This window comes from Myotis nattereri, assembly GCF_964212035.1.
Source record: "Myotis nattereri genome assembly, chromosome: 7".
Taxonomy (NCBI): domain Eukaryota; kingdom Metazoa; phylum Chordata; class Mammalia; order Chiroptera; family Vespertilionidae; genus Myotis; species Myotis nattereri.
Window position 1 is genome coordinate 6,441,200 of NC_138082.1, and position 137,054 is coordinate 6,578,253.

General features: G+C 43.6%; 3 protein-coding genes across 3 annotated transcripts; all 3 read right to left on the minus strand.

Moving 5' to 3' along the window:
* Positions 1-9,075: 9,075 nt before the first annotated feature.
* Positions 9,076-35,656, minus strand: GTF3C3 (general transcription factor IIIC subunit 3). Its single transcript, XM_081095462.1, has 18 exons — positions 35,425-35,656; positions 34,139-34,250; positions 31,600-31,793; positions 30,805-30,928; positions 30,294-30,485; positions 29,645-29,810; positions 25,944-26,091; positions 25,359-25,431; positions 24,262-24,365; positions 23,233-23,404; positions 20,838-21,040; positions 20,433-20,534; positions 19,693-19,828; positions 17,306-17,543; positions 16,277-16,467; positions 14,364-14,488; positions 10,956-11,108; positions 9,076-10,332 (listed from the first exon to the last, which is right to left on the minus strand). Exons 1-18 carry the CDS (start codon positions 35,524-35,526, stop codon positions 10,210-10,212), a joined length of 2,658 nt encoding a protein of 885 aa, XP_080951588.1. The 5' UTR covers positions 35,527-35,656; the 3' UTR covers positions 9,076-10,209.
* A 5,944-nt stretch (positions 35,657-41,600) lies between these two features.
* On the minus strand, positions 41,601-42,672 carry LOC308522447 (uncharacterized protein C2orf66; the record flags this gene model as incomplete). The annotated part of the gene is made up of 2 exons (XM_081095931.1): positions 41,601-41,780; positions 42,553-42,672. The coding sequence occupies 2 exons, from the start codon at positions 42,670-42,672 to the stop codon at positions 41,601-41,603; spliced, it is 300 nt and encodes a 99-aa protein (XP_080952057.1).
* A 16,270-nt stretch (positions 42,673-58,942) lies between these two features.
* PGAP1 (post-GPI attachment to proteins inositol deacylase 1) lies at positions 58,943-108,330 on the minus strand. The gene is made up of 27 exons (XM_081095710.1): positions 108,093-108,330; positions 101,470-101,623; positions 100,376-100,551; positions 97,002-97,173; positions 95,201-95,358; positions 92,371-92,423; positions 90,873-90,939; positions 88,374-88,479; positions 87,613-87,668; positions 84,437-84,520; positions 81,479-81,525; positions 81,042-81,093; positions 79,301-79,378; positions 78,625-78,700; positions 76,882-76,955; positions 76,732-76,783; positions 74,812-74,878; positions 74,292-74,400; positions 73,003-73,041; positions 71,144-71,237; positions 69,175-69,265; positions 68,010-68,207; positions 66,953-67,088; positions 65,611-65,661; positions 64,725-64,912; positions 61,050-61,154; positions 58,943-59,428 (listed from the first exon to the last, which is right to left on the minus strand). The coding sequence occupies exons 1-27, from the start codon at positions 108,237-108,239 to the stop codon at positions 59,290-59,292; spliced, it is 2,769 nt and encodes a 922-aa protein (XP_080951836.1). The 5' UTR covers positions 108,240-108,330; the 3' UTR covers positions 58,943-59,289.
* Between the last annotated feature and the right edge of the window lie 28,724 nt (positions 108,331-137,054).

Genomic DNA, 137,054 nt, shown 5'->3' on the forward strand with positions numbered 1-137,054 from the left:
ATAGCAGCTACTGCTGCCACCATCGGGCCCAAGTCAAGCGGGCAGCGAGGCCACCGGAGAGAACGTCAGAGACAACTTGCGGAAGCTGTGGGCCCAGCAGGCAGATGTGTCTGGTTCGGGACAAGCCGAGCTGCTGGCTGTGGTGGCCCAGCGTGCTGGTCAGCCAGCCGGCCTTGGTCAGAGCCGACCGCTGAGCCTACGGAGCAGGGGGGGCCTTTCTCTGCCAAGGCCCACGTGGACCTTTGTAACGTCATTCCCGGGCCAGACACAACACCAGCTTAGAAATCAGCCTGCTCCAGGGGGTCAAACATTTCATGAACTCGCCCGAGGCCTTGGCAGGGCCGAATGATGCCGTGGGCCTTAGACGGCCTGCGGGCCAGACGCTCCACCCTTACGCAGGGTTTTGGGAAACGTGCATGTAAGGCTGGGAAGACTGTTCAGAGAAAGGCTGGAGTGTCCCACAGCCTCCGCCAGAGTGTAGCTACTTGGGTGAGACGCGTTCGTTAACTGGCTTTCAGAGCAAGTTCGCTGGAGCGCGTGGAACTCCCGAAGTGAGGGCCCTGGCGGGTGGGACGGTGCTCACGCACAGGGTCAGCGCCGGCTCTGATGGCTGCGTTCCCAGGCCGGCAGAACAGTCGTGTGCTGTCCATCCACTGGGAGGTGGGAACAGTTCACTCTGCTGCCCCCTGTGGTCAGGATGGTGGCTCTGAAGAAGCACGTAGGAATGAAAGGACATTCAACAACTACTGTGTTCATCCAGGAACAAGACCAAGTGTTAACGCTGGTGTGGGCACCTCTCTTGTTAATTCCTTTGGCTAAAGAATTCAAACTGCCTTGTTGAATCTCCAAAACTGGGCCAGTTATTTAGTGCAGCGGCCGCCAACCGGTGGTCCGCGGACACTGGGGGTCCATGAGGTCCGGAAGGTTGGCGACTGCCGATTTAGTGGCTCTTCCAAAGTGAGGGATCGCATCTGCTGATGATCTCAAGTGGTCTAGCTCCTTGGGATTCGTCCCTTTAGACTTTTGGTAAGGAGGGAGAGTTAACTGAAGGTTTGGGGGAGTCATAATCTGAAAACACGCAGAGATGGGGGTAAGATTGATGTTATTTAAGGCTACAAACTTGCAACTAGGAAATAAGCCATAGAAACGTAAGGCGCAGTACAGTGAAGACAGACGTGTTGTACGACGGTCATCAAACTTGCTTGGAGGCTAAAAATTATTCCAGCCACTAAAGAGGAAAATTGTGCAAGGTGACATGGTCCTGCGTGTGGCTACAATGGCGATCACGTTACAATGTACGAACGTATTAAAAGCTGGCGGTGGGGTAGGTGGACGCTACACTCACCTGCCCAGGACCAGAGCGGAATTCCACCTGAATGACAGAACCAGCAACCGGGTCCAGCTGGACGGGAGACTCACAGCCAAGGGCTTGCAGAGGCGCCGCATTGAGACACAGGCTGGCCCGAGCCCACGTGCCGCTGTGAGAGTCTGGAGGGATGTCTCAGCTGCACACATTCCCCCTGAGGAGCGAAGGTCCCAACCCCCTGCCCTGCCCCCCAGCTCAGAGCCGAGAGCGAGAGCGAGAGAGACAGACAGACAGACAGACAGACACGCAGGAGGAGCCTGCCTGACCCCTTGTGGCTGTTTCTCCACCAGGAAGGCGGGAGCCTGCTGGAGACCCAGGCGCCTTCTTACAGGGCCAATGCACAGGCTCTTTCGTGCAGAGGGAGGGCTCTGAGCAGCTTCGAGTCGGGGAGAGACTGGGTCCTGTGGTGCGGGGACCGGGCAGAGGGTGCCAAGGTCCCTGTGCTCAGTGCCTCTCCACCCCACCACACACCCCATCTTTCCTGGGGGGGCACTCCCTCCACAGGGCGTCATCTGGGCGTCCTGCCTATTCTGGGAGGCTCTCGAGGAGGCCCAGGCGGACTGGGGGTCGCAGAGACCATGCCACCGCTCCGATGTGGTGCCCACTCCACTGGCCACTGCTCCGATGCGGTGCCCCCTCTATGTGGCCACATCCGGCTGTCTGAGCCGGTAAACTTCGCCAGCCTCCCCCCGACGGCTCCCGGAGACCCTGCCCCACCACCGACGGCTGCAGGCCCCACGGCCTTGGTGCACTGAGGCTGTTGCTGAGGGGCCTGAGACCCAGCAGCGCCGGTGCTGAGTCTGACTCGGTATCGCCCTGGAGAACACGGCTCGCCCTGCCTGGCGCGGCTCCCGGACAGCGAGGCTCTCTCTGTGACAGCCTACGGGCGGCCTGCAGGCCGAGGCAGGGTTCCGGGGGCTGGGCCTTTTGCGACCAGCTCACAGGCTCGGTGCTGGGGGACGTGGCCGTGGCCATGGCCGCCTGTGTGGCCCCTCCCACATGCACCAGGCCCAGCAGAGGCAGCCACCAGCTGTGTTTCACTTTGTAGCTCAAATAGGCAGGTCAGGGCCAGTCACAGGCAGCGGCTCACGGTGGCCCACACCAGAGTCCTCCCAAGAGGCCCCAGGAGCAGGCTTCAGACCACACCATCCCATGACCCACTAGCTCCACCAACGGCACCCCCAAAGGGAGACCTTGCGGGCATCCGGCCCTCACTGGGCGCATTTCACTTCATGTGGTCAGCACCCCCCACAGCAGCCCGGACGCTGTGGTCAGGGTCAGTCCTCATAGCCAGCCAGTCTGAGGGTCCACACCACCCAGGGACGAGGTGAAGGAGAGACACAGGAGTCCAGGAAGCACAGAGCCTGAGACTCACGACAGCAGGAGGCTCACTGACCCACACCAGGGACATTCCCGGAGCACCCAGCTTAGGTGGTCAGGGAGCCTGCGCCCACCGCTGAGCCCTGCAAGATAGCTACTACATAAGGTCACCAAGACTGGGAGACATAGCAGGCCTACATAATACACAGAAGCACAGAGAGACAGCCAAAATGCAAAGACAGAGAAACAGGCCCCAAATGAAAGGACAGGAGAAATCCCCAGAAAGAGGACTAAATGAAATGGAGGCAAGCAACCTACCAGACACTGAGTTCAAAGGCCAGGATGACCTGATACCAAAACCAGACAGAAACGCTTAAAAAAGAAAATTATAGGCCAATATTCCTGATGAACATAGATGCAAATATCCTCAACAAAATACTAGCAAACCAAATCCAATAATACATTAAAAAGATCATACACCATAACCAAGTGGGATTTATTCTGGGGATGCAAGGTTGGTACAATATCCACAAATCAATTGATGCGATACATCACGATAACAAAATGAAGGATAAAAACCCCACGATCATATCAATAGATGCAGAAAAAGCATTTGACAAAATTCAACATGCTCTTATGGTAAAAACTGTCAGCAAAGTGGGGATGGAGGGAACATACCTCAACATCATAAAGCCATATGTGGTTCAATCAGGGGAAAAGGAGACATATGTAATACTTTAAACAATAAAAAAAAGCGCCATATATGGTTAACTCACAGCTACATTATACTCAATGGTAAAGAGCTGAAAGCTTTTTCTTTAAGATCAGGAACAAGACAAGGATTTTCACGTTCACACCACTTTTTTTTAAATCCTCACCTGAGGATATGTTTCCATTGATTTTTAAAGAGTTGAAGGGAGGGGAAAGACAGAGCTGAAGAAACATCTACTCGAACCTGGGACCCTTCAGTCCCTGGGTTGATGCTCTATCCACGGAGCCAAACCAGCTAGGGCCACTTTCACCACTTTCATTCAACAGAGTAGTGGAATTCCTAGCCACAGTAATTAGTCAAAAATAAATAAACAAAAGGTATCTGAATTGGAAAGAAAAACTATCATTATTTGCAGATGACATGATACTATATAAAAATAACCCTAAAGAATCCACCAAGAAGCTATTAGAACTGCTCAATGAATTCAGTAAAGTAACAGGATGCAAAATTAAAATAATATTATACACCAATAGCAAACTATAAGAAAGAATAATTAAGAAAACAATTCCATTTACAATTATATCAAAAAGAATAAGATACCTAGGAAAGCATTTAACCAAGGAGGTGAAAGACTGGTACACAGAAAACTATTAAGACATTGAAGAAAGAAATTAAAGAAGATACAAAATAAATGGAAGGATATACTATAACCATGCTCAAGTATAGAAGAATTAATATAGTTAAAATGTCTATACTACCCAAAGGAACCTACAGATTGAATGCAATCCCTGTCAAAATATCAATGTAATTTTTCACAAAAATTGACAAATAATCTTAAAATTCATATGGTACCACAAAAGACTCTGAATAGCCATATCAATCTTGAGAAAGAAGGTATCACACATCAAACTATACTACAAGACTATAGTCATCAAAACAGCATGGATACTGGCATTAAAGACAGGCACATAGCCCACCTGGTGTGGCTCAGGGGTTGAGCGTCGACGTATGAACCAGGAGGTCACAGTTCAATTCCTGGTCAGGGCACAGGCCCGGGTTGGGGGCTCGATCCCCAGTGTGGGGTGTGCAGGAGGCAGCCGATCAATGATTCTCATTACTGATGTTTCTATCTCTCTCCCTCTCCCTTCCTCTCTGAAATCAATAAAAATGTACTTAAGAACAAAACCAAACCAGACACATAGACCAATGGAGCCAAATAGCCCAGAAATAAATGCATACCTACATTGTCAATCTATGACACAGGAGGAAATAATACACAGTGAGGCACTGGCTGAACGAGCTCCCGCCCTGTGTGCTTTCTCTGACTCCGTAGCAGAGCCCATGTCCCTCCTCCCATTGGAACGAGTAAGAACACCAGGGCTTTTGCCTCGAGTTGCCTGAGGTTGGCCTGCAGAGCCAGCACAGGACTCCTCACCCACTGCCTTTACTTGTTTTTTAATATATTTTTATTGATTTCAGAGAGGAAGGGAGAGGGAGAGAGAAACATCAATGACAAGAGAAACTCATGAACAGCTGCCTCCTGCACGCCCCACACTGGGGATCGAGCCCGCAACCCGGGCACGTGCCCTGACCGGGAATCAAACTGGTTCACAGGTCGACGTGCAACCACTGAGACACACCGGCCGGGCTCCACTCTTTTTAAAAACATACACGAGAACGCTCTCGACTTGCCCCAGAGACAGCGTCTGCCTTCACCCTGAGCCTGAAACGCCCGTGCAAAGGAAGCCTCCAGCTCGAGGGAAGCCTTCAGCTGCGGGCACACAGCCGGGACCCTCTCTGCGTGGGACCCTCTCTGCACCCTCACAGCATCGCAAAGGAGGGCCTTGGAACTCCGCGGAGCCAGCCTGCCTCTGCATCTCCGAGAAGACTCGCGCTCGCTCTAGAGGTGCCCCCCCCAGCACCTCGTTCTGCCTCCAGACCAGCTCCTCGCCCCGCCCTGGGCTATTTCAGTGGCTCGTCTCTCCTCCACTTCCTGTCAGTCTCAATGGACTGGGGCCCGCCTGCCTTCTCCTGGGACCTTCCTAAGAGCTCACTTAATTTCCCAGGGCCTCCCTCACTTTCCTAAACACAACCCATCTTTCTTTCGAGGTTTCATGTTGGCCATAAAGGGGGAGGGAGGGGGATTAATTTTGATAATATCAAAATTCTTGAGTTTTACAAAAAGACAACATAAGTAAAGTGAAAAACATGTGTTTAAAGACTTATATGCAGATGAAATAAACAAGGCCTACAATTAAATTAAATAAAAAATAGGACGCACTGTAAAAAAAAAAAAAATGGGCAAAGGATATGACAAAAGCAATCCAGAGAAGGAAAAAAGCCAAAAGGTTATAAACACATGAGGAGAGATTTCAACCTTTCAGTACGCAAATGCAGCAGCCATTCTCCATCTGCTGACTAGGGAGACCCACAGTCTGACGGGGCCTAGGAAGCAGGTGTCCTCACACAATGTGCTCGGCCCCAGGAGGGCATGTGCCCAACTCCGACCATAGCAGGGGCAACTCTGCTCCCCGCTGTGAGGGCTACACCAGCCCCTGCACGTCCCTGCATCTTGGAGGGAAACGAGCTCTTCCCCAGGCGTGGAAAGGCCTTGGTGTGGTTAACATCCACCCACAGCAGAACTTCCACATGTCCGTCTCTCCCCAAGCTCATCAACGACTGTCAGGCCCAGAAGTGGGGACGGGGGAGGACACAGGCCCAGGAGCGGGAGCAGCTCAGCCCTCCTCTCACCTCCTGCAGTCACAGGGCATCTGGAGGCTTTGCTAGTCTCCCGGGAACACAGTCGACGCGGATCGTTTCCACTCACCCCAAAGCTGGTCCTGTGTCCGGACAGCGACCGGAAGGCAGCGCTTTCCAAGCCTTTTCAGGAGGCACCGGGTACACCGCTGTGGGTGGGACCGGCCACTCTGGATCCCGGCTCTCCCAGGCTCGGGCATCGCTGCACCTGCTGGGCCTGCGCAGGGCTTCGGGCACGTGGTGCTCCCGCTAGCGGCCAGCCTCCCGCGGTCAGGTCGGCGCGCCCGAGCTGGAGATGCAGGGGCAGGCCTGGCCCACAGCAGACGTCCCCAGCATCTGTATCTTGGAAAGGGACTTCACTGTCTATAGGCACGCGGGTTTGCTTAACTAAGAAATGCCTGTGCTGCATCCAAACCCCTTGGGAACTAGAACCTGAGATTAGAGCCCAGACGCCAAGTTAGGGAGGAGGAAACAACAGCTTGCACCGGCCTCGCGCAGCTGTACGTCAGTGAGCCCGAGTACCTGTTTACGGCTCTTTCCTCCCTCCCCTTGCTTGCCCGCCCTGTTCTGGATCTAAACACCTGGCTGTCTTTATTCAAATGCCAAGTAGTCCTGCTAATTCTCACCCTCAGCTCAGCTTGCTTTCCTTGGGTCCACAGACGGTGAATTTCAGGATGACCTTCAGGTGGGATTAGAAACTTGTGCATGACGTGCTTACCTTGACATCTGCCAACACTGTTTCATCCAAGCCAAAAAGTGGGCAAGGAGCACACAGTAGGGCTGCAGGTGTCCTTTCAGTGCCCCGGAGGCCCGTGCGGGGACAGAGCTTTCCACATGAGATTGTTCAGACCTGCAGGATGCCTCAGACAGATTTCTTTCCCAATGAAAACAGGTGGCACCTGCCCTGTGTTTGGAAGCTGCCCGTGTTCCACTCACAAAGCCTGGGAGACAGCACACGTGGTTCACATTTGTTATCCTTTTCTGAGCCGTTTCTTATTGTTTTGCTTACTTTCACTGATTTTAGAGGGAGGAAGAGAGGAAGGGGGAGGAGAATGAGTGAGAAACATCAATTTGTTGTTCCACTGACGTATGCATTCATTGGTGGATTCTAGAGAGGAAGGGAGAGGGGGAGAGAGGTAGAAACATCAATGATGAGAATCACTGATCGGTTGCCTTCTGCACGACCCATACTGGGGATAGAGCCTGCAACTCGGGGGAACAGAACCTGGGACCCTTCAGTCCTCAGACCAATGCTCTAACCACTGAACTAAACCAGCCAGGGCCATTGGGTGATTCTTGTATGTGCCCTGACTGGGGATCAAACCCACAACCTTGGCACATTAGGACGAAGCTCTAACCAACTGAGCTACCCAGTCAGGTCCTCTGTTTTGTTTATTTAAAAAAAAAAATACCACCACCACAAACAAAAGTGGTCGGTCAGTCACTACCTCCCTCTTCCTTCCTTAGTCAGGTAAGAGGAGCACCTGGAATGGAGGGCATGCAGTATCATGCCTCGCTCACATGAATCCCAATTAAAAGTTAATCTCGCCCAAAATTAAGCTTAATGTTTTGGAATAGGTTAAATCTGGCACACCTGTATTAGAGGAAGTACAATTCTAAATTTATAGGAATGTACTGCCACCTACGGTCCATAAAAATTATTGCAGGAGTTTGTCCCTCCTGGTTTTATAATCAAGCAAATACCTTGAAGTGTAAGTGAATGTGTAAGATATGGTGCCACAAATAACCTGTAACGTAGACTGCCTTGTAAGCTTTCATTTTCTCAGCTGAAATTTTTTCATCTCGTCAATGTTCCATTTTATCTTTTTGAAATTCCATTTTCTGCAACCCTCTCATTGAATTTTGGCAGTTGTTTTTAATTTCAGGAAACTTGTTCTTTGAGCATTCCTTCACGGCATCGTTGTGTGTCCAACATTCCCCATGTAGGGTAGCAACCACGCCTCATTTCCATACTTTCTGCATTAGTTCTGCTCCCTTTTGAGTGCCCCCGTCCCATTTGCTTACTAGTACACAAACCTGCCATTTCACAGGCTTTCCTCAGACGTCCACACCTGCCTTGCTCTTCTTCTCCTAGCGTCACTCGCCAATGCACCTTCTGTACCCACCACCTGCTTCCTGGGGAGCCCACCGGCCAGTTAGCTCATGCACAACAGAATCCACAGGAGCGCTGTCTTAGAGAATCAGTGGAGAATTCACGGTGCCCTTCCTTCCTGTGAAAATAGCTTAAAGGCATCATTGCTAAATGAAAAGAAAGATGGAATGCTAGGGGACTTTTTGGTGCAAATAAAAAAAACAAGCGAGGGTAAACTTTAAGTGGAATTTATTACAGGATACTAATAAACCCCAGGGGATAGGGCCCGCCACCAGGGCATTCTTTCTTACGGGGAGAATCTAGGGCACAAATGCAGCCGAGAGGATGGAGTAGACACCTGGCAAAGCTGCTCCTGCCATTCCTCACCTTGGCTGCTCCTAATGTACAGGCTTTGTTTTCCTTCTGCAGCAGAATGGGCTACCTGCCAGTCGGCCCCCAGGAAAAGCACAGAGTTCAGCCCCTCAGTTTCCCAGGGAAGGAGGGAGGAAGCTGGGTCGGCGAGGTGGGTGCAGGAGCACTGACCATAGAGAAGAGTCGCACGTAGAGTGGCACGAGGACCCGCCCATGGCTGAGAGGGTGACGGTAAGACAGTGGACATCAGCTTTTACAGTGGCAGCCCCAGAGGTGCTTCCTCCAGGGCTTTCACCAGGCGGAGGCCCGGAAGCCTCCTCCTTTCTAACACACACACCCTTCCTGCCGTGAGCCTGCCTGAAGGGGGAAGCTTGCTCATGGCCTGGACACGCCGCTCAGTCTCAGATGTGAGAAGGGGATTCTAATGACTACCAAGCACACGAAGTAACTCACTTTCATTATAAAAATACTTTATTTAAATTACATTTACATACACAGAGGGACAATAATGCACTGACTTATTACATACAAATTCTGCTTCTCGACTATGTCTACAGTGTGAAGAGCCCCACTGCATTTTTGATCCTGTCTCAGGCTTATTTCCTCCCACCCTTGGCCTAGGTTACAATCCATGTGCACATTCATAGCATTTATTTTCTCCTAAAAGAAACTCTGTACATCTAACAAGTATTGTTATCTTAGATCCAAGAGCATTCAATACTCTAGTCCATATATACAGCTCCCAGCCCTCCTACATCCCTAGTGACCTTGCAATGGAAACCAGGCTATGCTATTGAGCATCACCCTCTCTTTCTTGTCAGAAAGCCACTGTCAAACACTGACAGCGCGCTTCTTAAGCTGCCTTGGAGCACAGTGTTCTGAAGTGAGCCCAGCCTCCCAGGTCTCAGTCTACGTGGCTAAGACACATACAAATGAAAAGGGAAAAATTAACTCAATGCTATGTCTTCCTACCATTAATCATTTTAAATCATTTTGTACAGATAAGTGAATTGCATAACTGTGCTGACATCAGAAATATTCCCGCTTTGTCTTTCCTTTAATCAGCAACCTCTTTTGTAATAGTAACAGGCACTAAGTAATAAATGGCTGACAATGACGATGTATGTAGAAATGTAACAAACATTTCTCTCAAATAATCATTGCTCAAGTTCTGTATTTAAGGAATTGTATTGAGAGAGCACACCTGTCTTACTACTGTATTCTGGCATCTATCACAGTGCCTGGTACAGAGCAGGCGTTTAACATATGCACAGATGAAGAAACAGTATGAGTGAAAAATCAGTGTATTCCACTCCAAACCACTCAAACGTTACTATAGTCCATTTCAGCCTGGGGACAATTGTACTAAAAATACTAAAGGAAAATGACAGGACAATATATAAAATCTTGTAGAAATAATAATTTTTACATACCTACCAAAAGATCATTATGATATGTTAAATACGAAATACACGTTAGATAATTCCAAAATTACCAATACTATTTGGGGGGTTAATAATAAGCCTTGAGACAAAAAGTACTTATCCACACACAGCAGCTGCCCAATGTCCCTTTCTTGGCTGAGGGGCCTTAAATAACACAGTAGGTGTACAACAGCCTCTGCGCCATTCTAATATTCCCGCTGTTCTGATAAATGAGAGACAAGTTGTAGGCAATATCTCTTCGTAAGTCTACCTGGTCAACCTCTATACCCTAGGGGGAAAAACACAAATGAGTTACTTATAACACAAGTGAGCAGATGCAAAAACACCTGTACTATCTAACAGAAAGGCACATAAAGAATGGCAAAGGTCAAACACAAAGAATCTTAAAAGCAGCAAGAGGAAGACAGTTACCTACATATACTTCTCTTCAGAAATTAAAATAAAAATTAGACTTTAAACACAGATTATCATAGTATTGGCAACACTTTACCCTATACAACAGTATCTTAAAAAACAAAACAAAAACCTACATTAATACTGGTCTTTCATCTTTAGAAAGAAATGTGTTAGTTACCCTTGAACTTGAAAATGAGCAATGACTATATTACTCAATATTCAGGCTTCAGGTCTACCAGCTATTACCTGTAAGCCACAGGGCTATCTTAGGATAACTAACATAGTCATACTCACAAGTCATATATGTCCACGTGGTTGCTGATCAAGAAAAAAGCCAGGATGGCAAAGATGGACTTGTTGCTGAACATTATTCCGTGAATGGATTCAATAGGGAAAAACACATTTTAACATGTCCGCTAAAACTTATTTCACTGCCTAGACCACAGCTCTGAGCTAGCTGCACTTCTCTGCATATGAGAGTAAATGGCACGATACCTCTACCACCATCGGAGGGAGCTCCAGGGCCCTGTGGTAATAGTGGATGGCAAGGTGGCTCAGCCCCAGCTGGTGAAAGCCGCGGCCCATATTGTAGAATGACTCCTGGCAAGGCCCACGTAGACTGAGGTAGCGATTAAGAAAGGAAAAGCCCTACCAAAAAGAAAAAGACAAACAGTTCAACATTTCACTCCTTTGACAAGCATGAGCTACTCTATGTGCCAGGTGCTGGGGACACAAATATTGAGAAAATACACAGCCGCACCCGAAAAGAACACCTGTCAGCACTGTGGGGTCAGTCACCGTGCGGCCAGAAGCTCTTCTGAGGGTGTAAAGATGTTTTAAGCAAAGGATAGAAATATTCATAGAAAACAGCCAATGTTACAGCTGGCTGTCAAAGGTCCAGTCTATAAAAACACAGGCTATATGTGTGGTTCTATGGCTTCAAACTGGCTTCTGTGGCATTGGAGGCCAGTAAACTTTCGGTCTGAAATATGTGTCTAAAAGCCTGAGCAGAATACAAAATGAGTCCTTCAATGATCATTTAGAAAGGTTTGTGCTCAGGAGCAAAATCACTTGGATACACCTAACCTTTCTCAGTAAATGGAACCTCTTATAAGTTACTTCTTAGGACCTTAGTAACCTCTAAACCCAAAAGCTTGGGTGTTGTTGTTCCCCCTGAAAGCTTCCGACGGAGAGGCCTTACGGAGACACTGATCTCAGAGCACAGCTGGGAGCATGCAGCCTCCTCGTGGTCACGGCGGCCACACAGCAGCTGCGCCCCTGCCTCTCCCCACATTCCCTCTCCCCTGGAAGGCAGCTGCAGCTCCTATCACCCACCGGAAGCTACAGACTGCAGTGCAAGTGTCCTGTGCAGTAAGTAAATATATTACTGAGAATTGAAAGTAAATCAATTAATTTGAGAGGCTAGAACTTAAAACGTTTAACCTACATAAGGGAGATTAATACAACAAATTCCCATTACCCATTATCTCTTGTTTTACCTCTCCCCCTACCATTTAAAACCTACTATTTAACTGTAAAAGTGATTTCAAATTTAGCTTCCAAATTGCGCTGAAGTACAGTAGGTCCTCACTTCATGCTATTGACAGGTTCTGCAACTTTCAGCAGAATGACATGGAAGGAAACCAGCTTACCAAAGGCTACATGAGGTCAACCCAAGGGAGTTCCCACAGCACGTCATCAGCATTAAAATGAAACAACGCTGAACAAGACCTATTCAAGGGCCCGATACATGAATTTTCATCCTACTGGGCCTAAAAACTACATAATGTAACTATTTACTAATGAGTTAATCCATAAAAATTCCCCATCTGGTGTTACCTCTCAACTCTGTGAGCTTCATGAGGACAAGAAATGCGGCCTGTGTGCTCACTCCCTGCTCTATCCACAGTGGGTATTCACTACGCATCTGCTCACATCTGTTTAACTTATAAACAAGCCTACACTGCTTGGTACAGAACAGTATCCACTAATAAAGGAAAAGAAGCTTAGAGAAAATGTAGACAGAATATTACAAATAAATGCCCCAAAAGGAAAAATTCAGGTTTTTAGGTGGGATTTTGTTTTTTCACTTTTCATTATGGAAAATTTTAAATACATAAAAGTAAAAAAGAAACACATTACAATGAACCCCAGTACCCAGTTTTAAAATTACCATTCTTTTAATTTAGGCGTTCTTTTAACCATTTTATTTTTTAAAAAATCATTTACTAAATCGTGCTACCTGACGCAAGCCAACACTTTCTTTCCTTCCCTAACTACTTAAACACACGTCTATGCATGCATCAAACCAGTGGTCGGCAAACTCATTAGTCAACAGAGCCAAATATCAACAGTACAACGATTGAAATTTCTTTTGAGAGCCAAATTTTTTAAACTTAAACTATATAGGTAGGTACACTGTTATTAACTTAATTAGGGTACTCCTAAGGCTTAGGAAGAGCCACACTCAAGGGGCCAAAGAGCCAGCCGTGTGTGGCTCGCGAGCCGCAGTTTGCCGACCACGGCACCAAACAAATTCACATAAAAAGTACAATCATAAAAACAGAAGTGTTGGGGATACAGTGTTGAACAAGACAGACAAGGTCTCTGATCTTGGGCTGTATGTTCTTGTTAGAGAAGACAAACTGCAAAAATGTAAACAAGAAAGCAAAAAGGCAGCTCCCAATCGCTGTAAGAAACGAAACAATTCTAAACGGGGGTGGGGAGCCTCTTTCTGCCCAGGGCCATTTGGATATTTACAACATCATTCGAGGGTCATACAAAATTATCCATTCAAGGACCTTAAAAATTAGTCTGCTACATTTGGTCAAACATTTAATTAGCTTACCCCTAATGCCTTGGCAGGGCCAGCCCACATGATTTTGTGGGTCTTTTACAGCCTGCAGGCCAGATGTTCCCACCCTTGCTTTAAAAGAACAATTTGTTGATGATGACTTAAGCAAACAGTTACAGCCCGGCCAGTGTGGCTCAGCGGTTGAGCATAGACCCATGAACCAGAAGGTCATAGTTCGATTTCTAGTCAGAGCACATGCCCAGGTTGTGGGCTCAATCCACAGTAGGGGGTGTGAAGGAGGCAGCCGATCAGCGATTCTCTCTCACCATTGATGTTTCTATTTCTCTCTGAAATCAATTAAAACATTAAAAAAAGAGAGAGAGAAAAGAAAAAAAAAGGACACTTGAAAAAAAAAAAGAGCCCTAACCAGTTTGGCTCAGTGACAGAGCGTCGAGGTCGGCCTGCGGACTGAAGGGTCCCAGGTTCGATTCTGGTCAAGGGCATGTACCTTGGTTGCGGGCACATCCCCAGTAGGGGGTGTGCAGGAGGCAGCTGGTCGATGTTTCTCATTGATGTTTCTAACTCTCCCTCTCCCTTCTTCTCTCTGTAAAAAGATCAATAAAACATATTTTTTAAAAAAGAAAAGTTACATATTCATACATTACTGAATGCATAATATTCAATATATTATTGAATATTATAATGTACAGGAGTACGTGTAGGTGTTGAGTCCATGAGGACTGAACAGAGGAGTAGGTGTTGGGGATTCCCAACACATGTATTAAGCAGGTGTGTTTTTTTTAAATCCTCATCCAAGGATATGTTTTTATTGATTTTTAGAGAGAGAAAAACATTGATGTGAGAGCGAAACATCAATCGATCGGTTGCATCTTGTACACGCCCCAACTGGGGATCGAATCTGCAACCTAGGTATGTGCCCTGACCAGAAATCAAACCAGCAACCTTTTGGTGTACAGGATGACACTCCAACCAACTGAGCCACCCAGCCAGGGCATTAGCAGGTATTACTTTTGAAGCAGGTTAACACATTAAGTATATTCATTTTTAAAAAATATATAATCACGTAATGAGAAACCCAATTTAATTACCTGCACAATAAGAGCATGTCTCTTTAACACATACTTCTGAGAGGCCATGTGAATGAAGGTTAGCCCTATGCAGATGCTGTAGAGAGGGTCATGGGGGTGGGTGCGAAAGGCTTGCACATACTGGCCTGAAAAATGAGCAGTGATATCAGATGGTGTGATGAGAACATAGCCCCTTATTTCTTCAAATGTATTTATTCTAATACATTTTAAGGGTAAACAAACATTAGTGGTAGTTAACATATGCAGATTTTACTTTTTAAAAACATGTAACAAAATTAGAAGGATTTAGCCATGAATGTATCCAAACCATAAAGATTAAACATGAGTAACTAAAAATAACCTTCTCTTAGGCACAACTGGACATTTTCACAGAGTCATACTTCCAAAATGAGTAATTTATCAATTATGATCATAAACCTATCTTACGATCTTAAATCTATTTAAAGAGCAATGGAGGAATGTGTCTCTTGATTACTTCTTTTGGAAAATTAATTATCTGTTTTAAAAAATCAAGTGGAGCCGAAACTGGTTTGGCTCAGTGGATAGAGCGTCGGCCTGCGGACTGAAAGGTCCCGGGTTCGATTCCGGTCAAGGGCATGTACCTGGGTTGCGGGCACATCCCCAGTAGGAGATGTGCAGGAGGCACCTGATCGATGTTTCTCTCTCATTGATGTTTCTAACTCTCTATCTCTCTCCTTTCCTCTCTGTAAAGAATCAATAAAATATATTAAAAAAAAAATCAAATGGAATGGATCATGGAGGTGAAAAAAATAATTTTGTTTTTTGGATAATAGGTGTTTTTTTTATAAATGTAGCAACTACTTTGTTTTTCCTTAGAAAAGCTAAATGTATTGAATAATAAAATAAGATGTTGGGTTTTTGTGAATTCCATATAATTTACATGTACAATTATCTCATGTCAAAAGCTTACCAATATGTGATGTGGAAATTTACGTGGATTTTTCTTACAAAATGATACATAATTTATCACATACAGATAAAACCTCTATTCCTCCCGCTCCCATTCCGGAAGGAATGGCACCATAAAGTCTCTTTGGCAACACAGAGGGCAGACTGCCATTTGGACTTTCTGTTCTTACCTTCTCTAAGTTTCTAAATGTAGAAAAATAAAATTAATTGTATTTTATATTTTCTTAATATTAAATTAACAATTCCAAAAAGCACCCAGTGGAGGAGAGTTTCACTGTCTGATGCTCCAACACCAGCCACGCAGTTTATTCAGAAGTGCGCTTGGCAATGCCAGCTTCTAGGCAGCAGAGGCACGGCCTCACTTTAACTGTAAACATTTGGGTGGGCATTTTCCCCTTGGTTTCTTCTGACTCCACTCCTTACTATAGAACTTTGTTACACATGATTAATGAATTTTCCCCAAGTTTAATTACCATTAGTAAGCACTATGCAAATAAATCTTGATATAAAGACTTTTCTCCCAAAGGAATAAACTATCAGCAAATCTTAAATCCTTTTTTGTGCTACAGCAAATTAAAATCAGGTGGCAAAACATCTCTAATTAATGAAAATTATTTTTAAAACAAATAAGCCTAAGTAAGGAGAATGGCTGGCCTTTAAAATAAATTCTAAGACTTCAGCCTTTTTAAACCAAAGCTTCATAAGAGAAAATAATATTAATTATTATTATTGCTAACACAGCCACTTACTATATGTGCCAGGCACTGTTTTCAGTTCTTTATATTAACTCATTTAATTTTCACAATAATCTACATGGTAAGCTCAAGTGTTCTCTCCGTTTCAAGGAAAAGGAACTGCGGCGGAGGGAGCGGAGGGAGGATAACTCGCAGCTGGAACTGTGGCTCAGACCCAGGCACCTGCACATGAGGCCAGGCTCTCGACCACGCCTCAGACTTGACCAAGTCCTGTGCCAGGACACTCACCAAGGGCATGCTTGAAACTGCCAGACACGAAGGCATTGTGTCCGTTTAGGACGCACAGGGCGTGGTTCTCGGGGTGCTTCAGCATTAAGCGGAGGCAGAAGCGATGGTGCCGCACTTCCTGGGAGTGCATGGTGACCTGATTGAACATGTTCCAGAGGTGGGGCCGACTGACATTCTCCATCACCATTACCCTGAAATTGAAGGACGACGGTGAGGGTGAAAAACAAGGTAAAGAGAAGACCTTCTTCATTTCTAAGAATGAAATCCTTCAGTGCTGTCCCACCACATTGCCATGTACCATCCCCCCAAAAGGGCCACTGCAATTTAAGCAAACCCTTTCACACACTGAAAGATTCTCCCAGAAAATGCTACTTAAGTCAGTATTTCTACATCTTGCTTCTGCTTCTTAACATAACTTTTAAATAAAAAAACGGAACCAAGTGCCTTACGTTTCACTTTTTGTCTCCCTTTCCACAACAGCTGCAGGACAATGATCACTGTAATAATAATGTGTGCCAGGCATTGTTAAAGGACTTTATATACATAACTCATTTAATCCTCACAATAATCCTATGAAGTGGTAGCATTATGATGTCCACTTTATAAAAGGACCTTTTATGAAGAGGTTAGGTATGTGAGAGTGCATGTTCTTGTATATTGCCTCTGTGGCTCACCAGTGAACTGAATCAACCAGTAGGCACAGGAGAGCTAAAATCAAACAGCATATTAACCCTCGAACACCAGAATCTAACTTAGCGGTTCTCAACCTGTGGGTCTCGACACCTTTGGAGGTCGAATGACCCTTTCACAGAGGTCACCTAAGACCATCCTGCATATCAGATATTTATCTTACGATTCCTAACAGTAGCAACATTACAGTTATGAAGTAGCAACGAAAATAATTTTATGGTTGGGTCACAACATGAGGAACTGTATTTAAAGGGCCAGACGGTTGAGAACCACTGATCTAACTGAAAATAAATATGCCGTAGCGAAGAATCTAGCTGAAATCAGCTATTGGAAAGTCACCTGATATAGTTGTATGCCTTTCTGAAATTTTTGTCCAGAATTGCTGCAGAGAGACCAAAGTATTCTAGTTCTTTGCGTTTTTGTCTGTCATCATAAAATGGACAATATTCCAACGCAGAATCCACAAGTAACTCAGCCTCTTGGAATCGGGACAGCTCACACAAGGAGAATATGGCCTTCAACAGGAGGTTCCACCACTCCTCCTTGGTCATGACACTCGTGAGGACAGCAAATATTGCTGAAATAACACCAATGGAGATTAGTCAGAATATTGTATGTATTTCCAGAAATAGCAGTTTCAGGAAAAAAATCCCTATGACTGATGTTAAGGTTAAATTGAATCCCCAGGGTCCAATGGCCTAAATCCTTGCCAGCACTCTTGTGACAATGATGAGAAGGGGTGGCCTTTTTCCACTCCGACTCCACCCTCTTCTGCTCTGCCTCCTGAAAATCTGCACTCACTTCTGACTTGTCGACAAAGCCCAGCTACCTCGGTGCTGCTAATGCCTGTGAGGATGCCTCCAGGCAGGACAAGAGTGCTGTTCAGGACCGAGGTCAGATGAGAGTCTGCACATACAAGGCATCAAATGTTTGCTCAGCAAAGGACTTCAAATTCATACTTTGAGATTCAGATTGTCTTTGACCTTTATGTTGTCTCAATTTTCTTTTTTGTTTGGTCTTAAAATTTCTCTTTTCCTTCATTCCCTTATTTGTCAGTAAGACACCTCCCTTTTATAACCTTTGTGAAGTATCAAAAGCCATAAAATTTTTTTAGTCCTTAACCTACTAATTCTCCTTTTGGGAATCTATCCTAAACAGCTAGTCAAAAATATAGATAAATCTATAGATATGAAGATGCTCACTACAGTATTATTTATAAAAGAAAATTATCAGCCCTGGCCAGTGTGTCTCAGTTGGTTGGGCATCATCCCATGCACTGAGAGGCTGCTGGTTCAATGCCCAGTCAGGGCACATGCCTGGGTTTTGGGCTCCATCCCCAGTAGGGAGTGTGCAGGAGGCAGCCAATCGATGTTACTCTCTCATCAATGTTTTTGTTTCTCTCTCTCACCCTGTCTCTAAAAAATCAGTAAAATCATATTGGAAAAAAGAAAAAGAAAATTATCAGAAACAACCATGCATCAAAAAAAATAATGAGGGAATGGGCAGATAAATCATGGCACTGCTATTCAATGGACTATTATACATTCTTTAAAGAAAAAATCAACAATGAGCCTGAAATGAGAAAATACTGAAAGAGAAAATACGCAAGATCAGATATGGAGAAAAATGTAATTTAAGGAAACACAGTGCAAATACCTGAGCTCAGAGTCAGTGCGCTGGAGATGGCAGACTCTGAGCTGGACGAGGAGCAGCTGCCCTCACCCCTCCCAGGCAGCACCTTGCTTACTTTATATCCTTATGTCATCCCAACAGATTCATCTCTTCCAGATTCTGAAACCCTGTCTGTGGCTCACGGCCATGACAGTCACATGATTTAATAGACCTGGCCGGTTTGGCTCAGTGTTTAGAGCTTTGGCCTGCAGACCGCAGGGTCACGGGTGCGATTCCCCATCAAGGGCACGCACCTGGGCTGCAGGTTCCATCCCTGGTCCTATGTCAGGGTGCATGCGGGAGCAACCAATCGATGTAGATGTCCCTCTCTCTCTCTTTCCCTCTCTTCCTCCCTTTCTCCCTCCCTCCTTCTCCCTCAATTCAACTCTCTCTAAAAATCATTGGGAAAAATAAAATATCCTCAAGTGAGGATTGACAACAACACAAAGACTTAGTAAATGTCTATTGAATTAACAGTGAAATAATTTTCTGCCGGGTATCTCCAGTTTATAGCCTACGTCTTTTCCAAAGTCTCTAAGTAATAATCTCATCTAAGCATATTTGATGCTTTTCCAGGTAAAAATAGATGCCTTTTAAAGTTGTGTTATTTGAGACCCAGTTAAAGCAACTTAATTTCAATTTCTATGACGAATGTTGCATTTGTCAAAAATGAATTTAACAAAGAATGGGACATATGTCATTGCAGTGACTGGACAAACACAGTAACTTGCACTGTCATCTAGTCTTTTCAAATTTCTTAAAATGAGGTACATTATCTTCCTAAAGTCAAAATTAAAAGTTCTGTTTACTTTTTTAAACAGAAAAACTAAGCAGAGTTTTTCCTTTTAATATTTAAAAATTATTTACATATGGCCGTCCTTTTTCTTTAAACACCAAGTAAGTTTTATTATATTTGAAGGATTTCAATTAGAAAATTTCACTTTACTTGAAAAGGTTGTATTTTCAATCAGATTACTACTGTCAGGTGTTACTTCATGAGTCATCTTATCAACTCAGCCACGTTTTACGTAATAAAGCAAATGAAAAGTAATTACCTTTGGTATCACAATTTGCTGTCTCTTGGTCGTTGTTGTCTGATATTTTGTCTCGTGACACTTTAATAAGGTAGAGGTGCCTCTCTCCAGACTTGGAACTGGATATCAAACAGACTTGGGCTTTATTCATTGCTACCTGAATTAAAGATAATTTGACATTTTTTGGTCATAAAATTTTTAATAAAATCTATGGGCCACAGTCACATAGGTGTGCCTGAAAGATTCTTAAGTAAGGAAAAACGAGACCAAGTTACTGTGTATATAAACATCTAAAAAAAGACTGAATAGACATTTTTTCTTACTAAAGAAATTTGCGTCATGTTACTCACAAAGAGGGCAATTAACATCAATGTTATAACACATATAAACACCCACATAACCACCTCCCTGCAAAAATGCTATACTCTTGCCGAAACCGGTTTGGCTCAGTGGATAGAGCGTCGGCCTGCGGACTGAAAGGTCCCAGGTTCGATTCCGGTCAAGGGCATGTACCTGGGTTGCGGGCATATCCCCAGTAGGAGATGTGCAGGAGGCAGCTGATGGATGTTTCTCTCTCATCGATGTTTCTAACTATCTATCCCTCTCCCTTCCTCTCTGTAAAAAATCAATAAAATATATATTTTTTAAAAAGTTCGAATTTAATAGAGTGAAAGAGAGTTATAAAACAGCTATAATCTTTATTTAAGTCATATTCTAACCATTGAAAAAGTCAGCAAGGCTACATAAAGATCATCACCCACCTTTAAAAGCATGGCTAGCATGGTAAGCAGGGTATCCATGTAACCATACATTTTGCCTTGTGAAAACAGTAGAGTAGAACGATGAAGCAGTAACTTCAGCTCCTAAATAAATATGCACATGACAGTCAGGGACAAGATTCCTTTGCTATCAGGTGTTTTGTCTTAAAAACCAAAGCTTAAGAATATTTGCTTCATGATCTTTCACTATATTCGATGCATTCTTCTAGAAACTGCCATTTATAGCGTCTAATGAGTGGCTGAAACTTAAGACTCACAATCATTTTTCAAATCCACTGAACTTAACACACTGAAATGGAAGCTGGAGTTCGCCGCAGGACCTCCTGAATGAGGAGGAAGCTGGGACCCACTCGCACCAGGAAAAGCTTCCTTCCGCGCCCGGCCTACCTGCTGCGCAGCGTTGGCATCCTGTGCCAGCGTGTCTGGGTCATGCATGGGCTCCAGGGCTTCCAGCGCCCTCTCGGGCCGGCCCAGCTGCTGCTGCAGGGTGGAAAGGGAAATCCTTGCGTCCAGGTGCAGGGGGGCCAGCTCCACCACTTTGCCGTAGCTCTCGGCAGCGCGCTCCATGTAGCCCAAGGCCTTGAGGCATTCTAGGAGGCAAGGAACGCACACACATGACTACACAGTGCTAAGCTGGCCAGAATTGTTTCTCCATTTTTAAAGAAATAGTTTAGCAATATCAAAAGAATTACAACAAAAAATGTGTGAGTATTTCTAGCACCTTAAAACAACTGTCGGCACTAATTTCTATCCACTGATTGACCAATCCATTGAATTCCTAACTAAATTCAAATTGCTACAAAGATATAATCAGCCTACACATGTACTTCAGGGTTCTGCTATATTCACTTAGCATTATGCTTTCAACATTTTCCCGTTTTCATCAGCATTTTGAATGATTATAATATTCAATTAAATAGATTATTTACTTACACGTATTATTTGACATTTAGGTTATTTCCAAATTTTTACTCTAAACTGCAGTAAACATCTTCATGTATGTAAGCCAGAGCTCACAAATTGGTGGACCAATTTAACCTACTGATGTGTTTTGTTTGGCCACTGAGTTAAAAACAATAAATTGTCTACATTTTTTAAAATTAGGATTTTTATGAAACCCAGTTACTAGCTTCTTCTGAAGAATGTGGACTTGACAACGGCGGGTCCCCTCCCTCATGGCACACAAGCACACGCTGGGGAACAGCAGCATCTCGGGCAGGACTCTCCCTGCTCCCCTCCCAGCCTAACTGTCGTTACTGCCAGGCTCCTGAGTTCTGTGATCCCCAATCCCACACCTCACTCAATTATTTCCTTGGGATAAGTTCTCAGAAGTGAAGTTATTAGGCCCCATTCTTCAAATGTTATGCCAATCAATCATTACGTTTTACATCTAAACTTGAAAACAAATCCCTGTAGCATTTCTCCTCTCCACCCTAATAGCCACAGCACTAATTTAGGCCCTTCTCATCATTTTTCTTTTTCACTGCAATTATATGCTAAAATGATGCTTTTGCCCAATTGCTTTCTCGAATCTCAAATTCCTCAAATCCCTCCTATCATCTTTAGGCTAAACTCTGCTAATAAGGAAGACTACTTACTATGAATGGTTCATCACAATGGTATTTCTCATTTTTTATTTTTCACTTTTAAAGATATTTTGTTATTATGCTATAAGCATTAAATTACTGTAATGATCGCTTATATAACGAGCCCAAATTTCTTTATGATTTTTAAATGATTCTGAGGTTTTATCTTCCACTCATGTCAAGCGACACAGGCTCAAAATGGAAACAGCATGTCTCAGCATCATGCTCATAGTTAAATACGATTTGAAATACCTACTCTTAGTAACAGGAGCAGGTTCAATATTCCAGCCTTAGGAAAGCAATAACAATCCCAGCTCTCTGCTCATGTCTTTAAAATCCAAACACCACACATACCATAGCTTTATGATGTTGGTTACATTTGTATTCATATTTACCCAGGAAACTGTTATCTTCCTTATTATGTGCTCTCTTTACTATTTCATATCTATATGTCTCAAAATATCTAAAAATGTCAATCAAGGCTTCTCCAGTAATAGAGAACTTTCTTCCATATGTAATATTTAAGAACTACTTAAACTTTCTGCCATCATGTAGTATTTTAAACAAGACTATTCAAATTTTAATGCATCTTTTATGTTGATTCAATAGAAAATGCTATTAGAGTATTTTTGGCTTTTGTGTTTCTTGAAGAGATTTAGTTGTATTTCTTAAGCTATTTTTCTACTCTAAATAATTTATTTCTTAGTATGGATGTAGATACAAAATTTATTCAGATTACTGTGGACTTGGAAATAAAATGACAGATAAAACCCAATCTTGAGCACATTTTTTGGCTCAAAGAGCTTTGAAAATACGTTAATCTCTCCCAAATAACATATTAAATATAAATCTGTAAAAGTTTTAAAAAAATTAGAACACCCCAAATCTGACAACCTAGAAAGCAGAGGCGATGATTAAGACAGGTAAGCAGCGGTATTTAAGGTATTTTTAACAGGAATGTGTTAATCCCGCTTCACTCTGGCAGCAGGAAAGGAATCCTTCCTCCAAGCCTCAGGGAGGGGCAGTCACTGAGTGACTTACCAAGACCATTTAAAATACGGGCTTTCGGAGAACTGCCCTGAGACCACCTTCACTAAGACCTACTATCCTGGGGAAGCAGTAATGACTACTATTCTGGGGAAGTAAACTCTTGTCTCCTGATGATTAACCCTCTCCCTCCCACAGGGGAGCATTACCTGCATGCCGCAGCCAAACCACTGCGAGGTTGTACCTTTCGGAACAGACCAGCGCGCTAAGGAGAGGAAGCGCAGAGCTATATTCCCCAACATCCAGGAAAGCCTCGGCGACATCCAGATAGAGGTCTCCCATGTCTTCAGGGTTCTGCTCCACCAGGGTTGTCAAGAGAGGCTAGACCACAAGATGTAAGCCTGAAGTCAATCTTCAGTACAAATGTGCACATCCACGTCTATTGCTCTTTTCCACACACACCCGTCATCAGGGGCAAGCCTAGGAGAAGGCTTCATAAAACAGCTCTCAACCCCCATTTCCTATTCGCTTCTGAGCCTCTATTCAAGAGCTCCTGCTGCCAGATCCGCTGTCCCACATCACCCGAGGCCTGCATAAGGCAGGTGGGAGCAGCTCGGCAGCGCTGCTCTGTGGTCCTCCTCGGGCAATTCAAGCACAGACCTGCCTCAGACACCTGCATGGCTGACTTCCTTCAGGCCACCATTCAAATGTGTCCTTCCCAGGGAGGCCTCTCCTGACCACCCTATTTCACACTGCAACTCCTCCCACCCCAACATTCCTTCTTCTCCCGTTTGATTTTCCCCCAGAGCATTTATCACCAACTGACATCCTATTATCTCACATACTAATTTTGTTTATTATCTATCTAACCCCATCAGGACAAAAGACTCATGTGGGCAGGGATTTGCATATTTTATTCAATACCTATCCTGAAGTCTGCAAAGTAAATGCCCATTTTTTAAAATTTAATGAAATTGGTCAGAAATTACCAATTGTCTAGGACCCGATCTCAATTCTGATCTCTGCACTGCGATCATTTTAAAAGAAGAACCAAGTATGCTAAGCCCTGTTCCAAACACTCCTGGCTTTTCTAAGACGCCGCACGAAGACGCTGAGAGCGACTGCCCGGTTATTCAGAAACATGAAATCTAAGGTTGACAGACAATTTCCCGTCACCTGGAGAAATCACTGCGAATTAGAGCTGAAGAACCGCAAGTGCAGACCTTCACGTGACTTACATTAAGTGGTTCGAGGATGTTGAGGTGGACAAGGCAGACCATCAACTTCACCGTGATGTCTATTGGCACCCCCTCAGGGATGGTGCAGGTCACATTCTCAGCAGCTGTGGATCAGACAGACGGGCAAAGCACTTCCTATCGCAAGTGTAGAATGTGGTCAAATGAAGCAAACTGTGTCTTCTATGTAAGATCTCATTTACGTAATTCAAAGCAAATGATTCTGTGTCAATTCTAAACGTGGCCAACTCTAGTCCTGGGTACTTACACCTCCTTCAGTGTGTCTTTTGGTAGCAATTATGCTTCATATTTTTTTCCTAATATGTAAACCCTACATGGACTCCCACACTTTCTTTCAAATCTACAAAGAACTAAAAAGACTAAAAGACAAACAAGAATATACGAACTCTCTTTTCTTCTTAAATTCAAAAGCCTCCTTTAGTCTTCACTACAAAGCCAAGTGAGAAAGGGATAGAATAATACAGTGCTGAACTTTGAAGTAGAACTTTTTCAATGCTTATGTTCAGGTAAATTAGTAGAGAGCATTTTAAGTCCTTTTTGAAAAGTAAATTGCTTTGATAAGCTGTTCAGGAACCCAGTCTTCCTTCACGTAGCACTAAAAAGACCCTGGGTCAGCCCTAGCTGGTTTGGCTCAGTGGATAGAGCATCAGCCTGTGGACTGAAGGGTCCCAGGTTCGATTCCGGTCAAGGGCATGTGCCTTGGTTGTGGGCACATCCCGGTGGGGGTGTGCAGGAGGCAGCTGATCGATGTTTCTCTCTCATCAATGTTTCTGGCTCTCTATCCCTCTCCCTTCCTCTCTGTAAAATAAATAATCAATGGAATATATTAAAGAAAAAGAAAAAAAAAGACCCTGGGTCAATAGAAAAGCCATGTTCAAAAGGACGTACTGAAGAATAAAAGGGACTGAAAACAACATTTTGGAAAAGATTACGTGTACGTGAATAATCACAAGAAAAGATGTGATCTCTCTCTTAGGAAAAAATGCTTCTTGGGAAAACTTGCTATGAAAAGAGTAACTGTCAGGTCCAACACGAACAAGGGAGGATTCTACACACTTTCCAGGAAGAGAAACTACAACCTGCATTCTCTTCTGAAGTGCCTTCTTCCGAAGCTCTTTTTTCTAGCATGATTCCAGAAAAATCCATAATTACCTACAAGAATTGAAGGAGGGAGAGAAAATAATACAGTAGGTATGTATAAAAAACCTTTTCACAATGCAAAGGTTTCAACAGTTAAGTCAAATATTCCTTACAACATATAAATGAGCTATAAAAAGCATCATTAAGTCTCTTTAATATAAGGAACCACTGTGACACATTAATATTTTTATATAATTTTAACGAATGCTTAACTGCAGACATGTAATTCCTGTATCAAAGCAATCAACTTTTCCCAACAGGTTAAGAACTGAATGACAGCACTTGGTCTGGCTGAGTCTTGCCACCCTGAAGTACAGCTCTGCCTGGCACCTTTTACCAGGTGACAACTACATTTTATATTTCATATGGAATCAGTATAGAATCAGAAATGTTTCCATACGTATTTATTTACATAATTTAGCACATAAGTAACATATATAACTAAAATGAGAAACTGTCTATTTGTAAAAATTTCTAGAACACAGAAATGAGTTTCAAACCTAAAGAGAAACACATGTTCCTACCTCCAGAGCTTTGTCGTACTGTTTGTTAGAAATGTACAGTTCAGCTCCTATGTTAACATCTTCCATGGAGACTAGGCCCTGGTGTTTTGAGAAAGCTTCTTGAATTACATTAATAGCTGAGGTAACATCATTGGCTTCATAGTAACTCCTAAACAGGTAAATGACAAAAGGATAGATTATAAAATTCATTTATTTGCTTAGGCCCTGCAGCTGATTTTCATTTTCTTAAAATTTGAGAAGAGAAGCAATCTTTAACATCAGAATCAGAGCTGATTCAGAGAAAGATGTCCAATGTCAGCATAACAACGTCAATGTCAATACCTCTCTCCCACCGCTCCCACACCATCCACTCACCCTCTGTAGCCCAACACCAACACTCCTCCCTCCAGGGGCTCTACACAGCATTGGTCCTAGCCCGCCTCAGTCTCTGCACCTTCCGGCCCTCACCCCCTCCTTCTCCGTGGTCCAGCACTGTAATTACTTCCTGCGCATCTCCTTAATACTCCGCCCTTCTCTCCCTTTATCAAAATCATATGATAAAACTCCAAATATTAGTATACCTGCTTGTTACTCCAAACGTACCTGCTCCCCACCACCAGCTGCCCACGCTGACTGGACTCATTCTAAATGAGTGACCACTAGCCTCCAGCCGCCCGGTCAGCAATCCTGACATGTTACACTGACACTGGGCATCTTTCTCTGCATCAGCTCTGATTCTGATTTTAAAGACAACTGCTTCACTTCTCATCATTTCCCTGCCCGGTGACACTCTTCCCTACTGTCTGCTCCCATACCACCTTCAGCTCACTCTCAGGTCAGTGAGACTGTAACATAGGAAATGAATCCTCCTCCAATCACCCTATTAAAATGACACACTCCTATTCCTCAACTTCCTATCCCCTTCCCTGCTTTGGTTTTCTTCATATTACTTATCAACACCTCACAAACCATACAGTTAGTTGTTCATTTGATCACTGCCTATGTCCCCCAACTAGAATGTAAACTCTACAAGGGCAGGGAATGTTAACCCTTTGCGGTCGTATTAAATATGGACATGGGTGTCGTACTGGTCGGAATTAATTTCCATTGAAAGAGCAGTGATACATAACATGCAAGATTATGTAGGATCAACGAGATTTATTAATTCTTTTTTGGAACTACGTCACTACTAGTAGAATCACTACAAACGTTATCACTTTCTACGTCAGAGTCAGTATTCAAGGTGCCAAAATAAAACTCTTCATTGTTACTTTCAGATTTGTAGTACACTTCTTTCGGTAACTTTCTTTTTGCCATTGTGGAGTACTATTTTGAAATATCTTAACAAGCGAGAATGCCTAATTACAGTTAAACGTAATTTGTAAAGCTTTATTTGAAATTCTGCAAAGTATCTCCGAAGCTTGTCGATTTCTTCACTCTCAAAAGGCGACTGACTCGCCACGGTGTTTTGCATGGCGAGTGTGGAACGACCGCGTTTGTTTATATTGAGTTTCGATATCTCCGATTTGTCGGGGCAATGTTTTGGTTCGTGACAAGGTCGCTTAGACACTTAAGAGCTTTCAGAGAAATTATGAACTGATACATGAATGAATAGAGTTAAGATTCGTACGGTTCCTTGCTGTGGTGGCTGAGAGTAGACATATGACCGGAACAGAAAAAAGCTTTGGTGGCTGAGAGTAGACAAACGACCGCAAAGGGTTAAAACTCATCTAAGACTGGATCTCCTGGTGCTTGTACAGTGCCTAACACATCTACACTAAAAAAAGAGAAAGATGCAAACTAACCATCACTCCATCACTGCTACACCCACAAGCCAGGCCCACCAGCCAATCAGGAGTGAGTATGCAAATTAACCCAACTAAGATGGCAGCGGCCATGGAGCTGGAGTGAGCAGGAGGCTCTGGTTGCCCCCGGCGATGGAGGAAGCCAAGCTTCATGCCTGCCCTGGCCAGACCTGGGCTCCGCTCAAGGCTACAAAGTTTCAATTATAGAAGATAAATAAATCCCAGATACCTGCTTCCAGCCCCCCCCCCCCCCAAAAAAAAGAAAAAGAAAAAAAGGAGAGGCTGGGAGCTTGGGTAGCTGGGGGGCGTGGCCAGCCTGAAAATGGCCATCAGCCCCTCACCCAGGCTGGCCAGGCACCCCAGTGGGACCCCAACCCTGATCCGGGACACCCTTCAGGGCAAACCAGCTGGCCCCCACCTGTGCACCAGGCCTCTTTCCTATATAATGAAAGGATAATATGCAAATTGACCCTAATAGCAGAACGACTGGGAAGGACTGGTCACTATGACACACATCGACCACCAAGGGTCAGACGCTCAATGCAGGAGCTGCCCCCTGGTGGTCAGTGCGCTCCCACAGGGGGAGCTCTGCTCAGCCACAAGCCAGGCTGATGGTTGCCAACACAGCGGTGGTGGTGGGAACCTCTCCCACCTCCTCAGTAGTGCTAAGGATGTCCGACTGCAGCTTAGGTCTGCTCCCCTTCAGCTTAGGCCTGCTCCCCGCTGGCAAGTGGACATCCCCTAAGGGCTCTCGGGCTGCCAGAGGGATGTCTGACTGCCAGCTTAGGCCCGATCCCCTGAGGAGCGGACCTAAGCTAGCAGATGGACATCCCTTGAGGGGTCTTAGACTGGGAGAGGGCACAGGCCAGGCTGAGGGACCCCCCAGAGTAATTTATATTCAACAAATATTTCTGGTAGGGAATTAGAGACTGAGAGAAAGCTTCATCAATCAAAAGTTATAGTAACAAGATTTCCCTTTAGCAAAGACCTCTGAGGCAATGGCAGAACTGTTCATCATCACCCTGTCCCAAGAAAAGTATAAAATACACAGAGGAAAACAAATGTACTAGTAATTCATAAAGCAGAAGCTTACTGGGCGAGCACTTGTGACAGCTAGAGATCTAATTCATAACAAAATGCCTAGGAAGATCCTCAATGCTCTCATATACGTCAAGGATCAATTTAGGGCTGTGCCTTGCCTTAACCAATTTCCTAAAATGCTTCCAGGATGCCTACATAATCCATCCTTGGGAGCACACGGTGAGTTCACAGGTAAGCATCTGCATGACAATGGCTGTGGAATTAACAGGTTAACCCTAAGATACCCATATGAAGATGGTTAATGCTAGACTGAAATACTATCATAGGTGTCTCTAGAATAGAAAGCACACCACAAGGAATCACTTAGCCAAATGTTTCCTGCTTTGTTTTGCTGTACAGCATGTCAGAGAAGTAAATGCAGTTGGACATAATATTTTAGAATAAAATATATGCCAAGTCAGTAGTAGACGCTAACTATAAAGAAAATTTTGCATCTTAAAATGTTCTATTAGCTCAAGATAAAGCGATTCAGAAGATCCCAGATCACAAACATTTCATTAGCACATCTGCAATAGTTTAAAAGAATATTACTGCAAATGTATGTAACTTCAAAAAAGTTATGGAAAGCTGGGAGCCTAGTCACCCTTTCAAAACGTGCTCCTTTTTAACCTTCCGAGCACTTGAAAGGTAACTGTATATACACATTTTTCTAAACAATCACACAGTTGGATTGGGGGAAAAAACACACCAAAAACCCCAACCTACCTCTCCATGTAAGCAGATTAGAAAATACAAGAAGCAAAACCTCAATAAAAAGTAGATTTCTAATCAATGATGATTAATAACAGCATTTATGTACATTTCACTCCAACTTACTTTGCCATATCTCTAGCCAACTGCATAAACCGGTCTCCATCAGATGGAGACAAAAGGTTTAAGATGCGCCTATAGCCATCCATTGCCATTTTATGATCTCCCATCTGCTCATAAAGGCTTGATCGCTCCCACAGATAACGAACATTCGTAGGTTCATATTTAAGAGCTAAAGAGAAAAAAAGATAGATTAATCTTCAAATGGAGTTATGGCACCTGGTGTGACCTATCTTCTCTTTGGAAAATTTAATAAACTAATTCGCCTATGTAACTGTGCTGGTTGTTGGGGAAGAAATCTACCTTTACATGAACTCTCAGCAAGGTTTGACCTAAGACCAGACTGAACTTGAATTGTATTAACCTTCATCTGGTCACTCCAGTCTGACATGAGCCCTCAAGGAACAGCATAGAACCAAGCTTCATCTTGGTGGGAAGATAAACATTCTATTCTTGTACTAACTTGTGCAGTATTAGCTCATAATATAAAGTTGCTGATAAACATGAAAACAGATGAACCCCAAATACCTCTGATATAACAGAATACAAGGAATACTAGCAAATTTCAACTAACATCACCCCAAAATAGCAAGCATAATTATCAGGAAATCGATTATGTAACATTTTATAAAAAATGAGAAAACGTTTTAATTACCTTTTGTGTAGCAAAAAATTGCCTGCTTAATATTGTCTTGTTCCAGAGACATTTCTGCCAATCTAACCCATTCTTCAGTGTCACTAGGATTTAAATGTGCAGCAATCAACTCAAACTGCAGTGATTTCTCCATGTCACCTTGGTCCTCATATATCATGGCCAGAGTAGAGAATGGCTCATAAGCCAGGGGAGCTATAATGAATTAAAAAGAAAAAATTCCATTGGCTGAGGGAAGAGGCTTGAGCTGACATCAAATTATGTATGGATACTTCTTCTAATAGAAACTATTTAAATAACTCTATTGGAATTATATAAACTACTTAATGGAATTTAGAATAAACACTAGATTATATCTGCTTTATTATATTTTCACACTTTGGCATTTTTCAAGCATTCTCTTCTCTAAGCAAAGTGTAGTTTCATGAACACCCCTAACTCTCACCAGGCTCCCCTCCTGAAAACCCCCCTTTGCTAAGGAAAACTGCACCGTCAGCAATCCCCAAGGAAGCACCTTGTCTGATGATTTCCATGCACATCAAAATCGCTTCTTCATGTTCTCCCCGAGCGAAACGGATGTTGGCTTCACCCATTAGCCCTCTCAGAGCTCTGGGAAGTTTGCTCCGAGGCCTCTTCTCCTGCACAGAATGAAAAGGACATTCTGGTTAAAATACAGTCATGTCTTAGGTTTCCATTCCAACCACATTAATAAGTACAGACCATAACAAAACCGAAATTCTTCTTTAAAATGTTTCAATCTACACTCAGACCTAAGGACCAAATGGCTAAATTCAATCACAGAAAATAAGAAATTATTCTATGTTATTATCCAAAATAAGCACCTCAAATAATTAAAACAAAACAAAAAACAACAAAATTCCCTACAGTAGAAAGTTCAAAACACAGTAAAATATTTAAAGAAAGCAAAACCAAAGTGATCAGGAATTACTTATATTACTACATAGAATAAGTAACAAATGGAGAGCTGAATGCTGCAAAATAAATGTATATGCCAGGGGTCTTATATGATGCAATTCTAAAGATTGCATCTTTAAAGATTCCTCCTTTCAACTCTGTATACTCAGATTGAAGTTGTAAAAAATATCAACATGGACCTTTTAATAGCAAAACTATGGTACACTTTAACACATGAAATAATTAAGGTTTTACATTTTAAAAATCTCTAAGTGAAACACAAGAAACCAGTAACAGTAGTTGCCTCACAGATTTTCCCTTTCTTACAGTTTTCATTCTTTTCCAATGTCACATTTTTACATTGTTTCTATTACCAAATTAAGTGAGAATTTACTTTCATCATTTTCTTGGTTTCACGATTGAGCACCATCTCCAACACAAAGACATCGCCAGCAGTGGGCTGCTCGGGTGTTTCTTCTTCCTCCTCCTCCTCCTCCTCTTCTTCCTCCTCCTCCTCATCTTCATTCTCTCCAAGCATGAAAGCAAAGACCTTGTGAACTGACTTACTAACTCCATCTGATGTTTCTCCTGAAGAAAGACACATTGAGATTGGGGGGAAGGAGGTGGGGAAGCTTTAGAACATTCAGTAGTGAAAGCAAAACCAAAAAAAACAGTATTTTTGAAAGACAAATTTCTATCCCAGCGAACTTGAGAACAACAACAAAAAATAATAATAAATAACATAAAAAAAAAAAATAACACAGACAAATGAGCACTCCCCAAAAACAACCCAAGAAAGAAAGCTGTCATAAAGCCAGGTGCTTTACTCTGTAGGAATTGCCTACTCATCCTGTGGGCCTCACCTAAGTAAAATTAAATGGGAAATCAGAAGTGTACACAGTAACAGTTAAAAGCAGAGAGGGGAAAAAAGAATTTTAAGACATAGACCTAAGAATAAGCCTGCTGGTCTAGAAGCAGGTGGGACAGGACCAGGTGGGACAGAACCAGTGAGACAGGACCAGGTGGGACAGGACCAGGTGGGACAGAACCAGTGAGACAGGACCAGGTGGGACAGGACCAGGTGGGACAGGACCAGGTGGGACAGAACCAGTGAGACAGGACCAGGTGGGACAGGACCAGGTGGGACAGAACCAGTGAGACAGGACCAGGTGGGACAGGACCAGGTGGGACAGGACCAGGTGGGACAGAGCCAGGTGGGACAGGACCAGGTGGGACAGGGCCAGGTGGGACAGGACCAGGTGGGACAGGACCAGGTGGGACAGAACCAGTGAGACAGGACCAGGTGGGACAGGACCAGGTGGGACAGGACCAGGTGGGACAGGGCCAGGTGAGACAGGACCAGGTGGGACAGGACCAGTGAGACAGGACCAGGTGGGACAGGACCAGGTGGGACAGGACCAGGTGGGACAGAGCCAGGTGGGACAGGACCATGTGGGACAGGACCAGGTGGGACAGGGCCAGGTGAGACAGGACCAGGTGGGACAGGACCAGGTGGGACAGAGCCAGGTGGGACAGGACCAGGTGGGACAGGACCAGGTGGGACAGGGCCAGGTGAGACAGGACCAGGTGGGACAGGACCAGTGAGACAGGACCAGGTGGGACAGGACCAGGTGGGACAGGACCAGGTGGGACAGAGCCAGGTGGGACAGAGCCAGGTGGGACAGAGCCAGGTGGGACAGGGCCAGGTGGGACAGGACCAGGTGGGACAGGACCAGGTGGGACAGGACCAGGTGGGACAGGGCCAGGTGGGACAGGACCAGGTGGGAAGGGCCAGGTGGGACAGGGCCAGGTGGGACAGGACCAGGTGGGACAGGACCAGGTGGGACAGGACCAGGTGGGACAGGGCCAGGTGGGACAGGACCAGGTGGGAAGGGCCAGGTGGGACAGGGCCAGGTGGGACAGGACCAGGTGGGACAGAACCAGTGAGACAGGACCAGGTGGGACAGGACCAGGTGGGACAGGACCAGGTGGGACAGGACCAGGTGGGACAGGGCCAGGTGGGACAGGGCCAGGTGGGACAGGACCAGGTGGGACAGGACCAGGTGGGACAGGACCAGGTGGGACAGAGCCAGGTGGGACAGGACCATGTGGAATAGGACCAGGAGGAACAGGACCAGGTGGGACAGGACCAGGTGGGACAGGACCAGTGAGATAGCACAGTGATTCTAGGTGAGGCTTCTAGAGCCAGGCTGTCTGGTGTCAAACCTCCCCTCCATCTGCCTCGAGATGAGTAACCTCGGGCACTGAAGTCCGATGCACCGCAAGTCCTCACCGTAAAAGGGGTTAGTAACGCTTGCCTTCGTGCTGCTCGGAGGGTGAAAGGCGTTGTTACTTACATGCATTTAGAATAATTATCTGACCCCAACATGAGCGCAATACTATTTCACATTAAAATAGTATTATTATTTCAGAAACGAAAAATAACATGACATACTTTATATGAGAATTAAAAAAAGAAATCTAAAAAGGCTCCCAAACACTGATGTCAATTTGAAACATTTCTCCACAAAAATAACCCATATTCAGTAACTCAGTATTTACTGAGCACCTAGTATAGGCACTATGCTCCCAACTAGCCAGGAAACCGACAACAGAATGCCACTCGATGAAAAATGTTTTTGCTAAATTAGGTACTACTCTTTAAAATACACACACACACACACACACACACACACATTGTTACATTGCCTTCAGAGAGGAAGGAGCGGGAGGAAGCGCACCATCAGTGATGACAGAGGATCACTGACTGGCGGCTCCGCAGGCCCCCCACTAGGGGCTGAGCCTGGCCCCGGGGTCCACGCCCTTGGCCGGAGCCGGGACCCTCCGTCCCAGGCCGACCCTGCCCACGGAGCGGACCAGCGAGGGCCGCTGGGTGCCCTGAACCTTCCGCCAGGTGCCGCGACCGGACGCACCTTCGTTGGCGGCGGCGTCCTGGGCTTTGGCAGAGTCGGTCCCCGAGGACGACGGGGCTTCGGCGTCGCTGGGGCTTTCTTCGGCCGGTGGCTTGCCTTTCCCCTGAAGAGCCTGCGACGGGGAATTAATCAGCGACTCCACAAGCTGCCGGGCTGAGCTCCCTCCAGCCGAGAAGGGCTCTGCCTCACCCTGGGCACGGAAAGCCCGGGCGGGACCACAGGGCACGGGGACGCCAGCCCTCGGTGCCCTCAGAGCCTCCGGTGCCCTCAGAGCCCCCGGCGCGCTCCCGGCTCGGTCCCACCCGGCGGTCGGTCTGTGAAGCATAACAACAACAGGGCCGGGGGTTCCTATCCATCTGCCCGCGGCGGCCCAGCTTTTGGAATGAAAACAGGCGGCGCTACTCGCTGCACGAGTTAGGAAAGAATCGACCAATTATGTCAAAAGGTGCCATTGTATTTCCCCCAGACGTCGCCAACGAGAACATACGGAAAATTCAGGTATTTCTTCCTAAGTATGAAACATACGTAGGGGCGAAGATTCTGTTAGACACGAAAATTCACGTGGTTTTGTGTGTGTGTGGTTTTTGGTGGAAGATTACATCACACCATGGGGAGACCCCTCAGAAACGGGACCGCAAATCCCTCCGTTTAAACAGAGAGAAACTGCCCGGCCGACGGCTCCGGGGCTGAGCGCTGACCTGTGACCCCGGAGGTCACGGCGGGGGCACCTGCCCGGGGTCCGGGCTCCATCCCCGCGGGGCGCGTGCAGGAGGCAGCCCATAGGGGTCCTCTCCCATGGGTGTTTCTCTCTCCCCCTCTCCCCATCTCTGAAGTCAGTAAAAATGTGTTTTAAAAAACAGGCCAGTCTGTGCCATTTAAAATAATAATAATAATAAAAATAGAGAAACTGAGCCCTAAAGAAGCGAGGTGAGCCGCCGACCGGAAGGCACACAAACACTGGGCGGCAGAGCACGGCCAGCACCAGGCCCTCTGGCCCCGCTGCCCCCACGGACGGCCCCCCCCACGGCCCCCCTGGACGCCGGACGGCCCCCCCACGGCCCCCCGGACGGAACCCCCTGGACGGCCCGCCGCGCCGCCCCCAGGAACCAGAAGTCCGGCCAGAAGGACGGAGAAGAGCTTCCAACCGGGACAAAGCCCGCGGTGGGTGTGGGGTGAGGAGCTGGGCAGGGAGGGGAGTCCCCGGCCCGCCCGCCTAGCGAAGGGGTCCGGGCCCCCAAGTCTCTCCGCCTCAGGACGGGGCGGCCCCCAGCCCCGCGTCTCCTCACTTTCTTCTCGCGGGCCTTCCTCTCTTCCCTCCGCCTCTCGAACTCCTCGAAGGAGATCTTCCCCTCCAGGTAGTCGATGAGCTCGGGGCTGAACCCCGACATGTCGGCCAGGCCCGGCAGGCGGCCCCGGAGCCGGAGAGAACCCAACGGGCAGCGCCTCCCCACCCGACCCCGCGCCGGGAGCCGGGAGCCGGGAGCCGGGAGCCGGGAGCCGGGAGCCGGGAGCCGGGAGCCGGGAGCCGGGAGCCGGGACGCGGCGTCCGACCGGGAAACGGGCCCGGCCCGCGCCGCAGCCGCCGAGCTCGGGTTCCGGCGAGCGCTTGGCCCCCCCTCCTTCCGGACGGCGCCGGCGGACCTTCCCTTCCGGCGGGCTTTTCCGGAGGACCTTCCGGCGGGACCCTCCTTGCGCCCCGCCCTCACCTGCGCCTGGTTCAAGTCTCCCGCTTATTATTAGGTGATGGTGGGGTGCGGGGGGGGGAGGGGGGGACAACAAACAGGGCCTTAAAGAGATTTCTCTCACTGGATCATTTCCCGCAATCCTGCATCGAGATGCTCCCAGCCGCCCTGGCCGGTGTGGCTCGGTGGATAGAGCGTCGGCCTGCGGACGGAAGGGTCCCGGGTTCGAATCCGATCAAGGGCGTGTACCTGGGTAGCGGGCGCATCCCCAGTAGGGGGCGTGCAGGAGGCGGCTGATGGGTGTTTCTGACTATCCCTCTCCCTTCCTCTCTGTAAAAAAATCAATAAAATATTTTTAAAAATTAAAAAAAGGTAAACCCCTTAAAAAAAGAAAAGAAAAAGATGCTCCCAATCTATTTCCTCTTCTGAATGTTTGTTTAATTTGATCTTCGCTGTAGCGGAAAGCTAAACCCTCGGGTTTAGTGTCAGTCCGGTCTTCTCCCCTCCGATGGGCGCACAGGGCCGCGCCCTCTTGCACAGACCCTCCCGCCTGCACGTGGGCTCCGTCCGCTCCAGCCCTACCCCGCCCCGGGCCCCTGGCAGTCCCACGCGTGGTGCATGCCCAGGCACTGAGGCCCCGCCCTGCAGGCCGCCTGCAGGGCACGCACATCCTCGGAAAAGGATTCCCAAACACGGACGCCGTTAGCCCAGCGCCAGAGGCCCGCGGCGGGTCAGGAGCGGGGCCAGGGCTTGGAGCCGGGTCTGTCTGGCTCCAACCCCACGCTTGGGATTAGAGGATGGGCTGCCTCCTCCTTAGACGGAACTGGCCTTCACCTCCTGCCGCTCCTTGGGCGTGGACTGCACCCCCTCTGGCGCGCCATCCTCGGGGACGGAGCTGGGCGTGAAGGATGGGAGCGCGCAGGGAAGGCTGCGTTAAGGCAGCCCAGCCGCTGACCGGGATTCCCGCCTGGCTTTCTCCAGGCGCCAGGGAGCCGCACCCAGCGCAAGTCAGAGGCCTCCAGCCCCAGCTGTCCGGGAAGAGGAGAGGGCATCGGAGGAGGACCGATGGCACCTGGTGAGCAGAGTGCTCTCCTGAGGTCAAGCGGGCCCAGCCGGGCTTGTGCGTTATCGGCTGCCTGGGGTTTGGGGGCAACAGTTGCGAAGCTATAGACTCACGTTGTGGGGACTCGGGAGCGGGGAGCAAGGGGTGCAAGGATAGTCTTTCTGCTACAAAACGCCTGTATGACGTGAATCTGTTTTCCTTCCTCCACTTCCCTGTGGCGTGTCCCCTGGCGAGTCAGAGGGCACCCACAGTGCCTTGGATAAAGGGGAATGCCTATGGCAGCAATGAAAATAGCCAGAAAAAACTTTTTAGACTTGCAGACTCGATTTTCGAGAGTCAAATGGAAATTCGGAAGAAAGCAGACAACTGAATTTGTGCCATGACAACAGGGAGTACAGGGAGGGGATGACTCCATCCTTTCTCCTTGTCAAGGTGGGGGGCGGGGGGGGGGGGTGCAGAATGGGGTGTGACCCTTCTGGGGAGGCGATTTTTCCATGGCTCTTGCACTTTTCTGTGAAAGCTGTGACAGTTCTCATGCTGGGCTAGCTTTTCAAGGGTATTTGTTGCAAACACCCTTGAAAGAGAGAGTTATTGACTCCCTCTGGGGCAGAGGGCAAGTTTGTTTTCCAACCTGTATAACAAAAACAAGGTCTCTCCCGGGCAAAGGTTGAGCTGTTTTGCTGGTGGCCTCCTTATAAGAGTGGGGGTTTCCTGAGTGTGGAGTTCCTCCGCTGTGCACAAACCCACTTGTGCATCCACCTGGAGCCAGCGCCAGGGCCCAGATACCCGAGAGAGAAGGAGAACCAAGGGGAACAGGAACCTCACGCTGCTGCCTGCTACCCCAGAAGTCTCAGGTGTCTGCCAACATCTGTGAAACTGCAGCGGTGTAGCATGTAGCTTGCAAGTAAGGTAAAACCTCACACCCTTAGCAGTTCTTAACCTCCCTAGACCTGGGATAGGGGACAACAGGCCATGTGCTAGGGATGGGGAGCAGGGTGCTCATCGAAGAGGATCAGAGACGGTGTTGAGAGACGGTCAAGGACCCCTGGAGGGCCGCGATCACCTGCAGAACATTCATTTCCATTGGCGGGAACACTACACGTCAGCTGTTTTCCTAGCAATGGCTCTCAGCCAAGAGCAATATCACTCCCCCAGTGGGCTTTTATTTTATCTTATTTTTAATACATTTGTATTGATTTCAGAGAGGAAGGGAGAGGGAGAGAGAGATAGAAACATCAACGATGAGAGAGAATCACTGATCGGCCGCCTCCTGCACGCCCCCTATTGGGGATCAAGCCGGTAACCATGTGCCTTGACGGGGAGTTGAACCGTGACCTCCTGGTTCATAGGTCGATGCTCAACCACTGAGCCACGCCGGCTGGGCCCCCAGTGGGCTTTAAGAATGTGTAGGGAGGTGTTGGTTGTCAACATAATAGGGCAGCCATGGGGAGACCACTAACCTAGTATCTGGGACCAGGTGTGCTAACTGGCCACACTCGGTGAAGACCCGACCTCCCCCACTACCAGCAGCATCACCATTAAGACACCCCAGTCCGTGAGGAGAGCAGGCCTTTCACCATCTGCCACCTGCCGATTGTGAGGAATTTTCCAAAGGAGGCCGCCCCTGCCCTGAGACTTGGCAAGCTCGTAGTGGAAAGACCCATGTGGATGCTCCTCCTTTTCAAAGGCCTTAAGCTGAGGAGCTTCCCTGTGTGGGGGCCACGACACCCCAAGCAGGGGTGGCGAGAGGAGAGGGGAAAGCAGCCACGCGTACTCGGGTGGAGCTGGACGGGGTGGGACGCTCCCTGCCACTCCACTGTGGATCTGAACAGGCTAACAATTTATGCTCATCCATGATTACTTATGTATTCTAAGTGGAAAAAATATTCTCGGCGTTAACTAGAACCAGCTTCCGTTACTGTGTGGACAGTAGCAGAAGAGCACACATTTATTTCAACTCAACCAGTATTTCTTGAACGCTGGCTGCATGCTTGGCACTGTGCTAGGTACTGGAGATGTAAAACGGGGAAAACAGACACACACACACACACACACACACAGCTCATTGCAGCAGAGCATGCTCACCCAGACACGGGGTCTGCTCTTGCATAAATGCTCCCCGTGGAATTCCGTATCAGTCATCATGCACAGAAACGACCTTGGAATGTACAGACTTATGTTAGCAGGACACCGATGTTTGCTTCTAGTACCAGGTTCCTCTTGCAGGAACCACAGAGGAAACGAAGCAGCTCTCCATACAGATACAGGAAAGGGAGTGACTCCCAATGAGAATCTGAGAATCAGCATAACCTGCCCAAGTGGGAGGAGAGGAGAGGCTTGCTTGTCACCCACACCAGTTTCTACACCCCCCTCCCCCCTTTTTTAAATTGGTTCACAAGACAGAACAGGTTTCAAGTGTACAACTCAATAAAACATCATCTGCCCACGACATGGTGCACCCATCACTCCAAGCAGACTCTTCTTTCTCTCTACCGCCCCCCCTTTGCCCACATCCACCTACCCCACCCCCGTCCCTCCGGCCTTCTGCCCTCCCTCTTGAGGGGGTGTGTGTGGGAGAGGCAGAGGCAGGCTAGGATACTTGGTGCAGCACAACATCCACCTGCTGAGCACAGTGGCAGAGAGCCTCTCCCAGGGACCCCAGCAATTCTAGAATCCCATGATCCTTTGCTTTCTATTTCAACTGTGGATATTTATCACTGATCCTCCTGGGTATGAAACTAGGACTGGGAGTTCTTTCAACAGCATGTGCTGAACGTGCGAGTGTGTCTTCCCCCCAGAAAAAGACCAATTTTAAACCCAAATCCCTAGTACATATAATGAACTAAAGTAAAAACGAGCAACATCCCTTTCTAATGAAAGTCTTGATTGTTAAAAGCGATATATACACATATAAGACAAGCTGAAAGGAAACTTAATTTAGTCATTTCTCCTGACTTGATGGTGCTTTGATAACTTGCAATTATATGCGGGGCTCTACATTGACATGTATGGTTCTAAAGTGGAAAAACCAGCAAAGTATGCACGTAAGTCACAGAGGTCCCAAAGGTCAGGCTGTTTATATGTAAATCTGGAAATACCGAATAAAACCTTTACAAACTGACAAAAGTGGGGGCAGGGAAGGGGGTTAACAATGGCCATGATTGACTTTTTCTGATGAGCAGCGTCATCTGTGGTGTAAAAATAGCCAGATACCTGCAAGAACAAGAAAATGCTCTAATGAAACAGAAAATGAAGTCGGTACCATTAGCACAAAGACTCAAAGATCAACATCTTCCAGCAAAAACTCTTTTCGTCCTCACTTTCTAATCAGCTGCCAGGAAAGGCGAGCTGATGATGGAGTCTTCTCTGACCCAGACGCTTTGCTTCTTCCCCCACCAGTCATGCGAGTCCCATCATGTCACCATCGCACCCAGTAGGTGCTTTCTCCGGGTCCGCCCCCAAACAGCACCTCACTCCACGCTCACAAGAAGCATGTCTTTGACATTTTCTTTGACACGGTCTGTGAGCTAGAGGGTAGCACCTGCAATTTATAGGTGGAGACTGTGAGGCTTAAAGCAAACTGCATGCACTACTGTCTTCTACCGGAGGAGGCGCTGCGTATTAATAACTGTCCTGTTTTAGCAGTGGTTGGTCGCCAACCTTTGGGACCTCAGGGACCATCAGTGGTCCGCGGACCACCGGTTGGCGAGGTTGGCGACCGCTGGCCTAGGGCCCACGTGTGAGAAACAGTTAAGGGGACGCCTCTTAACCTCTTTCTGTTTATTCTATTTTATTTTCTCACGCAGGAGAGGTTTCAAGTGCATATACCACATGGTAAGTTGCATCTTCTTTTCAAAATAACATTATTTTTTTTTAAATCATCACATTTACAAGAATCGATAAGCAAAATCCTTTCACATGCACAATAAAATGCAACGGCGGCACGCTTCCTCACAGTTTCATTCCTACCTGGTGGAAGAAGAGGAGGAGATTTTAATCACGATTTAGTTCCCTTTATTATAGGGAACGGAATCGGAATTATTCAGCCGAACAAAAGGCTAATAGACTAGAATCATAATGTAGCTCCCTGGAATGCACCATACTTATTTTTTTAAATGATGGGTACTCATTTGGTAGGAATGCTACAGTAACAAGAATAATAAAATTCAAATATTAAACATAATATACTTCTAACCTTTTTCCTATGAGAAAAAAAAATCATCTTTAATATTTTACTTTACTTCCTCTAGGTGAGGATGTTCAAGATCAAATATATGCTTATTACTTTCTTCTAAAAGGAACTATTTTTAAACTTTACTTTCTATTTAATCCAACTGCACAATTTCACATATTTCTTTATGATTTTCCACACAACTCAGCTATCTGCCCGGGTCTGGGGGAAAAAGGATACAGGCAAAGTGAGTGATATTCCACTAGATGTAACCATCCTATTAAGAGTGATAGTCCTATCATTTTACTATATCTCTTCCCACAAAACTATGCTTAAAATGTCATAACTGTCATTCCTCCTTAAAACAGACATGAAATACTGAACCACATCCAAATAGTACCAGAGATGAGTAGCTTCTAAACTACTAGCACGTATTTCTGTGGGGAAATAAAATCATTTTTCAAATCACTGCTTTCCAAACCTCTTCATGAGCGAGCCGTCTGTCTGGGAGGAAGGGGGCCTCTCACCTGCTCTCAGGAGAAGCCGTCAGCCTTGGAGGCCGCGGGGAAAGGGGTTTCTCCGCTCTTGGAACTCAGCAAAGGCAGAGGCGATGAGCTCTGACTGCACAGAGAGGGGTCCGGGGGTCTCATTTGTGGAGAGAGTATTTGGAAACCTTTCAAGGTCAAGACCTCTTCCCTTAAAATACGCCTGGAGGGTTCTGAAAAACTGGACAGAGAAAGAAAATGTTCCATTGCCACATATAAATTAAACACCCAAAAGACTCACAGGTGAATATTTCCCCCTGAATTGATAGGGGAGCTCACCTAGGAGGCAGGAGGTGGGAACTCAGGAGCAGAAGTACAAGCTTTGGCCACTTCTTCCCGCTCCCGCCCTGGGCCCCGCCCTGGCCCCCACCCGCCCCCTCTCTGACATTTCAGCCCCACACAAGCTCACTCGCCACCGTTCTTGGTGGAAATCCCGCGAGGAACAGCCATTACTTAACAGCACCAGCCAGAGGGGCCTTGTGAGCCATCTCTGCATACCAAGGTCAGAGGTCATATTGAATCCATGGCCTGGTGCCTCCTCTCTGACTGAAAACAAGACCCCGGTCATCGTCTTCGGAAATCATTTTTGTCCGACATGGACTTTCCAGCTTTCCTTCAGGACGTGGATCAATGCAGAGAAGCTGTACACAGCGCCATTTGCTTGTTTTAATCCTGTGTTGTTATATTTCACATCGGTGTGCACCGAAGACCACTTACACAGGCATGTGCTCTGTGTGCTCACAGAGGCAGGTGTAGATCGGCCGCAGGAGCCACGGGAGGCCAGCTGCCAGGCCAGCAGAGCGCTGGTCTGGGCCCGGGGGGGCCTCCTCCCAGCCCAGGGCCTCCTCCCAGCCCGGGCAGCCTTCTGTGCACTGCTCTGGCAGAGTTCAGCGCACACAGATCCCGAGACACAGCCAGCACACCGCAGCCCAGCACGGCCGGCGCATGCTTACCAGCTCTCGGTTCCTGGGGTTGCTGAGTGGCTTCCATGTGTCTGGGTTTGTCAGTGCGGCTCCATGCACAGGCCCGAGGAGCACCAGGGCCGCAGACAGCAGCAGGAACGCTTTGGGCATGGTGGACTGCGGCTGAGTGAGAGGAAGGATGAGGGGAAATGCAATGGCCACACTGAGGGAGGGAGGGAGGGAGGTAGAGAGGGAAGGAAGGAGGGAGAGAGAGAGAACAAATGCAGAATAAAAAAAGAGCCATTTTAAAGGGAGATAAAGAAGAAGAAGTAGCATCCTGATCCACCTGAATGTCACGGCCCTCTTCTTCTCCAGATTCATTTGCAAATAAGAATTCCAAATCCAGCTGATGAGCTTAGGGGAGGTCCACAAAAGTTAGAACATTGTACAATGATAAGCAAAGTGATGATGAGCACAACCTCCCAAGTCTGAGCAGACCATTTTATCTTTTTAGAAAATGCACCTTGTTATCTCCCAAAAAAAGTGAAATCTTACACAACAAACAAAAAAGCACCCCAAACCCATCGTAAAAACCCCAAAACTGAGCAATGCACTTGCCACACAGCAGGTTCACACCACACCAGGTAAGTAAAGCTGGTCTCCCACCCCGAGGTGGGCAGTGGAAGGGAACCCCAGAGAAAGGGCTCAGACAGCTTACCGGGAGTCCGGCTCGGCTGGCCTGGTTGCTTACGCCGCCTACAGCCCACGGGGGAGCGTGGCTGCTTATAACCGGGGTTGGCTGAAGGTGGGGGTCACTGACGTGAGCAAGGGGAGTTCAAACACAACGAGTCCATTTTCATCCACAGCACAAACACCCTTGAGAACCACATCTTCAAACTTCTCCAGGGATAAACAACTTGTCTTATAAATAGAACCACCACTGGCCATTTTGCGTGGCTTTTATAACACAGGGCACTTCCAAACAGCCAAGTGGCCTCTGCCTTTTATACTTGCAAGAGAAGGTGTATCATCCTGGGAATATGACGATGACTAGCCCACGTAATAGGATGCTCTTCTGCAGATAGCAGCTTTGGAAATTGAGAGCATTTTTTTTCTTTACACAGAAAATTCTAGTGCAAGGGACAAAATTGCTCTTCATGAATGGCACCTCATATCTCTTCTGAGAACCTCAGGAATCTTTACATGTTTTAAACAGTGGCCTGGTTTCTAATAATACCCCCCTCAAAATAGACTACAAGATAGCACGTGTAGCATGGGGAAAAGAAAAATGACCATACTTACAGCACTGTCCTGCTGAATAAACGTAATCATACGAAAGGCGAGGGCTGAGAAATTGGATGTGATGGGCTGGGAAGTTGCTTGGTCCCCGTGATGCAGGGCATCCCGGACAAGCTCCTTGCTGAGAAGGCTGGTGATCTGAGCTGAAAACCAGAGTTCCTGGCTATTTCTCATCTTGACCTTGGGCAAGTCTCTATGACCTTCATTTGTTTACGTCTTTGTTCGTTCGTTCAACAAATTTTTATCGCACTGCCCAAGGCTTTGAGGATAAAATGATAAGAATAATAAACATAGGTACGGCCCTCATGGAACTGGCATGTTAGTGGGCAAGACAGACATGAGCCACATCATTATTTAACAAAATACAAAGGGCGCTGATTTCTACGAGGAGGAACTGGGTGCTGCGAGAGTGGAACAGGGAGATCTGGTTCCGTCTCGAGGGTCAGGGAAGGCCGCCGAGATGAAGTGACCTGACAGCTGGCAGCAGCAGTTACCCAGGCAACCGGGGGTGCACAGAGGGAGAAGAGCGTCACACAAGGTGAACAGCTGCGCTGGAGCCTGAGGCTGAACGTGAGTGATGCCCTGGCCGGGTGGCTCCATTGGTTGGAGTGTCCTCACCAGGAGGGTGGCTTCCATTCCCAGAAAGTTAGTGAGGAAGCGGGGAGCAGAGGGCGCCAGGTGAGGTCGGTTCAAGCCGGAGCTAAGAGGTAGGCAGAGTGTGATTTGTCTGCTGCAGGCCGTGGCAAGTCATCGAAAGGTTTCAGCAGCCAAGTTGCTTGATGAGACTTGCATTTTCCAAAGGTCATTGTGGTTGCAGTGGGGGAGAGAGACGAGGTAGAGAAGGGGGGGGGGGGGACCAGGCAGGATGAGGTGTTAAACTGGATGAGGAGGGAAGCATGGATGCAGAGATATGGGTGGACCTGAGAGAGAGAAGAAGGTGTTGCTAATGTACTGGGCACTAGAGGAGGCAGAACTAAGAGGAAGAGAGTGTCAAAACTGCCTCTAGGTCTCAGGATCAGTGAACTCAGCCCCACTCCCTGAGACAGCAAACACGGGCCTGGGTGGGTGAAGGTCATGAATTCCCTCCGGACGGATGTGTTGTATTTGAGGAGCCACGTGGAGATGGAGATACAGAGTTGGATACACAGCCTGGAGCTCAGAGGGGAGGTCTGGGAAGGAAATGTCAATATGGGAGTTATTGGCATATAAATGGATAAGATTTTTTTCAATAAAAGTTAGAAAATGAGAAGAAAAGGTGGTCTAGGGCTTGAGCTTTGAGAAGTGTTAGCAGGTCACAGCCATCTGTAGGAATCTCTGTGAGGGAGACCCTGGAGGCAGAGGAAAACCAGGAAACTGACAGCAAGGGAAGCAAGTGTGTCGAGAAGGGGCAGATGGAGTAAAAGGAGGACTAGGAGGGTCCCGGAGCATCAGACTGCTGTGGTGGATGGAGGGGAAGGTCAGATTAGAAGTGAGTGGATGGACAAGAGAGAGAGAGACAGTGAGTACATCAAGCTCCTGAGTTCAGCCGTGGAGAGACGGTGGGAGAAGGTCAGCCGTGGGGAGACGGTGGGAGAAGGTCAGCCGTGGGGAGACGGGTGGAGAGAGACGGCAGTAACCAGAGGGGAAATGGAGTCCAGGGAAGGTGCTGTTGTCATTGTTTTTAACGGGAGAGACTTGAGTTTAAATGTCAGTGATTACGTGAGTAAATGAATATCCTGGAATTTCACTATATCATCTGTCCTGAAAACTCCAGGGCTTTGAAGTTAAAATAATGAATGATACTGAAGTATTAGGTTATTAATGAGATTATAGCCAAGTCACAACACTGTGAGTCCTTAGACCAGGGGTGGCAACCTTTTTGTGAGTATGTGCCAAAACCAGCAAAATCTCTGACTCAAAATTCTTCTGCGTGCCAACCCTAATTTTTGGAGAACATGTTACGCCTACTTGATATCTCTTAAGGTGTACATATGTGAAGAACCTTGAAGAAATAATAAAATTCATTTGAGCGACAAAAACACAGTATATGATGATGAAAAATACATTTATTTTTTAATGTATACATGTACACTGATAGTCCGACAGAAAACTTCATGACTCCGTTTGATATTATCAGTGGGACTTTTGCTGCTGCATCACTGATGACAGAAATTTTACATCAGGTTTATATTTTGTGACCTTCAGAGATATGCACAAGCTACTACTTTCATCCATCAGGCTACTCCTATTATGAGACTTAACAAAGTTCATCACTGAGAACAAAGATTCACAAGCGTATGTGGATGAAAACATGGAGAGTAACACTGTTGCAAAGTTTTTTAAACAGAAAAAATTTTCTGGAATGGCATTGCAAGTCCTCAATAGTTCGTTTTCGACACTTCTCTCTGGTACTCCTGTCTCTAATTGCTTTTTTTCAATGTTTTCCAAGTCAACTCTAAGGTCAATAAATTTCTGCTTCCAAATTGAGCTACTCTGAAATTCAATCAACTGCATTTCAAAGTCAGCCATGTCTATCCATGAAAACATTTGTAAGTTTAGTTCCTCCAGTTTCATGCTGTCTGGAAACCTCATAAATTTTGCTGTCTCTTCCAGTTTCTGAATTTCACAAATCTTGAGAAGAACTTCTCAATAGTTGACTCGATGATGTTTAAAAACAGCTTTTGAAGGCTTTGACAGTCTGTTCTGTCATCTTTTGGGCGGTCTTTCATGTGCCTCTTGAGGTTTGGGAAATATCTAAACCTCTCACCATCCACATCCCTCTTAAAGACTTCCAGTTTCCTTTAAAAGCCTTTAAGTAACCAAACATAACATCAAGTGTCTTGCCAGTTCCTTGTAATTTAACATTTAAGTCATTCAAATGTTCACAAAAATTGTAAATGGAAGATTAGAAGAGAGGGTTTCGTGTGCCAGCAAAAGTTACTGGCGTGCCATGTTTGACATGCGTGCCAGGGGTTGGCCACCCTTGCCTTAGACCACACTCCCTCCTCACATTCCCAGTGAAAGGAGAGGAGAGGAAGAATCCTTTCCAAGTAAAAAGCAGACCTCCTCGTCCTGGCTGGTGTTGCTCAGTGGTTACAGTACTGGCCTGTGCCCTGAAGGGTTGCAGGTTCAATTCCTGGTCAAGGACACCTACCTGGGCTGCAAGTTCATTCCCCTGGCCAAGGTCAGGGCACATGTGGGAGGCAACCAATTGATGTGTCTTTCTCACATCGATGTTTCTCTCTCTTCCCCTCCCTTCCTCCCTCCCTGCCACTCTCTAAAAATCAGTGGAAAAATATCCTTGGATTAAAAAAAAAAAGCAGACCTCCTCTTGTTCCTTCCTCCTGGAATGGAAATACCAGGCAGTCACCACTATGCTATGAGAGATGCATTGTGGGCAGAGAACTAATGAGAGGAGAACTTGGGTTCTTGATGATTTCATGGAGTCCTGTTCTGGACTATTTCACTGGTTAAGGAACTGTTGTCAGGTTTCCTATTTCATGCAAATAAGTCCTAACTAAACAGGCTGTGTAGGGAGATCAGTGCCTTTGAAAAACAGAAGAGAAGGTGGGAAAAGTAGGTCAAACAGTCAAGAAGTTTTAACTCTCTATATCCTATATAGAACACTAGAGACCCGGTGCACAAGATTCGTGCACTGGGGTGGCCCTCAGCCCAGCCTGTGCCCTTTCACAGTCTGGGAGCCATCAGTCGGACATCCTTAGCACGCTGCAGAGGCGGGAGAGGCTCCTGCCACTGCCGCTGCACTCGCCAGCCGTGAGCCTGGCTTCTGGGCTTCTGGTTGAGTAGCACTACCCTTGTGGGAACTTACTAACCACCAGGGGCCAGCTCCTGCATTGAGCGTTTGCCCCTGGTGGTCAATGTGCATCATAGCAACCAGTCATTCTGTCGTTTTGTCAATTTGCATATTACCCTTTTATTATATGGAACTAGAGGCCCAGTGCACAAAAATTTGTGCACTCGGGTGGGGGGGTGGTCCCTCAGCCCGGCCTATGCCCTCTTGCAGTCTGGAACCCCTCGGAGGATGTCCACCTGCTGGCTTAGGCCCGCTCCCTGGGGGATCGGGCCCAAGCTGGCAGTCAGACATCACTCTGGCAGCCCGGCAGCCCTCGGGGGATGTCCACTTGCCAGTGGGGAGCAGGCCTAAGCTGCAGTCGGACATCCTTAGTGCTGCTGAGGAGGCGGGAGAGGCTCCCACCACCACCACTGTACTAGCAGCCGTCAGCCTGGCTTGTGGCTGAGCAGAGCTCCCCCCGTGGGAGCACACTGACCACCAGGGGGCAGATCCTACACTGAGTGTCTGCCTCCTGGTGGTCAGTCTGTGTCATAGTGACCAGTCATTCCCAGTCGTTCTGCTGTTAGGGTCAATTTGCATATTACCCTTTTATTATATAGGATAGAGGCCTGGTGCATGGGTGGGGGCCGGCTGGTTTGCCCTGAAGGGTGCCCCAGATCAGGGTTGGGGTCCCGCTGGGGTGCCTGGACAGCCTGGGTGAGGGGCTGATGGCTGTTTGCAGGCTGGCCACAGCCCCTTCAGGGTAGGGGTCCCTGCGGGGGTGCCTGGGTGAGGGGCTGATGGCTGTTTGCAATCTGGCCACAGCCCCTAGCCACCCAAGGCTGGCTGGAAGCAGGTATCTGGGATTTATTTATCTTCTATAATTGTAACTTTGTTGCCTTGAGCAGAGCCCACAGCCAGCCAGGGCAGGCGGGAAGCTTGGCTTCCTCCATCACCGGGGCAACCAAGCCTCCTGCTTGCTCCAGCTCCATGGCTGCCGGACGCCATCTTGGTTGGGTTAATTTGCATATAGTAATTCTGATTGGCTGGTGGGCATGGCTTGTGGACATGGCTTGTGAGTGTAGCAGAGGTACGGACAATTTGCATATTTCTCTTTTATTAGATAAGATTCCCAATTTTACAGCAACTCCAAAAAGGATGTCCTTCTTGTCTCATCCACTTCCCCACTATCCTGCATATTGTATTCCCATTAATCTCTTTTAAACAGCATTTTAGTATTATTACTCTTGTTTCCAAAATTTTTCATCTTCCCCCATCTACACTAATAAAAAACATGCAAATTGACCATACTTTTGCTACGCCTTAAGCCATGCCCACCAGCCAATCAGAATTACTATATGCAAATTAACCCAACCAAGATGGTGTCCGGCAGCCATGGAGCTGGAGCAAGCAGGAGGCTTGGTTGCCCCGGTGATGGAGGAAGCCAAGCTTCCCGCCTGCCCTGGCTGGCTGTGGGCTCTGCTCAAGGCAACAAAGTTTCAATTATAGAAGATAAATAAATCCCAGATACCTGCTTCCAGCCAGCCTTGGGTGGCTAGGGGCTGTGGCCAGATTGCAAACAGCCATCAGCCCCTCACCCAGGCTGTCCAGGCACCCCAGCGGGACCCCAACCCTGATCTGGGGCACCCTTCAGGGCAAACCAGCCGGCCCCCACCCATGCACCAGGCCTCTATCCTATATAATAAAAGGGTAATATGCAAATTGACCCTAACAGCAGAACGACTGGGAATGACTGGTCACTATGACACAGACTGACCACCAGGAGGCAGACACTCAGTGCAGGATCTGCCCCCTGGTTGTCAGTGCGCTCCCAAGGGGGGAGCTCTGCTCAGCCACAAGCCAGGCTGACGGCTGCTAGTACAGTGGTGGTGGTGGGAGCCTCTCCCGCCTCCTCAGCAGCGCTAAGGATGTCCGACTGCAGCTTAGGCCTGCTCCCCGCTGGCAAGTGGACATCCTCCGAGGGCTCCCAAGCTGCCAGAGGGATGTCTGACTGCCAGCTTGGGCCCGATCCCCCAGGGAGTGGGCCTAAGCCATCAGGTGGACATCCCCTGAGGGTCCCAGACTGCAAGAGGGCATAGGCCGGGCTGAGGGACCTCCCCCCCACCCGAGTGCACAAATTTTTGTGCACCGGGCCTCTAGTATGAGTAATAATGGGGTAAACTAGCGGGGAGCCAGAAATGCAGCAACAGAAGGGTGACCTTAAAGTGCTACACTCTTTAGGTCTCAGGAACTAACTGAATGTAATGGGCAAGGGAGAAATGAACAAAATGAGAGGATTTTCAACTTGTGTAATTGAGAAGATTTAATATATATTTGGAAACTCAAAAGAGCTGCTACCTAGGCAGGGAGAGATTTTATAAAACTAAATCTCAACAGGAAGTTGAAACTAAGTTGGTTAGTTTGGAGAAAACCAGAGATGGGAGAGTTAAGAAGAAAGCGCCCGTCATTTCTGGGGCACCTACTCTGTGTTGGGTGCATTTGGTCCATCCTCTCACTCCAACCCTCACCCCAGATCTGGTACTAGCCAGAACTGGTGGGTGAGGACCCAATCTCAGTGAGGCTAAATGTTTTGCCATTGACTCAAAGATGCTCAGATATGGAACCCGGGGAGCAGTTCTGTCCGACTTGGTGAATCACCATGAAGAATATAACTCTGAAGTCATTGAGTTAGAGACAATCTCCCAGGGAAAGTACAGAAAGAAGAAAAGGGAGGCTGTGGGCAGATTTTTAGAAACATTTTTTTTTCCCCAAGGCAAGAGGAATATGGTCAGAAAAAATTTTGGCACAGAGAAGAAAGTGAACTAATATTATTATATACGTATTACCAGCCGTTAGTGGGAGAATTCTATCTCCTGGACAATCTGGTTTTGAGTTCTACCAGAGGCAAATTGCTTCATTTCTCCGAGACTCTTTCCTGCCGTGTATTGTGGAGAAAATGACCTCCCTCTAAGGGTTTGTACGGAGAGGAAATGAGGAGCTACATGTGATGGTGTCTGGCACAGGCTCTGGAACAGCAGGTACTGACTGTGTGTGTGTGTGTGAAAGACAGAGCCCAGGTGATGGGCAGGCTGCACAGACCCACACTGTGGTCTGCAGTGTGACTCAAACACATTGCTTACACTTTTTAGTTTTCCTATGACTTGCTTCTCTTCCTTCAAAATGGAATGGAAGCCTGTATTTCTGACAAAGGATTTTGGAACCCCCAAATCTTACTGCGTTATAGTCTCACTGGAACAGCAAGTTCTCTTAAAACAAGTTTATTTAAAACTGTAAGACACTGCATCAAGATGAAGATATGTAAGTGTACCGTTCCTTAAAATAAAACATGAGCCCTGGCGTGCCCATATAGATGCATGTGGGAAGATACAAAACAAGAAACCTGGGAAATACTGGAATTTACCTGGTTGCCACTAGTTCCCTGAGATGGGGCATGTGAATCACATCCCAGGCTCAGGCATTCACTTCCTGGAACGCCGGGCTTGCTGTAAAGAAATCGTGCTGGAGGGGCTCCTCCCAGATGTATTCTGGAGGGTGAACTAGCAAACAATCTCTGCACCACACGTCCTTGTTCACCGAATTTATTGTCGCACATTCAGAATACCAGATGATGACAGATTGAAAAGAAGCACCAAAAATCACTACAAAGTAATACCTGAGTGGAGACTGACCTAAGACAAATACTCATCTATCCAACCCTATACCGTAATGTGGAAACAGATTAAAAACATTCACAACACTCCATAGAATACAAGAAGTTGCATTTGATGAATGACAACCAGGCGATGTAATCATGTTAATTATGTACCATCCCAAAAATACACAGAAAAGTACACACGTGTATATTTATCACACCAGACATCATACAAAGCACTGGGAAAGATCATGCATGTTTCGATGAGAAGATCCGCAAATGACAGGGCAAATTCCTTTGAACTGAAGTATTGTTACTATGCACTGCATGTTCTGGATGAGATCAAAATGATCAATTTGCAAACAAGTGATTACTGAGTCTCTCTTGGTATGACACAGTTTGTCCTCTACAAACTCTTAGCTACAAAAACTGACGCAGGCTGACAGCCATGAGCTTTGTTACATACCCTTTGCCCAAACGGCGTCCAACTCAACTGAACCGTGCTGTAAGCAAAGACATGTTTCCTTTCTACATACTTTTAGAGAAACCGATGTTTATGTCTTTGGGGGGAGGGAGTGGGCATAAAATGGGAAGAACAAAATGCTTTATATTCAAAATTAAAATGGAAAAATATACACCACAATCGGAGAGATGTGGGCATCTTTGAGCAAAGACCCTGAATGTCCTATGAATGAAAGAATTTGTCTTAATAACTTATATCCATTATCTTAAATAAGCAATGTAGAAATGCCAGTTTTTACATTAAAAAAACAAAACAAAACTGGAACCAGTTCTCTCAAATAATCAGGAAGGAAAAAAAAACAGAAGAGGGTAAAATAACATTTAAAAATACACTACATGAATCTGAGATTATTTTAATTACTGAAATAGCATTATTGGGTAAAATTATTTTATTTTACACATAAATACAAACCTCAGTAATCTGAGGAAAAATACGTACAGGTCTTAGAGAAGAATCTGTCCTTGATAGAGTATTTATTTAAAAAGACAAAAAAACTACATTTAAGTTTAAGCTTTCCACGTGTGGTAAGTTCATAAGTACCACCATCTTCTCCTAAGAAATTATTTTCATAAACTTTCACCAAACATTGATTTCTATGTCTCTAAAGTGTAAGCTAATTTTAATCTGAAATGAGAACTCTAGAAATTAAGAGTGGCCTCTAGGGCAATAGTTCTGAAATACAGAGGGAAATATTCTGAAATACAAAGGGCAGCTTTTACTTTTTAAACTTTTACTTCACCAACCTCAAAGGAGAGGAGCTGGGCCCATCTGAGGAGACCACCGATAATAAAAACACAGTTACAAAACTGCAGGGCATCCCTTCATCGTTTTAAGGCACAGTCTGTTTTATCCCCAACGACTATAAGTTCAAGGTCACAGTGATAATATGCATTCCATTTTGGTTTGGTTTCTCATGGGTACGTTGCTACATTTAGTTATTCCTAAGTTTAAGAAACCATCATACAAGCACTTTAAAATAATACAGTTAAGTCATTTTTATATTTTTTAAAAAATGTAAATACACAGTACAATTTCCTAATGTATATACAGTAAAAAGTGGAGTTTCCCCCTCCACCGTGGAGGAAGAGAGGGCTATTTCTACCAATATCCCAACAAATACCTTTGAGTATGTGGAGAGCATGGTTATGTCAAATACAGGCATCTCTACTCAGAATAGGATTATTCAACACAAGGGACAAACTCATTCCAAAAATCAATGTTCACTTGATGTTTAGGGCCTGTACGCCATCTTTTTACTAATATCCACACGAGGTCTAAGTCCCCACTAGGTTACTAGGTTAATTCCCGCTGCCTCTTCACTGCCGAGGCTTCTTGCGTGAACAGCATCAACATTATCAGTGACATTAAACTACAGAAAACACTGCCCTCTGAGGGGCTAAAATTCCCTTTGAGAATTCATATAGGGGGAGAAGTTAAAGAACATTAACCAGGTAAACATAACAGCTTTTGAGTCTGTCATATTTCTACTTTTCTCGCAAGAGTACAACACTGGCTCAATGTTACCACGTCAACATTAACGGCTTGGTTTTTAATAATATTTTCCTTTAAGATAGGCATTTTAAAATATGTATTTCGTTGCACTATGTTGGAGTCAAGTGGATAATTTTCTCCTGCGAAATACGTGACTGTAACAAAGGGACTGAATGGAAATACAAAGAAAACAAATTCTATAAACTTTCATTACATAAGTGAGAGACACCTGTACTAAAAATGATCGGCAACAGAATGTGAAGTTCTAAATCACAGAATGAGTCTAAAGTAAGACTACTTCCAGCGAGTACGTCAACTCATTACTGAAAAATCATTACTGGGTAAACTAACTGTCACCCCCAATATCAGAGAGCAGTATTCCAGAAGTTATATGAAACAGAACACAACTATGCTATATGCTTTAGGTATTTTCAAAAACAAATTCGCATATGGAATATAAGTTTTGAGGATATGCATATTTAACATAAGTCCTAAATGAAAAATACAGAAAAGATCACTTTTGCTTTAATCCCAATATGCTAAGATAGTTCATTGGCACAAATATCTGGAGGTATCTTACATTTTCCTTTAGCTTTGGTGGCAAAGTGTGTTTTGCTAGCCATATGAATACAGTTATATTTTCCAATGAAGAGGTTGATGCTAAAAAAAAATTCAAATGTGTCTTTTTCTTAAAAAAGGGATGTAAAAAGCCCAATATGAAACAAAACCAGTGAAACATGAAATATAAAATATGCCTGTCATTTAGGCTTCTGAACAGTTAATAGTTATATTCTCTGTCTATAAATCTTTTACTAGTAACATTTACTATACAAATACTAAAAACCAAGATAACATTTAAAAAAACAAACAGCATACGAACTTTGCAAAAAAGGCTACTTTTAGACTTCCTAAACTAAGATTAGGATTCAAATATGCAAACAAATTTACACTCAACTAATCAAAATACAACAACAGTTTTTCTGTAAGTGTTCAAAGTTACAATGTACAGAATCAGTGCAGGAAAATCCTGACTCATATATATCAACTTCTATACAAAGTCATCAGAAATTAACTGGTTACCTGGTATTTCAAAATAGTCATTTTCTGGAAGCATAACACGCCAAATGCTTTTAGTCAGTACTGTACTTGATTTAAAAATTTTCAGCCATTGGCAATGTAGTCAAGATGTAGCTTAGACTATCACCTAACATTGGAAACACGTTACCAATTCAGGTGTAGTATTATACAGGGGTAGGCAAGAGTGGGTTTTTACAGTTGTAAGTATGTGAAGCACAGTTTACTCTTACATTATTATTTATTATTGTTCTCCATACGAACAACTGTAAGCCTACTTTTGCCCTTGCCTGTATTTATACTATGAAATAGTCTATTCTATGTCCAAATTTTATTCCGTTCTTCGAACTAAGTTACTAATATACGACATTCAGTCTTGTGTGTTCATAATCTACTCTCAATAACAGTGAATTCGGGGCATTTGAAGTAACTTACTCGGAGTGCTGGCCTGGCTTTTCTCTCCTATCGTCCTTTCCTTATTAACAATGAAGAACGTGAGCAGCTCATCGACTTTCTATTGCCTCGGGTTGCTGGAGAACGATGAGCGATATGTATAAATAAGAGCTCATTAAAGAATCTGAGAGTCCTTTATTTAAAGAGACTGGCCAGATAAAGAGCTTCACAGATAAGAAAAAGCTAAAGGAGTTCATCACCACCAAACCAGTATTATATGAAATGCTGAAAGGTATCCTTTAAGAAGAGGGGGAAGAAGAAAAAGGTAAAGATACAAATTATGAACAACAAATACACATCTATCATCAAGTGAATCTAAAAATCAAGTGAATAAATAATCTGATGAACAGTATGAACTGGTGATTGTAATAGAATCAGGGACATAGAAAGGGAATGGACTGATTATTTTGGGGGGTGAGGGAAGAGATTGGACAATAATCGTGCACCTATGGATGAGGACAGTGGATGGGGAGTGAGGGCGGAGGGTGGGGTGGGAACTGGGTGGAGGGGAGTTATGGTGGGAAAAAAGAGTAACTAATGTAATAATCTGAACAATAAAGATTTTAATTGGAAAAAAAAAAGAGACTGGGATAACATTTAGCTCGAATCATCTTAATATTCTGTAAAATCATCTTCTACATTTATTCACCAAAGTTTGGGGTCAGGGTCTATTTTCATAATTCGAAGAGGCTCTTTGTAGCTTCCTGTACCCTGGGGAGTGAGCGCCATGCTCTCCAAATTGACCCCCCCGACCCCCGGCCAAAGCTTCACAAGGCACCTTGTTTCCTACGATACACAAGGTCACAAATCTACAGCATGGATGAGGAAGAGTAGCCAACCAATGCCCAGTCACAGGAGGTCCCGACGCATCTAAAAAACGTTCCCAACTGATTTTAATTTACTGAAATTGCAAATGCACTGATATGAAGTTTCTGCGCTCAACCTCACCATAAAGCAAGACATTACACTAATTTAGATGTAATAATGCCTAAGGTGAAAATATAGGCCAAGTATATTATCTGGGATTCAAGAATCAATAGCCTTAGTTTGTCTCATCATTTTTGTGTTCCCTCCATTTTCCCCAGAGCTTTCGGGAACTGAACTGCAAGTTGAGTTTTATCTCCTTTTATGTCTCTTGACCATCTTCTGTAAGAAGTGCTAATGAGCAGTGAGGAGAAATAAACTACCCTATCAGTGGAAACTCTGAAGAGTTAAGTACAGAACTAGATAATGAACAAACCAGATAACATATCTCCTCTAAGCACTGTCTGTGTGAGGGATATGATAATCAATAATACTTTCTGGGCCTACTATCGCCCTTGCTTTTTCCTCACTGTACAGTCATGTAGATATCATAGTGTAGTCCAATCAAGAAAAGGTTTCCATTACATATCTAAGTTTATCTGACCAAAATAGGAAAAGATGGGTTGATACATGATTGATGAATAATGAAGAGACTAAAAAAAAAAAAAAATTGATGTTAACTCGGCACAAATGATTTTTTTCTAGGACCACTATTTTAAATATTTTCTATTCTGATGAAAAAGAGTTAGCAGAACTTGTTTAATTTCTGGCATGAAAAAGACCCAGAGAAAAAGAGCTTTCATGATCTCTCTGGTGTTATCAGCTCTAGACCGTAAGAGCAGTCACGTCTGAGGAGGCTTAGAGATACAGAGTGCGGAGTGGCTTTCCTGCCCCCGTGACCAACAACAGGTCCAGTGGTGATTTTCATAAGCAAAACCTTCCTCAACACTCAGCAAGCTCCCAATAAAAAGGCTGTAACATCAGGGCCCAGAAGTCTGATGCAGTAGATGGTCCCTGACTACCAACAGACAATCTCATCTTTAGCAGCATCACTGATGAAGCTGTGCTGCTGGGCCAGCTAAGAGCACGGGCTGCAAGCAAGACAGAAACGATGTGCAACCAACACAGGAGCCCTTTCCTTCACTCAGTGACAGAACCGTCAGCGCTGCGCAGCTCAGAGCTGCCTTCTCGCCCCTAGTGGGCATCGGGGTTTAAAGTGCATTAAGACTTGGTGAAGACCCTGTCAAAATGTTAAAAAACAAAATAAAAAAGTGCATATATTGATGCATATCATGGCTAAAGACCAACTGCTGCTTCTAAAATGTTTAATTAGAATCCTTTTTGTTGTTCTAAAATGAAATATCTTGTTGGAATAAATAAGACTTTAGGACTTGATAACTGCATTCACATGAAAATGCTTTAGTGAGCATCAGTGGTACCTTGTCTGCCTCTTTAAAAAGCTAAGGTAGCCCGGCTGTGGTGGCTCAGTGGATTGAGCATCCATTGGACCATGGACCATGAGGTTCTGGGTTTGATTCCTGGTCGGGGCACATGCCTGGGTGGTGGGCTCAATCCCCAGTAGGGTGTGTGTAGGAGGCAGCCAATCAATGATTCTCTCTCAATATTGATGTTTCCATCTCTCTCCCTTCCTCTCTGAAATCAATAAAAATAATTTTTTTAAAAAAGCTAATGTACTATTCACAAACAAGAAATATAAGCTTGCTACATTTTATTCATGAGCAGTACTGATTAAACAAGGAGACTCCAGATCGCAAAGACCCAGTGGCTATGGCTGTCAACGGAGGATTCACATTCATGAATTCTCTAAAGTTCTTTCTGTATATAAGCCCAACTTCAAGTCCAGAAAGAGTTAAATAACACAGTTAGCCTGTAACCTGAAGTACAATTACATCCGTGAAAAAGTAAAAGATACCACGGGTATAAAAGTTGTTTATGAGAACATGTATAGCTAAACATAGGCAGATGTGTCCTTATTTAAATATGTACATGGCAGGCCCTGGGACAGGTGTACAATCTACAAAACTCTTTCCTTCCTGGTGCTGAACACACATGCACTCTGTATCTATCCCTTTGGCTACTTCTCTCAGATAGGAGCCGGGCACGTCCGCCCTGTCGACTCTGAGGCTAATAACACTTCCCTTTCATGGAATTCGTAAGTGCAAATATGACTGTGGAACACTAGGCATGAAGTTGAGAAAGACAACAATGGAATCGACCAAACTTATAAGTCTCAGAAAAGACAGCAAGACCCTCGCTAACTGATGCCAAAAGAGCAAGGACCTGAGGAACCACCGAGAAGAGAAGTGGGGGACCCTGTATAGGCAGGAACATGGGGACAGCCCTCCACAGGCAGTAGCAGCTGAGAGGTGTAAGGGATCCAGGTGCAGTGGCAGGTAAGCTGGACTCCAGGGCATTCCTGGGCCCTGAGGAGGACGCCAGCTTACGGGGGCAGCAGTGGAATCACGGAGACGTAAGGACTTGAGAGGTTGTAGGTACTTACAGCAGATACATCTAAAGGAAGGACTCTATTGGCCAGGCATACCTCCGCCCGAGTTTATGTTTTCTTAAGGCAAAGACACCCAGCTCCATATCCTCCTTCCTACTCTTCTGGCTAAAAGTGAGCTGAAATCTGAAGTAGAAATATTATTCTCTCATCTGTCAAATAGTAATCACCTTGGCAAATCAACATTCCACCTGTTAAATCTAGTGGCTAAAGCCTCCAACTTATTTATACATATGCTGTTAATGGGGTTAACAGTTTGTCTGTTACTCCATTATTATAATTTTATGCATCAAATGTGGTACTGCACTTGATCATGCTAACCTTCCCCCACCCCCCCCACCCCCGCCAACAGTAGTCAAAAACTGTGCAAACCTGGAGTTTTTTTCTGACCACTGAAAATTAGTTATTTTAACACTCCTTCTTGACCCGAGGCACTTTGGGGAACCATGGTCAATGGTTAAACTGGTAAATAAAGTGGTATAAATTGAACAACGGACCTGCTATCCTGTCCTCATGTTCACTAAGGATAAAACTAAGATCTGCATTTTGAAAAGTCACAAGATAATCTCATTACGTTTTGCGTTTGAATTATGTGTCCATCCATCAGCGTTGCATTGGTTTCTAAGAAAACATGCCTCCTTAGAATAAAAAAGTGTATTTTCACTGATGTAAGAAAAAAAGGAAAGATCTATTTTGTTCGCCGTGGCTGCTGAAAGCTGACCAAAGACTCTTCGTGGCCACTTTGTTCTTGAGGAACCCCACAGCTGTGAATTTCATCCACTTTTTAAGACTTATTTCACAATAGAGTACTGTAGCAAATACGAAGTATCCCACTTCTCAGAAGAAAGTCTGATGAAATGAGCCGAATGCACCACCTTTACTGAGTGTTTAGGAGACGATCCCTACCTGCGTGGCCAGTCGGACTAGCTGATGGGCAGACAGGCCCCACAGACCGTGTCCACCTTGTCCTTTTACTAATTAAAAACCAACGACTAGGACACAGACGCCACACCACAAAACAAGCCATGCTTCCACGACGCCCTGCAAGCATTACAAAACTATTTTCCTATTTTCAACGTTGCAAAAATAGACGCGTCTTCTCCAAAGGGTCTTGTCCACGCTGACGGATCTGTGCGGTCCCTCTGGCCACCGAGCCCAAAGGCGAAGGTCATACTTAGCGCTCCCCAAGTCCTGCCTCACATAAAGTTGCACAAGGCGTGGAGGGCGAGCGGGATGACGACAAAGCAGGGGACCCTGTACAAGTGTGTGGACCCGAAAGCAATCGCACCGATCGCCAGAGGAAGCGGGAACTGGGAAGTGGTCTTCAACAATTTACTGTGGAGAGAGAGAAACACACATCACATAAAGCACACTCTGAGCAAACACAAAGTATGCTGACCATCGATGCAGGTTAGAGAAAGTGTTCTAAGTGACTTGAGATGAAGTAGTTTTTCATGTAGTCAATTCAACTGTCCATAATTTAAAACATGATCAATCCAAGCCATATTCTGGTTAGAAAAAGAAATATTTCCATAAAGTAAGTAACGAGTTTTGTTTCATCTTTTAAGTTTTAACAATAGAAAAATACTAGCTGAACTTCTATTCAGTGATTCTACCTCTAGGAATCTATCCTAATAACAATAATCAATAATATTTACTAAGACTCAGCTAGTGAAATATTTAACCCTACTTAAAATAGCAAAAAACCCATCAAATAAAAAAGGAACCATCCTCAATTCTTAAGAGGCGCATATAAGACAAGACACTAAATATTTTTAAAAGAAAAATACTGATAGTTCCTGATTTATGATGGTTAGGGTTACAAATTTTTGATTTGTCGATGGTGCGAAAGCAATATACATTCAACAGGAATAATAATTCGAATTTTGATCTCTTTGTGACTAGCAGTAGGTGGTAAAAAACCCTCTTGTGATGCTGGGCAGCAGCAGGGAGGCAAAGTTCCCAGTCTACCACCAATATTTTCTGGTGTCGTATTAAGTGCATTTTCCGCTTACGATTTTTTCAATTTGTGCTAAGCTGACTTATCACGACGTAACCCCATCATGAGTCAGGGAAGCATCTGTACAAGTAGTGTCTGCTCTCTCAGGAAAGACCTTTAACTTTGAAAATAGAGAAACTGAGGATAAGAGGGGTTAAAAAACTTGCCTAAGGATACGGAGCTATTTGATAGCAGAGCCAAGACTAAATCCCAGGCCCGCCTGATTCTAGAATATCTGCCAGAATCAACAGAAAAGGCTCTGAGAGCAAACAACCAGCCAATGAAAAGTCAACTTTTACTACAGAGAGTTTTAAACATACACAAGTAGACTGATGGTACAATGAACCTCATGTATCCAGTTTCAACAATTATCAAGTCATGGCCAAAGTTACTGTACCTACATTACTATCCACTTCCATTTCTATATTTTTTGGAAACAAATCTTAGACATCATATCTTTTAAGGGTTAACTTTTTATTTATTTATTTTTATTTTTTATTTTTTAAAATATATTTTATTGATTTTTTACAGAGAGGAAGGGAGAGAGATAGAGAGTTAGAAACATCGATGAGAGAGAAACATCGATCAGCTGCCTCTTGCACATCTCCTACTGGGGATGTGCCCGCAACCCAGGTACATGCCCTTGACCGGAATCGAACCTGGGACCCTTCAGTCCGCAAGCCGACGCTCTATCCACTGAGCCAAACCGGTTTCGGCAAGGGTTAACTTTTTAAAGAAAAAACATTATTATATCCTAATAAGTAAAACCCATAATTAAGAAAACAAATATAATATACTTTCATATAAACTATATTTATATTTATACCATAATTACTATTATAGTTTTCCCTGTAGAAATAGTCAAAGTATTAGGAAGAGCATGCTTCAGACTTTATAAAAGAAAGGGTGATGAAGTCAGGAATAGATATGAGAAAAAGAAAGATTAAACAACCATACCTTGATTTTATTGAAACATTGTAAGTATTTCCAAGAATGGCCATAGTTGGAATAAGGATAAATGCCAAAGGTTTACATGGATCAGGATTAAGTTTAAAGTAATACCTATATCAAAGAGAAAAAAAATAAAACATAAATCAACAAGGCACACCTTATCATCTCACATGATCAGAATCAATCAACTTCAAAATTTCAAAATATTACAGTAACAATAGAGGCACAAGAGTGCTCTAAGCAGCTCATGAAATCTTTGATAAATTATTTTTGCTCTAGATCATCTTTATACCCAAGTTTTATATGGAGAATTATGTTCAGAAACTAATACAGGGAAAAAAATATTCACCATGAATGCACTTCCTTTTTATAAGTATATGCCTGAAAGTTCACATAAAAGTTTTATAGGAGGAAAAACCAAGATGGCGGCATAGGTAAACACCGGAAATTGCTGCCTCACACAACCACTTCAAAAATACAACTAAAAGACAAAACGGACATCATCCAGAACCACAGGAAGGCTGGCTGAGTGGAAATTCTACAACTAGAAGGAAAGAGAAAAGCACACTGAGACTCAGAGGAGGTGCGAAAGTAAAGTGCAGAGATACGGAGGCACACGTGGAAAGGGCTGGCAGCTGAGGACGCGGCTGTCCTTTTCAATCGGGAGGGAGACACAAGCTCCCGACTGCTCTGAACTCCAGTTCTGGGTGAGTCTCTGGGGACCCAGACTCATATGGGGAGAAACTGGACTGTCTGGCATGGGTTGGAACTCAAGGGCGGCTTTCTCTCAGAGGTACTTGCAGCAATTACCGCGGGACACAGAGACGCGGGGCCCCTTAGGGCAGGGCTGAGGATCAGCCATAGCTGCTTGCTCCGCCTTGTTGATCCCCTGAGACCCTGCCCCACCCCAAGCTGTGCTCAGAGGCTTTTGCATATGAATGGCCTGGCCCTTTGCAATCTGAAAATTACCTAACAAACTGCAGCTGGGTCAGAGAGACCCAGAACTTCCAAAAGAAGGCACAAGGCCCCACAGCAGCTTGCATTGCTTCACAGCTGGGCTCCTGCTGGGCAACCTCAGATAGAGGTTAAATTAGCACCTCCTTAGAGATCCAAGAACCAGTGTACCCAGTGGTCAGAGTGGGACCATCCAGATTACAACTCCTCAGATCCATAAGGGACACACTCAGGGGGTAGACTCAGTGAGCACCAAAGCCCCACTGAAGCAAGTCTTGCCCCAGAAGGGTGTCTCCAGCACAGAAGTTCTCCCACTGCAGACACAGCTGATTCTCACAGCCAACTGGCCTGGAGGTCAATTCCTCCCAGTGATACCTACAACAATCAAGGCTTAACTACAACAAGACAGTGCACAAAGCCCACAAAGGGGTGCACCAAGAGTGTCTACCTCAGGTAATTGGGGAAGCTGAGCAACTTGGGCCCTATAGGACACCTAGCACAGAAAGCCACTCTATCAACACAGGGAAGCAGCCAAAATGCGGAGACAAAGAAACAGGTCACAAATGACAGAAATGGAAGAAAGCAAACTACTGGATATAGAGTTCAAAATCACACTTATAAGGTTTTTCAAGAATTTTCTAGAAACCGTTGATAAATTTAGTGAGACCCTCAAGAAATCTAGTGAGACCCTTGAGGTTATGAAAAAGGACCAACTAGAAATTAAGCGCACACTGACTGAAATAAAGAATATTATACAGAATTCCAACAGCAGACTAGAGGATCACAAGAATCAAGTCAAAGATTTGAAATACAAACAAGCAAAAAACACCCAACCGGAAAAACAAAAAGAAAAAAGAATCCAAAAATATGAAGATAGTGTAAGGAGCCTTTGGGACAACTTCAAACGTACCAACATCCAAATTATGGGGGTGCCAAAAGAAGAGAGAGAGCAAGATATTGAAAACCTATTTGAAGAAATAATGACAGAAAACTTCCCCTACCTGGTGAAAGAAATAGACTTCCAAGTCCAGGAAGCACAGAGAACCCCAAACAAAAGGAACCCAAAGAGGACCACACCAAGACACATCATAATTAAAATGCCAAGAGCAATAGACAAAGAGAGAATCTTAAAAGCAGCAAGAGAAAAAAAGTCAGTTACCTACAAGGGAGTACCCATATGACGGTCAGCTGATTTCTCAACAGAAACTATGCAGGCCAGAAGGGAGTGGCAAGAAATATTCAAAGTGATGAATAGCAAGAACCTACAACCAAGATTACTTTACCCAGCAAAGCTATCATTCAGAATTGAAGGTCAGATAAAGAGCTTCACAGATAAGGAAAAGCTAAAGGAGTTCACCACCACCAAACCAGTATTATATGAAATGCTGAAAGGTATCCTTTAAGAAGAGGAAGAGGAAGAAAAAGGTAAAGATACAAATTATGAACAACAAATACACATCTATCAACAAGTGAATCTAAAAATCAAGTGAATAAATAATCTGATGAACAGAATAAACTGGTGATTATTATAGAATCAGGGGCATAGAAAGGGAGTGGACTGACTATTCTTGGGGGGGAAAGGGGTGTGGGGGTGCGGGAAGAGACTGGACAAAAATCGTGCACCTATGGATGAGGACAGTTGGGGGGCGGGTAAGGGCAGAGGGTGGGAACAGGGTGGAGGGGAGCTATGGGGGGAAAAGAGAGGAACAACTGTAATAATCTGAACAATAAAGATTTAATTTAAAAAAATTAAAAAAATAGAAATTAAAAAAATTCAAAGAAAAAAATAAATAAAAATTTTATAAAACAAATTACTGAAAATTTATTAAGGCTGCTCTATTAAAAAGATGAAATAAAGGTTTACATAAAGTAATTGTTCCTTATCTTTTTAAAATTCAAATTCTCATCTCTTGCATTTATTCACAGTGAAATATCTGTAGCCTTCCCAAATCATAAATTTGTGCTCCTTTAGTAACTCTCCCCAAACATGTGAAAAAAAATCTGATCTTTGACTAAAAGGATGGACAAAGGAAGGAAGTTAACATCTGGTAACCTGTAATTTAGTTTATCACACTTATTTTGGTTCTATCAATTAAAAAACAGTATTTCCAGTATTTAGATAAATCTAAAAGTTTTATATAATTTCTGAAAACTATATTGAATAGAGGTTCAATTATTACTTAGATCGGTAGCCTATTTTTTTTGAAACAATTTATCAATAACGAAATATTCTAGAAATATCTTAGAGGACATTTCAGATTCTTACCGACTTAGGACACTTATCAAGGTAGCAAAGCAAATGATGGTTTTCATTAGTAAGATAGCTGATCATTAATTCAGTTCAATGTTTGGGCCACGTTAGAAAAATACACACTTCTTTCATTATTTCTAAATGTTTTTAAATGGAAGGATTTTTCTTCCCCCCCAAATTTAAGAAAACATAAAACTGACCATGAATTGAAAAATACAGAGAGTACTAGCATGACGAATACCTTAAAGCAACAAAGTAAAGTGTATTTTCACATGCCTAGATCGGAGAAGGTTAAAGGTGACCATGTCCTCTTTTGGGGACAGGCTTTGGGGAGGTTTATGTCCCCAAAGTTTCTGTCCTCACGGAAAGGAGGACATGTGACTGTGCTGAACCTGCGTTCCAGGGGCCCGACAGCCTCCACTCCTGCGGGTCAGGTATGCCTGAGCCCATCCGTGTGGTTCGTAAGTAGCACATACCGCAGGTTCTTGAACCAGTAGATGAGCGAGGGCGCGCAGAGCAGCACCACCCAGGCCAGCAGGGTGGCCACGGTGCTGTGCATGCGCAGGCTGTCCTCGGCCTCGCTGGCCGACAGGCGGGGCGGGTGGGCTGCCGCGTCCTTGAGCTGACTGCACCTCTTGTCACTCCTCCGCGAGTGTTTCGGATTCTGGAAAGCAATCAGGGAAAAACATCAAGATGTTCGGTACAATGTAAGCTTACTTTATGTAGAATCCTACTCAACTCCTTCACAGCTAAATAAATAGATGCATCTGTCTGTCACCCAATGGATATAAAATACTGAAATTACCTCGTTGTAAAGAGGTCATCAGTTATGAAACTTTTATTCCTTTGCTCTGCCATTTCCACTGTTGAGAATGTATTTTCTAAGTCATTACTTCAAATAAAATTTAAAATATAGTTTGTAATAACAAAAATGATAAATACTGATACATTAAACTTAGACAATCCAAGTCTATTTTAATATTCACTAGGTTCACTTTTTAAAAAAATATATTTTTATTGATTCTGAGAGGAAGGGAGAGGGAGAGAGAGAGAGAAACATCAATGATACGAGAGAATCATTGATTGGCTGCCTTCTGCATGTCCCCCAGTGGGGACTGAGCCCGCAACCTGGGCATGTGCCCTGACCGGGAATCGAACCGTGACATCCTGATTCATAGGTCAATGCTCAACCACTGAGCCATGCCAGTTGGACCATTAGGTTCACTTTTTATACAATTACTTAAATTTATAAAACCATTTAAACAGTGTGAAATCCCAATATTAAAAAAACAACCTAAACTTTAAAAATTTCCCAGGTTCTTTCATATTAAAGTGATGTAGAGTTTTGAAAATAAAACTTACCACAGTTTGGCTATTTTTAAAATTTGTTATACTGGCTTGTAGATGAACAATCTAGGAAAAAGAAATGATCATTTAATTTTACTTTTTGTTTATATCAAAACTGAAAAGCAGTGTAATCTAAAATTTTAAAAAATCTAAAAGATTAAAAATTCATTTAAACATTTAAAAGTATTCTTTTAGAAAAGATCATAATAACTACACTTGCTTGCTACCATGGATTAAAAAACAAACAAAATAATACAAACTTCCAGAGTATGCCGGGGCCAGGATATATTGTTACACCTCTTAAATTCAGGGGCCTCTGTTTAAATGCCTTACTGAAGCAACTTAAAGTGTCTTGTGAATAAAACATCTGATTATATTCAGTATAGTATAAAGTGTAACATGTTTTATATATTCCAAATCTTTGAAAATCTGAACTCAATTATATTTGGTGGTGAAATGTTTATAAGAATCCGATGTCTGTAAGTTTAATTTACTAGATCTGCTTAAGTATTTTTTAAAATTCTTTATTGTTGAAAGTATTACATATGTCCCCTTTTCCCCTCATTGTCCTCTCCCATGCTTAAGTATTTGAGAAAGTTTTGCTTACTGGGTTAGTTGTTTAAAATATTCAATTAAAAACTCAAAATATTATATTTATAAATCAGAGTAGTTCTAGTTTTTTTCTGATGAAAATAATCTATAATGTGCACGTATTTGCATGTATTAGTGTTAAAAGCACATACAAATGAACCTTTGTTTACAAAAAGAAAAAAAATATTATCTATTCTGGTGTCAACCATCTCTACATAAGACTAATGTGGAGAGTATGCAGTGTATAATTTCCTGCAAAGCTATCAGCTTTCCTGAAAGTGTCTTTTACTTCCCCGGTAGAATTATCAGCAAATTATTTTTATCATTGTCCTCTGATTCTTCAGCAACATATGTAACATCATGCATGATTTCAGCATGACTGAAAGCTCGCTCCTACTGACATAACGTTTTGTTTTGTGTATAACCCCTGTTCAGAGGGAGGTGTGAATAAAAATTGCTCTAGTGAAATGTTTTGTAGAAGTTAGCGTTACTTGCCAAGAGCAGGAAGCAATTTGAAACAGATCGTATCTTTTCCCCTCCCACCCCCCATTTTTTTAACTAACTCAACTCAGATGAATGATTTCAGTTTTATAGTTAACTATATATTTTAAGTAACGAAGATGTTAAAAACCTTTACACTTAAACCTGTTGTACAACATAAAATTACTGCAGTGGCAATTAAAGTTTTTGCTAACAACACATACAGGAAAGTCTACGCCTGCCTGAGACCAAGCCCAGCCACCTGGACGTGAAGGATCTGACATACCTTAAACACATAGTAAAGATAAGTAAGAAGTATGGCAAATGCTCCACAAGTCGCCCAACTAATTATGATCAAAACAACCGTCAACAGGGGCAAGTCTGGTGAGAGCACCTTGATGTCTTTAGGAAGCTCAGAGGGCCTGGGAAAACAAGAAAAAACACTCCTCAGGTATTTACACAATCACACATGAGAAGGAGCCAGGACCGTACTCCGCCAGGCTTTCCTGCTTAACATGCAAGTGCCATAAGGTTAACAGTGTAAGCTATTTCTTAATACAGGCAAGGGGTGACACATATTTGATCATAAATTTTGTAATATACTGTGACAGCTCCTCTTCCATTTAGATTTCAGCATGGCTGACATTTGCACTAAGAAAGAGGAAAATGCTGCTGAAGGTAATCAATAATTACAGGCCCTGTGCCAGACGTGTCGGATCCGGAGAGGTGGAGAAACAGCTTTCTATTTGTTAAAGTCTCAAGGGCACTCACACACGTGATGGGGGAGGAAGCAGCATCACCCCACACTGCCCTCAGCGGCAGGGAGTCACATGACGTGTGTGGTGAGAGGAGTGGCGGAGGACACCAGGTCAGTGGTTTATTAGGAAAGCCTACCTGTAACTTCAAATGATGTCTGTGGGCCTAGAATAAAGCCACAGGCAATGCTACTGGAGCTCGTACACACTGCATCTCACCTGAGCCCAAGTCTAGTGATGGAGTCTCCTGCCCTCAGGTCTGGCCGGAAGTGAGCATAGCAAATGCATTGCCAGAAACACTTCCTCCTCAGAGCAAGTTATAACAGTGAAATTTAAAAATACTTGTGCAATCTGCCTAACGTTTTTTATTAACTCAAGCAATAAGGTAAACATCAAATAACTTGCAAAGATAAAATCATCTTTGACAAGGACACCACTTTCCACACAAATCCGCACTTTGCTAGTTATAACATCTTCCTGAGAAAGTACAGTCTAATGAAAGCACGTTCATCTTAAGGCTCCTCATCAGAATACAGCTTTCTTCTTAATCAGGAGCAATGAGGAAGCATTCACTCATTCATTCTTTACCTCTTCAGTGCAAGCCACAGTGAGGACAGGAGCCTCACGGCTGTGGACGAGAGCAGGCCACCCCAGTAGGCAGTGCATGTTCCAAACAGAAAGAGAATCAAGGAGACCAGGGGGAAACACATGCTCTGACTGGTCAAGACGATGACATCTAACTCTGGTAAGAGTAAGACATCCCATATTTCCTTAAACCACTTATACCTGTGGATAAAAGAGGACAGACAAGTAAAAGCAAAAAAATAAAAACCATCACCTGACATTCAAGGACCCAATATGGGAGGTGTGTGACCACTCACTAGAGTCCCCACATTGCCATGATACTGAATTTGTAATTATACTAAAAAACACACGTGAAGTCATTTATCTTCCCAGTGAGTCTCCTGATCTTCGAGGATCTGAGCCATGATTCTCAGTGCAGCGTTACTGCTCTCTACTGTTCCTTGTAATCCTATATAATAAAAGGCTAATATGCAAATTGTCCTCCAGACCAGGAGCTGGACTGGGAGTTTGGCCAGGGGGTGGGGCCAGCTGGCCAACCTACCGCATCCCCTCCCCGCAGCTGGCCTGGCCCGATTGCCCTGATCAGGGCAGGCAGGCCGGACCCAACCTGTGCACGAATTCGTGCACCAGGCCTCTAGTGAAATCATAAGTGGTGTGTGTGTGTGTGTGTTTTTTAATGTTAGAAAGCCAATAGCTAGTTTGAATGACAGAAGAAAAAAGATCTAAGCAATGGTTCTTAAGCAAAAACCAAATTTGTATAAATTAAGAGCAGAATGTTAGGTAGGGTAGAGAGATCTACAATATACTTTGTATGGGAAGTAAGAAAAAGCAATCTGACACCATCTCATCCGTAACCTACAATGATTTACTCATGATCTGGGCTATTCAAAGATCATATTCATCCCTCCACAACTGTTAAAGGCCTGGTGTATTTACAGTCTATGTTTATATATATAAGCTTAGTTCAATGATTACTTTTGAAATGATTATACTATTAAAGTAAACGTTGATATACTTACCAGGCCTTTGTCTAAGAGAAAAATCCCGCTTACCTGAACAAGTCAATTGCCATATTTGTATGAAAAGGTATATTCCATCAATGGAGACAAACATAATGCTTTATATACAATACGAAATTAAAATCATTACCACAGGTAACAAGACTTACCCCAACAGAAACTTAATCATAATTACAAAAGGATCCACTTTGTACGGTTTGGCTTCTTTATCCAACATCGTAGCATACTCCAAGCAATGACCTGAGGATTGGAAGACATTACAGGTGGTGAAGAATTCACAGCAGTTACAGGGGAGACACGCTACCTCCCGCACTGTTGGTGAGAGCACACGCCCTGTGGCGGAGAAGCCAGGTCTGCACACACCCTTCCACGTTCCCACCCGCAGTGCAGGAACGCCCGCTTCTCCACACCCTCGTTACCGCTGCAATCATCTCTCTTTCTCTATGGATAGTCATTCTAGTGAGCACGGCCCAGGGTCTTTTTTGATAAACATCCTTGGTTCAGAATTACTTCTGTAACTAGCTTGAGACATAATCCCGTATGTAAATCCTCTAGATCAGTGGTTCTCAACCTTGGCTGCACATTAGAATCACCTGGGAATCTTTTTAAAATCCTGATTGCTGGGCCTCATCCTCCGGAAATTCTGTTTCTTTGTTACTCATGTTGTGGCCCCACCCCATCACAAAGAAACAGAATTTCCGGAGGATGAGGCCCAGACATCAGGATTTTAAAAAGATTCCCAGGTGATTCTAATGTGCAGCCAAGGTTGAGAACCACTGCTCTAGATTAACCAATACGTATCTCTGAGGTCTCTATGAACTCTCTAGGTATAAATTCTGTATGTTTGAGAATCAACTATCAAGTCACTTAAAACTCAGAAGGATGAGATATCTCTTTCAAACTTTCTAAAAATATTTACATTCAAGTATGTGATGTCATATTCCCAAAATAACCTCTTAATTAAAAGACTGGACCTGGGTGGTGCTGCAGCGAATGTTGCTGCTCTCTTCCTGGAATGTAACTACACCAGGTTAAAACAAAACACTTAGAGGCAGACTGGAAAGTGTAACAAGCTACTGAAAGGGAAAGAGTCGCTGTGGAAGGGCTTGGCGAAATGGAAATAATGGAGATTTTTGACTGCTTTTATGTATTTTGGCCCTATCCTCTTTTCCTCTCTCTTGCCTCCCTTGATGACTGTCCAAACACAACAAGTTTTGTAAGGACCTTACAGAGGCGAGTCCCCTGGGAATTATTCTAATGGCTGTTCTCTGTGGAGGCCTGTCCAATGTGCTGTATGTTCTATATGTGCCTCTCCAGATCTAGCCTCCACTCTACTTTGCTCTGAATTTTGGGAAGCTGACTTGCATGGACTGGCTTCCATGTAGGTTCAGGGAATGAGAGGCACTGGCAGATAGGAGAAGGGGTGGAAGCAAGGCTAGTGCGTTAGCTTCCCCGCCTGTCCCCTGCTGAGACTCAGTGCTCCTGTCCGCAGCCTGCCGCTGCGCTGCCGTAATGCTGTCCTTTCTAAGCTCGCTCGTCTGCTCTCGCCCTGGCCCCGGCACCCGCAGTATCAGGTGGCTCTGTTGCTAATCTGGCACTTTATCATCTTCTGTTACCCTGCACATATGGTACCTTTGAAACATTACACTCTCAATTATTCCATTCACTGTGCCAGGACCTAATTAATACAGTTGATACAGCTCAAACGTTACACTGTGTGCTACTATGTGCCTGACACTATGTTGGGTACCAGGAATAGAATGGAGAACAAGATCCCTGCCAATAAGCCTCTACCAACTGAGAGGTCCTCAGAAGAGAGGGAAGACATTTCAGGCACAAGGGTATAAAATGGAGAAAACAGTTAAGACGTGTCTTGGGTATCTTTTAAAATTTAGAGGATCTCAAATCCCTGTAAACACGCGAGAGGTGAGTTATAAATTATCAAGAAGTTGATCTGTCTTCCTTAGCCACACAAAAGATAAAAAAAAAGTAGTAATGAAGCACAGAAGGAGGGAGGGGGAGGGTGAAGGAGGAGAGAGGGGGGACGGAGGGGGAGGAGGGGGAGGGTGAAGGAGGAAGGAAGGAGAAGGGAGGGGGAAAGGAAGGTAAGATTCTCACCTGCTGAGAAGAGAGAGTATAACTGTCCCCCATAAGCAAGAAGGATGCTCGAGACAACGTAAGCAGGAAGAGCTCCACCGTGAAACCTAACGACCTAGAAAACAGGCAAATCAAGGACAACTTCTAAATCGTCAGGCTAACACAGGTGCCCTTTCACACGAAATAAAACTGTTGTTCTTCACTTTCTCTCTCTCATGACATGGCCACAAAGGTGTTCCCAGGAATGGGTATCAGACTCTAAGTAAAATAAACGTTAACAATATAGAGTACGCTAGAAACATGGTATCTGAATTTCTCATCAATGGCATGATAAGGAAAATATACAACTGAGCCATAAGCACTGCCCGCTTTTTCATAAGGCACGTTCACTGAGCATTTACTGTATTTCAGGCGTGGCATTCGGCATCTTGTCTGCATTATTTCATGCTCTCCTCCCGCGAGCACTCTGAGGTTGTGCTTATCCCAACGTTACAGGTGAAACGGAGGCACAGGGTTCGTGAGTAACTTGCACAATTAAAAACATCACACACACGCAAGTGACTGACTTGTTGCAGGTGCCCTGGCCAAGAACGGAACCGACCACCTTTCAGTATACAGACAACACCCAGCCAACTGCGCCACACTGGCCAGGGCTAGTCTGTCCTTCTCTGATGCACATGTGATTATGCTCGACTATAGAGTATTGAACTGACTAGACTCTTCTTTGTCACTAACCTAAATTATGAGGCACCAGAATGACATGAGAATACAGTATGTTATGTCCTCGGCCCACACCTCCATGCACAGCAACATGCGTTTTGAACATACTAAAAGTACGACAGCATGGATTCCAAGACATAAATCTTCGTAATAATCGATCCCTTAACATTTTATTTATTACAACTCTCCAGGAGGCTATGTTCCAACTTATACTAACATTTAACCTTCTCTTGCTAATGTAGCACAAAATTTTTACACTTAACTTATAATTTTCTAATGTTCACAAATGTAACAATACTTACAATCTAGTTCTCATCAGGTTGTTGTGAGGATCAAGTGAGATATTGCATATATTAGTAAAAAAGTTTCTAATTTAATTTTGACTTGTAAGTTTTATTATCATTATCGGATTAAATGATTTAAATTAAAAATATTCTGCTATGCCAGGATTGCAAAACATGAAAAATAAATCAAGTGAACGTAATAAAAGGCACAATAAAAATGTTAATGAATTTTAAAGTTACATAACTTCTCTGACAAATCAGTATTATCTATTGTACAATTCTGTAAATTATAAGGATGCTGAATCATAATATAGCAGTTCTGCTACTTGATAAATTATTTTTATAACCCTATTTACCTATGAATTATAGAAGGACACTCTCCAAATAAGTTTAAACTATTTTTCAACATGTCTATTGAATATAATTTACTTCCCACCTTTTATACACTGAGCATGCACAAAATTAGAAGTTCTCTGAAAATGTTCATTTATATGACGGAGTCTACAGATTTTATTAGGCTATGACTTATAACGTACGAGCAACATGAAATCTTAATATGACATCCATTTAGCCAAGGACATGAACTTGTTTGAGAATCAGGAATCAGCCCTAGGAAGTCTCACACATGAGAGCACCCCTTAAAGCCAGGGCGGCCAGTGTGGCCCGTGTGCCGAGACGGAGTTTAGGTTTCATGAACATGGAAGGAAGAAGAGGAAGGGAGGAGGCAGCAGCAGCAGCTGCAGGGGTGCCGGCTGCGGCCAGAGGCCATAGGGGGTCTGCTGGTATTTACTCTCTGGCCCTGTACAGAAGTCTGCCACCCCTGCCTACAGTACCCATTCACAAGACAATCAATAACCAAACAGGGGTCTCTCTTACCTGCCCAAGTATTTGTGGAAAGGAAGTCTTAATCGTCACCTGGTTTAAAATAATCATTAAGAAAAATGTCATTTTCCCTAAAGCTGCCCCAGGCCACATTTTATTAAATTAAGCATTTTATTAAATAGAAATTAACTTTTTTATAGTAATAAACCTAAAGGCACTCAAGATCTCAAAAGAATCCTCTGAACCACCAACATTTAATGTGTATCCAGGGTAATTTTACTGTTCAGTAAAATATGTCCCCATATTCGAATTCTTTGACAACTGAATGAATGCGATGGTATACATAGTAACCCTTTACTAACTAAAATATTAACTAATGAGAATATCAAATTACTAGATCATGCAAGCTAAAGGAATTTATTAAGTGACTGAGTGCAGTTAAGTGGAATCAAGATATTTCACATCAGCTAGAAACCTGTGATGTCACCACAAATGTCTACTTCAGCCATGTCCATCTGGAGTCCTTAGAACCTGGCCTGTACGAATACAGGGAGGGACTCTTTTGGTTCATGAACCCATAAGTTAATAACATGTTACCCTGGAGCTCTATTTCCCTTCTCTCAGCACAAGGAAATCTAGATGACTGTAACACAAACTCAATAGACACAGAACTGCACGGATTAATGACTAACAGAAACTAATATAGTTAGTGAAAAGCAAAGAAGGCCCTTAAGTTTATCTAAGAGCTAGGAACAAATGAGCATCACGCTGATTAGTGAATGAAACCCACAGCTGATTTCATGATGTTCTTCAATTTACAAAGGACCTTTGCTCCCAAATTTAAAAGGTTAGACTTCAGTCGCAATATTAATTTTATTTTCTCTTACTAAGATGCATACGTTCAGTGGTCCAGCTAAGAAAATATGAAGGTGGTGCTAAGAGGTAAAATGGAGGATATTTAAAGTAATATACATGTCTATTTCTTTTTTGTGAATGTCTACTTCTAGTATTTATTGCCTTCTGCATCACCATGTATCTGAAGCTAACATAAAATACATCTGCTGTACCCTAACCGGTTTGGCTCAGTGGATAGAGCGTCAGCCTGCCGACTCAAGGGTCCCAGGTTCGATTCCAGTCAAGGGCATGTACCTTGGTTGCGGGCACATCCCCAGTAGGGAGTGTGCAGGAGGCAGCTGATCGATGTTTCTCTCTCATCAATGTTTCTAACTCTCTATCCCTTTCCCTTCCTCTCTGTGAAAAATCAATAAAATATATTTTAAAAAAATACATCTGCCGTTTATTCTATAACTAAATCTTAAAAGTGAAGCCAACATACAGCTTACCTCATACTGACAGTCGGAAGACGTGTACATTTTTAATAACGCGACATGGCTGTCATTGTCTGGCTGGGCAACATGGAGTTTCAGAGAAATTTCTGTTGAAGATGGGACCCTGAAAAGTAACTTAATTATCAATTCTCAAATACAGAATGCTATTAAATAACACAGCTAAGCCAGTCCTCGGCCCAACACAGCGTAGTAATGGAGAGGAGACTGGGTGTGAGACTCATGGTTACGGAGGGACGTTCCCGGCATGTCACGGTGTCTGAATGCTCCCTCAGGGAACATAGGAGTCGGGGAGAGGTGGGAAAGGGTTCATGTTTCAAGCAATGAAGGTTTACATTCTGTACCAGTTAAATAAGAATACCATATATTATATTACCTACGGGCACAATGCTACATTAGGAATACCTATATTTTACTAAGAGGCACTTTAATGATTCCACTCTGATGTAAATAAACTTAGTAGAATGTGTATTATTCAAAAAACAAAAGTTTAAGGTAAATCCTTTCATATACTTACTGTGCAATGGTTAGCGAATCTTCATAAGACCAGGGAATGTGAAGTTTATAGATACTAGTTATTTCTTCTGTGAAAACAAAACAAAAACATGTATTACTACCCTTATGTCACACCAAATGTTATATAAACTACTATAATACCTAACTAACTATAGCAATTATAATTATAGTTCATAAGAAATCAGTAAGAGTTACATCACATAATAGAAAATTATGAAGAATGATTAAATAATAATCTATATATATAAAAGGCTAAGCGACCGTCTGACTGGTAGCTATGACGCACAATAACCACCAGGGGGCAGATGCTCAACACAGGAGCTGCTGAGCCGCGGTGACTTGGCAGTGGTGGTTCTCGGGTGACACACCCTGGAACCAGAGAGGAGGGAGCCTGATTCTGGGAAGCATCACCTGAGAACTGCCCTCTCACAATCTGGGACCCCCTCGGGAGATATCGGAGAGCTGGTTTTGGCCTGATCCCTGCAGGCCAGGCAGAGGGACCCCACCTGTTGGAGGGACCTGGCTCACTCCGTACACTCCCTTCAAGTCACAGTGCCACCCCAGGTGCAGCCAGCCAGGGAGGGACCGAGGGAGGTTGGCTCCAGGGCATGTTCAGCCTGTCTCGCCCAGTTGCACCCCACCGGCCACCTCCTAATTCATTTCCTTTCAATGTGCATGAATCCGTGCACCGGGGCACTAGTGTTTTATAATATTAGACTCATAAAAGATATTAGAGCATTTGAGAAGGACTAAGAAACTGGGAAAACACTAAGCAGCTAAATCTGAATTACTATTATAACAAAACAGCAAGCTATGTATTTTTAAAACGTGGATATTTAAGCCTGGGCTGGTGTAGCTCAGTTGGTTGAGCATCGTCCTGTGTACCAAAAGGTCACCAGTCTGATTCCCGGTCAGGCAATGCCCAGGTTTCGGGCTTGATCCCCACCCCCCAGTTGTGGTGTGTGCGGGAGGCAGTTGATCAATGTTTCTCTTTCTCTCTCCCTCTTCTTTTCCCTCTCTCTGAAATTAATAAAAACATATTTTTTAAAAAGTGGGTGTTAAAACTAAAACAGAAGATGCTTACTGCCCTAACTGGTTTGGCTCAGTGGATAGAGCGTCGGCCTGTGGCCTCAAGGGTCCCGGGTTTGATTCCAGTCAAGGGCATGTACCTTGTTGCGGGCACATCCCCAGTAGGGAGTGTGCAGGAGGCAGCTGATCAATGTTTCTCTTTCATCGATGTTTCTAATTCTCTATCCCTATCCCTTCCTCTCTGTAAAAAATCAATAAAATACATTAAAAAAAAAAAAAAAAAGATTGCCCTAACCGGTTTGGCTCAGTGGATAGAGCATCGGCTTGCGGACTCAAGGGTCCGAGGTTCGATTCCGGTCAAGGGCATGTACCTGGGTAGGGAGTGTGCAGGAGGCAGCTGATCGATGCTTCTCTTTCATCGATGTTTCTAACTCTCTATCCCTCTCTCTTCCTCTCTGTAAAAAACAATAAAATATATTTTAAAAAAAGATGCTTACTATTAACACATTGTGGACGGATCACGAGAATTCTCGCTTCATATTACAGTGTTTTACAAAGTATCATACTTTAAAAAGATGTTAGCTTGTAAGAACATGCAATAAATAACTTCAAAATGCAATGGGTACTTAATTTTAAAGTGTGCCTTTAACATTTATGTAAAATGTTTTTTGCACTCATTCAATAGAAACTTATCTGACCACTAGGTAAAGCTAGCAATAAAACTACTGGTCCGCAATGTGTAAAGAAAGGGTCTATGTTAAATTTGTTGGAAATATAAACAGCTTTTCTATTATATTACATTTTACTTCACATAAATATAGGAAATTCAAGTGAAAACCTACTGATTCTTCAAATGACAACACCTTTATATTTTATTGTAAAATACACTTACCTTTGACTCCTGAGCACTTGCTGTCTACGTTGACTTGAAAAGCTTGGTATATCTAATAGTTTGACCACAAAAACAAAAACAGAAGTTTACGTGTCTGTTTAACTAAACAGTAAAGTGAAATCAAATCCTTCTTATACGCGGGACTATTACCTGTCCGAAGTTCAGAAGCTCTATATTATAGAACAGGCCGCTTGTGTCTAATTTCACTTTCCTTGAAGATAATCCTGTTAAATTAAAAGTACCATATTGCTTAGAACACCAAAGAATAACGAAAGTACAAATTGCTTAAACAACATTAAAATTATGCCAACAGATTTTTAATATTAAAAAAGAGCTGGTAGGTTCTGACTTCTGACACGAAGGCAGAAACTCCTGAAAACACAATCCTCCTTCAAAAAACTCTGGATAAAAAAAACAAACATTTACAATGCCTTTCAATCACATGTATGTGCTTTAAAAAACCAATACATATCTCTAGTGTCTATATGGTATGCTTTCTTGGTAGATCTCATTTCATAAGCGTGCTATCTTTAAGGAGCTAAGTGATAGAGTTGCCATTTCTGTACTGTTTTCAGTATTTTTCTACCAGAAAAGGGTAGAGGAGGGATAAAAATCTTACAGGAAGTTTCCTCTATCAAGTAGAATAGATTCCTTTCATGAATGGCATAAGAGGCAACCAAAATACAGATTCCACTATCCAAAGCCGGAAAAACTTAAACAAACAAGAAAGTAACAATAGTATTGGATTATAACCCAATGAATAAATAAATACGTATGGGTCCACTACTGACATACATAAAAACTGAATAAATAAATAAATCCGGAAGAAGGGACAACTTTCCTTTGGAAAGAATTCTAGAAAATATAGAGTATCAGTGATAACTGCTTCAGACTAGATGAACCCATGGATGTTAAGATTAATGGGTTATTTTGAAAAAAAAAAAATAGGTTACTCACAAAGTATCTTCCCCAAAACATTTATTAATTCCAGTAACTTCACAGTAGAAAAACCTGGCAGACACCACCTTAACCAAGTGGGCAAGGTTAACATCACTGGTGATCAGACACAGTGAGTGATAAAACGTGTCCTCTGATAGGATACATGGAGAAGTACTTATCACTTCTGTGATATTCTTGCCAAAAAATGCATCACACCAACTAATAGGGAAGCTTTAGACAAATCCAAATCAAGGACTATTCTACAAAATAACTGACCAGTGCTCTTCAAAGGTATCAAAATTATGAAAGGCAAGGAAAGGCGGAGGAACACTAAAAAGATTAGAGGAGACGAAAGAGCCATAAAAACTCAAAGCAATGCGGGCACCTGGAGAAGAACAAGGCGGAAAAGCCAACGAAAACCAAATGAAGCCTGAGGCTGAGTTAACACTATGATGCTAACGCTAACTGCTCAGTTTTGACAGCTGCACTGTTTAAGAGGCCAACATGATAGAGAGGTGAGTGACGGCTACACAGGAGCTCTGCACTCTTTCTGTAAGTCTAAAATTATTTCATAATAAAATGTAAGAGAATATGTAGTTGTATGTATTTAGAGAAATCTTGAAACTGTCACAGAGCAGGTAGAGATTTATATCTTATAATAAGCCTTTTATTAAAAGGGCCAATATTGAGTATAAATTCACATGAGAACACACCCACATACACACACAAACGTATGTGATCATGGATACATTTAATTTAAAGTTCCCTTCTCAGAAGATGACAGCTGGCCCAGTATTAAATAAGAGTCAAACGAATGAACACATCACATGCTAACTCTAGGACTACACTTGAAATACACAATACTCTTTTACACGGTTGTGCTTTACTGCGAAAGAAATCAGCACTGCTAAGAAGAAAAGCAAGTCTTAGGATTTCCAAAATCAAAATACTTACCAAAGGAAAAAAGATGAGTTACAGGAAGCTGTATGGATCTTGTCTCTCTTTTAAAGAATTCACAATCTACAACAAACTGAAACACAAACATTGACTTATTAGGGGGAAAAAAAATTCAACAAATTTTAGTAAAACATCTTGATGTTTGAGTGGAAAATAAAAGTCGTCAGCTTTGGGGAAGGTTGTGCCATACCCTAACTCTGGCTACACTAAAATGGCAAGCATTCCTCAAGGAGAGATGCCAAACTAAGAAAATTTGATGAGCAAGCTTAATTTAATAAAAATTATTAGTGTATTGTGTATTTCTGAGTAGCTCTTTTATTCTCTCTCTTCCCCGTTTCCAAATATATTTCTCTTCCCCAACCCAAGTGTATTTTTAAGAACGGGGTTAGTTTCTTCCTCATTTGTGTGCTTCCTATATAATTCCTGGCATAGACTCTTGCATATAAAACGATCTCAATAATTAATAGATTTTGAAAGTCTGATGTTCCACTTGGAATAAAGAGACTTGGGTTTATTCTGCTTAGTTCAAGTTAGACTGGTCCTACCAGTCTTAGGTGGATCGCTAAACTGGCATTGTTTTAGACAAGCCCTATGCTGAAGATTTCATGAAGAACAAATATTTAGCAGGAGTAGCCCCAAAATATTCTGATAATGACTTTAATCCATTTGTTACCTTACTTCCATGAATAGATGGTACATAAACAACAAGATGTGACAAAGATGGATAGTCTTGAAGTCTTAACGTCAGAGACTAAAAAAAAGGTGAAAGTAAAAAGCTGATTTATACAGACCGTAAAGCACCTTAAAAGAAAAATAAATTACACACACTATTTCTTATTTAATACGTTATAAAAAAAAAACAGATTGCAAACTTAAATGCAATACTTCATAAGGTAGCATGTTTATATTTTCAGGTCAATAATCCTGCTAAAAGTCAAACTCCTAATAATTATGTGAATATGGACTACCAAAATAGTCCTGCATCTCTTGAATTGTATCTGTCCCTTCATGTAAAACAAATGACATTTAACACTAAATTTAAATATTTTACATAATTATTTCCAGATTTGTTCTTTCCTTTTATAATTTGTCTCTTTGTCTCAAACAATGTTACAGCATTATCTCCACATTTATTTTGGTAGCACATGACAGAGGCTCAACAGTAGATGAATGAATGGATGCTAAATATGATGGAAGAGTTGGAACCTAATCTCAAATGATTCTGATCAAGCCCAAGTAGTAAAGAGATGCTGGCTAATGATATACATGAACATCATCCCCCGATTATTCAGTAACATGACATGAAGACACAGCAAAGCAAGACTAATAATGTACCTCACCCAATAAACATCTCTTCTCAAAATTAAGACCAGATCCCATAGCCACATTTTGAGGAATAAATAGATAAGAGACGCGTCTATTTTTTGAAAAGCCAAGTCACCAAATAGCTCTGAAAGCCACGCTTTCCCCTGGAAGTACGTGCAGGGGTGGGGGAGTGATAGGCTGCTACAATTTGCGTGGACGGAGACATTTCTGCAGATAACTTTCTCCACGGCACTCCAGGGCAGCTCTGTGGGCCAGCCCCGAGAGGTTCTGAGGCTGGAGAGCTGTCTGTCGGTGAGTGGCCGTCTAAGAAGCCAGTCAGATTCCCTTGGGACAGCACGTTAAACAAACTCCTGGGCCTCTCCTCAATGGACAGCAATGTTTCTGCAACAGACATCTATCTTATCTATATACAAAGTATATAAGCCCAGCTACTGTTATGGCAGAACGACCGGAACAACCAGAACGACCATCACTATGATGTGCACTGACCACCAGGGGGCAGACGCTCAATGCAGGAGCTGCCCCCTGGTGGTCAGTGCATGGGAGTGCTGCTCAGCCAGAAGCTGGGCTCACAGCTGGTGAGTGCAGCAGCGGTGGTAGGAGCCTCTCCCACCTCTGCAGCAGCGCTAAGGAGCAGCAAGCCAAACAGTAAGGAGCAAGCAGGCGGGCGGTTAGGAGCGAGGGGTCCCGGATTGCGAGAGGGTGCAGGCCAGGCTGAGGGGCCCCTCTCCCCCTGCACGAATTTCGTGCATCGGGCCTCTAATATAATATAAATGAAAGGGCCTTGAACATACCTTCAAATTGAATTTTAAAACTTTACTTAGCTCTTGGTATGATGCAATAACACATACATTTCATTTTATTTAGAGCATTATTAACTTAATTGTTTTTACCTCTGAGAACTAAAAAAATACATTCTTCTCCATTAAATTTCTCCATTTCTAGGGAAAATATTTCTAAAATGCAGATGAACAAATCTTAAGTTTATGAACTACCTAGATGAATTAATAACATATCATATTCTAAAATGCCTATAGGCTCAAGCATTTTTTTCACCTTAATATTGAAATTCTAAAGCCACAACTTACCTTAATTGTTGGCAACAGTTCAGCTTTCCATGATAAGTCAACCCCTTGCTGGCTATGAAATAAATAGGCAAATATAATTAAAGGACACACATATTAAAGTATTATAAATGATAAATAAGCGTCAGAGGAAAAAGAAATCACCCACAGAGCTGCCAGAGAGAGTTCTAATGACATGAAGTCTAACATGTTCTCACCCAAGGTATTCTACCTACATAGTTCTTTTGGAACCAAAAAACTGTCTTTCCAGCAGCTATTTCAATGTTTACAAAACTTACTGCTATGCCAATTTCCTTTTTCACTTTAAAACCTATACTTTAATTTAGTATAGCACCAAAACGAGCTTAAAAACGTACAAAGTTATTCTGAAAGTATAATTTGTGAGTGTGTTTACGTGGAGGAAAAGGAACAATGGAAGGCCATAGATTCAAAAAACTTACCACATAGAAGTACTGTTTATGCAGCCAAAAATCCAACTATTTGTATCCTGTTGATTAATGACACAAGCAAAGCACACTAAGTGATACGGAAAATAATTATTCAAAATAGACATCTTTGATGTTTTACTGTTGCCTGACAGGGCCAGTAGGCACAATAAAAATATAAAATAGCAACTTATTATTTAGCAATGTATCCGAGATGGTCTAAAAGTCAAATAGGTCAAAGGTAGGCAAAGAATTCTACAGTCAACAAGATAGGGAAGCAAGTAACCTAGAGTAGCAATGTGAGACAGAGGAACCCAATGGGCGCCTCTCCACAGCACATTACCTAAGCATTTCTAATTTTTTTTTAAAAAAATGTTTTTATTTATTTTAGAGAGAGAGGAAGGGAAAGGGAGAGAAACAGATATGAGAGGCACGGGTTAGCTGCCTCCTGCATGCCTCCTACTGGAGATCGAGCCCAAACCCAGACATGTGCCCTGACTGGGAAATGAACCAGTGACCTTTGGGTGCATGGGATGATGCTCAATCAACTGAGTCGAATGGGCCTGGGCAAGCGTTTCTAATGTGTGAACCAATACCTTGAGTTTGGCAATGTTCATAGTTTAATTATGTAGTTACATAGTAAGTTTCCTACATTTTAACAAAAACAGAAAAATGAACAAGTAGACGTGGACTTTTATACAAAAATAAATTTAAAAAATCCAAAAAAGAGCCAAGTAATTAAAAAATAACAATTAATTGAAGTATAGCCTTTAGTTTATCATTTGAGTTCTTATTTGACTACCAAACAGATAACTTCTACGCAGCTGAGTATGTGTTTGGATTGAAACACAATCCAAGACTGAGGCTAGTTGCTACTTTGTCAGTGCAGCACGGAAATACGGCAGCGATGATGGTGATTTTTTAAAGCTATATTATGGATTTAGCTTCAGTCATTTAAGAGAATTCTGACCTAAGATCACTCTAACTTTTAAGGAAGTAGTAAGAGCAATGCTTCAAGACTACTGAAATGATCCAACTACTGAAATCCTACCAGGGCATAAGGTAATGAGCAACACTGCTCAGACGGCCACATAAATTCTTCCTTAGTATACACATAGGACAATAAAAAAAATCAATCCTTTCATTAAACTAATATTTATAATTTATAAAGTCCATTCTAGGGCCAAGGAATTGTGCCCTTGAGGAAAAGGATGAATCATGCAGACATGGTCTTTGTTCTCATGAAACTTAAATAAAATTTTAAGATGTTTTTCCAAGAATACAGAAAAGAAAGCTGAAAGGAAACAAACAAAAAGCAATATGGTATTTTTCTGCTCTCCACTCCTGGCAAAATGCCAGTGTGACTTCAATATCAGCTCCCTACACTTCTCAGAACCCTAATATGCCCTTTTATTTTTTAAAAATATATTTTATTGATTTTTTTTTTTACAGAGAGGAAGGGAGAGGGATAGAGAGTTAGAAACATCGGTGAGAGAGAAACATCAATCAGCTGACTCCTGTACAACTCCTACTGGGGATGTGCCCACAACGAAGGTACATGCCCTTGACTGAAATTGAACCTGGGACCTTTCAGTCCGTAGGCCGACGCTCTATCCACTGAGCCAAACCGGTTAGGGCTAATGTGCCCTTTTAAAGCAAGGCAACAAAACTGATCTGCACAGCCTGGACAAAGAACATCTAGAAGCCTCTCAATAGCCAGCCCACTTTCATCCTGGGTTTTTGCAGCTAATAAGGGAGCGTGTCCTCAAAGATAGCCCTCATTATGAAGATTGCCAATAGCCCACACCACTCATCTCATTCCATGTATAGGGAATTCTGACTCCTTCATCAATGAATTGAATAAATATTATTCAAGCCCACCCTAAAATATCATTTTTATACAGCCTAGAAAGTGTCCAGAGAACAATTTCAGGTCATCTGGTAAACATCCCTAACTAATTACAAAAACTGTATAAATCATCTTAGAAAAAGTCACTCAGGAATTGCTGACTAACTCCAGGAAGTAGAAAGCAAAGAAAATGCCACTAGATCATAAAATGTATAGTTCTTTTAAAAAAAAATCTGTCCACAGCCCTCAGTGGCTGCTAAAATCATTAGGTGAAAGATTGATTGGGAACTTCACGGTGGATAGATCATACTGATACCACCTAAGTCCCCAACCAGCTAGGATATGCCTCCCAGTTCTTGTAAAACACTCTTACCATACACAATTAATCAGAGACTAATCAAGATTCTAGATCAGTGGTTCTCAACCTTCTGGCCCTTTAAATACAGTTCCTCATGTTGTGACCCAACCATAAAATTATTTTCGTTGCTACTTCATAACTGTCATGTTGCTACTGTTATGATTCGTCATGTAAATATCTGATATGCAGGATGGTCTTAGGCAACTCCTGTGAAAGGGTCGTTCAACCGCCAAAGGGGTCGCGACCCACAGGTTGAGAACGGCTGTTCTAGATCTAACTACCAGTTTACAGAAAACAGGAGGGATGGGAATACATGGTAAAAGGTACCACAAGAATACAATCGGTTAAACCCACAATGCAGGGAATTTATAGAGCCCACAGCCTTTCTTGAATAAATAAATGGAAATAAAATGGGGCTGTTACAAAAGAGACTTAAAGTCCATGAATCAAATGCAATGTATGGACTTCAGATTCTGATTCAAATAGATCAACTTAAAGAGTAAAACCATCCTTTCTAAAGGCTTTCTTCTATATCAAAGTGCAGCATCTACCAACTCAGTGATATATTAAATCCTGGTATATTATCAGCTATAGAAACATTTGGATGAATACTTTTCAATAAAAAAAACTCTTCTCCAAATATTTTTCAATGAATTAGATTTAGTAATAGTGCATAGCTAAGGTAGAGAGCTACTAGATATTTGGTGAATTTGAAAAATGAGCAGTTAGCCTTTTAAATTTACACAGAATATACCAATCATCTTACCAGCATGGTGCTCTGACAATAGGCATGAGTGTAGATTTTCCTATGATTTGCAAGAGGAAATGTAAAATATATTTTATCAGATTCCTGAAAAAAAAGGAAAAACACAATAAAACGATCATAAAAATAGATAATTTCATCATTCAAAACTCCAGCTAAAGGTGATCAGTAATTATTCAATTATTCCTGGTAGTGTTGAAGACCAATATTCTAGGAGTGGGAAGAAGAGACAGCTGTAAGATAGAGAGATCAGGTATAAACCCTGTAGTCCTGAAATCTATCTTAAAAGCATCAGTATGAATGCACGTGTTCTGTTTTGGTTCTGTTTTTGGCCTTATGATGAAGCTGAAATACCTTTCTTAGCTCTGTCCACTGAAAAGCCTAGAAATGCTAACCCACCAGCCGTAAGTATTGCTACTGCCCTGATTACGGATTTTAGGTGCCATTTCCCAAATATTGGGAGACTTCCTTCGAGAAAAAAGCTGATTCAAGGTCTGGGGCAGGGGATATACAAAACGAGCTGCAATGTCTTCTCAAACCAGACAGATAGTGAGAAAACTACCAATGGCAAATAAAGAGCAGCTATATGGAAAGATTCTAGAACCGAACTTGAAATGGCTACACTCGTCAAGGATAGAACAATTTTAATATTTTAGTTTATGCTTAAATACATGAGTTTGTAACAATATTAGGGAAGAAAAAAACCCCAAAACCTCTTTCAGTCACTGTCTGTGAATCAACTCACTATTCTGAAAACGAGTAAATATAAGATCCAAAGGTCTACGTGATTGACATTTTTTCCTTTATGATGTGTTCCATTTTTGATAAATGTACTAGATGAGTTTTTCTACATAGTATTCCAATTAATAAATGAAGAAGAAATAATCAAATTGGAGTATCATCATTTTTGTATCCCTCTACATCAGCCATGGGCAAACTACGGCCCGCAGGCCAGATCCGGCCCGTTTGAAATGAATAAAACTAAAAAAAAAAAAAGACTGTACCCTTTTATGTAATGACTAGAGGCCTGGTGCACAAAAATTTGTGCACTCGGTGGGGAGGGGGGAGTCCCTCAGCCCGGCCTGTGCCCTCTTGCAGTCTGGGACCCCTCGGGAGATAACGACCTGCTGGCTTAGGCCTGCTCCCGGGTGACAGAGGGCAGGCCCAATCCCTAGGTGCAGCCCTTGGTCGGGCTCAGAGCAGGGCCGATTGGGGAGTTGGGGCGCTGCCTCCTGTCATACACAGAGCAGGGCGATCGGGAGGTTGTGATTCCACCCTCAGTCACGCTCAGGGTAGGGCCGATTGGGGGACTGGGGCACCGCCCCCTGTCACACTCAAGGCAGGGTCGATGGGGAGGTTGCAGTGCCACCCCCTGTCATGCACAGAGCAGGGCCAATCAGGGGGTTGGGGCATTTCCCCCTGTCACTCACAGAGCAGGGCCCATCAGGGGGGTTGGGGCTCTGTACCCTGTCACGCACAGAGCAGGGCCAATCAGGGGGTTGGGGCGCAGCCCCGTCACGCACAGAGCAGGACCCATCAGGGGGTTGGGGCGCCACCCTCTATCACCCACAGAGCAGGGCCGATCAGGGGGTTGGGGTGCCGCCACTTTCACACTCAGGGCAGGGCCGATGGGGAGGTTATGGCTCTACCCCATCACACACAGAGCAGGGCCCGTGGGGGGGGGGGTGGTTGGGGCGCTGCACCCTGTCACACATAGAGCAGGGTCAATCAGGGGGTTGGGGCGCCGCACCCTGTCACACACAGAGCCGCAGGGCGATCAGGGGGTTTGGGCGCTGCCCCCTGTTACACTGATCCCGGTGCCTGGAGGCCTCGCGGCTCCGCTGATCCCAGTGCTGGGAGGCATATTACCCTTTTACTATATAGGGTAGAGGCCTGGTGCATGGGTGGGTGCCGGCTGGTTTGCCCTGAAGGGTGTCCTGGATCAGGGTGGGCGTCCCCACTGGGGTGCCTGGCCAGCCTGGGTGAGGGGATGATGGCTGTTTGCAGCTGGTCACACACCCTTCAGGGTGGGGGTCCCCACTGGGGTGCCTGGCCAGTCTGGGTGAGGAGCTGAGGGCTGTTTTCAGGCTGGGGGTGACTGAAGCTCCCAACTGCTCCTTTTTTTCTTTCTTTTTTTTTTTTATTCTGGGCCAGTTTTAGCTTTGAGGCTTGGCTCCAGCTCTTAGGCCTCCGCTGCTGAAAGTAGGTTTCTGGCCTTTGCTTACAATGTTGCGATCCTGCTGGGTTTCTGGGGTTTTGTTTAGCTTCTATGTTTGTTACACAGTTGCTTGCAGCTCAGAGGCCTGTAGGGGCAGGCGGGGAACGTTGGAGTCCTCCGTCACTGAAGCAAGCAAGCCTCATGTTAGTTTCAAGCTGCCTGGCTGCCGGCCGCCATCTTGGCTGACAGTTAATTTGCATATTGCCCTGATTAGCCAATGGGAAGGGTAGCGGTTGTACGCCAATTACCATGTTTTTCTTTTATTAGATAGGATGTTTACTTTGAATTTATATTAGTTCACACAAACACTCCATCCATGCTTTTGTTCCGGCCCTCCGGTCCAGTTTAAGAACCCATTGTGGCCCTCGAGTCAAAAAGTTTGCCCACCCCTGTTCTACATGAACTGACAGTAGGCATTATTCCTCAATACTAGTAGCTGCTAATAAAAAAAAAAAGTCAGACAGTCTCGCAAAACAAACACTTGAATCTGATCGAGCATCTAGACCCAACTACTAAGTCCCAGGAAAAGAGAAGGCAAAGAAAGGAACATGTTGAATGACACTACAGCAATGCAATCAGAAAACCAAGACTGTGAAACTTCATCAAACTAGGACAAATGACTTGCTTTTTTCAACAAATAAACTGCAAGAGGAAAAAAAGGTGGTGAAGTAAGTATGAGAGATTAAAAGAATAAGAGATATATCAATAAGTATTACCATATGTGGACCTTGTTTGTATCCTGATTTAAACAAATTGAAAATAAAAATAATTTAAAAATGTGACAGTTATAAAACTGAAAAACTGCACACCAATTAGATACTTATTAATTAAAAATTATTACTTAAATTGTTTTACGGTGGCAAAATGATACGTGGTTATCTTTTTTAAAGAGACGTTAGCAGTTAAAGATAACTACTAAACTTATTTTAAGTAAAGGAAAACCCCCTGGCAGTATACTTACATTGTAAGCCACGTAGGTCCACTTTGACACTTTTACTGGAACCCACAGCGGCGTCACTAAGGGAAAGGAGATTCATTTGTTTAGCTTGTTTTTTATATTAAATAATTTCTTTTTATTAAATACTGGTGAAATATTTCTCAATCAGCAGTTTTTGAAAAAGTGGTTTCCTGAAGATTGGCTATTTTAAATTAGAAAATCTAGAGAGATAGTCCCTATGCGCTCATTACTAACTAGCATTCACGTCAAATAAAGCACTTTAAATCGACTTGGTGTCTTTAAGGAAGTATCAACCAAAGAAAGTCAATATTTCATTTCCCAAACAAGACAAATAATTAAGTACGGTATGACAGGTATTACATATAAAAGCAAAATTTACCAGCTAAAGATATGCCTGTTAATCCAAAAGAAGGTCGACGAAGAATGACTGATACTGAGAAACTAAGCACAGCATTTATTTTATGTGATTGTCAGGAGACCAGAGACACTGAACTTTATCTTTAAACATTTTCTACTTGTTATGCTATTTTCAGGACATTTTTTTTTTTTTTACCAGCCACATCTTATAAATTGCTTTTCTACTTTTTCCCTTCCCTAACCAACAACCTCTTAAGAAACCATCTTAGAGACATGAATAAAATATAACAGGATTACAGTACCCGAAGTATCATATTTTCAAAGATTTTATCTGCTAATAACAAATTTACCTCTAAGAATCATAATTAAAGCTCTACTTAAAATTTAAAAATATTAAAACCACTAACCTGTTAAGTCAGAAATTATTGCTGGTTTTTCCTCGAAGTGTTTTGCTGGGTGTCTTATAAAGTGGTGATTCAAAACCGACAATTTCTTCTTGGGGTTTTGAGTGATCTAGAGAGAACATGGATGCATTCTGTACCCTTTCATGTCCTGGTGATAATTCAATGACACTTTGCTTACAGTAACAATGCTAAGAGCCAACAGTCACTTACTTCCTGTTCTACGTGCTTAACACGTTAGCGCTCTAGGAGACGATAACCTTCTTATCTGTATTTTAAGTGTGAGGAAGCACAGGGAAATAAAGGAATGGCTCAAGGTCACGCTCAAGGTCACGCTCCCGACGAGAGCTTGGACCAGTGCTCAAACCCAGCCCAGGCCGTCTGGCCCAGAGCCCACGCTTTGAACCATTATGCAATCCTGCTCTCCAACAACAGACGAGGATAAAACACATTAACAAGTACAGAACCGGAAGGGAACGCCAGGGGTCCTCCATTCCAGTGAATCCAACCCACTAGCTTCCCAATGCAGACCAGCGCCAATCTCACAACACAGAAATCAAGTGGTCACTACAGAAAATACAACTGTTCTCCCTTGGAAATCCCTTCCACTCTGTTCTACCGACTCCCCCTAAGTCAAAACATCCTATGTTTCATGAAACGAAAATGCAAGCAGACAACAGGATTTTTCCTGTTGTTTTAAAATATCCCAGCACGATAAAATGTCGGCAACTTTAGATTGGCGCCGCCCTGAAGAAAATGGATTGGGGTATAAAATTCCTCTGGAATCCACCGCCATTCAATTCTCCAGCTAGGGCCCCGAGGCCCCGACAGGGAAGTGATTTTCTCAGTAACCACACAGTGACTGGATGATGAAGAACTGTCGGTGAGGACCCAGGTCTATTACATCTGCCCAGTCCCTAAGAAGGCACCCGGTGTTTGCTTTAACATTTCTAACTCAGTCCTTTTCCAAATATTACATTCCAGTTGCAACAATTCTTACCAGGAGCATGTCCTGCCCTGTTCAGAGCAAGTATCTGACTCCTTGGTGCTCTGATACATTAGGTTGGGGGACAGTCCTTCAGAAAATTAAAGGCTGTGATGTCCCTCATCCAAATAAAACATTTCTTCTACAGATTAAACAACTTCAAAAACATCAAGTGTTTTTCACAGAACTGCTTCAGATCCCTCTCTACTCTGCCTTCCTTCCTTCCTTCCCTGGATAAACTCAAGTTTGTTAATGTTCCTCCTTAAAATAGGATGTACAAAATAGAATATAATTCTCTCAGAATTGTATGACTAGCGTGGAGGAAAGTGGAATTTAACTTCATTGATGCAAACTCTATACGTCAATCAACTCAGTCTGATACAAAATTAGTTTTGTTTTTTTAAAGCAGCCACATCTGACTGCAATCAACGAAAGCCACAGGTCTTTCAACCAACATTTCAGTGAAGTCATCTCTCCCATCCTTATTCTCCCTCTAGAAGATCCACCCGCTCACGCTTTCAGTTCTGATGTGTATGCTGATGACCATCAAAAATGACACTAATTCTGATTCCTGGGACCTCATGTTTGGGGATGATAATGGCGTGAGTTCTAGTTTCCCTGCTTTTTCTCCGAGATTACGTAATTTCTGATTAGCAATCATACCCTAACATTTTAGTGTCTAACATGTAGTCCAGTCCATTATATATAATGAGTTTGTGAAACAGAACTGTTTCATAATATTTTGATTCTTAGCATTATTAGTTATCAAAAACTTCTCATTTGTCCTTAAAATGTGTCTACAATATACTTATCCTTACAGAATTATAATTTATTACGCACTAGTATTAGAGTTTTCTCATCTTAGAATTTAACGGAACACAAGATTTGATTTATTCAACTGTAGATCTTTGGATCCTATCAGAAAGGTAAAGATGCTTTCCAAAAAAAGTTAAACAAAAATGTCTAATAGGATAGATCATGAGATCTATAATACATTACTAAAAATGACAAAATAGCTAGTAATAAGTATTTCCCTTAATTAAAGCTAAAAGACTATATATAAAAATTTAAACAGTAAAGGAGAAGAACTGGGGGAAGATTTAAGGAATCTGTCATTTTTCATTTTCATTGCATTCTTTAAAAACTTTTATTGAATTTACTTGGGGGGGGGATTGGTTAAAGATGACATATGTTTCAAGTGTACAATTCTACAATACATCTTCTGCATATAGTATTGTGTGCTCACCACCTAAAGTCAAGTCTCCTTCCATCACAATGCATCCCCCTCACCCTCTTCTACCTCTCCCACCCTCTTTTTCCTCCATTGCATTCTATTAATTATTATTAGTGGTCAAACTATTATCAGATAAAAATAGAGGTATTCCCATTTTGAAAGTCATTATAAGTCATCATAAGGTGTAGGCTTCTAGTTGCATCGAAGTATAAAATGTATTAATTTCACCACTGCTGCAACCAAGCTCTCACTTTACTGAAATCACTGTTAGTTTAAGAATACATACTTGTTTAGTGTCAGCATCAATCAGATCAAAGAATGCTCGAACTGTAGTCAACTGCAACTGTTTACACCTGAAGAATAAGATGTGTTACAAAGGAAACTTTAAAAATATGCTTTTGATACAAACACACATAATTCCATTATTTAATCAAATATATGTGGTTCCTTTAGTGCTGTAAATGCTAAAATTATTTAAGAAATCATTATTACCAATTACATATCTTAAAGATGAAACAATAAAAATGAAGCAAATTAAATCTTCCTGGATGTCTGACAGTAGACCTGTTTAGGTCCCTCCATCTCCCCTACATTTCCTTGTCTGCACAGCTATAGGTGTCCTCTACCCACGTTCACACGCCTGCACTGGCTGGTTCTTGCAGATGCCACTGACCACAGAGCTGGAGGAAGGTGAAAAAGAGGATCTTTAAGCCAAAACACAGAGAGATAAGATCCTAGGGTCTAGGACTAGGTCAAGCATGTGAAACTCAACATGGGGCCCACAACGAATATTTTTGCGGCCCAGCCAATGTAACGGTATGTGAGAAGCGTTTTAACAGGATTTTTACAATATCCTGTTATACATAATTATCAATAACGAACTACAACGTCCGCTAATGACTGATGGCTATAATCGTGTTGCATTCATTTCCCTTACACGCCTTACATGCAGGTGCACCATTTCTCTCCACTAATACTAACAGCGAATATTCTAGCAGCTGAAGGCCACGTCATTAGTCTTGTACTGACTTGTTTGGTGTGCGCAACAGGAAATATTTCGCTTTTGGATAACAAGAAAAATAGGTTTATTTGTGTTATGCTTATTAATTTGTGCAGTTATTCAGCGTCTGGTAAGTTAATGTTCAAGAAAAGATATTAATTTTCATTAAAATTTTCTATTATTTTATGTTAATGATGACTCATTTATTTCAGCCCTTTATAATCAGTATGTCTCTATCGAAATAAACCTACGTTTCTATAAAAATTGAAGCTTTTGTTTTTTTGCGGCCCACATACACTTATACTTTGTTTATTTGGCCCGTGTTAGCCCTTGAGTTTGACATGCGTGGTCTAGGTATTTCTTGATCTATATTTAATCTCTTTCTTTATTATGTTAAGGGTAAATCTAATTCCTACTTGGTGTTCTATGTGCTACTCTAGAATAACCAAGGCTTCATCCATCAAGTCCCTGAGTTTGGTGACTGGCCGAGAGCTCTGATGTCCTACAAGTACCTTTGATTCTGCCCAAATAGGACAAACTAAAATTTTGATATTTGACGCTAGTTTCATTTGAGACTGATGCTACTGGCTCTGAGATGATGATCTCAGTTGTCAAGGAAACCCTGGTCACACTGAGACAAGAGCCAAGTTTAGAGTTCTAAGCCCCTAAATTAACCTGTCTCCCAAATCTATGAATAAAGCTCTAAGAACGTTAACAAACTAATCAATGCACCGCTGAGAAAAGAGGACCACCACAAGCCATCAGAGTAAGGTACACGACATACCACACAATGGAGAGGTGATCTGTGGAGACCCAGGTCTTAGGCACTGCTGAGCTCTGAAAGGAAAGAAACAAACAAAAAAATCAAACTTAAGAAAAGCACATTCCTTATCCTCCAAAAGGCTTGAGATTCTTACAAGCTTATATTTAGAAACATGTAGCATTAGTTTCACTATGTTATGATACACAGACATTTTTAAATGATGCATTCTTTGTAAAAGATGATCCAAAAATATTAAGATATTTCCTGCATAAAATAATTCTGTCATTACTGCTTAGTCACACTTACATTATCCTTTAAAAATTATTAAAGCACCCAGATTTCCTTTGAGTTTGATGCTTCTTTTTTACTCTAACAAGAGGCCGAGTTTATGATTCTTTAAAAATCCTAGTTTATGGGTAAATTACAATAGATATTTTAGTAATTTTAGCTCTGACTAGATTATCACTTGGTAACGTCTAAGATGTTACTTCTTAATCAGAGTGTGCCTGAGAAATGCTTAAGCCTGGAGAGGTTTTCCAAAAGACATATTCTGATCACAGTATCAGAACTACCCAATCAGACTCTCACAAGTGGGGTCCAGGCCTACTTATATTGAAAAATTCACTAGCTGAATTTTTACTAATTAGAGACACAAGGGCAAAGGCTTCTAAAAATGTACTATTTGCAGGCTTTCTGACAATGCCATAACACCCTCCAATCAGGCTCTGAAGTAGGAGGAACCTATAGCTTACTTGTTGAACCTAAGAAAACATCAGGTATCTTACTCAGGAATTACTGCTGGCAGCTTATGTAACACGTTAAGACAACCAGAGTTCACTGTAGTTCTAGGATGATACTAGGTGCTCAGCTGAGTAAGAACTCACAGTAGATAACACTTAGCACTCCCAAAAACATACAACGGGCTCTCAAACTTCAGTCATTTTTCTAGCCCCAGTGGATGTAAATGTCACTTAACCATTCTTGAGATAATCATTAAAACACTGTTATGTCTTCATAATTTTTTTTAAGTGAACATACTTTAAAACGTGAAAGACCTTAGACTATTTGGGAGCTAAAAAAACTAAAGCGAACTCAAGTAATAAAAAAAAAACAGCTTTGAGAAAACTCCCTAAGAGGTAAAATATTTTCATCAGAAATACAAGCTGCCTTGAAGACCATACATTATTAAATGGGTTAGAAAACAGGGCCACACACACACACGCACACACACACACAGTTGAAAAGACCAAAGTTCTTTCAAAAATAAGCTGCAGGATGTGCTATCAATACGGCACCATGGGCCAGACCAAGCCCAGGAAATAAGCTACATGACATGACTGACGACTACATATGTGTTTTACAGAGTTGACATTTAATCTTTTGAGGGATTCCAGCAGATATCTGCCCCAAACATTCAACATCGAAATAAGATTTGTACCAATAATGAGGTTTGAGAGATTCACCAATTTTGTTCCAAAGCTACTATGGCTAAACCACAACTCCAGTTATAAGACCATGGTGGGTAAGAGCAGATGAGCTTAATGATTTCTGTTCTAGGTATGGCAGGCATTCAGTAAATCCTGCTTCATGAACGCACAGCAATCTAAGGTAGAGCAAAGGGGATCTCCAAAGGGAACAGCCATGAAACAAAGCACCAGCTCCTCCAAAGCAAAAGGAACTATGGATGTTTGTAGAAACTAAGTTCTAGTTGAAGATACCATATATATATATATATATATATATATATATACATATATATATATATATACATATATATACATACATATATACATATATATACATATACATATATATGTATATATATATAGAGAGAGAGAGAGAGAGAGAGAGAGTTTAAAAAGTTAAGATCTTAACTAAAGACTTTAAGGTTTAAAAACACAAGAAATATGCCGAAACCGGTTTGGCTCAGTGGATAGAGCGTTGGCCTGCGGACTGAAAGGTCCCAGGTTCGATTCCGGTCAAGGGCATGTACCTGGGTTGCAGGCACATCCCCAGTGGGGGATGTGCAGGAGGCAGCTGATCGATGTTTCTCTCTCATCGATGTTTCTAACTCTCTATCCCTCTCCCTTCCTCTCTGTAAAAAATCAATAAAATATATTTAAAAAAAAAAAAAAAAAACACAAGAAATAATGTTAAGTCCTAAAAGGAAACTTGAACTCACTTTACAGAGGCTACGTGTCCCAGTTAAAGACCATATACTTGATGTCCTAGCAGGGAAGAATAATCAGCAAATGAATTAATCAGGGTTGTGTTTACACTGTCAAAGCTAATTTTTTAATTTTAGAATGGGTAAAACTTCATTCAAGCTTAGCAATCCAGAGTATGTGATATGTTTACTGTACCACCGCAGACAGCATAGCACTCATATAACAGAGGCCCTGGGACATCAGTCCCCACTTCCTTACACTTACAACTCTCATCAATGAATGGGCTCTTATTTTGAACAAGATGCAATTATTTCTCATAAATAAGCGTTCTTTTCATAAAGTCTCTAAGGTCACTTTTAGTTTCTGTGGACATAGGCATCCATGCCTCTGCCTTCCCAACATGTCTTATTTATCCATTCATCTTCTCTGCCTCTCTCTCTCTCTCTCTCTCTCTCTCTCTCTCTCTCTCTCTCTCTCTCTCCCTCCCTCCCTCCCTCCCTCGCCCTCTCTCTCTCACGCACACGCGGACACACACACACACACACACACACACACACACGAGCACCATGGCAGCACTACGCCAACCCAACAGTCATTTCCAAGCAGCAACATGTTACTTCTCCATTCATGCCCCACCGTGTTCACCATGCCACTATTTCAGTAGAGTCTTTAAAAAAGATTACCACAACAGATAAGGCACTGGTATGATGGCTTAGTTTTGGTAGAAAAGTCAGTCCGGAACGAACTTGGTAATCCCGGAATCCTCCAGCTACAGAAAGCGTGGTTAAATTTATGTGTCTAGCATTTAGAATCCAATAGTTGTTTACAGTCATATAAAAATCTGGTAGGAAAAAAGACACATTAAAAATTAGTGGCCATTCTCTGCAACAAGATACACTGTTATATTCATTATATATCTATAATATTAATATTAAACAGAACTTCTAAGCCATCTGAACTATAAATAAAAGTTTTACCACTGTGGGAAACTGTTTATTGCCTTCACTATCTGATAAGCATAGACAGAGAACTCCCCGAAACCCTCACCGCCCCACCAAGGCTGGATGCCTTTGAAGCCCTAGCAAAGCCGGGAGCTAGGCGCCACCTCTGTTTGTCCAGACAGTGGTAGCTGAAACTACTCCCCCATTTATTATTATGTAAATCCTTGCTGATGGGCTAGTCTGTTTGTTACTAGGGGGTCACCTGCCTAAGGGCTACTCCAGATCAATAAAAGATTGGAGCAGCCTGAGCATGGGTGGAAGTCCCTCTCCTTGAGTTGGACTTGCCCGCCTGGACCTCCAATATTGCAAAATTATCTCGTGTCTTTTTCTCTCATTTGTTGTGCGGCTCCTCTTTCAGATACCGAACCCTACTCCACGCGGGTCGTGGAAGGAGTAACACTCGACATACCACAATTAAGATAATGCATATTTTTATAGGGTAAGAAGTGGAGTAAATTTACTGATCGGGAAAAGAATGATTTCTTTCTAAATATTTTCTTCTATTCTCATAAAATTGCAACAAGCAGTGAAGATACTATTTGACTTTAATAAAAAGGTGAGACAGGCATTTAATTCTTATCCTTTGACACTATTTGATTACATGACAGCAAGCATAAACTTGTACTGTTCATTTAAAATTCCCTGCAACATTATAGCATTATCCATAATTTTATTTCTTCTATTATAGCAGGGTATCTAAATTAAGAAGCAGCATGTTCTATAATAATAAAAGTGTAATATGTTAATTAGACTGGGCAGCTGAACTACCTTCTGGATGAAGCCAGGGCTGCGAGGGCCAAGCCCCTTGCACAAATTCTGTGCACCAGGCCTCTAGTAGCATATACAAGTTAAGAGCACAGGGCCAGGAACAAGATTAACAGGGTCAAGTACTAGCTCCACTATTTTCTTGCCACATAACTTTGGGCAAAAACTTTATCTTGGACTTTTTTTTTCTTCTATCCATAAACATGGGGATAACAATGGTCCTACCTCAAAGGACTATAACGATTAAGTGACATAATAACACATCAGGTAAAGTCTTTAACACAATACCCAAACCATAGTAAGAGCTCAATAAATATTCACAATTCTACCTCACCGCATGCAGTGTTAGCAGAACTCTGTTGAAAAACAAGACATTCCTAGTATTTTACTTAAAAATAAGCTTATTTTGAATAGAGTCCTGGCAACTTAACAAAACACAGAAGTTTAAACAAACTGTAAGAGCCAGGGAGTCATCCTCAAGAATAACTGAGCGGAAGCCTACGTGCCCGGGGACGACCAGACCTGCCATCACGTTAAGGTGCCATCGACAGAGAGTTTCAATGATGAGCCAAGGCTGAAAGTCATAGAGAGGCAGAGGTGGAGGTGATCTGCAACAGCTGCTTCCACATGGATGCACCGGTAGCGCTCTCTAAAGGGAGCAGCTGCAAGGATTCGTGTTCATCTAAAGGCCAGTCCGTGTTTACGTAACAGCACTCACCTGTAATGAACCGGTCTAAGGGCATCACGGGAGCCACATGAGGGGTAGCTTGTGTAATAAGAAGATTCAGCAGATCTTGTTTAAAATTTTTCAGTGTAAGCAATGCCCTTGCAACAAGGCCACCCATAGAATGACCAATTATTGCCACACTTTTTGGAGCAAATTCTTGACCCTATTTAAAAAAAAAATAACCAACACATAATTAACAGTATCATAAAGACAATACTAAATACTTCTCTCTAAATATGAGCAATTTTATAGAAAAAACTAGAGGCCTGGCACACGGATTCATGCACAGGTGGGATCCCTCAGCCTGGCCTGCGCCCTCTCGCAATCTGGGACCCCTTGAGGGATGCTGGACTGCCAGTTTTGGCCTGGTCCCCGCAGGCAAGGCTGAGGGACCCCACTGGTGCACGAATTCGTGCACAGGGCCTCTAGTATGCATATAAGATCTTTAGTTAATCTCTTCCCCCGCTCCCACCTCTCCCTTCCCTCTAAGATTCATCAGTCTGTTCCATGTTTCCATGCCTGTGTGTTGAGTGTCTGCCCCCTGGTGGTTAGTGCATGTCATAGCTACCAGTCGAACAGTCAAAAGGTTGCTTAGGCTCAAACTATCTAACCTCCTATCATAAGATACAGAAACACATTTTCATATAATTAGTGTGTACATACTATTTTGTGTTCTGCCAAACCTTTTTTAAAAATATTTTTTTCTTTATTGATTTTTTTACAGAGAGGAAGAGAGAGGGATAGAGAGTTAGAAACATTGATGAGAGAGAAACACTGATCAGTTGCCTCCTGCACACCTCCTACTGGGGATGTGCCCACAACCAAGGTACATGCCCTTGACTGGACTCGAACCTAGGACCTTTCAGTCTGCAGGCTGACGTTCTATCCACTGAGCCAAACTGGTCAGAGCTGTCAAACATTTTTAATAGCCATGCTTTGAATTTCTGAACCAAAATCAGAAAACTTGGGTCTAGCAAATCATGTTTCACTATTTGTTATATTGGATGTAAGAGTTGTAATTATATTTGGTGCATACCACAATATTAGATTTTATAGGGTTATTTATTAAAAATTAGAAATACCACAGAAAAGCTAGAAAAATTATGGTTGTCATAGCAATATACTACCACATCATATTGACACACCTCATCAAATCATTTCCCTATTATGCACCTGGGTTTAAAATAAACCAATGTTCCATAACATTTATTCACTGACATATTTTATTTCTTAAATAAGTAGCCTATATAATAAAACCCTAATATGCAAATTGACTGAATATCAGAACGACCAGCAGAACGACCCATCACTGTGATGTGCATTTATCACCGGGGGCAGACGCTCAATGCAGGAGCTGCCCCAGACCAGGGGGAGCTCCTACATTGACTGTCTGCCCCCTGAGAGGGAGGCGACCAGAGGTGGTGGGGGGCAGGGCCGCCAGCCAAGGCGGGTGCCAGCAGATGGCCCTGATTGCTGGCCAGGCCTAGGGACCCTACCCTATATATTGGGAACAGTATCTTAGATTTAAAAATTAAAACCTGACAGGGCTGCTCTAACACTGAAAAAACAGGATGACATGCATGGACTCTGGCTTGCACATTTGGTGGTCAGCCCTGATTCTGACACTTATAACTGTGTGACAAAGCCAATTACTTAACTTCTCTCTGCTTCAGTTTTTCCACCTATAAGATGGGAAAATGGTACTACTGCCTCAGAAGGATCATGCTATGTGCTACTTTTTATAGTCAGGGCAAAAAAATGTAGCTGTCGATACAACAGCAAGATGCCTTTCACCTGTATGAAAAGTATGGTCACTGGTGCATGCAGCATCCCGGATTAGAGAGGGATGTCGACTGCCAGTTTAGGTCCAACATCCCCCTAGGGGTCCCGGATTGCAAGAGGATGCAGGCTGGGCTAAGGGACACCCTCCCTCCACCCCGTGCACGAATTTCGTGCACCAGGCCTCTAGTCGCATTTAAAAAAATTTCTTCTGTCTCCACACAGTATCCTCAGTTCTACGACCAAACTTTTGCTCATCTTCCTCCATACCAATCCTTCATCTATGCCTTCTCTCCTGTTCATCTGAATAAACGGCTAACACAGTAGGCCTGAAACTGCTATCCTTAGAATGGACGGCATTAAGTTTGGCTCTGCTCTGCAATCTGGGACCTTAGATTCTGGGAGGTTCCCATCATTCCCTAAATGACAAAATGACTCACTATGCCAAAACTGTGCAAACAATAACCTTCATGCTGATCACTACTGCCCTCTGGGTGAGGTTTTGGTACGTGGTGGGCATAGGGTGTTTATATAACCAGCCCCCAAATAAAACTCTTGAGCAGTGAATCTCTATTGAGCTGCTCTCAGAGACAACATCCTCAGCCATGTGCTTCCTGGGGTCACCTGAATGCCCAATGTATTCAATAGGTCTTTCCGCTCTAGCTGGTCAGAACTCCTATTCCCACACCAGGTGGCCTCTGAAATCTCAATTCAGCTCACGATTCCCCAGCAGCTGTTTCCTGCCAGGACTTGTGCTGGGGCACACCAAGGGAAGAAGTGGCTCTCCCAGGTACGTAGCTGTATTTTACCTCTGACACTGATTAGAACTGCTGGCACAGAATGAGTGTCAGCCTGTTTTACTGCTCCTTTAAACTGCACCTCAGGTGGACACACCCCATCGCTTCCTCCTTGGTATGCCACTGCCTGGTACTACTTCTTGACCTGTGCATACACAGCATAGCATTCAGAGACCGAAAAAGGCAAATTTCTAGAGCGCCTATCTCTGCCTAATTTTCTTCTTTCCCACAACGCTGATCAGAAATCTCGCCAATTTTTCAGTAGCCCCCAAATTCCAGTCTCTGCCTTCTTTGGCTCGGCGATACCATGTGCTGGTTTGATCGCCACCTGCTTGCCCTGCGACCTAGAAAATGTTTCCAGGCAGAAAGCCAGAGCAGTTATGGAACTCGCTTCACACGGTACCTTTCTTTCAGAGATCATAGTCCTTTACTGCTTGTGGTTGTCCAACACCTGAAAGCACGTACTTCAGCTATCTTGACTAGCTTTAGAGTTGGTTACATGAGGAAGTGGTCTTCCTAGTACCAGCTGTACAGTCATAACTAGAAACAGAAACTCATACTAAGGGTTTCTAGAAATACCCTGCACTCCTCATTTATAATAGTTAAAAGAATTTCCCCCCTATGTTCACAGGAAAGGCTTCTTGTCAATTCAATTTAAACTTTAAAAACCACCAATGAATTCAAAACCACCCATGAACATAAACAAATGATTTAAAATGTGCTGAGTGCCTCTGAAAAGGAAAGATGCTAGCAGGCTGATCACGACTGACTTGCGAGCTTCTCTCTTACCTTGTAGAGTTTGAGAATTGCTTTAATGCACTCATGCACGAACTTGGTCTGCTTCTGCAGACTTCCCCCATACAGTGCCACCAGCTCTTCATTGAAGTTCACACTAAAGAAGTCAAAGTGGTACTTGAAGTCGATGTCTTCTGCTTTTCTCAGTGCAATGGAGCCGATGGAGCGCACTGCACAGGGAAGGGGTAAAGGGCACATTAAACAAGGATTTTTGTGCTATAATAACGGTTTTGGAGTTTTTCGAGCTTCTGTCTCTTCTGTGGAGCTTAAGGCGAGTGTGAGTGACACCGTGCTCAGGCCCTTTAAGAAGAGCAGCCTTCCGTCTCACCTGAACTGAGTCCCTGATGATTTTCACAGCGAGGGACTGTGGGGACTCTTTATGGCACCGGTGCTCCAGGCAGGGGAGCCTGGAGAGGGGCTGGGACCCCCTGCTCCTCCTCAGGGGTCCATCTGCAGCTGAGCTATTCCTCCTCATTCTTAACTGCCACACATGGGTGTGGGACCAGCCCCTTTCGAATCTCTGCCCCTTCTACCAGTCTTAACGTGGCTTCTTCTTTACATCCTAGTCATAGGAGTTCTGTTCAGCTAGTCTTCAGGTGGCTCTAAGGGTGGTGGTTCTATAATTCAGCTGTAATTCTGATGTGGTCATGAGAGGAGGCAAGCACATCATTTACCTACTCGGCCATATTGACCAGAAGCTAGAGCTCTGTAACTTAAAGCTCTGAGAGAAAGAAACCTGTCTCCTCTCTTGTTCAACATCACAGAAACCAGATTTACTTTGCTAGCCAATGCTTCAGGTTCTGTGCTCTGCACCCTCCATTCCCAATGCAAACTTCTTTCTTCTGCTAATTCCTGAATCCCGGTATCATCTATTTATTCCACCCACTCCATCCTCTTTTTCTCCTTCTTACGTTTTGCAGAGTGGTCGTCAACATTCTTTTCTATGTATTTCTCACATCTGTTTTTCTAGACAAAATGTCCTACTTTTGTGTTTCCAGGATGCCCAGCAGAGGACTTCAACAGAATATGTATCTGTTACACTCTTCAACTGCATGTCATAGCTGTCAAAATTGACTTCCGAGACTTACCCTGCTTATAACTTCCAGCATTCCCGGGAAGAAAGAGAACGGGGATTCCCGTTAAAGGGAGGATTTTGTGTTCTTCAGCGTAGGATCCTTCTCCATAAAGATATAATTCATACGAAGGGTAGCGTTTTGCCAGTTTCTTTGGAAGTTCTATTTTCTACAGCAAAAATAACAAATAAATGAAATGAAAAATGCAATTTTACTTTAAAGCCAACTTTATTAATATAATTCAGCCACACCATACCGAATTCTGAATTACACAAATAGTGCAATATAAAAATATTACTGATGATAAAACTGAACTTAATGCACATGACAAAATTTAGTTTATTCATATGGAGAATTAGTCTTGAATTATATGGATTCTGAGCCATGTGGTCTTCGGGAAATCATAAAATAGGACTATCTTAAATTCTAATGAAGATAAATTACTCGAAATAGCCACTGACAAGAGAAAAACACTGGTAGATGTCAGCAAGTTACAGGTTAACATAATTGAAAATGCATTTAATTTAGTATCAGTGTCAATTATTCTTAAACTTAGAAATGATGAAAGCCTCCCACTGCCAAATCAATTCTCTTTTGCTACTTTAAACTGTATTGTGATGTCTCTCCTTTTACTCTGGCCCAACTACATATTCTGGCTGTTATATCATTCCACAGAAAGCAAGTTTGTTTTATATAGTGCAGCTTCCTGACCTCTCCACTTCATATGCTTTGATCTACCATGTGCTTAACAAATTAATTTGAACCTTATAGCTATGTCTCGGTCAAGACACGTAATCTCCTCGCACCATAAACATTCCAATGAATTAGCATCGGTTTCGGTTTTCGCAAGCCAGGTGCATGGGTCGTCAGCAAGTGCTGACCTACTCTGCAGTTCATATAATCGCATACCAAATGAGCCAGTAATTCACATAACATTTCCCCCCACAAAATATAAATTAGGTCTTAATGTCATCCCCCAGAGCTAGGCACCTATAAAAGTGGTAGTAAAGTGTAAACTCTTCTTCTGCTCCTTTTTCAAGGAAAGAAACCATTAGAAATGAAACCAGTTACTTTGAACACTAGATTTTATGTAGGTGACAAAAATAGATTTAATGACCTAGCAATGCTATACATATGCTTGATAAAAACTTCAACTACTGAATGGATTTTTAAAACTAAATGATAATGACTGCTGTAAAAAACTAGAATTCTGATTATTCACACACACTCCTGAAGAGTCCTTTGAGGATATTACCATATACACCCTGTGCCAACAACATCATGAAAACATCTTTAGAGAGAGTGAGCTTACTAGATAAGATACTAGCAACTTTTTATCTCCTCACATATTCAAAATATAGAAGTACAAACCCCATACAGAAGTACATGCTTAAATATGTACATGTACTTTAACTCAAATTAGTTCCGATACTGACTACGCACTGTACGTAATAAAAAATGGCATAATGTACTTTTTCTTTAAGAACAAATTAAGCAAAAAGAAAACGTGAGAGACCCCTCCCAATTTAGTGAACCATTTGATAGAATAGTAGTATGTGCATATGAGACCATTATTCTTTTTAGGTCAGTAGCTAAACAAAGTTGTTTTGTGTGTTGTGGGGTTTTTTAAAAATATTTTTTTATTGATTTCAGAGAGGGAGAGAGATAGAAACATCAATGATGAGAGAGAATCATTAATCAGCTGCCTCCTGCATGCCCCACACTGGGGACCGAGAACAAAACCCAGGTATGTGCCCTGACATAATCAAACTGTGACCTCCTGGTTCATAGGTCAGGGCTCAACCACTGAGCCATGCTTGCTGGGCTAAACAAAGTTTTTAACTAGTTGAAATTTAACTCAGAAAGCTATTAAATATACAAAAGAAATATTTAATTCCCTGGAGACAGATAAACAAGCAGGAGGCTATATTTGATATATTTCATAATATATTATTATGAAAGCAATTTTGTAGTGAGAAAGAGTACATTTTTAAAAAATACGAATGTATACAATATGGAGTAGCAAAAAGTAGAAATGGAAAAAAGGAGATAGAATAACAACAAAAAAATGGGAGTTGTAGGCAAATGACAAAACTGCATTTTCAGACAGAGTTCAAATTGGGAGTTATGGGCATGAAAAAATGGGAGGGGTACTGACCAGATTGAGGACAGGAAAGGAACAGACATACAAAAAGGATGGTGACAAAAAAGGAAACAGAAGAGAGATTTGAAAACACATATAGCAACAGGACTCCAATCTACGTTAAACTGATTGTTTTATAGAGCGTATATTCAATGAGCACTCCTACCCCCAAAAAAGGCCTCTAATGAAGACTGATGGCTTTTACCCGTAAGTAGTATCTCCACATCGCCGCCCTGCTTCCATCCTCCCTTGACGCTGCCTTAGTGCAGGTTCTTATCTCTAATCCCGACCCCTTTCCAAAAACAAAGATTCTACAAAATTTCCAAGGGCTAGAAAAATACTGATTTAAAAAACTAAAGTCTTTAGGTTAGGTTATATCTCTTTTAATTGTGATTTAAAACTGCAAAAAAAAAAAAAAAGTTCCACAATTAACCAAAAAGAAAAAAAAAAAGATCTTGATCCAAATGAATGCAGCTTTTAAGCTCTTACAAAGAGCTGGCCCTCAGCCCTTTGCCCACCTCACTGGTAAGAGGGCCCCAGAGGACTCCAGCTGATAAAAAAGACCCAGAGACAGCGGACTCTCTCAGGCGACTCTCTCTGTCATGATCTGCTTGCCACACTCCACAGTCCACACTGCTGTCAAGGAAATACCTTGTTAAAACATACACCTGTGTGTTTCTTCACTGCATACAGAGATGATAAAGGCTTAAGAAAGAGGCCATTGAAACCTGGCCCTAGCTATTCTTATCTAATCTATAATAATAAAAGGGTAATATGCAAATTGACCAAACGGCCCAACAGCAGAACGACCGCCTGGATGACCAAGCTATGACATGCACTGGAGCCAGGCTGGCCAAGGCAGACTGGTCTGGGGGCCCTGCCATCACCCCATAATCGCCCCACACAGGTAGGCCCAGGTCACTGGCCAGCGGGGCAATCAATCAGGAGGGGGAGGAGAGGGCTCCGCAACTGCCCAAAGAGGGAGGCCCAGGCCACCCTCTGCAGGGCAATTGATCGGGGGTGGGGGTGGGGGGAGGGAGGATGAGAACTCCATGGAACCGGGGAAGGTGTGGCAGCAGACATGGGCCGCGAAGCCGGGGCCATGAAGCTGCCAGCTGGGGCTGCAAAGCCACCAGCCGGGGGAAGGAAGGCCTGCCCTTGCACGAATTCTGTGCATCGGGCCTCTAGTTTCTTATAACTTACACTAGAGGCCCAGTGCACGAATTCATGCACAAGTGGGGTCTGGCTGGGGTGGATTGGGCTGGGCCTGTTGGGAGGAGGAAATGGTGGGAAGTTGGCCAGCAGGCCCGCCCCCTATTGGGGTGGGAGGGGCGATCAGGGGCAGGGCCTGCTAGGGGAAGGGACAGTTTGCTGGACGCAGTGGGTATCATAGCGACCGGTCATTCTGGTCATTACGGGATTCCAGTCGCTAGCTTTTAATATATATAGATAGATATGCCAGGTTTGTTGGTGGTTGTTGTTAAACCTCACCCGAGGATATTTTTCCATTGATTTTTAGAGAGGAAGGGAGAGGGAGAGACAGAGAGAAACATTGATGTAAGAGAGACACATTGATTGATTGCCTCCTACATGACCCCCAACCAGGGCCTGGGAACCTGCAACCAAGATACATGCCCCTGACCAGAATGGAGCCCAGGACCCTTCAGTCCACAGGCCGATGCTCTATCCACTGAGCCAAACCAGCTAGGGCGATATGCCAGGTTTTAAATCTATTTTTAATATGTTTCAAAATTCAAGATTCAATAGGCTATACATTGAATAGGCTCTCTCATACCCATGGTCCTTTAGCCTCCAGTTTCCTACCAGGAAGGCAACTAAGGTTTGCAGTTTGTGTTTCCAGGAATACTTTACACATATACATACAAGAAAACATGTTCATGGGTTTTTCTCCTTTTTACATAAATGGTAACATACGACACATACTGCTTAGGCAGTGTTTATTCACAAATGCTCTTCTTTATTCCCGCAATTTTCTTGTTTCTGCACCTTATGAACTGTGTACCTTCCACGGCCCAATTCACTACCTCTTTTCTGTGGCCTTTGACTACCAACATGAACCTGAATGCTCCCCTCTGAAGAGCCCTGGACACACACTCTTACAGTGAAATTATAACATGTAGCACATTTCAACTATCCATTACATTCCTGCTTTCCCCCATTGTATTATAAAGAATAAATTAAAGGCACCAAGGTCTGATTCATGTAATTATACCCAGTATCTAAAATATACCTGACACAGTCATTCAATAAATGATTTGCTAAAGAATATGCAAAGGGCAGTAAAAAAGGAAGAAAGGCATGAAGAAAGAGAAGAAAACCAATAATTAGGACATCTCATCGAATGGATAGCAATTTGTGAACGATTAGCGCGTTCGCTGTAAAATATAATGAAAAGCAAGCAACATATAAAATAAGTTTAGAACACTTTTATTCATTAAAAAACATGTCTCTTAATGAAATGACCTCAGTTAACCAGAAATCTCACTGTACTCAAAAGGATTCATTTCTACAGGCATGTTTTAACTTAATTTGTAAAATAGCCCAACCTGGTGTGCACAACAAAGGGACTAAGGTGCAAATATAAACAGCACTGTAGAGAATTAATGCAGCTTCTTGCATAATAAAAATAAAACTCTACCCAAAAAATGTGGATCCAGAACTCCTGCCACTATACTTAACATCATTAACAGAATGTAAAACCTCGAAAGGGCAATTTGAATCAAAATCAGTAAATACAGACACAATAACAGAAAGAAAGCCAAGCAGCTGTTTTGCATCAGCCACACTAGTTTTCGGTGTCTTGCCAGTCAATTTTACGAGGCACGAAATACAACTGTGAGGTCCATATGCTTTGTTCCCAACACTAAGCAATTCTACTACTGTAAACATTAAAATAGCTTCAGTAATTGTGGGCAATCTAAAAATAAATGGAAATTAGCACACTGCTTCACAATAATTTTATTTTAACCAAACTCTTCAAGGCAGTATAAACCTAAGTTGACCTACTTCAATCTATTGGAGGTTTCCTACTTATTAAATCACATAAAAATCAAAGGCGATTATGAGGGCTCTATCTTCACTTTTAAAAAAATCTAAACTAGAAGCCCAACTACTGAACTATATACAGGCTCTGATAAAAATAAACCAGCATATTCGCTTAGAAATTAAGAGACAACAGTAACGTTATAATTTCCTTCAGTAGCATCTGATAGCACACCCCCTTATAAGCACGGATGCAGAACGAAGGTAAGAATCTCAGAACAAATGAAACCTAAACTAGAACTTTGCCCATGGGAAAGGAAGCTCGCCAGCAGTTGAAACCTTAAGCAGTTTTAACATCTGAATAATAGCAGCATAATCAAATATCTCCTCCATAATGATCTGTACACAGAAGTAACCACGATCGGCATACTTCGCCTTAAAGAAAAAAAAAATCTGCTATGGTTTTAAAAGTATGCTACCAATGCATTTTATCAATATATATTATATATAGTATATATATATACATCTTCGAGGAGGAGGCTATTATGTATTCCTTAATTAGGAGATGCGTTTAGAAATAAAAGAATCACTCGTGGGGGAATGTCTTCGGGCAGTTCTGTCATCAGTCACAGCCTCTGACAGCTGCTCATGAGTGAAATTCCCCGGTCTCCCGCGCTGAGCTGCTAAGCGATCGAGGCTGAAAATGTTCAAAACGGAACGGAAGAGGTGGGGGCGGAGGGAGAGGGAGAGAAGGGCCCATCCTTCTTAAAGAGCAAACACGGTGACAGAGAGAAACAAACAAACATGAGAGAGATCTGGAACGCCATCGGTAAGAGGCGGCACGCATGAACGCAGGCGTGCATGCACACGCACAGACCCGCAGGGCAGGAGGCTCCGCAAAACCCGCGCAGGCGGGAACCTCGACAGTTTCCCATGCATGTGCTCGTCGGGTGAGCCTTGCACCCAGAGGCGAACCCGGAGCCCCCGGGGCCGCCCCGGGAACCGTGCAGCCACTGCCCGCCCTGCAGGAGCGCGGTCCCTTCCAGAAAAGCGCGAGCTGCCACGCACACCCCTGGGCGCGCGGGGCACCATGTAGGCGCGCGGGAGCCAAGGCGGGTCGGGGCACCTGTGGGGGCAGGAACGCGGGGGAGACGCGGTTGGGACGCAGGGAGAGGGGCTGAGAATGGCGGGGGGTGGGCCGGACCGGCCGGTGAAGCCCGTGTATGGCATCTGGGATCTGGAAGAGGGCACGGGGGCAGGGGAGCAGTTCCGCGCGGGGCAGCGAGGATGCTCGGGGAACCTAGGAAACACCCATCGTGGAGAAAGGACACAAAGGGCAGGCGAGGGAAGCGAGGGGGTCCCGCCGTCTCCGGGGCGGACAGGGCAGAGGCCGGGTGGGGAGGAGGGGGGCGCAGAGGCGCGGGGAGCCCGGGCAGAGGAAACCCGGGGACGCGCCGGGCGGGCGCGCCCAGGTGCGAGGGCGGCGCCTCACCTGGAACTCCGGGTACTCGAACATGTAGCTCATGCTGCACTTGTTCTCCTCGAAGCCGAAGAAGACGTCCCACAGCCCCAGGGTGGCCATGCCGACCATGAAGGCGTAAAACGCCAAGTTCCCGAGGTTGACGGAGTGCAGGAACATGGTGCCGGCGCCCGTGCCGCCCGTGCCGCCGCCGCGGGGCACCCAGCCCGGACCGCGCGCGCCCCGGATGCCTGGACGCTCCGCCGGAGCCGAGCCCAGCCCGCGCCGCGCGCGCCTGCGCGGACGCCCCGCCGGCCCGCGCCGCCCCCAGTGCGCCTGCGCGCCGCGCCCGCCGCCCGGCGCCGCCCGGGAGAGGAGGTGGAGATTGCAGCTGGAGCGCAAATCTGAGCGCGGCGGGAGAGCGCGCGGGCGGCTGGGCGGGCTGGGCTCCGGGGAGAGGGGGGAGAGGGGAGGGGCGAGGAGAGGGAAAGGCAGCGGGGGACTGGGAAGGGCAGGGAGAGGCGGGCTGGAGGGGGACCCGGGGAGGGGGGGAGGGGGTGATGGAGAGGGGCCATCGGGGGCAGGGGAGGGCTGGGGTGAGTGAGCCTGGAGACCCAGAAGCGTCGCTGATGCTGAGCTGACCGGCGAGGGGAGGGGGACCTCAGAGCCGAAACGTTGAAACACCTCTCCCTGCGCAGATGAAAAACCCTTCTCGTTCTTTTAATTTTATTTTTTGAAACGCCTCTGGCCTCCGCGATGTGGGTGCTCCCCGCGGCCCCGGCACCTTCGCAGCTCCCGGGACCCCGTAGCGGAGGCCCAAACAGATGGCTTTTCCGCTCTTGGACCGCCCGGCAGGGAACAGCGCACAAAAGCAGCGGCTTATGAAAAGCCACCAGCAGGTCCCCAACTTTCAGTTCTTGGTATGAGAGGGAAAACTGCATCACAGAAACCGCCGCGAACCTGGAAACAGTGTTACCACAACGTCCCTGAGCCCGAGGCGCCCCAACAGGTGTCTGCGGGACCAGCTGGACGCTGACCGCCTGGCCCCCAGCACCCCCGCCTCCTGGGAGGTTGGATGCACGTTCACGGAGGGAGGCAGTGGAGCTCAAGCATGGGCTCAGACTTCCTTCATTGTGTGACTTCATTCATTTTGAGGAATTGCGGTTTGGCTTTGCACAAAGGAGGGGGTAACAGCAGCTCAAACACCATCCATAATCGTGGAGAGCAGCGTCAAAACACTGGGATGTTAGGAGCAAAAACAAACCACCACAATATCACTCTTTAAAGCTGACCCAGAGCAGTTAGTGTGTGTGTGTGTGTGTGACTGCAAAATTCTTCTTAGGATTATTTTAGGCGCTTACTGAATTGCATTTCCCTCGGGCGGATTCCCTGATACTTTTTTTCTGTGCAGAGGAAGTTGGGCTATTTTATGACACATAAAATCAAAGAATTTTAAAAACTAAAAGCCTATAGTTTATCTTATACAACACCCTGATATTCAGATTTGAGAGCACCCAGGATGTGGGGTGGGATTGGGGCGGGGGGGAGGCAGGGATGACAGATCATTTGGGGAAGGGGTTAAGTTTTACATTAGGAAAAGGCATGCATTGCGTCTGGGCACCTGAGAACATCACAGAATGTCCGCCCGTGTTTCTCCTGGCGTGTCATGACCAGCACACATAAGCCGAGGGTGACTCGATCGCTCTCACCTCAGTGCTGCTTAAACTTCACGCGCCCGGGAAACAAGTGGAGGTTCTGTGTGCGAGCAGATTCCGGTTAAGTCCTGCCGGAGTGGGGCCCTGCCTTTCCGACAAGCTCCTAAGTGATGCGGGGATCTGGTCCGTGGATTACCCTGAGGGACGAGGGCCTCCCTGTCTGAGGACTCGGCCACATGGAGGGACCCCGAACCTGACGACAGAGCTTGCTCTTCTGGGAGCTTTCATGAGTGTAGCCACCTGCTGCCTTCATCGCCCCCCGACCCCCCTAGACAGGAGCAGGAGAGAGAGTCAATGGATTCTTCATGTTTGTCATCTTTGTGTTCCTACCTTTTAACTTTCCTTTTTCCTACCCAGCATTCTCCCCTCCTGGCTCCACTTCCTTTCCTATCGAAACTAACCCTACTGAGCATCCCTTGCCACCAGCTGCCAGTGCTGTCAACTTCCTGAACGCGTGCCTTTGGACCCCACTCGCTCTGCTCACCAACTTCCAGCCTCAGGTGAATGCGGCCTGGCTCTGAGCCCTGACACGCGTGTCCCTGAGCTCTGCTGGAGAAAAAGACAAAAATATTTGAGTTACTGTTCAGAAATATATGTGTGTTTGGGTCAACTTTCCTATTCTCCAGACCACCTCTTTTACGAAGCTCCCTACACTGCCTCTTCTTTTTCTGTTAGCAGATTATTAGTACATCCTTCTAACTTCATGTTCATGCCACAGAGATTTTGATTTTCGGGTGCACATTCCTTCAACTTTTTTTTTTTAACGTATTTTTATTGATTTCAGAGAGGAAGGGAGAGGGAAAGAGAGAGAGAAACGTCAATGATGAGAGAGGATCATTGATTGGCTGCCTCCTGCACGCCCCCTACTGGGGATCGAGCCCACAACCCAGGCATGTCCTCTTGAACGGAATCCAACCTGGGACCCTACAGTCCACAGGATGACGCTCTATTTACGGAGCCAAACCAGCTAGGGCTCCTTCAACTCTTAATTGCCAAGTTTCTCATCTCCATCCATCCTAATTCAGCCGGAACATCTAAAGCGCCGAGAGCAATGCCTGGCACCATTGGGACCTGCTGTTCTGAGAGGACATCAGGAGCTCACCCCTCTGCCTGTGCTCTCCCACTCTGTCCCCGCTCCCCTGAAGCATGTGCGTATGCTCAGGTCTTACTCATTTTTTAAAAAGAGAACTCCCCCCTGCAACTGCCACCTGTAGCTCTTGCCTTCTCATCGCAGTCAGGGTTCCTACAGGCGTGGCTTTTAAAGCTTAAATTAATGCCGCCTTTCATGATGGAGAAGGCCATGTAATCATTTGATAATCACCCCTCCACTGAAATATTTAGTAACTGCATTAATGTAACAGTTTTTCGGAAAACCTGTTAGGTTTGTTTAAGTCCCATTAGCTTTTTTTTAAAAAATTATATTTATTGTTGAAAATATTACAAATGTCCCTTTTCCCCAACCATTGACCCCCTCCACCCGGCTCCTGCCCCCTCCACAGACCGTCACTGCACTATTGTCTGTGTTCATGGGCTCTGCAAATACGCATGGAAGTTCATTGGTTAATCTCTTCCCTCCCCCTCTCCCCTGAAGTTTATCAGTCTGTTGCATGCTTCTCTGCGTCTGGTTCTATTTGGTTCGTCAGTTTGTTTTGTTCATTAGATTGCACATATAAGTGCGATCATGTGATACTTGTCTTTCTCTGACTGGCTTTTGTTTGCTTGCTTTATTTACTGGAGGCAAAGACTGACTTTTCCACACGTGGTAACCTCCTTCATATTACCTATTTAAAAAACAACAACATGTTTTTATTGATTTTAGAGAGAGTGGAGGGTTGAGGGAGAGAGAGAAAGAAACATCCATCAGAGAGAACCATCAATTGGCTGCCTTCTGCACACCCCTCCTGGGGATCGAGCCTGCAACCTGGGCATGTGCCCTGACAAGAATCGAACCAGAGACCTCTCTGTGCATGGGGTGATGCCCAGCCAGCTGAGGCACAGCGGCCAGGGCTTACCTGGTTTTTGTACAGAGGAAGAAGCAATTGTACTGTCTAGTGTGGGAATCTAGCTGTTTTCTAAAATTAATTTTACTAAACTATACCGGTCACAATGTACTACCCTCACACTAGAGTTTTTAAAATAAACTTCATTTTTTTTCTTAAAAAAAACCCTATAAATATATAATAGATTGGCTATTAGAAACTAAAATTTATTTCAATCAATTGGTTTAAAGCCCTTTCTTAAATTTGTTGGTTTTACCTCCTACTGCCTTATATGAATAAGCATTGAATAAATATTTGTTTTTAATTTATTTAAAAATAAGTCAGAGTCTGCAGATTATAGTCATAAAACCTCACCTTTTCTTTGATGCTTCAAAGCTAAAAAAAAAAAAAAAAAGAAGAAGAAGAAAGAAAGAAAATAATGCCAGCAATTCTGTGCCTGCCAGCTCTGTTTCCAAGGAAACAGAGAATAGATCATCAAAAACAAAATAAGGGTTTTTCAACCTGATTACCTTTTTTTCACCAGTTCAGTCTCCTTTGCTGCAAAATGAAAGGCAACAGAACCTCAGCCTTACAATTTAGATTTTTGGTTGTGCTGTCTCACTATTAAAACCAGCCCCCCCCCCCCCCATTAATATTTTGGATTATATGTTGGTTTTCTTGTAGAGACAGTGTTCACAAGGACCAAGAATACCTTTTAAATATAAAGCACTATGTACACTTGCTGAATAAGCTAATATATTTTTAACTTCAGAACTGTCCAATGTTTAAATTATTGAATCTCAGATTTGACATTTCTCTGGAATAATGTAAGAAAGTAACGGGAAGCCGAAACCGGTTTGGCTCAGTGGATAGAGCGTCGGCCTGCGGACTCAAGGGTCCCGGGTTTGATTCCGGTCAAGGGCATGTACCTGGGTTGCGGGCACATCCCTAGTGGGAGATGTGCAGGAGGCAGCTGATCGATGTTTCTCTCTCATCGATGTTTCTGACTCTCTATCTCTCTCCTTTCCTCTCTGTAAAAAATCAATAAAATATATTTAAAAAATAAAAAATAAATAAAATAAAAGTCTCCGGACCTGAATGTTAACCATGTTGATAAAAAAAAAAAAAAAAAAAAAAAAAAAAAAAAAAAAAAAAAAAAAAAAAAAGAAAGTAACGGGAATATATAAGTAAAGGACAAAGACTTCCAGAATGAAGGGTTTTATTTAAAGAAGAAAGAGCAGCGACAGGTTGAAAAAAATATAGGTGTCAAGGGAAAAATAATTGGACTTCCTTCAATAAAACAAAATATCATTATAACATTGCTCTTTGTCTCCACGATAGATAAACGATTCTGAAAAATAACAGCGAGAGATCACAAAAGTTTGGGTTGGCTTCATTATATTATGTTTTATTTTATCATATATAATTATATTACCTACTGGTGCTCTGTGTTTTATAAAAGCAGTATTTTTTTTCAAATCAACATGTTTTATACCTTAAACTCATACAATATTATATGTCAACTATATCTCCATAAAGCTGGGAGGAAAAAAGGGCAGTATTCCTCTATTTTAAAATTTTAGTTAAAGCCAGAGTGTTCTCTTTGGGGTGAAGTGCACAATAGAAATTTGTTTCAAGGGAAGTAGCGTTTAAGAGGCTTTAGAAGGCATATTAATACTTTCAGATAATGAATTCTGAAATCCAGATAATTATTCTAATGGTAAAGAACGATGGATGTAATCATTGCTTGGGGCCTTCCCTGTCCGTTTTCTGCTTTTATGTCCATTTCCACCAAAGGGTTGTAGCTCTTCAAAGGCAGGGCTGTAAGAGGGTCTTGGTTAATTTTAATGCCTAACCCCGGTATAGGCCTTGTAAGCAGAGGTAGTCTATAAGTATTTTTGAATAAATATTTTTTAATTTAAGTAATACACTATACGTTAGTGAAAGGTTTTAGCTACATTTGTGTCTTTTACTACGAAATGCAAATTTTGTGATGTTCAAATACATTTGTAAACAGTCATCGCCAAGGTAGACTACTTATTGTAAAATAACTTAATTGAAAAAGTTTTTGAAAAAGACGTAGAGAGTAAAATATTAATTCAGGAAATTAGCTCAGCTTCTGCACAGCAAAAGAAACCATCTACAAAACAAAAAGGCAACCAACAAAAAGGGAAAAGATATTTTCAAATGACAGCTCCTACAAGGGGCTAATGGCCAAACTATATACAAAGAACTCATACAACTCAACAACTAAAATACAAACAACCCAATTAAAAAAAGAGCAGAGAACCTGAGTAGAAAAATGTCCAAGGAAGACATAGACATGGCCAACCGATATATGAAAAGATGCTCAACATCTCTAGTTATAAGGGAAATGCAAAGCAAACTACAAGGAGAGGCCACCTCACACCTAGTAGAATGGCTGTTATCAGTAAGACAAGAAATAACGAGTGTTGGGGAGGATGGGAAGAATCGGGAGCCTGGCACACTGCTGGAGGGAATGTAAATTGGGCAGCCGCTGTGGGAAACAGCATGAAGGTGTGCTGGGCTGCATATCTGGCGCTTCAGCCAGACGGGGCGCGCTGTGCTCTCTGTTCCTAAAACACATAGCTAGGAATGTGCTGGCATCAGGCCAGGCCTTGAGATATGGTCTCATGGCCCCTTCCCAGCATGCTGTGCTCTCTGTTCCTAGAACACATAGATAGGAAGGTAGTCACTGTACTGATGCTGTACTGTGTCGGGAACTAAGGTGTTGTAACTGTGTGGTTTTTGCAAATAAAAACGATGTAACTCCTGTAGTCGGCACTGCATTTCAGCCTCTGCTTCGGCAGGGTGCTGTAACTGTAGTCGCTGGCCAGCTTAATAAAGGCTCCTAAATTTTGATCTGAGTCCCTGGTGGTTGTCTCCGCGGGTCACCCCATTACAAAGGTTCCTCGAAAAATAGAGCTACCCCCTGACCTAGCAATCCCTCCTGGTAGGCCCTGGCCAGGTAACTCAGTCCGTTAGAGCATCATCCCCATATGCCAAAGCTGAGAGTTCAATCCCTGGTCAGGGCACCGACAAGACCATCATCCTTCTGTCAAAGGCTGACGTGATGATATGGCACAAAACTGGCATTCGAAATCCTGACGCAGAGCAGGTGGGAAGTCTGTGAAAGGAGAGGCGAGTCTGCTGTGCTGACGGGCACAGACGCCAGCGGAAGGTCTTCTGTTTCCCTTGCTAAGGGCGAGGGAGTCCTCCAAGGGCGGCCCATTTCTGTGCAGGCCCGGAGTTCCTGTGGACTGTGATTCGGAGCCCCTGCCACCCTGTGGTCCGAGGCAGCGGTCTGAAGCTGGGGGCTCTTCCTCCCGCTGCCTCTCAAGGCCTGCTGCAGACCCACAGCTGCTGCTGCGCTCCCCAGGCCTCTCTGGGGGGCTGCTGCCGCTGCTAAAGCCCCATAGGCAGCACGTGGGAAGCCTGCAGGCCACCTGCTGGGTGGCAGAGGCCTGTGCCAGGTGGGGACACAGAAGGGCCCCTGACTCTGCTGTTCTCAAACCCTCATCATGAGTCACATCACAGAGGCTGCAGGCGATGCCCCTAGAGCTCCTGTGTGACTAATTCCCACTTGGATTTTCGAGTAAAGACAGAGCCAGCAGAGTCTGCGGGAGCCCGCCTGGTTTTCAAGCTGTTCTCTCTTCTCGGGGTCTTGTGGGTGGGTCCCATGGGCAGAGAGGTGTGTGCTGGTGCCGTCTGCTCAGTCCAGCCAGCAGCTCCTGCCCTGTGTCCCTGCATGACTCTGATGCCCAGCCAGAGGGAGGAGGATGGATCCTCCTTCTTTCTCATCGTTGGTGCTGAGACGAGCCCCTTCAAGCAGTTGGAGAGGAAAAAATCCAAAGTATACAGGTCAGAAACCTAGGGGACCAGTTGGCAAAGTTCAGCCGATCAAGGCAGAGGGAGGAGAACAGTCAGGAACCTAGACAAGGCCCCCGGACTCCAAGTCTGCGCAGAAGAGAAGGAGAGAACCGGAGTCAAGTGTGAAGATGATTGCTGGCGCGGGCCGGCAGACAAGCCAGAACAGAGACCGGAGAATATGCTGGCGCTGAGCTGGCTGAGAGCATTCATTCCAAAGGCCAGAGGCCAGCGCGGCGTGGAGACACGAGATGTGCTCCTGTGGGCCTTCCTCGCCCACATCTACGTCTTCATCTGAAATACAGGGAGCACTCGTGGGTTAATCGTGCTGATGTGATGTGTAAAAGTGAGGGATGGGCCTGGCTGGTGTGGCTCAGTGGTTGAGTGTTGACCTATGAACCAGGAGGTCACAGTTCAATTCCTGATCAGGGCACATGCCCGGGTTACAGGCTTGATCCCCAGGATGGGTGGTGGTGCAGGAGGCAGCCGATCAATGATTCTCTCTCATCATAGATGTTTTTCTCTCTCCTTCTCCCCTCCTCTCTGAAATCAATAAAAAATATATATATTTTTAAAAGCGGGCAAGGGTCCTCAAACAGATATTTGTACACCCATGTTCATAGCAGCCTTATTCACAATGGTCAAAGGTAGAAGCAAACCATGTGTCCAGAACAGCTGAATGAATAAGCAGCATGTTGTGTATGTGTGTGTGTGTGTGTGTGTGTGTGCATGTATATACACACATGTATATACACACAGTGGAATACTATTCAGCCTTAAAAAGGCGGGAAATTCTGACACATGCCACCACGTAGCTTAAGCTTGAGGACATTGTGTGAAGTGAAACAAGCCAGTCACAACAAGACAAATGCTGCCTGCCTCCCCTGGAGCAGTCAGAGTCAGAGAGGCAGAAGGTAGGTGGGGGGCTGCCCAGGGCTGGGGGTGGGGGGGTGGGGGAGGGAGTTGTTGGTAAATGGGTGCAGAGTTTCTGTGTTGCAAGGTGAGGAGCGTTCTGGAGATGAATGGTGGTGGGTGCACAGCAGCGTGGATGTACTAATGCCACGGACCCGTACACAAACGATGTAAGAATATAGAGTGTGTGTGTACTGCCACAGTTTTCAATGGGGATGTTCACTTTTCACAGCAGTGGGTAACTGGTGTGAATTACACAAGAAGCCTGCCGTCAAAGCATTTTCAGTTTAGTGAGAAACCCAATGATTCTTGTCCTCAGGAAAAAAGAAAGTATAAAAAACATTTTTAGGAATTGTAGGAATTGCTTATAAGTGGAGGTGTCTTCCTTTTGGCACCAGGGAGAGCCCAGCACTTTTCTGCCAAAAGTGATAGTTTCCCGAGGAGTTACTACCAGCCTGTCCTACTATGAGAGAGAGAGAGAGAGAGAGAGAGAGAGAGAGAGAGAGAGAGAGAAGAAGAAGAAGAAGAAGAAGAAGAAGAAGAAGAAGAAGAAGAAGAAGAAGAAGGTAGATTAACACAATGGGCCATGCAGAACACAGGGTGCTCAGGAAAAATCTGGGGGAAAAGGAAAAAAGGGGGAAGTGGAGATAAATGGAAAGTAGAAAGCAACTTAAAATCAGAGGACACAGGAGAAACAGTAACAGTGGGGCTCCACTGACGCCCGTGAACCCCAGCAGCAAGCACAGCCGCAGGGACAGGGACACTTTAAGGCTGGTCCGTCAGCAGAAGAGCTCAATGGAGAAGACACAGAGCCCAACAGAGGCCGCTGTGCTGACGCCCAGGGGTTCTTGGGAGTAGATCTCGGTTGGGGGCTGAGAACATCTGCATTTCTAGTAAGTTCCCAGGGGATGCCAGGTACTCTTGGTTTGGGGACCACGCTATGAGAACCATGGCTTAGGTTTTAAAAGGTATACATTTGGGTGTATATTTGGGTGGGTTTTTTTATGCTTAAACAGGAAGGCCTAATGAAAGACCCATAGTAAGGGGCTGTACGGAAAATATTTAAATCCAGGTAGACTTTGCCCACCATTGGTTTCTCCGTGCAGTGGTTACGAATGTGAATACTTGAGCCCTGGCCGATTGGTTAGGCATTGTCCCATACACCAAAAGGCTGAAAGGCTGCTGGTTTGATTCCCAGTCAGGGCACATGCCTGGGTTTCAGGCTCAATCCCTAGGGCAGTGCAGGAGGCAGCCAATCAATATTTTGTTTTGTTTTCTCTCTCTCTCCCTCTCCCTTCCTCTTGGGGTGGGGGTGGGGGGGGAGTGTGAACACTTAAGTCAGGTTTACTCAAGTCTGTAAACCTTTGGGCAAGTTTCTTAACCTCTATCCTATGTCTTTCATCTGTAAAATTAGGATAACACAGCACCAACCCAATGGGGCTGTGGAAAGATCGACTGATACATGCACAAAAAGTTAGCACGGTGCCACGGCAACAAGAAATGTAGCAGGCATTTGTTTTGGGCAACCCAGCATCCATCTCTGCCCCATTTGCAGCAGACCCAATTACCTCTCTATTACTGCAGAAAGCCTTTTGAAATCGGAATCGTAGGAACAAAGCCAAGATAATAACCTGCCATACTGATCCTCCCAGCTCACCATGGAAACCACTTCATCCCGTGGCAGGTCATTTACAAGCACTAGTATAAGGATAGGAATTGCCTGTCTGGAAATGTTTAATCCTTGAAAACTGCCTCCAGTGTTACCAGAGAGGGAGAAGATGGCTCCAGAGTTTTCCTGAGTAAGTGGATTAGTTTGCAAGTGTAATATTATTCTGTATCTTGTATTCATACCACTGTGCTAAGAGCGTTACAAGGGAGACAAAGGGTTTTGTCCTTTAATTTGTGATGAAAAGTTGAAGCTAGCCAGCTAGCCGACAGGGTGGAATGCAATTTTTTTATTATCTGTAAAACAATAAAAACTATTAATTTGGGATGAAAATAATTTTAATTTCAATAAAACAAATACATGACCAATTTCAGTCTTCTTCTGTTAGAGGATGTATTGATAGCAGCTGAGAAATGATGGAGTTCTTCCTTTCTCTCACATACATCCCAAGGGAACACTCTGGACCATGGCTTCTAGGCTAGTTTATGGGCTATCCGCTCTCAAGGATGCAAACCTTTGCCCCCTGCACCTCCCTTCATCTCTTCAGAAGACAAGTGCTGATATGATTCCATTACTAACGTGAAACACACAAGTGGGCAATGTGCTCTAAAGGTTGGGGTGTGTTGTTGTTGCTGTTTTAACGCTTCTTTTTCTATTGTGTCTTTTGGATGGCTCACAGAGAGACACCTTCAGCTGCTACCCACAATCCTCTTCTCTTTCCTTGGGAGCTGTCCCTTCTCTTCTGCATGGCCATCTGCTTCAGGGAGACCAGCCCCAGTGCCAGCCGAGGGAAGGGAGGGGCGAGGTGGTATTTCTTGCCCTAGACTGGGACGTGGCAAGGGCTGTGAAACAATTCTGGCGATGATGAGATGAGAAGTCTGGTGGAGACGTGTGGGAGACCTTTCCTTACTCTTAAAAGGGGTCTCAATTGGCCATTTAAGTTTAATAGTGAGAGATGGGGTTACCGATAACAATGCATTGTCAATCCTGCAGAAGGAGAATGTTTTGTGGACCAGTTTTGTGTGTGTGTGTGTGTGTGTGTGTGTGTGCGCACGTGCGTGCGCACGCCTATGTGTGGCCCTTTTACATTATTAGCTTTTCAAGTCAATACTTTTAAATGGAAACAACTTGCCAAAAATCTGTCACAGAATTTAGGGACCCATTAAAACAAAGTTTAATGAGAAAAAAAAAATCCTGTATTCAGCTCAATCTAATTGAAACTCCATCAAAGAGATTACCAAGAACATGAGGAATCGTTTGAGTGATGAATAACTTAACTATCTTGATGGAGTGATGGGGTCATCGGTATTTACATAGTACAACTTACCAGATTGTACACTTTAACATGTGCAGTTTAACTGTCAACTATATCTCAAGGATAGCTTTCTCTGACTACAATGCAATTAAGTTAGAAATTAATAATTTAAAAAAATTGAGTAAAATCCATATAGATATTGTAAAATTTCTAAAAATTCACGAGTTGAAGAAAAAAAATTATGATAAAGTTTAGAAATTCTTTAAAATTGAGTATCAAAAACAGTTCATAACAAACCTTCTGAGATGCAGCTAAAGAGTTGCTCAGAGGTAAACTTATCTTAAATGCTTACACAGGAAAATAAGGAGGACTTGATATTATTACTCTAAGTTAGAAAAAAGGCTAAATGATGAATAGAAGAATATAAAAATAAAAACTGAAATTAATGATATTGAAAATATACATAGAAAAGGAAAGATCCCCAAATGAAATTTGTTTCCTTAAAGTGACTAGACAAACCTCTGGCAAGTTTAGTGATGGGGGAAAAGAGGAGGAATTAAAAAAACAGGAAAAAGGAAACAAGATGCTGTCGACATTAAAAACATAAAAGGATATCATGATCCACTTCGGCCAGTGGAGTCACAGGAGCCAGATTTATCATCCTGCCCAAAGCAACCAAAAAGCCGGACAAAATATGTGGGACAATGATTTTTAAGACACTGGACATCAGAGAACAAAAAACCACCCTGTAATTCCTGAAAAATGGAGAAACAACAACAACAACAACAAAAGAAAGCAAATGAGGAGAGCCCTGTGAGTGCCACTTACTATTTTGAGAGCTTCAGGCCACAGTGCAGGGGATGGGAATCCAGCAGGTTGCCCGAGTTGCTGAGTTGATTCTCCAAGAACATAGAGCTGAGTCCAGGGCGACCAAAGGAGCCAGAGTTCACCAGAGTCCCAGGCTCCAGAGAGCGTCTCGGAGCCAGAGCGGGGGCATCTGCACAGGCGTGAAGACACTGCATTGGGCCAGAGCAAGGAGCATCCGAAGGCATTTAGGGCAAGAGCGTCTGGAGTTCACAAAAAGCCAGAACCAGTGCCTGCGTCCACCTGCCAGTCTAGAAAAATCTCATAACTCATGGGCCCTGGATGGAGGGCTCTGAAGAGATGGCAAAGGAGCAGAGGAAACTTTCTGAGGGTAGAGTGCAGGGATGGAGAGGGGTCCGGGGGATTATGCTAACTGGCACCCCTTCAACTGGAACAAACGCCAGGAGTGGGGAACAGTGTTCCCACTAAAGAGCATTTTATAGTTAAGGCAAAGCAAGGTACCCCCACAAAGGTACAGATATTTTTACAGAGAGGGGTAGCCAGCACGTAGAGCAATTTTCACAGCAATGGTACGTTACTCGAGGTTTATCAGCATCATAACAAAGCAGGTTCAAGTTCAACAGCAGGACCGAGAAAGATGCCAGAATTTGCCTGGCCAGTGTGGCTCAATGGTTGAGCGTCGACCCATGAACCAGGAGGTCACAGTTCAATTCCCAGTCAAGGCACATGCTCAGGTTTGGGGCTCAATTCCCAGTAGGGGTTATGCAGGAGGCAGCCATCAGTGATTCTCTCTCATCATTGATTTTTCTAGCTCCCTCTCCCTTCTTCTCTAAAATCAATAAAAATATATATTTAAAAAAACATGAAAGATGCCAGAATTTATTTAAACAGTATATAGGATATCCAAAAGAATATATACATATACTTTGAATAATTATAAAGGCAGTATTAATTAAAGTACATTTCATTTTCAAAACCGAGCTATCAGCTGTTACAAATGTGCATACATTTTTGGGGACACCCTGTATATTCACTTGCATGCTAGAGAAATGTTCTAAATATATAATTTGGCAGTAAATTTTAACATTTTAAAATGAAATAAATCTTACCGGGGGAATAATTACCACATGCACGTTGTACAAAATTCAAAGGGTATGAAATAAAGTGGAAAGTCTCTCCCCTACCGTGGCAATTACTTGTCAGTTATTTTTCTAATTACATATCATCAGAGATGTGCTTTATTTCATTTGCCCTTTCCTCTTGATTTGATGAGTACGAAGTTCTCAATTTGCAAATGAACTCTTGGAACACAATTTGCTTGCACGTCCTGTGGAACTCAGACCTCAGGGTAAATGTGTGTTTCTAGGTTCTTAAGGAGGCTCACTAGCTTCCGATTACACCACAAACGTAGCACAGGTAAGAGTATGAAACCTAGCACGGTTCATCCCGTGGTTTCCATGCTGAATGTGTTCCCAGTTTTAACGAAGACTATGAGAAATATATCTCATTTTCTGCCTGCTACTCTCCTCTAAAATCCTAGTGGAGAGCATCCCTCTTCTCCCCCAACCTCTACACTAGAACAAAAAAAATGTGTCTATGGAGGTGGGTGCGGTAGTAATGGAACCTCTGGGAGGGTAACAACATACACCATGGGAACGCCCTGCTGACTGGAGATCGGGCGACTGGACCCCGTAGCACTGATAGCACCCTAAGCCCTGGAGGGCACAGCATTCATGGGTCCCACAAGCTGTAGCGTTGTTCTATAGGGCAAGGTCAGAGGTGGCAATGACCTTTAACTTACAGACACCATTGAAAGTTGGCCACCTGTTTCATTCTATACACATGGTACCTGTCCCACCTCTTAGTTTTAATGAATACAACCCTGAAAAGGAAGTCTTTTTCATAGTCATTTTTCTTATTTTACTTCCAAGAAGTACGACTATTTATTCTACAGTATGTTTCCAAGCCAGCTCACCATCATGATATGTGAGACATCTTTTGGCTGGAAAACCAAAGTAGGTATATTTATGATCTCTTACTTCAGCAAGCAACTGTCAAGTAATTAAACCAAACATTTTCTTTTCTCTCTCATTCAATTTATTGACCAGATACATTAGGGAAAGGACTATGCTTAGAGAAGAGTCAGACAGCCTCCCGGGATGAAGCGACATGGAAATGAGCAGCACTCACAGTGATGCAAAGAAGAGGGTAGTCAATGCTCTCTGGAGCTGGGGTGGGGCTTGGAGAGTGACTGACTACCTCTCCCAAGTCTGCCTGGCAAAGAGCCTGTGATGCACAGAGCAAAGGTGCAGAGCTGGGCAATACCCCCCCAAGCCCCGCCCCCTCTGTGTTGGGGACTGCAATCAGGTGGGGGTGTGGCTGGCCGGCAGAGGGGATGCGGGCAGGGAGGTGGCCAGGGGTGAGTCTGGAGGCTCCAGAGGATTCAGGATTTATAGGTTCATGCCTTATATTTGAGCTCATCCATCATAATATTCTGGAAACCTTATGTTTTTTTTTTGTAAACATTATTAGTCTTTTTACTCCCCTTACTAACTAGTTTTAAGTTTTATAAACTTTAAAAATAAATATACTTTAAACAAGAATAGACCCAGAGACAAATGGCAGGGGAGGGGCGGGTTTGAGAGCAACCAAAGGACTTGTATGCATGCATATTAGCATAAGCAATGGACATAGACACTGGGGCAGTGGGGGCTTGCCTGGGGTGGGAATGGCTGGGGGAGGGGGGGTCAATTGGGGAAAAAGGAGACATATGTAAAACTTTAGACAATAATAAATAAATAAATAAATAAATAAATAAATAAATAAATAAACTTTAAATCAGGGGTCCTCAAACTACAGCCTGCAGGCCACATGCAAATACAAATATTGTATTTGTTCCCGTTTTGTTTTTTTACTTCAAAATAAGATATGTGCAGTATGCATAGGAATTTGTTCATAGTTTTTTGTTTAAATATATTTTATTGATTTTTTACAGAGAGGAAGGGAGAGAGATAGAGAGTTAGAAACATCGATGAGAGAGAAACATCGATCAGCTGCCTCCTGCACATCTCCTACTGAGGATATGCCCGCAACCCAGGTACATGCCCTTGACCGGAATCAAACCTGGGACCTTTCAGTCCGCAGGCCGATGCTCTATCCACTGAGCCAAACCGGTTTCGGTGATAGTTTTTTTTTTAAACTATAGTCTGGCCCTCCAACGGTCTGAGGGACAGTGAACTGGTCCCCTGTTTTAAAAGTTTGAGGACCCCTGCTTTAAATGATAAAACTCTTAATAATTTAAATGGAGATTCTAAGATGAAAAGTCAAAGCTGCTCTCTTCACCTTCATGCATAACCCTTTCGTCCTACTCACCTGTAGAAGTACGTTTTTAAATTGATAGAATATATTACAAGACTATATCACCAATACATATAGGTATCTACTATTTCTTTACAACTTATTTGAGATTTGCAAAATCAGAAGCAGATCTGTCTTATTTCCTCAGGAATTTGGGTTTTCTTTTTAGTGTGTGTGTGTATTTAAAAATACTACACACACACACACACACACATAAATACACATGCCATTTATTGGTTATGGAAGCCCGTATCGTAAAAAATTTTACTTTATGGAATTTTCCAAACCTATACAAAAATGGGTAAATTAATACAGTGAACTTCTATATTCAAATCATCAAGCTATAACAATTAGTAACACTTTCCTTTTTAAATTCTATACCCTATACCCCCCCCTTTTTTGCTAGAGTTTCAAATGAATCCTGACTATATATTATTTCACTCACAAATACTCAATTTATATCTTTCACAGCTAAGTATTTTAAATACATTCACAATACCGTCATCATACAAAGCAGTTCTGTGTACAGTGTTTCTCCATGATCTCAACAATGCCTTTTACTTTGAGTTTTTTTGGATTAGAACCCAAACAAGATCTATACATGACATCAGTCTGAGACACAACTTGTATCATTTATTAAATTTCTATCTTCACTTGAATCTACTTACGAATTTGCTTCCCACTTCCATGGTCTTTTTGTTAATCTTGTACCAATGCAACATCATTTCAATTACACAGATTTCTAATATGTTTTAATATTTGGTAATACCTTTCCCCCACTCAATACTTTTCTTAGGGATTCTCTGACTCTTCTTTTTATTTGTACTTTGAGATAAAGCTTGTAATCAACTCTTCTAGATTCAGAAAAAAAAACCAAACACATCTGATGGTAATTTTATTAAATCTATAGACTAGCTTAGGAGAAGTTTACATCTTTATGATGTAAGTCGTAAGTGTATCTTATTTTTTCCCAATCTACTTTTGTGTCATCAGGAGTGTGTAACAGTTTTTATTACACAGATTTTACCCATTTGCTATTAAGCTAATGCCCCAGTATTGTATCTGTGCTCTCCTAAATAGGTTTTCTCTTCCATTTTTCCTTTTATCGGCTCACTGCTTGCTTATATGAAGCTGACTTATTTATATGAACTTTACATCCCACTTCTTTACAAAGTTCTCTTATAATTTCTATTAGTTTTGCCATTTGTTTTTTTGTTTTCTTAATATATAGCCCTGTTATCTGCAGAGAGAGAGTTTGCTATCTTCCTTCCAATCCCCAGGCAATTAAAAGCTTCCTCTTGTCTAATTGTGTTAGCTATCCTCTGTTTCCAGTGTTAATGGATGGACATGGTGGCCATCTCTGTCTTCTTTCCGCCTCTAGCAACGTTTCCCCATCAGGTAAGAAGCTGGCCATGGGCTGAAGTATCCCTCAATCCTACTTAATTTAGTGTTTTTAACATGAATGGATGTTTAATTTTATCAAATCCCTTTTTGGCATTTATGAGAGCACTAATCTGATTTTTATCCTTAGGTTTATGAATATGATGAGTCATATTAATTGATGTTTTATTATGGAATCACTCATATTCTTGGAACACATTTTACAGATATATATTCCTTTTAAAATATGTTATTGGTCCTTTTTCTAATATTTAAGATTTTTTACAGCTCACAAGTGGGACTGGTTTTCTTTCTTTTCCTGAATTCTGGACAGGATTAAACAGCATGGGATGATCTCATCTTCCATGGGGTGGCAGGTTCCTCAGCTCTACCCAGTTCTACAGAGTGTGGGGCCCAGAGCAAAAATGGACAGCCCTGGCCTCCCTCCCCACCCCCACTCCCTGTAACTCTCATCCACAGATCTTGCATTTTGGAACCAGCATTGGACACGGGGTGCTGAATCTTTTGAGAAACGAGCATATAATTGTAACACCAAACCTGACAAAGATTTCTAATTAGGAGAACTTCAAGGTCACAGAAGCCCAGCTGCCGAATGGGCTGTCTGACCTCAAAAGCCAAACAGAATTTACTTTCTTCCCGTCCTTCTCCTCCTTAACCAAAAGGTGATCTAGAAACACATTTTAAAATGCAAACATGGAAGGTAGGGGAGGGTGGGGGTAAGGGGGAGAAATCAACCAAAGGACTTGTATGCATGCATATAAGCCTGACCAATGGACACAGACACCAGGGGGGTGAGGGCATGAGTGGGGGGAGGGAGGGGGGGCAATGGGGCGATAAGGACACATATGCAATACTTTAATCAATAAAGAAAAAAATTTTTAATGCGAACACAAAGCTCAGTGATAAATGAGCTTGTTAGTTATAGTTTAACAGCCTCTGACGACTATTCACTCTTAGATCTGAGCACGCATCGTCACTGGTCCCACATTTGGCTTCAGTTTCGACTAATCCAGAGAGAGGCCAGGAACATTCAGTAAGCCATATTGTGTCTACTGAGCTTCTGTCCCTTAACCATATTTACATTTTTGAAAGTAGGATAATTTCAGTTTGGAGTTACAGATCCTATTGCCTTTAGAAAAATCTAGTCAAGACCACTACCCTGGATACTGCCCAACTTTAGAAATGATGTTATTCCTGTGTGTGTGTGTGTGTGTGTGTGTGTGTGTGTGTGTGTGTTGGCGGGGGGCGGGGGGAGGTGTTGAAGATCATCTGGTTAATAAAAGCTATTTTAGCCATTGTGGTTTAGAAAATATTCCTAACCCCATTTTCACCTGTCTTTACCAGTCTGTGGATGCAAATGTGGTCACACGATACCTATAAATGGCAATGGATTCATATTTCACCCTCTTTAAACAGGAGCTATTTTTCTCCAAAATGATCCTGATTATGTCTGGGAGTCCCTAAGGAAGTGTCTTCCCCATATTCACAAACCAATCTCTCAGCTTTCATCGTGACATGACATCATTCATTCATTCATTCATTCATTCAATAGGTACTGGGTGCCTACCTTTGAGCGGATACAGCAGAGTCTTCCAGACATCTCTGTCCTGGTCCTCCTGGGCATCCATCATATTCCTCCGGGTCTACTCCAGTTCTCTGTCGGCATTCGTTGCTGGCAAGAGACTGGAAGAAATGTTTACCCCAGCCTCTGCTGAGGAAGCTCGCTGTGAACCACCTGGCCAAGAATGTGCCAAGGATGCCGCCTCCTGATGTCCCCCCAGCCTCGGATCACACGCGGCAGTGCAATGCTGGGTTCCACGGGGAGGGAGAGAACGTGGCCCTCCTCAACTGGGGCCACTCTTTGACGTCTCGGCTCTAGAGCAGGGCTCCTTTGTGGGGAAAAAATGTTTCTGTAGCTGTAGGGGCTCACCCAGTCCAAGGGGCTCAGTGTCGTGTGTGCTTCTCCGTAATTCTCATCACCCCTCTTTCCTGCCTCTCCAACAGTTAACCGACCACAGCCCCCGGGCATATCAATGCGAACAAACACTTGCCTGGGGTCTGGGGTCGGGGTTGTGTTTAGAGTAGGAGCGTCTGGAGGTTAGCTGAGGGCCTGTTGAGTTATGTAGCATACTTCCAAAGCGTGGTCAGCAATCTAGAATATAAATGCAACTACGGCCTGGCCAGTGTGGCTCAGTGGATGAGCGTCGACCTATGAACCAGGAGGTTATGGTTTGATTCCCGGTCAGGGCACATGCCAGAGTTGCAGGTTTGATCCTCAGTGTGGGGTGTGCAGGAGGCAGCTGATCAATGATTCTCTCATCATTGATGTTTCTATCTCTCCCTCTCTCTCTCTGAACTCAATAAAAATATATCTAAATAAGTAATAATAAAATGCAATTATTTGAAGATTTTGTCAGATGTTGGTATGGTTTGCTTTAATTTGGTGGGAAATATGGATAGTAGGGACCTTGAGGTTGCCTAGAGCTGGGTATGATACTGGGTTGAAAGTGTTCAAAAGGGTTGGGTGGAGTTACCTCCAGAAGATCTGAAATAAAGTAGACCATGTGATCAGAAAAAAGATTCAAGCTCTAGAATATTGAGAAATCCTGTTATCAGGGAAAATGTGTGGCAGCTTCTAAGGGCAACAAATACAAACAAACAAAAGACACCAGAACAATCGGAAACTGCTGAGGGGTTTGCTCTGGGGAGGCTAAGGATAAATTAAAATAAATCTAACCACCACCAAGCCTGACCTGACAAGTGGGTGAGTATCCACGATAGCCTTGCATATTTTAAAAATAGTCTAGTTCCGACATTTCCAAACTGCTGTAAAAACAAAAAAGAATCCAACTCAGGGCTGTGCTGTGTATCACACCTGACAGCAGATACCATTTATTACTGGAGGGTGGATAGGTAGCTCAAATTGTGAAATTTCCGGCATTTTGCTCAGTTCCTTCCATCACTTAAATTCCCTCAGAAGGGCCTGGCCAGCATGGGTCAGTGGTTGAGCCAGGAGGTCACAGATTCCCACGCAGGGCACATGCCTGGATTGCAGGCTCAATCCCCAGTGGTGGCGGGGGGGGTAGTGGTGCAAGAGGCAGTTGATCAATGATTCTTTCATCATTGATGTTTCTATCTATCTCTCTCCCTCTTCCTTCCTCTCTGAAATCAATAAAAAATATTTTTTTAAAATGACCTCAGAAGGAAATATTTATAAATGTAAGACTCAAGAGCAGGTACGTTCTCAGCCTAGGACTTGAAAAAGAAGCAATTAATGATTTCTTTTCCTTTTAAAAATGTTTATTTAAAAGCTAGTGTTTGTTATGAATAATTATTTTTGAAATACAGAAGTAAATATCCAAGATACAAGGCAAGGAGTCTCCCCCAGGCCCCACTCCGCAGAGGCAGCCGCTGGTAAAGCGGCAGTTCTTGCCTTTCCCCTGAGCATGCACGTCCTGTTTCTCGAGCGTGGAATCATACTTTTCTGTAAACGGTTGTTCAGTTTGGCCTTCGTCACTAAATAATTTAAATAGGATATCTTTGCATGTTAGTAAATAAAGGCTGTATCCTTTTTTAAAAGTCCTGTGTCATAGTCCACTGTATTGATGTAACATTATTTATTTATCCAACCCCTTACTGATGGACATTTGGATTATTTCCAATTTTTATCATTACAGATAGTGCTGCAATTCACAGCTTTATACATTCATATCTATGCAGTTATGCAAGCATTCTAGGACATACACCCCTGGCAATGGAATTGCTTGGTTAGATAGTATGCGCATTTTGAATTTTGGTAAGTATTCCCAAAATTACCTCTAAAATGTTTGCGCCGACTTACGCTCCTACGAATGATGAGAAAGCGTGCGTGTTTCCCTACCTGCTCCCCCTGCTGTGCATGCAGGCGCTTAGTCAAGTTAGAGAATGTGCCTCCCCCTTCAAAAGACATTGTGATGAAGGCCTCGCCTCATACTCTTATTTTCCTTTATTTTCTCTTTACTTTGCATAACGGAGGTTTATTCCTAAGAGAGGAAAGGAGGAATATGCTTACTTGGGTCTCAGGATGTCGCTCATACACACAGGCATTCTCCAAGTCATGAACACCTGTCTTATAAGCATCCGTACCTTATAGAAAAACTGCTCAAGTAGACACTACATGCCATCACCCCAAGGCAGGAGGATGGTTCCTTTCAGATCCTAGAGAAGGACAAATACATTGCCCACATCTTCTTATCAACACTCATTCACTCATTCATTCCCTCACAGATGCACGAATCCATGCATTAATTTCTACTTGCATTCATGTATTCACTCTTTTTAAAAAATATATATTGTTATTGATTTCAGAGAGGAAGGGAAAAGGAGAGAGAGAGAGAAACATCAATGATGAGAGAGAATCATTGATCAGCTGCCTCCTACACACCCCCTTTTTGGGGATCGAGCCCATAACCCGGGTATGTGCCCTTAACAAGAATTGAACCGGGACCCTTCAGTCTGCAGGCCAACGTTCTATAGACTGAACCAAACAGGCTGGGGTCATGTATTTGCTCTTTGTCCGCTAAGTTCTGGGTACCATGCCAATCATTGTAGCTATAGGGACGAAATACAGCCTCTGCCTTCAAGGTCACAATCTGGTCCTGATGGAAAAGGCAGAGCAGGAAACCAACAGTTACCACCAAGTGGGAGAGTGCTGCTCCAGCCAGTGCAGGGCCAGGAGCAATGGGGTGGGGTAGGCACACACCTGAGAGGGAGGGCTGCAGAGAAGGGCATGCAAATCAGTCAGTGTGCTCCCTCGTCTCCTACGCCCCTTTCAGATAGAACATGCAGCATCCAGCCACAGCAGTTCAGTGGCCATACAGCCCCTCCCGACGTGCGCTTGCTGTCTGCCTCTACCTCGCCTGTGCTTCCGTGTGGCCAGCGTCCTGACTTGTCTTACCTGTCTCCCAGCTGGTTCCACTTTGGAGCTTCTAGTTATGGGTGATAGGAACATAATTTAACAATCAAAGAAACCATTGGTGTCCTCAGAACACTCACCCGGAAAGAATTCCAAACTATTCCAGAAACACAGCCCACTGCTCTCTAATCCCCACAGCAAGCGATCTGTCTCCTTTGTAAGTGAAGGGACTGCCCAGGGCCTGGCTCCAGGATGGAAGGTAAGGGGTGAGTGCTCCCAAGGAGGTTGGGCCAGGAAACCTCTCCCTCCACAAGGGCCCGCCCTGGCTTCCTGCAGAGGGTAACCCCTGGCGTTTCTGACTGGGATAAGCTAGTTCTGACCCCGAAGTTCCCTCAGGGCCCCTGTTATGCCACGGCACCACTTTCTTGGCTCCTGAAGGGTTACCAGCCTGGGCTGCCCTTTAAAAAGAGAAAGAAAATATGCAGTTATGTTCATTTCCTCAGAATGGAAGGTAGGGAGTGCTCAAGTAAGGAAAATATTTGCATAAGCATGATACCAGGGCCTGATTTAATTTGGTAGAAACTAGATCTTTAAAAATAAACTACCCAAATAATTGTATGCAATCCATAACATAGGACTCAATTTCATATGGCAACCAAAGATGATACTATAATAGAATTATCTATAGGGGAAAAAATTTAATAATAAAAAGTGCTAAAATTAAGGATGTGAAAAATTATTCTCACAGTTTTATGTTGTTCCTTATACCAAGTCAACAGCAACTTAAAAGAGTTACCCCAAGCCCAGCCAGCACGGCTCAGTGGTTGAGTGTCGACCTATGAACAAGGAGATCACAGTTCGATTCCCGGTCAGGGGCACATGCCCGGGTTGTGGGCTCAACCCCCAGTGGGGGGCATGCAGGAGGCAGCCGATCAGTGATTCTCATCATTGATGTTTCTATCTCTCTCTCCCTTCCTCTCTGAAATCAATAAAATTATATTTAAAGAAAAAGTCTTACCCCACAAGGAAAAGTAACTATGGAAAAATAGAAAAGACCAAATGTGGAACTGAGAAGGTTGGCTGAGAACATTGGATTTCTTTAAGGATCCTATTGAAATTGTTCCCAGGCCCTGGTTCCACACAGGCCATTGGCCAGAAAAGTGGAGAACCAGGCCGGAGCACCAGGGAGTCTGTGTCTCACTTCAGAGATCACCTTTGCCGCATCCCTTTTCCTGGGACAGCGTAGAACACAGTGACTACCAGTGCACTAATGTGATTTGTGCTTCAGCACCAACAGCTTTACCCACTGTGAAACCTACCTCGGATCCCAGGACTGTCCTGCTCAGTGTTGGGGGGGGGGCAGGGGGGGGGGGGACTATGCAGGGAGATGCTGCACAGCCTGACCCAGTGACTTGAAATAGCTGCACCTGCCCCAGCAGAAGACATCCCGAAGAAGGCCCGCCTCTCAGGTCTCTGAACACATCTCCCTCATTGGGCACCTGGGACGTGGACGTCGTCCTGTGGACTCTCCTGGCCGCTGGTCTCACGGCTTGTTTTACTCTTGATAAGTCTTTGTCTTGTCTTTCTCTTGGCACCACATCAATAGCTATCCTCCTGACGACTGCCGTATTTTCCTCACTCTCGTTATTGTCCTTCCATCCTGAGCTTTTGCCCAGGCCCCTCTGCCTACATCCCAATCAGTGGGCAGTCCTCTAACTGCTTGACCTCAAGGACCACTGGGGCTTGAGCATTCAGCAAAATAACACCACCCTGAAATGCCCCTGAATGCTCATTTGGAAACTTGGGGCATTTTCTTTAAAAGGGCCAGAGACAACATATTCATACGTATATGCCATTCATACATTCACTTATTGTCATGTAGGCACTGTCAGGGACTGGGGAAACGAACATGGCGTAGAAAAGGAGGCAACAGACATATGTAACCTAAAGAAGTCCTAGGGCTCAATGTGTTTTAATCTCTGTATAGGAAGCGCACCCTAATTTCCAAGTAGTAATTACTATTTCTTTATATTTTTTAAAAAGTATTAATGGGGTCCTGCCTCAATTCCCCACACTTAGAGACTTTGATTACCGAGAGGGCTCACGTGCTCATCCTCCCAAACCCTCCCCAGCCTTGGTAGCAGCACGTCCTTTCTCGGAGCTCTTCATTCACTGGTAGGTTTAGCTGCCTTTGCTAGGTCCTCACAGTTTTCTCCTCTCTTCTCATTCCCTGTTTTTCCACCCAGAAAAGACCTGATTATCCTTTTGGCTCGTGGCAGGGAGGAGATGGGGATTGAGGGGCCTAGACACAGGAATCTTTCATCTCCGTCACACATGTAAACAAATAATTACAATGGAAAGTGATCTAATCAACACTGCTATTGGCATATTCAGGGTGCCCTGGAAACCTAGAGGAAGAAATGATTATTTCTACCTTTTGAGTTTAGGAAAAGTTTAGGAAACACTTGAGAAGAGGTGACATTTGACCTGGGTCTGGAACCATTTTAAACTGTTGGGGAGCACACGAGACTTGGTTGGAAAGTTTGTGAGGAGGACATTCTGGTAAAAGGGGAGTGTGTGGAGGCTGCCTGCCCCATTTATCGGAATTCCGACTTAGGGGAGACTTCGGGGAGTGTCGAAGGCGGTGCCCCTAATTATTCCTTGACCTCTCCAAACAAGTCTGTGCATATACAGATCCCCAGGTGTTTACTGGCATCCTTACGCCTAATCTCTGGGTGCTCTTGCCTAGAAGACAATGCAAACACACGTGTCTTCCCAAGATCACTCACCCTACTGATTGTATCTAAAGATAAAAACTGCAATAAAAGCCTAACGAGGCAGGCAATCGAGGCTGCCTGGTCCCTTTGGTGAGGCCGCCCCTTAGTCTCTCTTTCACAGCAAACGTGTCAGAGTAATCCATTCATCCGTTGCTCAGGGTCTGCTGGTCAGCACCGGCATTAACCGGCATACAGGAGAGGAGTAGTCTAGGTAGAAGAATTAACATGAATAAAGGTAAGAATATAAGAAAGAGGAAGATTTCAGTCTTTCCAAAATGTCTATAGTTTAGGGTGGGTGAGTGGTGCAAATAATGGCAAATGAAGATGAAGAGATGGGGAAGACATTTTTTCAAGCTAAAGAGCTTCAACTTTAAAAATATATATAGGTTTTGGCAGCAATTTTTTTAAACATATTTTATTGATGTTTTACAGAGAGGAAGGGAGAGGGACAGAGAGTTAGAAACATCAATGAGAGAGAAACATCGATCAGCTGCCTCCTGCACATCCCCCGCTGGGGATGTGCCCGCAACCAAGGTACATGCCCCTGACCGGAATCGAACCTGGGACCCTCCAGTCCGCAGGCCGACGCTCTATCCACTGAGCCAAACTGGTTAGGGCATTGGCAGCAATTTTGAAAAAAAGATTGAAGGGCAAGACTGCAAACAAAGAGGATATGACTGCAGTAATCTAGGTATAATGAGGGTCTGAAATAGGAGCAGTGAGGAATGAGGGTCTGAAAGAGGAGCAGTGAAGAAGGAAATGAGGCAATTGGTTCAAAAGACATTTATTTAGAAGGCACAGAAGGGCAGGACTTCATAACCAGTTGGATTAGGATAGCAAAGGAGAGGGAGGAGCCTAGGATGTCTGTCTAGTTTTCAGCTTGGAGACACAGGATGAATTTTAATGCCACTGAATACAAAAGTCACTATAGGTTGTTCAAAGGAGAGAGGAAGTGTGTTTGAGCACCCACAGACACTGTGGAGACCACTGTGGATATGGTGCTTGCGCGTGTTCTGAGTTGTGGAGCACATTGGCCCGCTGACATCTCTACGGCCATTCTGGATTGATGAGTGAACAGTCTTAATTCTGAAAGTCTCTGGGCAAGCGACTTTACAATGAGTCTTGCATTAACCAACTCTATATTTACTATGCTCACCACCCCCACCCCCACCCCAAATAACTTTCCATGATCCTAAATTTGTTTCCTTGCTCCGAGGAGAAAGGAACCATCTACTTAGTCTCCTGTGTGGAAGAAATCCCTCTTCGGGTGGAAGGACTAAGGTGCATCAGCCTTCCGTGTCTATTCCGGCATCTGCCTATGCCTGGCTCACTGCTTCAGATGGCATGGGTGGTTGGCAGTTACTCTGTTGACTAACGGATCTAGCCTAAGAATACTAAAATGTCAGAGCTGGGAGGATATGAGAAGTTACTGACTCAAATCTCCATATTTTGCAGTTGGAGAAACCTTTGCGTTGTTTAAGTTCAGTTCCTTTCACTCTCCCTAAAAGGATGTATTCTCCAATTTTATACACACACACACACACACACACATATATATATATATATATAATTGAAGCATTTCCAATTTCTTTTATTCCTCTTTAAGTATGGAGCTTGGAGCTGGTTCTAATGAACAGTATTAACTTAGCACTATAGAGAGTGGCTAATTTACCTCCCAATTTCTATTTATGTATTCCCTTCTCTTTTCTTTTTAAAAACTGTATTGCAAAAACAATTAAAAACATAAATTCAGAGCAAAGGTTGCCCACAATTCTGTCGCTTAAATCAGCGTTTTGCCCTGACTGGTTTGGCTCAGTGGATAGAGCGTTGGCCCGCAGACTAAAGGGTCCCAGGTTCGATTCCAGTCAAGGGTATGTACCTTGGTTGCGGGCACATCCCTGGTAGGGGGTGTGCAGGAGGCAGCTGATCAGTGTTTCTCTCTCATCGATGATTCTGACTCTCTATCCTTCTCCCTTCCTCTCTGTAAAAAAAACAATAAAATATATTTAAAAAAATAAAAGAACATCTACAAAAAAAAAAAAAAAGATTCCTGAAAGTGGGATTGGTGAAAGGATATGTATAATCCTAATTTTAATGGATATTGGCATATTACCATATTTTATCATTCATATTTAATGTCCCTAAAATTGGGATGCATCGTATAATCAAAGAGAAGAAAGTGTTGTGTTATAATATAATTATGTCATAATATAATGCCCTCAAAGGACATTATCAAGAAATTGAAAAAAAAACCACACAAACCCAAAACCATGGAATAGGAGGAAATATTTGTAAATCCTTTATATATAAGGGGCTTATATAGAGAATATATAAAGAATTTTTACATAATAACAATTAAAAAGAAATAACCCAATTATAAAATGGGTAAAGGGTTGAATAAAAATTTACAAATAGCCAATAAGCACCTGAAACCATGCTCAATACCATTAGTTATGAACAAGAAATGCTAATCAAACCATAATGAATACCACTTCACACCCACTAGGACCACCATAATAAAAATAAATGGAGATAAGAAACATTGGCAAAGACATGGATAAATTCAAACTCTCTTACATTGCTGATGGACTGTTTGGCAGCTGTGGTGGAACAGTTTGGCAGTTCCTCAAAATGATAAACACAGAGTTATCATATGCCCCAGAAATTCTACTTCTATGTATATATACAAAAAAATGAAAACATATGTTCACACAAAAATCTGTATACAAATATTCATAGCAGCATTATTTATAATGGCTCAAAAGCAGAAACAACTCAAATGTCCATCCGTTGTGGTATATCCATACAATCGATTACTCTTTGGCTATGAAGAGAAATGAAGTACTGATACATGCTAAAACATGGATGAACCTTGAAAACATTATGCTAAGAAGCCAGTCACAAAGGCCATATGTTGTATTGTTTCATTTAGATGAAATATCCAGGATAGACACATTCGTAGAGATAGGACATAGCTCAATGGTTGCAAGGGAAGGGGACGAGGAGGGGAATGGAGAAGGACTAGCAATGGGTGTGGGCTTCTTTTTGGGGTGATGAAAGGTTTCTGAAATTAGATAGTGCTGATGATTACGTAACTTTTTGGAATCACTAAAAACCATTGAATTGTATACTTTAAAAGGGTGAATTTTATGTATGTTATGTCAAATATATTTCAATAAACCTGTTACTTTTTTTAAAAAAAAAATGGCTGCTGGTTTTGGTCTATGGGTCATGATTTACCAACCTTCTGTTGTAGACCAATATTTATGGTCTCAGAAAAAAAAAGGCCCTAAATATTGTTAACTTTTAAAAGGCTACAAAAAGAAAGAAAAAAATGGGAAAAATGACATCAAGCAATTTGCTTGTCCTCGCCATATCTATAGCCTCGTAGTTAAGGTGATGAATTATGGAACCACCTGACCAGGTTTGAGTTCCAGATCTGCCACTCGTTAGCTGTGTGCTCTTGGGCATAACAGGAGTACCAACCTTCCGGGGCTGCTGGAAGGAGGAACTGAGTTAATACCCATCAAGCACTCAGAGCAGGGCCAGCACACAATTAGCCCTCGCTCTTTGATTATTCACTTCAATTCGAAGAGCAGCCTGAGTAGGTTTGTAAGGCGATTTTTATTTGGTGTTCAAAAGCTCTGGCCACAACCAATACTTTAATAAGGCTGACCTCTGTTGCACTATCAGATCACGAGGCCGACAGTAAAGGATATGAGGGTGGATCACCAACATATATATTAGAAAATACGTTCTCATCTCTAGGAAATATTGTTAGCACCCTGAAACGTTTTTCCTTCTCAGTATCTGAAATATGTTGCAGGAAGTTAATGAGTTCTCTCCATCTGATTTCTAGTGTCAGTGGTGACCTCACAAAGCAAGCTTCCAGATGGTACCCATCGAGCCCTTTATCGGCTTTGTTAGCACTGATGCCAAACACGAAGGGCCCAGCCGCCTAATCAAAATTGTCATGCTAATGGGCAGACCCTTGCAAAGGAAGCTAGGCAGAAAATCAATCCGTCATCAGGTAGCGTTCCTCTGACCACAGTTTTATAGATTTTAAGTAATAGTAAAATAGTAAGTGGTACACCTCGGGCCTGAAGAGAAATGTATAATAAAAACAGGACATGGATTTAGAAATAGAGAAAACATTTCTGGAAAAAAAGAAATCCAAAAGGGAATTATAAACCCAAATTAGCTTTCTAAATTTTTTTTTTTGGTAAAAATTGAGATTTCAGGAAAAGTTACTATGTTAAAGCAAATTTCATTTTCACTTAAAGAGCAATACAGGATTTCAATGATTCTAGTCTTTTGTCCTCTGTG

What these genes read in the sequence shown, in the direction of transcription:
- PGAP1 (XM_081095710.1), bottom strand. Translation starts at nt 108,239, where the DNA reads ATGTTCCTGCACTCCGTCAACCTCGGGAACTTGGCGTTTTACGCCTTC. An exon ending in ATTGTCAGAGCACCATGCTG is followed by an intron (nt 81,526 to 84,436) that starts GTAAGATGATTG and finishes ATTAATCAACAG; the next exon opens with GATACAAATAGTTGGATTTT. An exon ending in GATTCGCTAACCATTGCACA is followed by an intron (nt 74,401 to 74,811) that starts GTAAGTATATGA and finishes GTTACTTTTCAG; the next exon opens with GGTCCCATCTTCAACAGAAA.
- GTF3C3 (XM_081095462.1), bottom strand. Translation starts at nt 35,526, where the DNA reads ATGTCGGGGTTCAGCCCCGAGCTCATCGACTACCTGGAGGGGAAGATC. An exon ending in GGAAGGCCCGCGAGAAGAAA is followed by an intron (nt 34,251 to 35,424) that starts GTGAGGAGACGC and finishes TCCCCGTCGCAG; the next exon opens with GCTCTTCAGGGGAAAGGCAA. An exon ending in CACTTCAGAAGAGAATGCAG is followed by an intron (nt 24,366 to 25,358) that starts GTTGTAGTTTCT and finishes TCTGATCCACAG; the next exon opens with CTGCTGAGAATGTGACCTGC.